General features: G+C 36.4%; 13 protein-coding genes and 1 long non-coding RNA gene across 27 annotated transcripts in view; 5 read left to right on the top strand and 9 right to left on the bottom strand.

Moving 5' to 3' along the window:
- Window positions 1–9,578: 9,578 nt before the first annotated feature.
- On the bottom strand, window positions 9,579–24,515 carry stk17al (serine/threonine kinase 17a like). The gene is made up of 8 exons (XM_042720482.1): window positions 24,361–24,515; window positions 23,984–24,131; window positions 18,490–18,702; window positions 14,259–14,403; window positions 13,314–13,440; window positions 12,885–12,933; window positions 12,190–12,369; window positions 9,579–11,081 (listed from the first exon to the last, which is right to left on the bottom strand). The coding sequence occupies exons 2-8, from the start codon at window positions 24,079–24,081 to the stop codon at window positions 10,817–10,819; spliced, it is 1,077 nt and encodes a 358-aa protein (XP_042576416.1). The 5' UTR covers window positions 24,082–24,131; window positions 24,361–24,515; the 3' UTR covers window positions 9,579–10,816.
- Window positions 24,516–41,583: 17,068 nt separating this feature from the next.
- Window positions 41,584–45,161, bottom strand: LOC122136567. Its single transcript, XM_042720483.1, has 3 exons — window positions 45,044–45,161; window positions 43,175–44,177; window positions 41,584–41,715 (listed from the first exon to the last, which is right to left on the bottom strand). The coding sequence occupies exon 2, from the start codon at window positions 44,141–44,143 to the stop codon at window positions 43,259–43,261; it is 885 nt and encodes a 294-aa protein (XP_042576417.1). The 5' UTR covers window positions 44,144–44,177; window positions 45,044–45,161; the 3' UTR covers window positions 41,584–41,715; window positions 43,175–43,258.
- A 3,488-nt stretch (window positions 45,162–48,649) lies between these two features.
- LOC109070394 lies at window positions 48,650–51,014 on the bottom strand. Of its 2 annotated transcripts, none has more exons than XM_019086960.2 (2): window positions 50,832–51,014; window positions 48,650–50,014 (listed from the first exon to the last, which is right to left on the bottom strand). In XM_019086960.2, exon 2 carries the CDS (start codon window positions 50,001–50,003, stop codon window positions 49,116–49,118), a length of 888 nt encoding a protein of 295 aa, XP_018942505.1. In that variant the 5' UTR covers window positions 50,004–50,014; window positions 50,832–51,014; the 3' UTR covers window positions 48,650–49,115. The 2 variants fall into 2 exon arrangements, with proteins under 2 accessions (XP_018942505.1, XP_018942504.1); XM_019086959.2 differs by having other exon boundaries at window positions 48,650–50,050.
- A 4,422-nt stretch (window positions 51,015–55,436) lies between these two features.
- lrrc3cb (leucine rich repeat containing 3Cb) lies at window positions 55,437–57,023 on the bottom strand. Of its 2 annotated transcripts, XM_042720485.1 has the most exons (3): window positions 56,845–57,023; window positions 56,728–56,761; window positions 55,437–56,273 (listed from the first exon to the last, which is right to left on the bottom strand). In XM_042720485.1, the coding sequence occupies exon 3, from the start codon at window positions 56,241–56,243 to the stop codon at window positions 55,440–55,442; it is 804 nt and encodes a 267-aa protein (XP_042576419.1). In that variant the 5' UTR covers window positions 56,244–56,273; window positions 56,728–56,761; window positions 56,845–57,023; the 3' UTR covers window positions 55,437–55,439. The 2 variants fall into 2 exon arrangements, with proteins under 2 accessions (XP_042576419.1, XP_042576420.1); XM_042720486.1 differs by having other exon boundaries at window positions 56,728–57,023.
- Window positions 57,024–57,349: 326 nt separating this feature from the next.
- On the bottom strand, window positions 57,350–59,972 carry tmem86b (transmembrane protein 86B). Its single transcript, XM_042720487.1, has 3 exons — window positions 59,836–59,972; window positions 59,310–59,553; window positions 57,350–58,671 (listed from the first exon to the last, which is right to left on the bottom strand). Exons 1-3 carry the CDS (start codon window positions 59,884–59,886, stop codon window positions 58,217–58,219), a joined length of 750 nt encoding a protein of 249 aa, XP_042576421.1. The 5' UTR covers window positions 59,887–59,972; the 3' UTR covers window positions 57,350–58,216.
- On the top strand, window positions 59,883–63,780 carry aspdh (aspartate dehydrogenase domain containing). Of its 4 annotated transcripts, XM_019086183.2 has the most exons (9): window positions 59,883–60,011; window positions 61,057–61,131; window positions 61,438–61,488; window positions 62,066–62,210; window positions 62,340–62,424; window positions 62,563–62,712; window positions 62,890–63,113; window positions 63,319–63,458; window positions 63,672–63,780. In XM_019086183.2, the coding sequence occupies exons 3-9, from the start codon at window positions 61,440–61,442 to the stop codon at window positions 63,707–63,709; spliced, it is 831 nt and encodes a 276-aa protein (XP_018941728.1). In that variant the 5' UTR covers window positions 59,883–60,011; window positions 61,057–61,131; window positions 61,438–61,439; the 3' UTR covers window positions 63,710–63,780. The 4 variants fall into 4 exon arrangements, with proteins under 4 accessions (XP_018941728.1, XP_018941727.1, XP_018941726.1 ...); XM_019086182.2 differs by lacking the exon at window positions 59,883–60,011 and having other exon boundaries at window positions 61,021–61,146; XM_019086181.2 differs by lacking the exon at window positions 59,883–60,011 and having other exon boundaries at window positions 61,049–61,146; window positions 61,393–61,488.
- Window positions 63,781–64,922: 1,142 nt separating this feature from the next.
- On the bottom strand, window positions 64,923–75,900 carry gys1 (glycogen synthase 1 (muscle)). 3 transcript variants are annotated; one of them, XR_006154232.1, is made up of 17 exons: window positions 75,535–75,900; window positions 74,271–74,389; window positions 72,601–72,782; window positions 71,756–71,947; window positions 70,971–71,156; window positions 70,609–70,753; window positions 70,232–70,349; window positions 69,160–69,280; window positions 68,941–69,047; window positions 67,976–68,035; window positions 67,706–67,898; window positions 67,470–67,596; window positions 66,810–66,905; window positions 66,521–66,684; window positions 66,292–66,372; window positions 65,550–65,849; window positions 64,923–65,513 (listed from the first exon to the last, which is right to left on the bottom strand). XR_006154232.1 is itself a non-coding variant. In XM_042720490.1 (16 exons), exons 2-16 carry the CDS (start codon window positions 74,386–74,388, stop codon window positions 65,637–65,639), a joined length of 2,103 nt encoding a protein of 700 aa, XP_042576424.1. In that variant the 5' UTR covers window position 74,389; window positions 75,535–75,900; the 3' UTR covers window positions 64,923–65,636. The 3 variants fall into 3 exon arrangements, 2 of the variants coding, with proteins under 2 accessions (XP_042576424.1, XP_042576425.1); XM_042720490.1 differs by having other exon boundaries at window positions 64,923–65,849; XM_042720491.1 differs by lacking the exon at window positions 75,535–75,900 and adding an exon at window positions 75,063–75,190 and having other exon boundaries at window positions 64,923–65,849.
- A 1,633-nt stretch (window positions 75,901–77,533) lies between these two features.
- Window positions 77,534–86,634, top strand: LOC109069549 (DNA polymerase delta catalytic subunit-like). 2 transcript variants are annotated; one of them, XM_042720488.1, is made up of 24 exons: window positions 77,534–77,683; window positions 78,554–78,752; window positions 78,939–79,052; window positions 79,138–79,278; window positions 79,372–79,497; window positions 80,041–80,209; window positions 80,306–80,420; window positions 80,521–80,650; window positions 81,232–81,398; window positions 81,488–81,592; window positions 81,762–81,902; window positions 81,991–82,101; window positions 82,231–82,422; window positions 82,511–82,599; window positions 83,175–83,291; window positions 83,448–83,561; window positions 84,350–84,497; window positions 84,583–84,678; window positions 84,750–84,887; window positions 84,975–85,150; window positions 85,347–85,499; window positions 85,720–85,822; window positions 85,902–86,034; window positions 86,502–86,634. In XM_042720488.1, the coding sequence occupies exons 2-24, from the start codon at window positions 78,566–78,568 to the stop codon at window positions 86,624–86,626; spliced, it is 3,090 nt and encodes a 1,029-aa protein (XP_042576422.1). In that variant the 5' UTR covers window positions 77,534–77,683; window positions 78,554–78,565; the 3' UTR covers window positions 86,627–86,634. The 2 variants fall into 2 exon arrangements, with proteins under 2 accessions (XP_042576422.1, XP_042576423.1); XM_042720489.1 differs by lacking the exon at window positions 77,534–77,683 and adding an exon at window positions 77,867–78,153.
- A 152-nt stretch (window positions 86,635–86,786) lies between these two features.
- LOC122136568 lies at window positions 86,787–87,262 on the top strand. The gene is made up of 2 exons (XR_006154233.1): window positions 86,787–86,939; window positions 87,045–87,262. It is a non-coding gene; the product is annotated as an uncharacterized LOC122136568 (long non-coding RNA).
- Window positions 87,263–88,482: 1,220 nt separating this feature from the next.
- zgc:55558 lies at window positions 88,483–94,057 on the bottom strand. The gene is made up of 5 exons (XM_019086188.2): window positions 93,728–94,057; window positions 93,027–93,138; window positions 92,388–92,566; window positions 91,831–91,990; window positions 88,483–89,772 (listed from the first exon to the last, which is right to left on the bottom strand). The coding sequence occupies exons 2-5, from the start codon at window positions 93,135–93,137 to the stop codon at window positions 89,659–89,661; spliced, it is 564 nt and encodes a 187-aa protein (XP_018941733.1). The 5' UTR covers window position 93,138; window positions 93,728–94,057; the 3' UTR covers window positions 88,483–89,658.
- A 2,604-nt stretch (window positions 94,058–96,661) lies between these two features.
- Window positions 96,662–112,361, bottom strand: slc17a7a (solute carrier family 17 member 7a). Its single transcript, XM_042720492.1, has 13 exons — window positions 112,208–112,361; window positions 102,725–102,977; window positions 101,778–101,896; window positions 101,237–101,351; window positions 101,002–101,089; window positions 100,744–100,830; window positions 99,934–100,076; window positions 99,542–99,691; window positions 99,067–99,199; window positions 98,462–98,572; window positions 97,436–97,563; window positions 97,281–97,350; window positions 96,662–97,147 (listed from the first exon to the last, which is right to left on the bottom strand). Exons 1-13 carry the CDS (start codon window positions 112,267–112,269, stop codon window positions 96,864–96,866), a joined length of 1,743 nt encoding a protein of 580 aa, XP_042576426.1. The 5' UTR covers window positions 112,270–112,361; the 3' UTR covers window positions 96,662–96,863.
- A 3,473-nt stretch (window positions 112,362–115,834) lies between these two features.
- On the bottom strand, window positions 115,835–127,560 carry LOC109055154 (sodium-dependent neutral amino acid transporter B(0)AT2-like). Its single transcript, XM_042720493.1, has 13 exons — window positions 127,222–127,560; window positions 126,800–127,059; window positions 122,481–122,712; window positions 122,242–122,399; window positions 121,310–121,436; window positions 120,212–120,387; window positions 119,784–119,894; window positions 119,450–119,691; window positions 117,998–118,178; window positions 117,670–117,871; window positions 117,427–117,586; window positions 117,162–117,324; window positions 115,835–116,706 (listed from the first exon to the last, which is right to left on the bottom strand). The coding sequence occupies exons 3-13, from the start codon at window positions 122,710–122,712 to the stop codon at window positions 116,377–116,379; spliced, it is 2,082 nt and encodes a 693-aa protein (XP_042576427.1). The 5' UTR covers window positions 126,800–127,059; window positions 127,222–127,560; the 3' UTR covers window positions 115,835–116,376.
- Window positions 127,561–131,263: 3,703 nt separating this feature from the next.
- On the top strand, window positions 131,264–140,045 carry eps8l1a (eps8 like 1a). 3 transcript variants are annotated; one of them, XM_042720501.1, is made up of 17 exons: window positions 131,264–131,570; window positions 131,718–131,770; window positions 131,900–131,947; window positions 133,354–133,429; window positions 133,874–133,926; window positions 134,377–134,530; window positions 134,613–134,701; window positions 134,890–134,964; window positions 135,192–135,340; window positions 136,376–136,520; window positions 136,599–136,642; window positions 136,829–136,937; window positions 137,197–137,334; window positions 137,407–137,524; window positions 138,827–138,992; window positions 139,071–139,203; window positions 139,738–140,045. In XM_042720501.1, exons 4-17 carry the CDS (start codon window positions 133,354–133,356, stop codon window positions 139,822–139,824), a joined length of 1,536 nt encoding a protein of 511 aa, XP_042576435.1. In that variant the 5' UTR covers window positions 131,264–131,570; window positions 131,718–131,770; window positions 131,900–131,947; the 3' UTR covers window positions 139,825–140,045. The 3 variants fall into 3 exon arrangements, with proteins under 3 accessions (XP_042576435.1, XP_042576434.1, XP_042576436.1); XM_042720500.1 differs by having other exon boundaries at window positions 131,268–131,570; window positions 133,354–133,441; XM_042720502.1 differs by lacking the exon at window positions 133,354–133,429 and having other exon boundaries at window positions 131,269–131,570.
- Window positions 140,046–140,378: 333 nt separating this feature from the next.
- LOC109055148 (myosin phosphatase Rho-interacting protein) overlaps window positions 140,379–141,734 on the top strand; it is a 12,792-nt gene continuing 11,436 nt past the window's right edge. For 2 of the 4 annotated variants that reach the window (XM_042720495.1, XM_042720496.1), the window contains exon 1: window positions 141,657–141,734. This exon is cut by the window's right edge and continues 513 nt beyond it. Coding sequence is in view for 1 of the 4 variants with exons in the window: in XM_042720494.1 (XP_042576428.1) it covers window positions 140,843–140,965; window positions 141,057–141,116; window positions 141,627–141,734 (291 nt within the window). In the remaining 3 variants the exon portion in view is untranslated. Of the gene's footprint in view, window positions 140,966–141,056; window positions 141,117–141,626 lie in introns of those variants that run through there. The other 2 variants (XM_042720494.1, XM_042720497.1) reach the window with 2 other exon arrangements.

Here is a 141,734-nt window from a genome sequence, read left to right on the forward strand (position 1 = left end):
AGAGTGACCAATATATTTATTTTTGACCAGCAGACAGTCTCGAACAGTGGTCTTGACGGCTCAAATGCCAAGAGGTCACTGTCTGTAGAATCTGTCACTGCTTCTTTAATGAGGGAAGAACTACGCCGAGGAGGATGAGTGATTTAGCACTAGTGTGAAAATTTAGATTCACAAGGTTGACGGGACTATTCCAAAGTGCTGTGAGCAAACAAATCACAAATCAGAGAGCTCGGATCATTCAACCCAGTGAATGGCCTGTGACAAATATGGCCCATGGAGGCTAATTAAGGAGAGTTATCGATTTTAAACAAGGTTAGCTCAGGAAATGTCAATGGGGAAAAGTGGCCCAATTTACCCGAATTCACCCTAAGTGAATAACAGTTATATTAAATGACAGAAAAGAAGCCTTGTTTTTCCTGACCATATCATTAAAGGAGTAATGACCTCAATAATATAAACAAACAAGCAAATCAGTCAAAACCTATCATTCCTGCTTACAACAGAACAGTAGGGTAGACTATTTTAATAATTTAATGCTGCTTTTGTGACATTTTCAAAGCTTAAAAGTTCCAGCCCTCATTTCTAATTAGAAAAGAGCAATAAGCACATTCTTCAAAATGTATTTTTTTTTCTTCCATAAAGTGTAAGTGCAGATATATATGGTTACAGCTGATTTCATAGTAGTCATATCCTCCACGACATGTAACTTGAGGCCTCAAGTGTGTTTGTTATTGCAGGGCAGGCTATGAATAGTGACATCTGTTGGTTGCAAAAATTACTCTCAGATTAAAAAAAGAAAAAAGAATAGCATCCACCTATATGAAAGACTGATTAATGCTTTCTATTAAGAGCACTGAGGGCTTATATGGAAGAGCTATATGGAAATTGCTGCTCTATGAAGCAAGTGTCAGTAGATATGCGGCATGTGTGGGTATTATTAGTCATGCATTGGTGTGTTTGAACATGACAGTGTTATTATATATATGATATTATAGTCTTATTATGTAGGCTAACATGTATTTCACGTCTCCACAATCCCAACAAAGTATATAGGGACATTTGAAACACTTAGGTATACACTTACATCCATTAGGTAACATCAACAGGCAGGCAGCAACCCATTTATGTTCGAGTGCGCATGCCCATGTGCCTCCAACAGGTGACGCACTCCCTCTAGAGGCCACTGATGGCACATGCAGCACACCCTCAAACCAGCAGGGGGCACTACAGAACTACACATTAGCACAGGTCAAACCTACATTAACCGATCTGAGGACGGCTGTGAAAATGAAAAGACAGATGTTTTGAATTCTGTTTGGTTATCGTGAATAAGAGGACTATTAATATTTTTATGAAATAAAAACTGCTTTTACTAACAGCACTTAAAAGGAGGACACACTTGAGTTTTGGTTCGATGTTATGAAATATCTAATTGACCTAGAATGAGATACAAATTTAACTGTGATGCCTGAACCAACGTATTTTTTTTCTTAGATAGAGCCAGGAATATTAAACTCATCAGATATTTCCCAAGATAGCAGGGTATTAAAGTGAAATTCTAAAGACCATTAAAAAAGACGTATATGAAGTGCAAAGAAAATTCTAGGCCTACACCAGTGAAACGAACCGTGCAAAAATCACTTGAGGCCGCATGAACCAGGTTTCCTGTCTGTGAGTTTTTTCACAGGTTATATTTTATTTAACTGACACTGAGATTATTTTGTCTTTGAATTATAGTGAGATTTTATTTCCTTGACTGCCAGAAGCTCTGCTCTCTTGCCAACTTTTTAGCCTATTTTATGTTTTCTTACAAATGTATTATGATTACGAAGGGTTGTATTGCATTTTCACAGTTATAAATTCCTTTTCATGAACAAAATGGGAGCATGCCATTGACTTATCTTATAAATAAACAATAATATAAACACAAAAAAGGCTGAAGAAGGTTAAAACAGCTCAAGAGACCTCTGAGGAACCTATGTGAGCGACTGCTATGGTGTTTATTTGTACAGTATGAAGGCCCCAGGAAGCATAATAACACAGAGAAGTAGACCCAACAAGGGTTGAAAATTACCTTTCTACTATTTTTCAGGGCTAAACTCTAAAATTTTTAGTCGCACGGCATGCAAGAGAGGAGGTGTCAATGTGCTGTCCCACATGAGACTACATTGACTTCTTATTGCAGAAGCCTCTGGTTTCTTGACATCACCTCAGGCTCTTTGATCTAATTTGATGGTTCCCATGTGACAGAAGCATGAGATACAGCCGGTTTGTTGCTGTAAAGCTGCCTATCAGTCTCCCAGAATCTCAGTATCTGTCTCGTATATTCTTAGTATAGAAGCCCGTTTCCACCACAGAGAAAAGAAGAAAAAAAATTGAACTTTTCATCTTAAAATTTGGAATTATTTTCCTCATGATTCTGAGAAAGAAAAGTCAGAGTTGCAAGAGTTTGGACATTTCTTACTTTTTTCTCTGAGTTTTTTAGTTTACATCTTGCAATTCTTTTCCCACCATAAAATAAAACTTTTTATTTTTATATATTTAATTGTTTTATTTATCTTTAAAAATGTAATTGTGACTTTATCTCATAATTCTGTCTTTTTTGTATCATTGGTGGCTAATTTGTACAATCATTTGTAATATGAATGTGTACAGTCACATTTTTTGTATGCTTTTATACAATATGCATATACCCCAACATCTCAATCTCAGGTAAAAGAAAAATGTAGAAAATCAGAATGAAGACTTGTCCTTAATCCTTCCCCTAAACATAACAGTTACTGAGGCATGAGCAGATCGTATGAAAAAATATGAATTAATTTGAATTATCACCAAAATGTATGGTTATGTTTAGTGGTGGACCATCATGCTTACTTTTTTCTAAAAGTCGTATGTTCAGATGTTCAGATTACTGAAAAAGGGGAGGCAGAGGGAGGCATTTTTGCTGTTTAAGGAATTGTTTTGTGTTACATAATCATTTTACAGTTTTACTGGTTGTTTAATGACAGGTTCCACAGTGGCAGCATGCCCCACTATTAAAAAAGGCTATTACATTCATTACATTCAGTACATTACGTTCATCGACTGAATTATGTTGTTCTTCTTTATGATTGACAGGCCAAGAGAGAGAGAGAGTGCATTAGAAACTGTGCTTCCTTCTCACATTCCTTTCTCGAAGGCTTAGAATTCCATTGATCTGTTTTTCAAACTTTGTTGTGATGTAGTACCCACTGGAGATGAGTTTAGTCTGAGCGCTGTATCCTCCTTCACCTTAGGTCACTCATATTTCAACTCAACCACCACTAGAATATGTCCTTATTTCATTTAAAGGATTGATAAACTGAAGAAGATGAGATAATACAATTATTTATGGACACACACACATGCAGAGGAATTTTCTGGTGATTGTTATGTGTTTTCTGTGGGTTGGAACTCAGACTATCACCCTTCTGATAAAACAGTATTGGATCCTACAGGCTCACCTTCTAGAGCTATAAATAAATAAACTCCATTAATGTGAAATTCTCCAGCAGATGGATGGCACGAGAGCATGAGAGAAGGTTTGTTATTCCTCATTCACGTGTCCAGCTGCGACCTGTTTAGTCTCTAGTATATGCAAATATTGATGTTATTTTCTCCCTTGCATTCTTCTGGGTAAAAAAAAAAATTGTGTAATGTATTTCAACCTTTAGGCGTGGACACCACAGAGTAAATGTGTATGGCCTATCTATTCTTCTTTACTTCTTGAAGCACAGAAAACACATTTAATAATTGTGGTCAAACTGCATTGCAAAATAATGTTGTTATCAATCTCTTGGCCTTGTTTCCCAGGAAAATAATCAAAGAAAATCTTTTTTTTTTTTTTTTTTTTTTTTATTATAAAGTAGCCAATTTACAGTTAAATAATATGGCTTTTTATGGTCAAAAGCCAATTTCTCTACAGCAGTTCAGAGCTGAATCCCATGAAGCATTGTGAATGACATAAATTAAAATCAATGGAGAAACATAAACCTATTGATTTAAAGATGTTCATTATATAGAAACAATATATTTTGCAGCAAATGTCTAAATATATTGTTTCTCATACTGTATATATATATATGTAAATATGTCAGTATTTTGAGTTTTTGGAGACTAAGGATACATTTACAGTACACTTACAGTTGCTAGTTGGTTTTATACGCTGTAGAGTATTACATTTATACTTAGCTGAAGTGTTAAAATACAATACAGGTAATTTTATAAAACAATTTAAATTCAAATCAATGTATTAATAAAATGGATAAGTTATCTCATTGGAAAATAAACAGGTGATCTCTTTCTTGTAGGCCTCAATTAAAAGCGTGAGAACCTTGAGTGGGCGTCTCCTCCTGACATGATTGGCATCTGAGTGGGTGTGGTCATGATTCATGTTGTACTGCTGTGAAAACGCTACTCAAGGTAATTCTGGAATGGGGGGGGGGTCTAAAGTAATCAATTGGGATACACCTTTTCCTATCAGCCTTGTGAGTGACCCTGCCTCGGTGATAACATTGTTTCTCACACACTTTATTATGACCTGCCATCCCCTTTCCATTGTTTTCATAATAGGAATGTGTCCGTTTATTTTTAATGGTGTAAAATTTAGATGATTACAGCAAGATTTAGTCAACGGAATATGAAAAACGGGCAGAAACACTCAAATACTCCTATCCAACAAACACGCACATTAATAAACCATGATAGAATGAATTGCATAACTTTGAGGAAGCTTGGAGTACAGGCGAGGCACAAAGCCCAATGGCTTTAAATTAATTCTCGCTGGCACTCCCGCAGAAATCAAGTTCAGGGAAAATGAACTCAGATCCATTGTAAAGAACTGATAAAGCAGCTGCTAAAGAGAGATCATACCTTTATAAGTCTTCGTGCTGCACGCAAGCACATGGCACGATCCCATATAGAATAGATAAGATCTAACGGAACATAAACACACACACAGATTCTCTCAGCCATGATCCTGGAATGATGATCTAGATTCCGATGTCACATCTGCTCACCCTTGCAAAGGCAGAAAAACAAATATTGTTTTGAGATAAAGAAAATTGCAAGGAAAAAGCTGGCAGAAAAGTCCTTAGTTCAAACGTGTTTTGATCTTTTGTATAAGACATTTTTGTTTCAACTTGCAGAACATAGAATAAATAGCTGAGTGTGACCAAAAATAGCTGTGTTTTGCGGGAAAATGTGGTTGTACCGCAGGGGACTAAACACAATTAACATGACCTGAACTTGAAAATAAACAGAAAGTTTAAGGGATTTTAAAAATGAGAATACAACAAAGAAAGATTATGAATAAAAACATTTTCAATTCTGAGCTATTTCTAGGTTAAATAAACAAAAGAATTTGTGACTTTGGGAATGTGAACTTCTCAGAACAGAAGGTCAGATGTTCTTGCTTCCATTGGGGAACATGATGTTCTCTGAATCATCTCAAATCATGCTGGAGAACATGATCAGCAGTTTTGACACAAATGTGGAGTTCATGCAGCTGCACATGATGTTCATGTTATTATTATGTTGTTGTTTTTTTATTAAACTTCACATAAATAGTTTTGCTGATAGATGATGTTATAAATTCTGAAGATGCTAAAAGCTTTACTTTGTTAATGTTAATTTTCAGAAAAAAATGCATGAGTCATGAATCTATTTTTATAGCTCTTACAAAATAAACAAGTAAAAACACTTCTTTCCACTTTCAAGAGCTATTCATCTGTCTTCAGTGTTTAGTTTTAAACAGATCTGGAAAGGAACATGTTTATGAGGGCAACCGCAAATTAGTAGACTATTAGTCAATATAGCAGAAACAAGTTAGAACAGCTTTTCTTACATAATACTTTTATTTCACATTTAATGACTGATATAAAAATGACATATGACCATTTGAAATGCCCAATTAGTCTTGACAACATAATGCAACCCTGATAAAAAAAAAAATGATTTTAAGTGCCAACTCAAATTTCCTCAAATGACTGCATCAACACTAACTTTGATCCTTCAAGTGTATTTATAGTTGTCTTGCATTTATATTTTATATATTTATATTCTTGCTATTTTGCAAATTGAAATTCTAATGTGTGTGTATGTGTGTGTATATATATATATATATATATATATATCAGGTAAAATAAGTATTTAACATGTCAACATTTTTCTCAATAAATATATTCCTAAAGGTGCTGTTGACTTGAAATTTTCACCAGTTGTTGGTAACAACCCAAGTAATCCATCCATACAAAGAAAACAAAACAAGTAAGTTCAGAAATTAAGTTATGTGTAATAAAATGGAATGACATGTTAAATAATCACTGTGTGTGTGTGTATATATATATATATATATATATATATATATATATATATATATATATATATATATATATATATATATATATTGTGATGGAGGAAGGGAAAATATGGTCAATGCAACTTCAAATTTGAACAGGTCTAAACAGGCCAAAAATCATTGTTGTTGAGCCCTGCATAAAACTGTTTTCTGCATCCAATGCATTAAATCCACCACAAACACAGCGTGAAATATGTGGATAGTTTGGAAGGCAAGAGTATTCAACATCACTTTTTTGAAAGGACATATGAGCATAGAGCAAAGAGCATATGCAGACATCTGTTTTCAGAATATAGTGATCCGAAAGGGAGGTTATGTCAAACAGGATGAACTTAAGGCAGCACTAGAGTAAACAAACTCATATTCCATCACTGACCTCAAGATATATGATATATTACCCTGTGAAAAGTAATTTGAAACATTCATTGCCTCATGCATGACAAACTCATTTTGAACACACTTCCATGAAGCAGAGATGGCTCTCACCTTTCATCTTTCAGTGCTCATTAATGTGATCATCTCCATGACCACTTTTCGCTTTCACGCTTGTTCTTTTTCCTCTGTGTGTCTCACCTTAATGAGCTATAATCGGGTCAGAGGCGTAAAGGAATGTCCTGGTTATGCAAGAGTTCAGATCTGCCTCCAGGGAAAGTCACAGAAGTTCAAAATGAGACAGTGAGAAAGGAGGATTGTCACTTAGAAAGAAAGTGAATAAATTTTCATGGAATAAAAGCATCATTAATTGTGATATATAGAGTAGATATATATACAGCTGTTGAACGATGAAAACACTGACAGCCAATCAGAATCCACCCAGCTCTCGCTAAGTACTTAATGTGAGTGGGGAGATGATCCAGTGTTGCCAGCTAATTTTCAGGGAAAGTCGTTATAAAGACAGGTCAATTTGTTTCTCAAAGTTGCTAAATGATATTGTGACGTCATTGGACATTACACATTTTAGGTAATCTAATCAGGCTACTTTTTGCTTACTTTTAGATTACTTTTGACCTAATTCATCACATTGATTTAACTAGGATACTATTGGAAGATACAACATCTTCTACTATTTTTTTATGTTTGACAGTTGACACCTTACCAGCAATTACATAAAATAAGTAAAAATCTAAAGCATTGATCTTAGTCATGGTTTTTGTTTGAGAACATTATCTACCAAACAGACAGATTATTTAGTCTGTGTTTCTGAACTTAGATGTGCTTCTTCAGTTTCATAATGTCCTTCTGGCCTCCACAGGTTATGTAACTCCAAAGGTGAGCGGCTCAAACAACTGATCTGATGGATATTATGAGATTCCTCTTTGTTCCCATGTGTTTTGAATTCCTGATCACTTTCCGGAATTTTCCTTGTTACTGCGGCCCTCTGCTGTGAGGAATTGGAGGATGAGATTAGAGACGACATTTCAGAATGGGTTTCAGTTGCACCATAATGTCACAGTATGAGAGAGGGCAGGAAAACTGAGGAAAGGTTCAGAGATTAAACAAACACAGAGCAACCAATCACTGCAGTGTGGCTCGTTTCATCAGTATCAAAGACACATAAAGGACTTTCAAATATGCACTGAAAACACACTTGATATTCATTTGCAAAAAAAAAATGTTTTTTTTTTTAGTAACTAAACTCATGATAAAAGCACTTTTCAGCATATCAACTCTTTTCATGTATATGCATTTAATTTACTGTCAACATTATATTGGTGACCATTATAGGAGTAATGCAGCTTTATTAGAAGGAGCAGATGGAAAGAATGGAAAGAGAAAAGAAAGGACAGGAAAGTGAATCTGCTTGTCTGAAAAACAGCATTGCGTTCCTCTAATACCCCTGAGAAACGGGAACTCCAGAGACCAGGGTGGGAGTGTGTGTGTGCAGGAAGAACTATAACATGCAGAGGAAAAGCACATTAAAACAAGAATTATTGGCAGACATCAATGTTGTTTAACCTGTGTGTGTGTGTGTGTGTGTGTGTGTGTGTGGAGGAATGCGGGAACATGGTCTTTTCTTAAACACGTGGCATTTCCTGTTTGTGTGTTTGAATATTCAGAGTAAGGCGCAGATTATTGTGATGAAAAATTGCTATCTAAAACAACTTTCTGTTATTAGCAGGGGAGAGTCTGGTAAGATGTGTCGCCTTTTTCCATCCAAAGCGCCCAGCTGCTTATGACTGAGAGATGCACATAAGAGTGAGTTCATTTTCTATCTGTCAGGCAGAATGAGTTTTCTCTTAGAAGATAGAAGATAGATCTTTACACAAAATATTTTCCTGATATATAATTGCATTGTCCTACAGTTGGTTAAAGCATGCCAGATGCTTCAGGGTAAGAGTTCATGACTCAACTAACTGTGAGAGTAAGCTTGGCATTCAGATGTAGAAAATATACTGTTCTGAGGGAACACTGGCAAAGAGAATCACACCTTTCAAAGAAATGATGGATGTTTTTCCACAGTCATTTCAAGAGGTTACCTCAGCCTCTCAAGGTTAGGAAAGCTGCAAGGAACAGCAATATTTCACATTTCCCTGTAACGTTGAGGGTTGGAATGTGGAAACCTGATGCCTAAGTCCAGTAAAGGATCATTCTGCACACTTTCTTTTGTAGTATCGAGATTCCATCATTTGTTTTTAAAAATTAAAACAAATTTTGGAAATTGTTTCACTGCTTTACAATATTAATTTTTGTTATGGCTGGTGTATTGCTATCTATATATTACACACACACACACCTATATGATTTTAGAAATTAATACTCATTCAGCAAGGGCATTAAAAATGACAGTAAAGCCATGATTACAATCTTTTTTAAATGCTGTTCTTTTTAAGCCTGTTCGATCACAATGTATAATGGTTTCCATAAAATATTAGGCAGAACAATGATTTTCAACATTGATGAGAAATGTTTCTTGAGCATCAAATCATCATATCAGAAATGATTTCTGAAGGATCATGTGACACTGAAGACTGGAGTAATGATGCTGAAAATACAGCTTTAGATCACAGGAATAAATTACATTTTCAATATATGTTGAAATATATTAATTTACATTAAATTATTTCACAATACCGCCATTTTTGATCAAATAAATGCAGCCTTGGTGCATTTCAAAAGGTATTTAAAGAATCTTATTGACCTCAAATATTTAAATGTTTATATAGAACCTATTAGGTAGTAAACAAAGAATATTCTTCATAAATTTAATACAAAAAGATCATTTATTTTCTTCAATATTTCGCCAGGCATGCCAATAATACATAAGTAGTCCAACTGGACGCAAGTGCAAACTTCATAAGCACAACCGGTTAAAAAATAATCTAAATTAATATTACATTTTTTCTCATATTAATCATAAAATACCACAACTTTAGAAAAATACTTTTTTAACATTCTTTTTTTAAAATAAAAAATATACAATTATCAAAGTCTTTTGTTTTGTTGTGCTCTGCTCTCCTGAAAATGCAAACATCTCCCACAACTGTCTGAAACACTCAAATCCCAGAAGACTCTGAGCGGCCCTCAGTCATAAGACCCACATCACTGACGAATTGGAAAAGTTACCTCTCGATACCCATGATGCCTTACCAGACACAAAAATAACATATGGAATATATTACAGAAAGGCAAGAATACACCTCGAAAACAACAACGGTACAAAACATTTGTGCAATTACAGCAAACTTATGAATAAGAACAGGGGGAAAAAGTGGTACAGAAATGGTGTGAGAAACCAAACAAACAGTGACTTTGCATGACCTATCATGTTGAACTACTTAAATGTGCTTGTTGGGAGATTGGAGTATAAATTTATTAAAAGTGCTAGAACAAAAGTAGTCTCTGTGAATCAGTTCATTAAACGCAGGTGCCACCTCTCAAGAAGCAGAATGATGATAAATTGACTTTTCTGAAGAAAAAATCAGTGTCAGTTTTTCATAATATTTTACATAATAGGTTGGTCCAATGAAGAGTGATGATAAATAAAACATCAGTCGATTTATCAGAGCTTTCCATTTCCTTCCTACAATGCAGCAGGCACTTCCTGGGGAGACTCCGACTTGAGTTTTGGACAAAGTACAGACAGCAGATAAGGTTCAATCCACTCTAAATGTATAAACAATCCATTGCGGTGCATGGAGGAGTTAAGAACCTTGACCAAGAATGCTTTATTAAGGGGCTTAAAAATCTCATTCAGATCTGTTGTAGACACGCGCGCACACCTCTGTGGTCAGAAGAGAGGTCAGCTCACATTCACAGACCAGGACGGCTCTGTATCCCACACAAGACGACACAAAGACTTCACACGCACATACAAACGGTGCTGCAAACACCTGAGTAGACCGCCGCGGTCCGGTCCAAACTAGGCCACACCAGTCTGGCAGGTTGAGTTTTTCGGTCTTTAACAACGAGGCCCTCGGTTTGGGCAATAAAGTCTGTTGCTTAACAGATGAGCTCTTGTTTTATCTCGGGGCGAGGTGGAAACGGTTCTGTGAAACTGAAAGTGTCCCGTCCTGTCTTCAGCTCCCCCTGGCCTGGGCAGGTGGGATATGAAGGAATGACAAGTTCTGGGGAAGGGACGGGACTTTCAGGCTCGGATTCGGATTGGCTGGCTTCTTGTTCATCTAGAGGAGCTTCCACAGCGTGGTGAAGAGAGTCGAGCCTTAACCAGGGATGATTTAAACACTGTTCCACTGTTGCTCGTTTTCTAGAGAGAGGGGAGGGATGATTTAAACACTAACATTTTGTGATTTTTTTTTTTTTTTTTTTGTCAGATGTGCAATATTATGCTTTTTTTTTTTTTTTTTTTTGTGGATGATAATTTTGGTGGATGGTCACTCCAGAGTGTTGATGAGTCACATTCTTATATTGGCACATGAAATGATGATACTACAACAAAATTATACTGCAAAAAAATAAAATATATATATATATAAAAAAACCTTGCATTAATATTGGCAGTAATGTTATGGCAGGAAAAGAAAAAGTTTTAAAATAATGAAAACTATGCATGGGGGGGGGGGGGATTAAATAACAGATTGGGTTATGTTATTTATTTATAATAAAAATAGGAAAAAAGTAAGAAAAATACGTTGTTTGGGTAAATTAATAAAAAAGAAAAAACATACTTTATTTGGGTTAACACTTTGCTTATTAAGTGAGCTATGACCGCGAATTTGGCCTATGATGAAAAATGATAAAGTGTGAGAAAATGTTAAGAGTGTGCTTTTTTTGTGAAATGATGGACCAAGGTTTTCATCAGCATTTGGTTTTTCCACCAGTCTGCAAAAATGAAAGACTCTGACACTCTCTCGTTTAGGTTCCCAGATTTCTCCCTCCCCAATTACTCACACTCAGAGGAATTTTTCCACATTGCTTTAAGCTATAATTTTTTCCTCTCCTGCTTTCTCAGTGGCGATGATCTACAAGCATTAAGTTTTATGGAGTGCAGATTATGGTTCTGGATCAGAGACCATGCTACTATCAGTTCTCATATAGCAGTGATGGCGGAAGGTCTGGACTGCTATTTGTCAGACCAGCAGACCTAAAAAGGCTTTTACCATTCATCAGTTAAAGCAAAAAAAGCCCAGGGGTGTGGGAAAAAAAGTAAGACTGCAAGAGTCATTTCACGGTATATTCAAGACCCAGGGTACATTACTTTTTAATGAGAGATTGAAGCGTGAGATTACGTGTCTGGAGCAGAGCCAACTGAACCCACTCCATCAATCAGGTTATGTATGCTTGCTAAAACAAAACTAGAGCATCACAATGTCATTTCACTTCCACATTCACGAATAACAGCCAACTGTTCCTACCTAGGGTTTTTGATGAGCAGGGACTGGATGAAATTCACAGCGAGGTCAGAGATGCCCTGAAAGACGTCCTGAGAGTAGTCCACATTGACCTGGGACACATTCAGGAAGGTCTCCTGCTTTTCTTCTCCCAGAAAAGGTGACTCGCCTGTGAGCATCATGTAAATCAGCACCCCAATGCTCCTGTAGGGGGAAAACGGCAACACAGATCAGTACGGCAGAAAAACACTCCTTCAAATGTGATGGTTTATCACATGATAATCAATAAGCCTACCCTGCTAAAGAAAAAAAAAATGCTGGTTTTAGCTTTACTAATAAAAGTCAAAATATGAAAGACAGGAAATGGTATGTTGTTTAATGAATGATGGGGAGAAAAAAAAGGGGCAATGACCGTGAAAAAACCACCTTTTACATCAATTAAAATGCATGTGAATGTTCTCTAGGGAATGTTCTAGGTTGTAAACTGATTGCACATGCTGACGTTTTACAATGCTTTTATCGTACTACTAGATTACAGAAATGCATCTGCACAACTTGTATCTCATTTTATAGGCCCATTTATCCAGACGTCGCCACAACGATACAGGACCTTTTTTATAACACTTCAATATGTGTGTCAGATACCACAAACTCTCTCTCTCTCTCTCTCTCTCACACACACGCGCCTGGACTCTGGACACTCAAAGAGTTCAACTTACCACATGTCAGTAGCTGTGCTGATGGGCTCATAGTCCAGGACCTCAGGAGCTGAAGGAAAGAGAGAAACAAACGTCTCATTACTCTTGACAACACAGCCACACACAAAAAGAGTCAATGTTCAGTATCTAAAGTGCTCAAAAACAATTAATGATACATTTTTTTTTTTTTTAAATCTAGGCACACATGTACTGTAGGTAAGGCTATGTATGTTTACCATCTTTTTGCCTGGTTTTTCTACTGATTTTCTAAGACTGAGGGAGTCACAACCAAGTCAATAGTATTGGGAGTTTCACTAGTCTTACACAAGCTTTCGGTTCACCCCTCCTCATCACTATACTGAGCTGAAAGACTTCACATATCCGTTTTTGCTGCAGTAATGCTGTGCGCGGGAGGATTTGAGGTTTGCAAATGAAGGAGGTCCGACTCACCCACATACTCAGGAGTGCCCAGGATCTCCCGTACCTCTGACACAATGTCCACCCGCCGAGACAAGCCGAAGTCGACGATACGGATGTCACCCAGCGGCTGAGCACTTGTCAACAGGATGTTCTGAGGCTGGAGAAGACATTACAAGTGTAAGAGAGAGGAAACACTAAATTGCAGGAGAGTAGAACCTGTTTCCCAAATTAAAAAAAAAAAAAAAAAAAAAAAAAAAAAAAAACTCTAAAGAAAAATTACCGGTACTAATATTTCATGTATTTAATTTTTAACTGAATCCAATGGTTGCGTGTGAAAAGTACCCTTCTTTAAATGCCCCATTAACTAATTATCAAACAGTTTCCATCTCAAGCGTGCACACAATAGGTTCACTAAAATCAAATGCTTTCACACACCCGAATGGGAATGCTTGATGAAATTAGCAACATTAATAGATTGAAGCACTTGATGTTATTACAACTGTGTGTTTAAACAGGTCTCAAGAACACTATCAAAAGTCATTCAGTCCCATTAATTCGCAAATGTTCGCAAACCTCCGCCTCATATTGTTATGCAATAAATGTTGTTAAACCAAAAATAAATAAATAAATCCTGGGTGTGCTATAGCCTCTAGTACAGAACAGAGAGGAAACTATTTGTAGTTCCTTTCTTTGTTACGCCCACATACACAGACATAATAAAGCGATTTAATCAATTACTTTGGACATTAATGCATTTGAATTCACACACACACCCAATCTCAGATGAGAGGAAAAAAAAGGGTTTTTAGCCCTCAAGTGACTTTCAGGCATATAAGTTACAACAAAATGGTTTTGATTCAATCCCACACTGCCAAGAATGGTCGAAAAGATGTTTGAGACATTCCAGGCCTCTGGATGAATCATTATTATCAACATCTATATGTGCACTAACATACATACAAACAGTACACTCACCTTAAGGTCCAAATGAACTATGTTGTTTTGATGGAGACAAGCCACGCCCATCAGAATCTGCCTGGCCAATCGAATAACGTCTTTCTCTGTGAAGGCCTCATCGTTATCGGCAACACACTGGTTAAAAATTTCACCCCCGGCAGCACTGAAAGAAAGAAAAAGAGTGAGAGGATTACAATTTGGATCTCAAATTATATTCTCACGTGTTACATGGTTCCAAGTTGTGTCTTACCATGCCAAAAAAAGAAAGAATTAAATACATGACAAACACACCCTCAACCATCCTAGAATAATAGTTTTAGAGATGAGGGTGAGGTGTGTTTTATTGTCCCATCTGATATAATGAGCTCAGTAAAACAATAACTTTACCAAGATATCAACAGTACATAGGTACACCACCCACATGTTGAGTGCTTTGAAATCTAGGCCAGGTGCTTGCACTCGTTTCACTACATTATAATTTGGCCTCTCAAGACAAGGCAGCTAATTATAAAATTAGAAGAGACTTCTGGGTACCGACGGAGGGGGAACTTCATCCTTGCATAACCGTAGCGAGGGTTACCATGACCATGAGGATTTGCAGGCGGATACTCCTTTGGGCGATGAAAGACTGGGAAAATCAGGACCATGTGTAGTGGATTTTGGGCAGTGAAGAGTCTGTATGTATTTGTGTGTGCTGTGAGTTATATAACAGCTGAATCCAGCTGTATAAATATGGGATTCTGGGTATTGCTTATCAGATGAGCAACTAGAGGCTTATAAAGTAAGGACACTGGGATATTGAGAACCTTTCGTCCCCTTTTAATCAAACACATCACAACAACTCAAGCCCTTCACCCTACACTCTCAATTCCCAGTCTTCTAAAGTAACAGCAGCCAAACAAACCCCAAAGAGGTCTGTTAATGCTCACACATGTGCAGGGTCAAATCCTCCTGCCTTTCATGTACAGAAAAACATGTTTTGGTTTCGTTGTGCGTGTGAGAGAAAATTCGAAGCATCTATAAAGTGGTTCAATGGATTGACTCAAGAAGAGCTGCCGTTGCATAAAATAAACCAAACTTACAGGCTGGTGATGTTGACACCCCATTTTTATTGATTTCACCAAATCAAAATGCAATGGTAAACAATGAGCGATGAAACTAAAGCTGAACGTTTGTCAGAGGAATTGCAAGTGTACTCTGTGGTTTTGAAGCCATGAGAATTTGGAGCAAAGGCAAAGATTTGTCGCTCAAATAAACTATTTTTCTGGAACAGAAAGCAAGGATAAAAATATGCCTATCCGTTACCCAAGACCACCAAGAGCGCATTTCCCCTCTCACGAGAAGACCAGAGTGAGTACTCTGACTTAAAGGGTTTTGGAAAAGATGTGAAAAATGCTCTCCAAAGGCAATCTATCTGGAAATCAGCAACTCCGAGAAACATGTTTGTCATAGATAGAGATTCTATTCCACGAATTTAGGATGGCTTGTATACATACCTACTGTGGACTGCATCAAAACTGTTTTCATACTAACCAAATGCTAACATACTCGACAAACGAATTTAGATCAACACTACTAACCAAATGCTAACATACTCGACAAACGAATTTAGATCAACACCACAACACACAAATGTGTCAACAAAAAATTATGGGATTTAAACATTGATATTCCTTAAAATCCCTTAATTTATGGTGCATCTAGTATTGGTACTAAGAATTATTCTGTTTCAGAAGATCACAAGAGTCCTACAGTAAATGAACAGTGTGTTCAAATTCACTTTCCAAGCTGCTCAAAAAGAAAGAGCTGTGAAAATCCTTAAATGCCAGATGTCTTGAATCTCTGGCTTTATCTTGGGATACCAGAGGAGTGTTGAACCAGAGGCAGTTGGACACTGTACATCTGCATCAGTCAAAAGGACTTTAAGCCATTGAAAGGCTCATTTCAGACACTTCTGAGGGCGTTTGATCAAGCAGATGAGGAAAACAGAGAAGCGTGATGAAGACTAAGACTTATGACAAAAAGACTTGCATAAGAGCTTTCCTAGAAAGATAAATGCCAAAATTTGAGAAAGGGAGAGCCCCTTTCATTTTGTTAAAGGAATGAAAAACAGATCACCACAGATAGAGTAACTCAATTTTTTTTCCAAATATCATGCATTCTCGGTGATAAATTCTGCTATGATGTTGTGGGTGGTTGCTTTTTCCAGCACAAAACAAAAGAGATCATCCTAAAATATCTAGATCCTTTAAAGAAAATGCAGACTGCTTAAAAGAAAGAATAATAGTTTTAAGAAGATGAACTTTCTCTAACCTACAGTTAGGCCTGTTACTTGATCTGACCCATTTTAAATTCAACAGCCAGTCCCAAAAACATCCTAAAATCTAATTTTACACCAAACACACGCAGATGTGGCCTAGCAGTGGCTAGTGTGCTTATGTAGTAGCCTGTGCTCGTGTTTCGCCACAAATTTGTGTGGGGTGTCCGCATATGTACGGTAAATGTAATTATGACCTTCCCTATTCTCAGACTTACAATAGCTAGGGTTTTAACTTTAAATGGCAGCAAATGGTGAGAATTCAGTTGGTTTCTGACAACAGAGGATGTGGCGATGCATTGCACATGCAAGCGCGAGCATGTCTCAGCTCTGCTTTTAGAAAAAAAGCCACAGGAAATGGAAATTGAAGTGTCTCTTTCTGTCTGCGTCTCTTCAGTTTAACTGTTTTTTTACTGCTAAACCTGCCCACATTAAGTTTAAGGATTTAACTAACAACAGAAATCCAGAGTAAAAAAAAAGAATTGGACGCATTGTTCCTTACCAAACCAGACAGACTGTTCGAACATGAAAGCAAACACAGAACTATGCAAACATGCAAAAAAAAAAAAAGTGGGGCTCAACTTTAACACCATTTTATACACACACACACACATATACATACATATATGTATATATCTGTATATATGTGTATGATAATTTATAGACTTAGCCTATATATATTTATATATGCTATGGGCAAACAGAAGAACCAGACCATGACTTTGATGAGACTGAACTTGCACTTCAATTGAAGAAAAACTAGAAGCATTACCTTCCTTATAAGGTAAACTTACTCAACAGGTTGTCTGCACACATACCGATGTGCGTGCTTACAAGTGACAGATTGACACACAGCTGTCTCTTCACAGGAAGTGGTGTGCAGCAAGTGGGCTGACTGTTTTTTTGTGGCATGTTACCTTTCAGACCGAGAGATATGATCTACCAATTCTCAAAACCTCCGTCATTCAACCCGTCAGCATCCTGCCTCTCTGTACACATCAACACACTCAATATGCAAAAAAAAAAAAAAACGGCTGTTGATATAATGCAGATTTTGCAATAACACAGATAGTAGGGGAAAAACACAAAATTCCTTCAACAAATTATGGGGAAAAAATAAGGGCGATTTGAATGATAGATACAGAGCTAGCTTATGAAAAGCATTTAAACTTAACGACCTGTCATTTCCTCCTCATTAGTAAACGTTATCAGCTTCTGTTTTACTGGAAAAACTAAAATAGTGCGTTTATGCTTCAGCTGAACATATACAGTAAACAATTTTCTTAAATATGTGATGAACGTCAAAGTGTTAAACGAAAGACTGACAAAAAAAAAAAAAAAGTCTACATTTACAGCCTGTTGTTCCAAATACTGTACATCACAACTTTGTGATATTTTACGTTTAACATTTTTAAATTCACAAATTTTAAAGTATGTCCTGGCTGCTCTTTTGCTGCTCTTTTGGCACTTTGGACTAGTTGCATTGTGGTCAGAAAAACTGCACTCACTTCGCAGTGCTTTCTGAGAAGCGTTTGGATTTGACCTTTCATAAGGACCAAACACAAGAAGACCACATTCTCACTTGGGAATTTATACATTTGTCTCTTTGATTTCTTTTGATGGTTGTTGTATTGGAACATTCAGCTCACTCAGTTAAAAGAAGAACTAGCTCGACTGTGGTCTGCGGTAATCTTCAGAAAGGTGCAGACAAACAACACACTTTCAAACAACAGCGTTATGAATAATTCCTGTTTTGATTTACCCGCTGTGCCATTTTTTTGTGCCTGTAATTCTAATCTTCAAAAGCCCTGGTGACTCGGAATAACAAAATTATGGTGCACAATGTCCAAGTCATCACAAAACACTCTGCATTGCTCTTAACTTTGGCAGTCAGGGCATGTAACTACATAACTGTGTGAGTGCGTGTCTTACCACTCTAATACGAGGATGATCTCTGTGGTGGTCTCGTAGACTTCGTGCAGCGCCACCACATAGGGATTCGCCTCGGCTGACTCCAGCACTGAGATCTCGTTCAGAATGTCACCGCGGCAGTCCTGACCCTTCCGCCTTTTCCGCAGGAACTTCGCCGCGTGCTCCTTGCCAGTAGTCTTCTCCACACACTTCTTCACTACTGCAAACTTGCCCCTGCGTGCACACAAATATACACACAAGAGTGATTAAATAAACAATTTAGAAAATGTTTGGGGAATGAAAATGAGGAACTCACAATACAAGCACTTTGAGTAATGATATTCACGTTGAACGATTAAACATGAACTTTTATTACACCGCTCTCCAGAACAATTGGTTCCGATCAAGCATTTGGAGCATATATAAAAAAAATAAAAAATTATTTAAGAGCAATAAAAATTTCTAATAAATTTCTTTTTAAATATTTATATTTATATAAATATTTATAATATTTTTAAATATATATTTTTTTTCCTAAGAGGGTTTCATTCATTAAATAGCAGATTGTTGAGCATGCAATACCGGTTCATAAAGTTAGCAGGGTGATAATGACTTGTTTTAGGAGTGTTGCAGACAGATAAGACACTTGTCTGTTTTTTGTTTTTTTTAAATGATGCATCTTTCACACAATCTCTCTCTCTCTCACACACACACACAAAGCAAATCTTCAATCCACTTTTACAAGGAAGTGTTGATCAAATGAAAACCTTTTAAAATCACATATTACAACATGAGTCACTAATTTTATGGTGACTATCATATTTTTGTATTTTTTTTTGTAGCTAAACGGCTTTGATCTGCCACAAAAAAAAATTTGCTTAAAAAAAAAAACAGCATACAATTTTGGAAAAGAATAAGGAAGTGACAAATAATAGGTGAACAGCTCCTTTAATAAGTTTTTTTTCTACATGCACAGTAAGAACTGACGTCAAAGTTGGTGTTGTCATCATTATTAAATCATCGGCCCATTGATGATGAACTGTGAACATCTTTGTCTTCATTCTTAACCTGTCAATTTTGCACTTGTCATGATCATTCCCTCCCTTCTCTTCTTCGTGTGCAACAAGAGCGTGACATCCACTGATAAGAATGACAGTTGGAGCCGTCTGAGCTCTGAGGGCTCATTCACACCAATTTCCTGCCACCTCCCTCATTTGACCTCCCATCCCCTCATCTATCAGTCAAGAGACACACAGGGTGCTGCACACACACAAAGAACAGGCCTGTCAGCGTGGACCTTCTCTTGTTTGACAGCGAGAAGGACAAATGGCTCTAAACCACACCTCCTCTTCAGGCCATCTCATAAAGATACAGCGGTGTGTGTGTATGGCAGAGACCCCAACCGACAGACCACCCAACACTCCTCCATTGAGAGTCAATGTGTCCACTCCTCCCACCGTCTAGTTCAGCTAATGACCAAACATGACACTTACAAACAAAATTCAGCCCCCCTAAATGACCTCTCCTCTGTCCACTGCTCGTCTCTTCCCATCTACATCTCCATTAACACCCTACTTAAAAGTTTAACACGGACACGCAAAAGGCAGGTGGAAAATAAAGATTCTGGATGTAGCTTCAGTTGGGCATCTCATTTTATGGGCTCATAAATTGAATCATTTTGGCCAAATTGGCCATAAGAAATACTACTCTAATATGCATATCTGCTAAAGATAGGCTGTGTCATTTTGGCCACAAAACATTCAACTTGAAAAATATGGGAGCTTTAAAAAGCTTTTGTTGTTGGGTCTTGGGTGTTAACAATTCCCATGATTGCAAACCATTAAAAAAAGTCCCTGAAAATTTCCAATGGTGCAAGCCAAAATGCATCCATTGACAGTGTTGGGAGTGATTTTCCTGTTAAACGTAAGTGTGGTTGGCAGGATTGATGTGAAGCGAGTATGTTCCAGCGTCTGAGCTCAGAACACAGTCGGACTACAGAGTTCACACGGAGTACAAGAACCGCATGTGACGATGCCAACTCTCAGAACAACCCAGTTGTTTAGTAGTTCAGCATGTGAGGAAATTATCCTGAACAAGAAATGTTTTGACTGCTGCAGTGCAGACATAAAAGTTTACAATTTCTGAATTGCAAAACACCCATAAAGTGTTAGATTGAGAGTTGACAAAGTCAAAGGGCACTGCATTAGATGCCATAATTCTGCCAACCTCACATTTCTCCTGCGCTCTTCTCAGAGGGCTGAATAGAGCTGGTTTGAAAAGTCAGGCATTGTTCAAAGTTCTTCCAAAAAAAAAAAGGTCAAACCAATAATGCTCAGCACTGCAAAGATGAATGAGAAATCAGTAAATTACCACAATACTCTGAAATGCCAATGAATACGGTCAGCCTCAGTCTAAAACAATGACTGGGCAGGAAATATACATTCATCTTCGGAGATGACCCAGATACTTTGGTGGTTAGACTTCCTGTGCAAAAATCACACAGTCTTCTTTCACGGTCTATCTGTCGCCATCTCTCAGTTTCATTCTCATGGCCAGATGGTAGAAACATGTTCACCTTGAGAGTGAGAGAATGGATAAACATTTAAAAGACCAAAAGCATGCACGTGTGCATGAACACACAAACCCAGGACCATTTAGACACAAAGATATACAATCTCAATCCGTTATTAAAGGGAACTCGTACAACCCCATTATTAAGCCAAGGACTGAATCACATGCACAGCTGGCCTGTCTGCTACCGGTATGGCAGAAGGCTCAGTCAGCAACCCTGAATTTGGCAGTAAAACATTCCTCACACAGACCACCTTGGATAGAGGATTACTCAATTCTCAGCTGAAATCAGCAACTTTATTGGCTTCATGAGGATAAAAAGTGCAGATTACTAAAACAGCCGCACAGCAAGAGAAGAAAGTGTTGAGTTTCATCAAAAAAAAAAGGTTGAAAATATGAATGAAGTCAACAGAAAGCTTGTGAAAAGGTGGTGCTAGGACTGATGAGGTTGTACATGAAGCTATATGTGGATATAGTTCCTCAAATAGATTTTGGTGCATTATCAGTGGTAGGATTTTGAAGGTTGGGGTTAAACTCATTTTTGGATACTCTAGAGGAGCTCCAAAGATGATATGCTTAAAAATACCCTCTAATCTCACCGAATTGGGACACAACTCGCAATAACTTTAACGAACTAGGACATCCACTACACTGTATGTCAGGTAACCAACTATGGAGATATTAAAGGAGAACGGACATAAGTTTATTACAGCATTCCACACTTTGTTCTCACAGCGTCCATTTCCGCACGGTTCTCAAAACATTAATGAGAACAAGTACTATTGTTATACAGTAAATCCAAAGAATTCAGAAATAAGGGGGAAAAAAATGACTGGAAATTGAAACTGAAGTAAACACGACTGATAAATAAACTGATCTTCCATCAACTAAACAAACAAGTTGTCTGGGAACAAACTTTGGATTTGATCTCACTGAATAATAAGGAAATTGCTGTTGGAGCTTTGTGTCAAATGAATGGAGTGCTGACAACAGGCCCAGATGGTTTGGCTATTCAGTAAGACGAGTCTGTTCAGCCACACACACACACACACACACTCACAAGAAGCATACATTTTACCATCTAAGTTAGTTTAAATGCAGGAAAAATCTAGGTCAACAAGTATGTTAAGTTCATGTGGAGAGCTGAAGAATGATTTTAAAAGGTGACCTATCACTAAAGAAAGATTTTGGTTGCAAGACAAGCTGGCCCACTCAGCTCACTGTGAACTTCTCTGCTGCAAGGCTACTTTCACATGAAGATGATGTATGTAGACATATGATAAAGGAAAAGAGATGAAATCAGATTAGGTTACGCTGAAGGAATGCAAGATTATTTGTGACCGTCTCCCTCTGCCTACCTAATCTCCACATCAACATCCACCAACATCTGCAGTCCTCATTCAATTCACCATTATGGTGAGCAAATCAGATAGGCTGGATTATAAAAATAACGGCTTGCCTTGTGACTCGTGCATGTGGTCTTTTTGTGCGCTTTAATTACAGGAAAAACTTGTGAGGATTCTAAGGCATGAGTAAATAAATAGTGCCATCTCGCAAAGTGTGTGGCAAAACGTGAAGTTTCAGAGAGAACCAAACGCCAGCTAAATCCAGTCCAAATCGAGACATTTTACAACCCAATCCACAAATTACCCATCAAATTGGGTTAAATGATGTGGAAAAGGCAATGAGAATTAAAATCCAGAAACTTGGAAAACAAAATTCACCGAAAGGCAGTAGAAACAGACTATGCAGTAGTCAACAAGCACTGCATGAATGTTTAAATGAACACATCTGCTCAAGAGAAAACAAGTTACAGTGGTCAAACGATACCATCTTGTCTATAAACAGTCAGTTGAGCATTAGAGAACAATGTCACGGCAAGCAGTGCTATATCCATCACACATTGGTCCCGTGCAGCTCTGAATTAACATGTTTTGCATTCTTTGTTTACTTGAGAACACAGTACAAGTCAGGCACAAGGGGCCCCTGGAAAATGCCAATAAGAATGCCTTTGTTTGATTCATCCCGGTGAACCGAATCGTTTGAATCCATTCACTAAAACGATTCGCTATGATTTGTTCAGTAGGCGACAAGCCAATTTGGCTGTAATGAATCATTTACTCAACTGATTCGTTCATGAACAAAACAAATCTGACTATCCTTTATTTAAATACGTAACTAAGTCTATATAAATAAGCATTTCCCTCACAAATGACAAATAATTGTTCATTTTCAACCGTGGTGCATGGCATCAAGCCATACTGTAAAACAAAATTAATCTAAATAACCTCTTCATGTCAATCTAATTGTCTTTATTCAGGAAAAAAAATCTCAAAACACTGACTGCCTTGTGGTCGTTCAGACCACCAACCAATGAAATACTTCCTCACAGCAGTCACTGGTACCCATTGTTTCGCACTATAGTCAATCTTTGAAGGAAGGAAAGCCAACAAAGCAGTTATGCGCTTCACAAAATTTCAGTGGACGAAAATATGAGTCAATGCATGGAAGTGAACGACAACGATTCGTTGAATTAACATATTGTTTCAGAGAAGAAATTCTACTAATTCATCTTGATTGCAGTCCCTGTTGATCTACACCAACTAAGCGAACCAGAGAACGGTCTCATTATAATAAACGCAAAGATGCACAAGTGTACGTGCCATTAACCATCATTTTAATAATTCGCGTATTTCGCTTGCAATATTGGCAAGCTGCAATAAGGGCTCAAATCTATCTGGCTGATCCTCAGATTACACGTGCTGGAGCCAAACAAATCTCTTCCTGGCTTCCAGCTGCCAATGATTCACTCCCCAATTAAATCTCACGCCGGTTCTCAACTTTGTGAAACTGCCTGCAGGCATATGACTACACTTATTGTACACATTTTAATCTTTTAAACGCGCTAATTCGTCTTTAGAGTCGATCATTTAAAGTGGTTTACCTGCCAAGCTCTTTGCCGACCAGGTCGTAGTTGTTCTTGAAGAGGTCGGTCCTTATCCGCGTGCGAATCTTTGTGACCATTCCGTTCCTGTTCATCATTGCGCCGTTACAGTCCTGCTGCAGGATACTGCCTGGCGTTCTCCGGAGCACTGAGTAGAAATACAAACGTTTAGTCCATCAGCTCACTATAACAGCGCGCTATTCAAGCAAACTGTTGTAAAAAAAAAAAATAATAATAATAAAATGATGATGCTTAGTTAAATTAACTGTTGCACGGGCAAAATTTCAAAAACAAAATATTTGCCGCATCAAGTTTATCACAGCGTTTAAAGCGGTGCAAAGGTTCTGAAACTTTTTAATGGTTTCCAAGAAACTCACAGAACTTGTTGAGGACCGCGACAGATCACCGATATGTGCTCACGTCCAAGCAGCGATAACTCAGTTTGAGAATGCGGACAAACATTACCAAGCACAAGGTTTATTACAAACCCCGCCCCTAAAGATGCGGCCAATGGACTCCTCGAAAGAGGCGGGGTTATAGAAAGGTAATTCATAGACAAATTGTCTATTCGCAACTCCTCTGCAGGAAATTTCTCATGTAAAATGATCAGATAAAGTGTTTTCCAAAACTTTGTCCTACATTCAAAGCACATATCTGGAACATGTACATACATAACAAAACTGTATATTAAAAAAAAAAAATCAGCAAAAATATATATTTATTTTAAGGATTCAAAACATATTTTAAAGATCAATATTTCTTTCAACCGTCCTATTTAAATCAAATATGTTGAACAAAGATTTTTATTTTATTCTTTACTTTTGTATATTTTATTTAGGTATATTTACTTATACCATATGGGAATATTAGCACTAAAATATCTGGTCTTCCCTCCTCTCTCACTCATATTTTGTGTCACACTTAGAAAAACACTCTTTCTTTTTAGATTTTTGATTCACTCAACTCCAAGTCTGTTGATTCCTTTGTTGTCACTGGCAACCAAACAGACAGTGCCCTACCTTGACTTGGCTCATACTTTCCTAAATCATATCACTCTCTCTCACTCTCACACTGTCCCTTTGATATGAAGCATCAACATCAATTAAATCTCATGGGTCTTAGACTGTAGTGTACCAGGCAAGTTACAAGCAAGTCACCTGGAAACAAAAGGGGCGAAAGTATGAAACCAAAAACAAAGATTACTGGCAGACAGGGAGTGAAAGAGGGTGTGTTCTGTAGCCAGCTGGAATGACAGGAATCCTGACACTCATAAGGTAATTTGTTTTTGCAGATACCAATACGGTGTGTGTATAGCCATTTACTTTCATAAACAGTTTTGGTATCCAGGTGATGCAGCACTGACTATGATGATCAAACAGGCCTTTACAAAGGGTGACAAGACTAGATAGATAGATAGATAGATAGATAGATAGATAGATAGATAGATAGATAGATAGATAGATAGATAGATAGATAGATAGATAGATAGATAGATAGATAGATAGATGTGACAGCATAAACAGGAGTGAGAGAGAGAGCGAGAGAGAGGAGAATGAAATGGGAAGAAGGTTGAGTTTAATGAGAAAAGGAAAGCTATTCCTCTCTGGGAATAGCTTATGTAAGACTGTTTTGCTTGACCTAAAGTGGTTACATCAAGTCTTAAGGAATGACAAGCTCTCCCAAGTCTTTCTTTGTTTGAAATGTCTAAACATCCTTAAAACAAGATAAACCTACTTGAGAAGTAAAGTTGTGTAATGTGATTTTCAGGGAGTTTATTTTTTTTTACCCAATTTAGAAATGGTTTGGCTGTAGAGTAAAGGCAGGGGTCTTGTGCAGGCCTCCTTGGTAAATCTGTCTGCTTAAATAGTTAAACTCTGAGAAATGTTGGCTGGCAGATGTATGATGGAATCTCAGCTGCTTTGTTTTGCTCTACAGGACCAATGTACCTTGACTGAGCATTTGCTCTCATTCTCTCTCTCTCTTATTCTTGACTGGCTGCTTTGGCAAAACAGGGAGCTGTGGGCTGCATTTTTGGCTTTGCTGTCCATTCATGTGAGCGTGTGCACTTTAGTTTAAAAGGTCACAAGGGGAGATGCAACTGTGATGTCTGAGCTAAACAAAGACCTATTGTCATGCATGTGTGCGTCTGTTCGTGGGGATGCCAGGCTGTGTGTTGCTTCATGATGTGGAGGCCTTACGTAGTAGCATTGAGGAAGGAGCACAGCAGGCCTATCGTTATACAATTAATCCATTGGTTGGAACACGTGATAACAAAGGAATAGAAAACAGAAGAACTCAGGATGAGAGAGAATTGAGGTTTAATCAGCATTGCTCAGTCATGAGATTAATCATTTGGCTTTAATGATGATCATGTTCTCTAGCATGATTTGAGAATGATCCGTCATGCTTTAATAGAACCAAGAACATCTGACCATCTGTACAAAGACTTCACATGATCAAAGTCACAAATTCACAGATTGACTTCGATTCGATTAGTGATGAACGATCTTAAATATACATATAAATATTAATATAAACCTTAACATTCATATGAATGGTATTAATGTTAATATATTGACGTAAACATTAATATTATTTATATCAACATCAAACTATTTATTTATTCCAAACTTAAAATGCATTTTTTTTTAATGTTATCATTTTAAATAATACATTTATTTTTTCAATTGGTAAATCAATCCATAAATAAATAAATAAAAATTATCCACTTAAACATTTTAAAAAGTTGAGTTATTATAAAGCTAAGTTAATTAAAAAGTTTTGACAAAGTTTAATAAATAAATATTAGTTATTAATTATATTAACAATAACATGAACATTAAAATTAATATTAATAGTACTAATGTTAATATACTGATGTGAACATTAATCTTATTTATATTAATACAAAATTATTCATTTATTTAAAAACAATCAATAAATGTTTATCAACTTTAAACTTTTTAAAACTTTTTTTATACATTTAAGTTGTTTACAAGTTTTTAGAAAGTTAGTTATTAATTATATTAACATGAACATGAATATTTATTTATTTAAAAAAAGTATTTTGATTGAATGAATACCATGTTCTCTGGCATGATTAATATTCAGATTTATGTTGTATATTTAATATTAATAGTTGTGTATTTATTTGTTTGTTTGCTTGCTTGCTTTTTTTTTTTTTTTTTTTTTTTTAAACTTCAAGTTCATTTGCAGGCTTAAATTACATTTTGAAGCAAATCACTGATTCCCACAAATGTGTGTTATTTCATTTTCTACAGCTACACCTTCATGCACTTTTGTGATGTCTATTGCCCCTGCACGAAAAGAGGTAACCACAAAAGCCTTCTGTTTAAAGCCAACCTACACCTCCACTACATACACACACACACACACAAAAAAAAAAAAAAAAAAAAAAAAAAAAACACACACAGAAGCTTTCACTTGAACAGTTTCACAAGGTTGACATTAAAAGGTATGCTTTAGTTATTAAATGAATGTGCAAACACAGCTGCAATGCAAGCTGTTAAAATGTAATACTGACAATAAAAGTAGCTCTCTGAACAGAAACGTTTTTAACGGTCTATAGTCTGATCTAGAGGAAAGGCCAAATCTGTATAGTTTAAACAGGACTTTAAATCTCAAACTGCACTTGTATTCAACTTTTCCATTTTAATATAAAGGTTGAAATTCCAGTAACAACTCGTGATAAACCAAGGGTTTTTTTTTTTTTTTTTTGTCAGGTTGGAAATGTAAGGCAAATGACATCATAGTTCAGAATCATAAAATCCAAGTTATCTCTGATAAGAGTTAGTGACAACAGAGTGCTCAACTTCCTGTTTCTTAGGTTCATCTGAGAGCAGTCAGCTATAGGAGCTCACCGCTGTGTGGGAGGAAACATCAGAAAATACAGAGAAGTCGAACGCAAGCGATCATATATTAAAAAAAAGATGAAACCGTTTAAAAGGTAGCAGCATGAGACAGATTTGTCCACATCCTGCTGTTGTTTGCACATTTACTGAGACGAGCGCACGCACATGCACGCTACAGAAACGCATGCAGCTATATTTACTAAAATCACACGGAAAGTAAATGTAAATGTCACACCAGCACACACAAAAAACTCTTGTTTTTACTGTCATGCAATCAACAGTATTGTGTCAGCTGTCAAGGTAAGAATACAATTAGAACAGACACAAAAGTGTCATACAACTGAGGAGGAATATTATTTTGAAATGCACGTGTCCATGCCAGTGTATGTCATTCACCATCAGCTCTTCCATATAAAGTCAAAACATCTACAGTAATGGAGACTGTAATAATGCTTTGTAATGCTTTACTATTACATAGTGGCGATCAAAGACCATTTTCATGTCAAAAAAACAAAACAATTGTGCTTTTATATCTTACAGTCGGGAATATTTATCACAGTTTCTCATTATTGCAACTTTAAATAATATTTATCTTCATATGTCATATTCATCTTAACTTAATCTCACAATTATCTTTTCCTTGTTTCAGGTGTGGCAGACTCACCGAAGTGACTGATTGGTTGCAGTGTTATAAATATTTCAGATTCCACCTGGCTCAAGTTCAGACTGGAGATCACTTTTTTTTTTTAAACAGCAACAGTTTCTGTATACAATACCAAAAATGTGGGGCCAGTAAAAATAGATTTTCTCTAAGAAATTAAAACTTTCATTCAACAAGGATGCATTAAACTGCATCAAAAGTAACCGTAGTTACAGTTTACAAATGTTACAAAAAATTTCAATTTCAAATAAATGCTGAACTTTCTACTCATCAAAGAATCCTGAGAAAATATGTATCAGGGTTTCCACAAAAATATTAACCAGCACAACTGTTTTCACCATTGATAGTGATAATAAAAATATCCAAAATTAGTATATCAGAATGATTTCTGAAGGATCATGTGACACTGAAGATGATGCTGAAAATTCAGCTTTGCCATCATATGTATACTGTAAATCACATTTTAATGTTTATAAAAATAGAAAACAGTTATTCTGAATTCTAATAATTTTACTGTATTTTTGGTTAGCATAAGAAACTCCTATTAAAAACTTAAAAAAAATCCAACTCCAAACCTTCAAACGGCAGATTTTCAGTGATGAAGCGTGTTCAGAAAAAAAATATATTTTTCCCACAATATTAAAAGTGACATTCGACTTTTAAAGCTGAGCCGAAAAAGATATAAAAGGGCTCACATGATTCCTGGGGTTAAAGACGCTGCCAGGGAACTCCAAATTTTCCGGACAGGGTTTGTGGTTTGGACGCAGCCATGCTTCCAACGTTTGTAGTTTAGATTTCTGAATTAGTTAAGCTGTAAAAAATGTGATTAAATGCAGCACAGTAAAATTTTGGGAGGCATGGGCACACTTGGAAAGTCTGAAAAAATACTGTTCACATAGCAAATTAAAATATAGGCAGTCATTGACGTTCAACAGGCTTTTTTTTTGAATGAGTTAGTGTGACTAAAAAATATATATATTTGTTTAGCCAAACAACTTTTCTCTAAGTTCTGTGCACACACAATAGCAAAATCCTTAAAAATCCTCCTGGATCTGTGTCCCCACTCACACAAAAGTATTTGTATTTGAGTGTGTGTGCTGTGTGCATAATACAACTCCCCGCACAGCGGACGGATTTCCGCATCTCTGTCAGGAATTTCCTAGATTTCCTGTGCAGACTCTGACAGGGAGCTAAGCAGTGCTCCCATGCTCTGCGCCTGCTCCTAAGGGTCTCGACTGAAATCGAGAGAGGGAAAACCTTCAAGTATAATGTTCCTTCAGCTTAAAACCTCATCTGTAAAGGCATCCAACCAGACGGCAGAGTTCAAAGGTAAGAGCTCCTTATAAACAAGGCCACATATGAAAAAAATCATCAGGGGTTTCCCCAAAGAGAAATACACTTTAAGAATATAACAGTTGTCTGTATTTAAATAGAGTCGTAAAACACTCTAAATGTGACTCTGAGTGTGTTTTTGCCTCTCAGACATCTGGGCTTTTTGGGAGCTTTTTGAAGACTCAAATAGTCTTTTCCTTTTTTCACTCCTTTTTTTTCTCCATCTCTCCCAGTTTTCATGCCTACAAACACACAAACTTTTAAAGAGACTCAAATGTTTTATTTCAGGATGCATGTTGTACATTAGACATCAAGTGATAACCCAAAAGTAGAACAATTGTGTATCTTTTAAAAAGCACAAAAAATAATTACAATTAAATGCTGAAAGTTATTTATTTATTTACTTTTAAGCCAAAATATTCTAAATTATTTTCTAATTTTAAGCACAGTCTTTGAATTCAGCAAGATATTGCAAATGCTTTTTTTCCCATTTAAAATTTCAGAAGTGTTATTTTTTTCAAAAGCTTATTCATTTTTAAACAAATCCTCACCAAGTGACCCTGGACCACAAAAACAGTCATAAGGGTACATTTTTAAAAATTGTTATTTATACCACATCTGAAAACTGAATAAATAGGCTTTCCATTGATGTATGGTTTGTTAGCATAGAACAATATTTGGCTGAGATACAACTATTTAAAAATCTTGAATCTGAGGGTGCAAAAAAATCTAAATACTGAGAAAATGGGCTTTAAAGTTGTCCAGATGAAGTTCTTATCAATGCATATTACTTATTAGAAATTAAGTTTTGATACATTTTCAGTAGGAAATTTACAGAATATCTTCATGGAACATGATCTTTACTTAATATCCTAATGATTTTTGGCATAAAATAAAAATCAATCATTTTGACCCATACTTGCTACTTTTGTGGTCCAGGGTCACAGAAAGCCCTTAAGTATGTTTCGAAACACTGTATTTCTCACAAATGCATATAATTGCCTTTTTATGTCAATAATAATTGCAATGCTGATGTGTTTGATGTGTGGGCTTCACCGGCCTATAATGATATCCGTCATTCACGCTGATATGCTCACATTGCGGATGCAGCATTTTGTGAGTGTGTGTGTGGAAAAAACCAAGACACGAATTTCGCTGAAAGCTAACAAACTGACAAACCACTTTAATGACACATTCATATTGGCTTTTTTTCTCTGAATGACTATGAGAAAGAAAGAAGTGGAAAAAAAAGAAAGATAGCTTATGCTTCAGAGTGCTGATAGATCAAATCAAGATGTGACATTTTGCAAATCAGCTGAACTACCTGAAGAGACAGAAAAAAACAGGGGAAAAACAGGAAGAGAAACCCATAGCATCGCACGTTGAACTATATATATATAGCGGTGACCCACACCATATGAAACAGCTGTTCTAAAACACTGATATGACTTTATCCCAGTCGAGTTTTAAGGACACTTTACTGTACTTTATTATTAGTAAAACATTACTGAATGCCCCTTTAAAGTGTATTATGATCTTCCCAGCTATAAAAGTGTTAAATTAATGGTGATAGTGAGTTGTGACATGACGTGGTGTGCCAGTTGTGTCCTCTGAGAACCCCAGACAAACGCACATCTCTACACAGCATGCAATGAGACATTTCCTGTCGTGTGGTTTTTTTTTTTTGTCATGCGAATTACCCAGCAACACAGTGACATCTGAGGGGACAGATCTTCTGGCTATTTAAGCAACAGCATATGAGCAAGCATCATCACAAAGTGACGCAGGTAACAACATTTGTGTGGCTAGTCAGTTTAAGAGCAGAACTGTGAGTGTGATGTTTTAATGTTACACTGTAAGAAAAAAAAATCCATAGAAATCCATAGAAAAATGGAAAGTGTATTGGTAATTCACTGTCACTATATTAGTTTATAGTCATTGCCGTTAAGCCTGAAACACAGTGCAATACATAATTCAAAATACAGGTTATAGACCTGTGAAAAATTCCAACTTTCCATAGTGTGCCATTGTAAAAATTATTATATTTTTGAAGTTGTAAAGAAAACAAAGATTACTGGAGTATGTTTAACAAGTATTTTGATATTAAGTCTTTCTATATCAGCATTTCATAGTGAATTTAATGTGTTACTTGCTGTTTCCTTCTAAATATTTTTTTAACTTTACTCTCAATTTCTGAATAAAAATAGTAATTTATTGAAATTAAATTTAAAAATGTCCATTTAACTGATGTGTTCAGTATTAAACTAAAATTACAGATAAAAGAAACAAAACAAAACTAAGTTTGGTGCGAAACAGCAGCAGTTGCTGCAAATTTCTGCATCTGTACCGACACGTTATTTTAATGCCTTCAAACGAAGAGTTTTCTAGCCAAGCAATCCAGCATCCTTCAATTAAGCAAATTCAGGTCAGCGATTCAGCGTGAATTCAGGTCATGGATATTTTGGGTCAGATTCTATATTCGGGGATTCACTGGAAGCACCGAAATTCTACCCTTTTCTGAAAAACCATCCTTTCTCCTGAGGTATTAAGAAGCTCATGGGACAGGTGTGTCTATTTAACACACTCAGTCATGTCTATGGAGTCTCATAACTCATGCCGTTGCTTTTCCGTGAAACATGAGTAATTCTCTCAACTGTAATCTCCCAGTTGCTGGAGAGACTGTTTATAGTAACACACCCATTTCAAGGCAGCATAACATCATCAATACTTATTTTTCTAATAAAGAGTGATTTCCTCTCTGAGTAATTCTCAGAAACAAAAAGATCAGTGCCTCCTTCAGGAAGACCAAAAGTGTTGTCCACTCCTTGGGCTTGGCATGCTAGGTATGGCTTTCAAAAATGGAAATCACATTGCTGGGACATTCCTGATTGAGGTAACACTACTTTGCATATAAGGGTGACTTACATAAGCTACGGTATGCTTCTTATCATTGTTGTGGGAACACATCTCAACATGACAAAGCACAGAAAAAGCAGATGTCATTATGCAATTATTGCTAATGAGGGAGAAGAGGTCATATCCTCTAAACTCTTTAGTCAGGAATTTGTCCAGAGCTCGAGGGCCATGCGACACAGCACATCCTACTTCAGAAAAAAGATACTATAAACTGCTGTCAGCCAGCATATGGGATCTGATTGCTTGGGAATCATGCACATCCATTCTGAAAAAAAATCCAATGTCCAATATTTGTCCAAAAATCCAATATTTGGCGTTTGCTTCACTCTTCCATTCTTTTTTGGGAAAACAGAAGTGATGCTTTTTGGGAAAACAGAAGTGATGCTCTGGAAAGCAACTGTTTAGCTCATGGAATCCTGCATTTAAAATGTTCTAGAGGTTACAACATTTTTCATCTGCTGAACCCCACCTGATTAGACAGACAGACAGACATATAGATAGATAGACAGACAGACAGACAGACAGACAGAGATATTGATAGGTTGGATGACAGACAGACAGGATAGATAGATAGTGAACAGATGGATGAACAAATAGATAGATAGACAGACAGACAAATAGATAGATAGACAGACAGACAGACAGACAAATAGATAGATAGATAGATAGATAGATAGATAGATAGATAGATAGATAGATAGATAGATAGATAGATAGATAGATAGATAGATAGATACACTTAGACATCAACTGTTCTTCACATAGCCTACATCAATGTGTATCTTTATTTTCACTTTAGTACTCTGCAAACTCTTTTTTTTTTAAATGCTGATCACTATAGTGTTTTGAGTGGTTGTTAGGCCATTGCAATGGTGACTACAGTAGGTGGTATCCTCAATAAGCCCTGTGATTTAGTATCACTCATGTCTGTGGCACAAATGGTTGGATAAGAAGATAAATATGATGCCATGTGCTTGCATTAAGGAGGACTGAGATCACAAAATGTAAGGTGACCTATAAAAACAGCATTAAAATCATCACCATGTTTTAATGCACTGTGATTCACATGCATATGGAGAAGGGCCGGTCTATGTGTTTTAGGAATGTCTTTAGAGACAATTTCAGCATAGACAACTTTTGCTGCATTAGCGGTAATGTTCTGTTAAGTTATTTTTGAAGTCTCTGAGATGAGATTCAGAATTATGGATGTATTGTTTAACCTGTTTGAGCTGTTTCTGACATACTTTAGTTTCTATTTCAATCCCTTTCCATTTCTGTTAAACAATACTTTCCCAGTAGCCCAGTGGTGAAATACACATTGATACATACAAATCCTTTCACTTTGTTGAACTAAATGTTAACAAGTCAAGCTAACACTAACACTTAGTTTGTACAGTATTGTGTGTGTTTTTTTAAAAAACACTATACAAATGTCAAAGAGTTAAACCTTGATATTTAAAAAACGGCAAGGATGAAAGGTTTTGTCTTTGTGTTAAAGTTGTATTAGCCTCTGTGTTAGTCACCAGGGGGCTAGAAATACTAGCCAAAGTTCTCAATGTTGACGCATAAGGAAAAGCCGCAAACTCAGTTTTGGAGGCAAGACTAATGTTTAGGGAAACCAAACACTCGATCACAAAGCTGACTATCATCCATACTGCATTAATGCCAGTAGTAACAAAGCAAAATAAACAAATAAGCAAACCTAAAACAGGGTAGTGACTGTGTGGAGTCTCTCTCCACCGATCTGTCCCCCAGCAGGAGTAAAGCGTTTAAGGGAAAGAGAGGAATGGAAAATCACTCGCCCTGCAAAGCACATTTGCATTTAAGACATGATGGAGCTGGAGAATTTATAATAACAGTGATTCACAATCTCCCATCTGAAATTAGACTCAAGCTCTTTCAATCTCCTCTACTCTATTCATACAATAACCACAATTTTTACTTTATTTCATGACTTGAGCGTGAGCGTGAATGTCTCAATGTAGACATTTGAGTATGTAGCACTGGGATTTCTCATAATTTTTCTTGTAACAAACAATGGTAAACAAAAAACACTGAAGTCTTTGCAACTGGGAGAAGTCAGCCTAAGGTTATACTATTGTCTATCAGTAATTTAATCTTTTGTCTGGGGTTTCTCTGACATGCACAACTTTTCACTGCTACATTAAAACACAATGATCTACAAGATATTTCTTTACAAAGCACATTAAAGTGGAACTTGATTTGTTAAATGTAGATTTAATCGAGAGATCAAAGTTTGGCCAGTTAGCATGACCCATTTAGTATTTACTAAAAGCATAACTGCCTTATATAGTACCTAATGTTACTAATGTTACAAGTGTTTGTAGAGAATGAAAATGTACATTATAAGAATGTAAATATCCTTTCACTTCACTGCACTGAAAGTATAAGACCTAACATTTTGTGGTTCGTAGAATGTGGTCAAGTGACATTACACAACAATGAATGTATTTTAAAAATAGCTGTCCAGTAGAAACACTTACACAACAGGACAACATATTAGAAAATGAAGTAGTTGCCCATATTTGGAATCCAAGTATTTTACAAGTGTTCTGCTGTGAAGCTGGTCTACCATGGAAATGAAAACAGAAATCATATATGTCATACCTGTCATTGAGTGAAAACTTGAGAAACATAACACACAATAGGTTTCTTAGAATTGGCGTGAGAAATGTCATGATGTCATTTTATCTAAGGGATTTTTATGACACATTCTTGAAATACTTAAGATAGCGCAAGTAATTCCATTTAGTACTTTCAGTTTTGACATATTTTAGCAAGTTAGATAACCTCTAAAAAAATGCTGGGTAAAATACAACCCAGCGCTGGGTGAAATATGGACAAACCCAGAAACTGGGTTGTTTTGACCCAGCGGTCGGGGGAAATGTTTAATCCAACCTTCTGGCTAGTAACCCAACCACTGGGTCAAAACAACCCAGTAGCAGGGTTTGTCCATATTTTACCCAGCGCTGGGTTGTATTTAACCCAGCATTTTTTAGAGACAGTCCAAAAGAATTGTTTTACTGTAAAAAGAAATAGGAGAATGAAATTCAAAACAAAAATGAGAAGTGAAAGAAAGAAAGGTACCACGGTTCAGTGATTTAACGGCTGAGCAGTTTGGTTCTAGAAGTAATAGAAAAAATGAGCCCATTTTGAATACCATCTGCTTCAGATTAGGTAACTGACATATATAGGCTAACTGTTTTGTATATCACCTCATATAGTTGTGGCAAAAACTGAAAACAAGGACACAGAACCCTATATCTTTGCACTGAATTGGTTAATGTAATTGAGCTTTCACTCAAACTGTTACATTGTTAAATAATTTGTCATTGAAAGGATGTATAAGATAAAAAAAAGCAAAAAGTAACGTTTCATTAATGGTTTTCAGACATTTGAACTCCAGTTTATGCTGGCTGTTCATTTGTGTTAAGTAGCCTAATAATAAAGCAAATGTCAAACCTGCTAGGAATGGTGACATAACTACCAAAGTCAAAAAAAAATTCCACCACTGAGAAAAATCCGAGAAATCACGTGACTGACATAACAAGAATGAGTTTAGCCAGGTCTGGCATGAGGCCTTTTGCCAATCCTGTAGGGCCACATACTGTTCCACATGTCAAGATGTCTGGGACTGACTCAGCTTTTCTTCTTAGCATTAAGTTATTGTGTCTCTCTTTCTTTTGTTCTGGCTTTAGCCTCTTTCCTTTAAAGGAGTTCTTATGTTCTGTAGAATTACTCTCTCTCTTAATAGAGAGGCTAAATTATGTTCTATCAGAATTCAGACTACACTCGTGTTCAGACACAGGGACACAGTGCAGATTGAACTCACACAAATCGGCGACAGAAGATCAGTTTTTTTGTTGTTGTTTTAGGACACATAAAATCATTCTATGCGTTTCGATCACCCCAAGTGGACAAAACTGCTAGTGCTACCACAGTACTACCGTGCAATAACATCCAATGTTCGTAAAGATAACATAGTTCTACATATAAAAATATACTCTTTACATAACCTGTGAAGAGACCAAAAATAGCGATATTTCACTTGTTTGCAAATGTTTTTTTTAGATAGAGTGTTAATGGTCCATTTCAGAGTCCATTTAAGTCTGCGATCCGCCATAAAGCCACAAGAAATGATGCAGGCTTCTGTGAAGCATGTTCACAAAAGTTCTAACAGTTAGGACATTGCGTGAATCAGAGGTAAAAAAAATAAAAATAAAAAAAACAACAAAAAAAACAAAACATATAAATACTGTTGAGTTTCTTGCACAGACTGATCGTTTTGTGTCTTTACACATAAATGAATCGTCACGAGCCGCAGGGTTTCATTTGGATTTTTCTGTGCATGTTTTTTTCTCTCTCATAGATTCTGTGACCATTGACAAGTATTGTAGACTGAGAGACTGCAACAGCTGATAGTCATCAGTATTTCATTTCTTGTTTTGCATCTTTTTAAGTGTTTTTATTTTTATTGTATAACGCTTAATTGGGTCATTAATGTTCACGTTTTATAAGACAAGAAAAAAAAATTCTTCACTGTTTGTGAATGTTTCTCTGGTGTACTTGATGTTTCCTCTGATGCATAAACAGCCTGGAAGTTTATTGTCCTAGAGACGCAGATACACAAACATATACCAGTAAGTTACAGCAGTTTGCTCTAGGAGAGAGGCAGGAAGTGGATGTTGTGTGGAAGCAAGGAAGGAAAATAAGGAGTTCTTTTTGGCTGCATGTGTGTACCGCAGGACAGTTCCCACAGCACACTTCTCAAGCTCCTTCCACACACACACATGCGCGCAGTGGATGTGCCGCATTCCAGAAAGTCTCAGGGGTACAAGGTCATGACTTTAATGGTAATGGATGACGTGGACACTCCTTCCCACAGACCAAACTCAACGAAAGAACGCACAAACACACACAAACATACAGAATGCATGAAGTATGTCAATGAGATGGTGACCAGCGGGTCAAGTGGTTAACCAATGAGAAAACCTTTGACCTTGTACAGTGGGTCATAAATTCTTGGTCAGATTATGTAAACACAAGCAAGGAGCAAATAACAAAACTTGAGTTGATTGTTTTGGACTAGCCTGACCTTACCACAAAAGAGAGTATTGTCTATGATTTCTGAGGACAGTTTTTTTTCCTCTAATTAGTGTGGTGAAATGAAGGAGGGAAAATGACATGATTCTGTCATTGTTTTCACAAACTTTTGGTGTTTTCCATTACTACCATTAGAGGGAAAAACTGTCAGAAGAGCTGAAAACCTACTTGGCACTGAGCAGATGAATTTTACAACATTTGTAATTGCTTTGCTCAAAGGTACAGAGATAAAACAAAGCATAATTCACAGCTCATGGATGTCCCTCCCAAGAAATGAACCAGCAACCTTTGTATTATAAGGCCAGATCGTCAAGCACCACCTCTCTTTTATGAATATTTACTATATTTTTACACATTTGTTTTCAACACATAGAGTGGGATCCAAAAGTCTCATAAACATGGAATAAATATAAACATTGAATAAAACAGACAATTTTAGGATAAAAAAAAATGAACAACATGAAAGATACAAACGGTACTAAAAAAAATCTGGGGGAAATTTGAATCATATCTATAATTATGAATATTCTTATCACCACGTTTTACAGTGCATCTGCCATTAAAGCAAAAGGGAGAAAACCCCAAATATGAATACTTTCTTAGATTCATACAAATTTTTCAACCTTTTACTTAAATTGTCATGCAAATAATTTCTAATTAAAAAACTTCTATATAAAAGTCTTAAGTTATTTATATACTTATTTATATATTTATTTTCCATTTTATTCCTACACACAATCATGCACTCACAAAAATACCTGATCAGGACAAAATTCCTGTGGTCTCACCCTGATGACTTTAACAGAGAAACCCACAGTTGCCCTGTGCTGACAAATGCTGGAAAAATGCAACACTGGAGTATTTCCAAGCATATATCCAAACACACACACACAAGACTCTTCTGTTTTGTCAGCAGGTAATACTGTATACTCCTGTTAGCTGGGTTTGCTAAATTGAGGCCCATGCTTCAGTGTATTACGGATGAATTTTGCAGCCTCCGGCCCAGATTTCTACTTTCAGTCCTTCCTATCATCCCTAAACTCAGGAAAACAGCATTATATCACACTGACTCACTGTCAAATGCGGTAAATAACTGGTTAATGGTTAACTGGTTAACTGTTAATGTAATGGCTTGCAGTTCCAGGTGTAAAAACAAAGACATATCTTGATAACCTGATCGCTGTGGCATCTCTCATAGTCTGCGGGTACACCGATAAAAACACTGATAATGTAGGGCCAACAGCTGATGGTCACAAAACTGAAAGCTTATGCTTGTGTTTTGTTCCACTATACTTAGTTTATGAACCAAATGTTTTCTGTTGGAAAGCACCTGGTGAGGCAGATTAAGATGGCACCGATGATCAAACACATTTCTTTTAATTTAGCTAGTTATTACAATTTTATTTACATGGGCTGAAAGAGCATCATGGAAGTAAACTGCTTACATTTATGTCTCTCTATCTGATCATTGTTTAGAATTTCTGTTTACATCAGACAAGATGTCAGTATGTGAACTGTACCATCCTGCTTTCCTGGACGAGTGGCTGTCACATGACTGGAAACTTGATCAAATGTGAATGTTAGTCTGCTTGATAAGTTTCTATGTATGGGAGTGCTTGTAATAGTTTCTATTATTTACACAACATACATGCCCTACAGAACTATTATAGATGTATCACTGCTTGACATCGCTGTGGTGATTTGCCCATTGTTTTGTACTGTAACCTGCAGCTGATTGCTGTCTGAAGACTTTTCTTATCTGTCCCGAGCACAGCGGGACAGCTGCCAATCTGATCCCAGACATACTGAAAGAACACTGCAAAATGGCAGGAAATTCCACTTTGAACAACTCCCAACAACAGCAACAGCACAGAAGATGCATTTAAAACCAGGCCATGAGCCTGTTACATAAGGGTACAGAGTGAGACTTCAACAAAAGGTGTATATTTCTCACGGGGACAAGAAAAAGAGAGCAAGTTGTGGTTAAAATAGAAATGCCAACATAATTATATATATAATAGGCCTATATATGTGTGTGTGTGTGTGTGTGTGTGTGTGTGTGTGTGTGTGTGTGTGTGTGTGTGTGTGTGTGTGTACAAAATGTAATTCAGTCCTTAAGTTCAACTTCAAAATATGCAGGGATTCAAAATTCAAGAAGTGTGTTTGTGTGTGTGTGTGTGTGTGTTTTGTATAATGGCAAAAATGTAAAAGTTTTTAATAAAAGCATGTCATACTTTGTTAATATTCTCGTGCTTTTGTGACTCTGGATTGCCAGGACTGACCTGCATGCTTTTTTTCTCATCACAGATGTGAACTCAAAATTAAAGTGTTTTTGCCACCTAGTGGACATAATAGACAATGAGCTGAGAAAACAAGTATATGATAATATTTGTCATTTTAGATGTTTTCTTATCCAAACGGACCCACAGTACATTTCATTAAGGACAGTCAATATGGAGTGATATGGTCAAGTTCTTTATGGGCATAACTTAATAGCTATTTAATTTAAATTATATTTAATTACATTCATTAATTAATTGTAATAATACAATATTTAACCTGAAAAGTGACATCTTTTTACTGTTTTATGAATCAGTGAATGATTGGATCAGTATTTAGGATTTCAATATTTATCTGGTCTAGTAAGCAACAGAAACAACTGCAATATATTAACTGCGTTCGACACATAATGTCAGCATTTAAAATGACTTCTTTTTGTGATCTGATGTGGTTTCATGTCACAGAATGAGGTAGAAATTGTACTGTTTTATAGTATTATACTATACATCACTGATAAAGGCTATGTCAATTAGCAATGCATTATAAATGTACTTTATTTTTATAAAACCCAAGGTGGCTTAAAGAAGACAGATGAAACTTATGTTATCGCAATCACATATTTATTGTCTTCATGTTTCATCAGTTATAACATCTCTATCTGCTTTTTATCAAGCTACAGCTACAGCCGGATAACTTGTTCATATATGGGATTTAATGAAATGTCATAAGTTATATTACTTCTGTGAGTCTCACTTGTGGACTACTGCATAAGAGTGCCCTCTGTTTTCTGTTAAATAATAATAATAATTAAAGTGAAAATAGTGTTATTACAATAAGATTTTTTTCTTATTTTGTTTGTTTTATTTAATAATAATCATTATCATCATAATTATTATTAGTCATATTTATGTATAAAAACAATGTTTTGGCCAAATTCTGCAGCCCAACAAACAAGTACAAACCTGGTGTTCTTTATCATGTTTGGCAATATAAAGAAAATGTTTCTCTGAAATAACATTTTTGTAGAACACCAGTTTATGTGATGAACTGTTTGTGATGGTTGTTTTCAGAGATGGTAACATCTTTTATTAATAAAAAGAATTCTTGTTTTCTGTGTTACAAAAGTTTCAACTTCTGGATAGTGCTATGTGCAAAAAAAGATTAATGTACAGCCCTGATTAATATCAAGAACCTAATAAATTAGCTAAAATTATTTTTTAGCTATTTAAGCCCTTTTGAAACTAAAACCAGACTAAAAAATGTTTAAGTTAATTTGTAGTTATATAATCACTTTGAATTCCTTGGAAGTATGAGGGTATATTATCCTGAAAAATGAGTATATGATGAGAGGTTAGTGCATGTTACTATGTCACAAAGACAGGTACACAACTGTAAAAATCACAACAAACATTTGCTGTGGTTAAAGAAGCCTTTATTTCATTGTGCATTAAAACGCAAAAGCCAAATGAAGTGAGTTTGATTGAGTGTGTTACAACATTAAGTCAACATTATGTGTATTAAGTCACAAAGGGATTTTAAAGAGGGATTTTTGAAGAAGGATCTGTCCTAGGTCCTCTGCTATTTTCAATATACATGTTGCCCCTTGGTAATATCATTAGAAAATACGGGATTAGTTTCCACTGTTATGCTGATGATTCTCAACTATATATCTCAACAAGACCAGGTGAAACTTCAAAATTATCGAAGCTAACAGAGTGTGTTAAAAATGTAAAAGATTGGATGACCAATAATTTCTCCTATTAATTCAGATAAGACAGAGATATTACTTATTGGACCAGAAAACCTTACACAGAATCTCGTAGATTACAATTTGCAATTAGACGGATGTACTGTTACTTCCTCTACTGTCAAAAAATCTGGGTGTTATATTAGACAGTAACTTGTAGTAATGAAAATCATATTTCCCATGTTACAAAAACAGCATTCTTCCATCTTAGAAACATTGCCAAGCTACGAAACATGTTAACTGTTCCTGATGCAGAAAAGCTAGTTCATGCGTTCATGACCTCTAGACTGGACTATTGTAATGCACCTGCTAGCTGGTTGTCCTGCATCCTCAATAAACAAGCTACAGGTAGTCCAAAATGCAGCGGCTAGAGTCCTTACCAGGTCAAGAAAATATGATCATATTACCCCAATACTACAGTCTCTGCACTGGCTACCTATTAAGTCCCGTATCAGTTACAAAATATTATTACTTACTTATAAGGCCCTTAATGGCTTAGCTCCTGCGTACCTAACTAGCCTTATACCCACGCTACAACCCATCACGCTCCCTAAGGTCACAAAACGCTGGACTTTTGATAGTACCTAGGATAGCAAAGTCCACTAAAGGGGGTAGAGCTTTTTCGCATTTTGGCTCCCAAACTCTGGAATAGCCTTCCTGATAATGTTCGTCGGGGTTCAGACAACACACCCTCTCTCTGTTTAAATCTAGATTAAAAACACACCTCTTTGGCCAAGCATTCAAATAATGCATCTCATAATTTTGGACTGCAGTTATATCTGTTCAAATGTGCATTATTATTCTTTAACTTGGGTTAAACTAATTAATTTTACTTGGCTGGAACAGCAGCTACGCTAATTATGTTTCTATTTGTTTCTTCTCTGTTTCTGCTGGATTTACATCCCGTGGTAACTAGGATTTACACAAGCTCCAGTCTGGATCCAGAACACCTGAGAAGAGATGATGCCAGCCCCTCAGAGGACCTCAGATGATGCTAACCCAGACACAACATACAGAACTACCACATTTTTGCTATAAGTTTGATTGCATAATTGCTGTTAATAGTGTTAATCGTCTGTTTGTTTACGTCTTTTATTGTTTTTACTGAACATTTCTGCCATATGCACATGAACTGACAGTCACCACTGATAAGATACTACTAAATATTGTAGAAACTTAATTTTCTGTAAAGTTGCTTTGCAATGATTTGTATCGTAAAAAGCGCTATACAAATAAACTTGAATTGAATTTAATTTAATTTTTAAATCATGCCTTAAAATTAGCAATAATTGTGCTTAAATTTGCTTTATAGTGGCATCTGTTAGATTATTTAAGCCACAGCACTATTGGTATGCTAGGTACATTTTCTGGCCCTTGTTGCCCTCATTCAGATTTTTGTCGACAAAGTTGACACCGGCTTTCTGATACACGGTCCAGGCATCAGGGTTGATCAGCAGAACCATGTTTTGGATCTGCGACTCACATCCTTCGTTCAGGTACCATGCGTAGACATCGTTTCCATTGGTTCCAGAGTTGAGATTAATGCTGAGCTTTTTGAAGTCTTCATTCTGAAGCCTTACATTTTCCTGGAAGTTGATGGATACGTTAAGAGCAGTGAGAGCCTTGCTCTTATCAGTTGAGCGGCGATACCAGAGGAAGACGTAGTTTCCATGAGCACCGCGATTGGTGTCTTCATCCACACGAGTGAAGCCCAGATCAAACTTTTGCTTGTCAGAAGAGAAGTCAACAGTTGCTGTGATCTCACAGATGTAGCTCTGCTTCTCTCTCTTTACCCACAGGTAGATGAACTTTCCTCCCGCCCTACGGTTCAGATCACAGCCCAGTCTCTCCCAGCCATCTTTCAAGAGAGCAGGTTCTTCTTTGGCATCTTTGCTTACCTCGAGGCTCGTAATGGGAATGTCAGATTCAGTGCTGCCGTAGAAGTACCAGAGACAGATGGCATCTCCACCAGCTCCTGCATTCAGATCCCTGTCCACCAGCTCATACCCAGCATCCGCCAGACCAGATTTCATTTTGTCATTGAATGAAAACTGGATCCTGGTCACAGGTTTCAAGCCACACTCTTTCTTGAACCAAAGAAAGACCCGGTTTTGACCAGTTCCTTCATTGAGGTCAGAATTGATGAGCTGATAACCATTAGCTGCAAGTATTTCTTCCTCATCCTTAGTGGTGGAGACATTGAGCTTTGTTATTAGATGTGTTGCCATTTTTTTTTTTTCGCAGAGGAATTAGGTTAACTTTCTGCAAAAAAAAGGGGGAACTTTGGTTGTTTATTACTTGATTACACAATAAGATATTCACTGTATTTATTTCTGACATGCATATTATTTCAAATCTTTGTTTTTTAAAATGTTTTAGTGGTAATGTCACAAGCACTTCAGTACTTAACAGTAGCAGAGTAATATGTACTCTTCACATACATATTTTGGCACATTACATATATTTGCATATATCTACTTCAAAGTATTTCAATGCAGAAAAATACTGCATGTTAAATATTTGTTGTAATGAAAGTTAAATTTATCTGAAGTATATAGTGCCTCATTTTGTTTCAAAGCAGCCTCACCTTAAATAAACAGGAAAATAACAGTGTAGCAAAATAAATTGATAACACTAAACAGTAAGGTCTCATTTGTTAACATAAGTAACTTCATTAGCAGCATGAACTAACCATGTTAATGTTAGTTTAAAGTGCATTAATTAATGTTAACAAATACAATTTTTGATTTTGAATTTAATGTTGAAATTAATATTGACTACTATTAATAATTACCGTGGAAGTATCAGTCATTGTTAGTTCATGTAAACTAATGTACTTAATTAATGTTAACAAATTAAACCTTATTGTAAAGTTCTGCCAATTAATCAGTTGCTGAAATGCTTAATTTTTTAGCTGTAAAGCAGCTCTACAGAAGACAATACTGTAATTATTCAGCTCAATGTTAATTCAACTCAGTTCAATAACAGTGTCAATGCTGCCAAGTTCATCAGTTATGAAACTAATTCAATTCAACTCTAAAGCAGCTCTACAGAAGGTAATAGTGTAATTATTCAGCTCAAGTCAGTTCAATGTTGATTCAATTTAGATCAATACATTACCACCTTACCAGTAAATGCAGGACCGGTCTTGCTTGTTGTAGAAGACACAGATTTTTGAAGAGCTTTCATGGGACTTTCACTTATATAGCATATAACCAGCTCCTCACCCTTGTTATTATATCGTCATTATCCAACTTATTTCTCAATCCAGCACATGACTGACCTCTAAAATTGACATGTGATTAAAGAAATGTCCGTTTTTTTCTGAGAATGTAGGAATTTACAGAGCCTAAAAAAAGTACCAACAGGTTAGGTGTGATATGTTTTTTTGTTTAAGATGCAATTTTATGTCTTGTCTAGATTTGGTGTTTTTTTGTTTCTTTCACCTTTATACAGTACTGATCTTGTTGAATTGTTTGGCAGTTTAAGAAAATAATGGGAACAAGGGAACATTCTTACTCATCCCTTTATTGTACAGAATAAGTAGATTGAACTCTCCATCAATTCCATCCGTAGCCTTGGAAACATACAGTTTTCCAACGCTAAGGCTGATTTTAAAGTTAAAAAAATCTGATCTATCCCTTGATTTAAATAATTCTTGCTTTCTTTATTATTATTTGTCTGCGCTCCAAGTTAACAGTTAACAGAATTTCATATGGCTTAAATTAAGGTGTATATTTAGACATTCTGTCAGTTGATTAGATTTTGCGTGATACACTGGCAATCCCATCTCTCCATTTATCCATATTTACCTCACCATAAAACCACACATATTTCATAAAATGAACTGAATAATTCCGAACTTTCTTTTTTTTTTCTTCTTCACTCTATATGTTGTTGTCAGGCCAGGGAAGACTTGCACAAAACCTTTATTTTAACAACTACCAACTGTCCTCCATTACACACAGACCTAAACCTCAGTCCCATCCGGGTCACGGCACTCGTGTGTCTGGTTTTGCTCCAAACAGAACCTAACCCGGCAACAACCTGCATGGGAGATGGGCACACTAATGACATTAAAGACCATAGCCTCTCATGTCAGTCACTAGTCTGGTTTACATGTACAGCATTTACTCGCTGATCTCCATTGCATGAACATAAGGGATCATTTACCATTTTTTCAATTGGAAATATTTTTTGGTTTTACATCTAAAGAAATATTAAGAACAAGCCATTAGCCAGCACCATTACATTTTGATGGAAAGTCCTAAACAATACAGTATATTGTCATCTGATCTGATCCCATGCTACTGTAACCAACACTGAGCACAGCAGGTTTCAGATGTAAAAAAAAAAAAAAATATTTTCCGGAATTCAGAGTTCCTTAAACACAGTTTAATTCAAATTAATATCGATGTTGAATCATATATGAATGGAAATTCATAATACTGGACACTGGGCACATTCTAAAGCCTTTATTATAATTGATAATAGAATTTTGTGAATTACTAAAGCATATATAAAGCAGTCATAAGGGTCAATTTGGTGAAATTGAGATTTATACATCATCTGAAAGCTGAGTAATTATGTTTTCCATTGATAGGACTATATTTGGCTGAGATACAACTATTTGAAAATCTGGAATCTGAGGGTGCAGAGGGTGAGAAATTAATGTGCATTTGCTTTATATTTGCATATTAACAAATTAAGCAAAAGAACTAATGCAGAAATAATTTCTCATTTAATTTTTTCAGTGGGAAATACCTTTTGTTTTACTGTAGACAATTGTCAGCTGATCTGCCAAATACCACTGAGCACAGCAGGTTTTGCAAGTTAATTGTCATAATCAGAAATTAAAAGGTTCAGTTTATCAATATAAAATACCACATTTCCTTAAAGACATTTAATAAAATCTGATTTGGCAGTTCAATCCTACATAGTAAAGTTAACACATTTTCAATTGTTTCTGTGTCATAAAGAAACAATCCAGTTTGAACAAACAGACAGATATCACCTGTGATACCTTTGCATGCTGAATATAAATAAACCAACAAAAAAAGCAGTACCATTTTTTTAAGTGGAAAAATACTTATTGTTTTACTGTAGACATATTGTCAGGTGACACAGAGAGAGAAAGAAAAAACAACATCACTAAAAAAATCACTTCCTAAAAGACCAATCCATTTTGCAAAGCAGTTGTTCTAAACAGCAGTGGTGCTGAAGCCGATCTTAGCATCTTGGGTCATAGTTAAGCTGTGCTTGAACAAATTAATATGACAGCTCCAGGACAGTTCAAGCCTATATGAATGGTTTTGTAATTGTGCAGCATTTCTACAGTATGTGTGCGAGGGGATATGCTAAACGTGCACAAAAAGGGATTTTGCTTTTGCAAAGAATTTAACTTTTTCTGTTATTATTTCTGTTTTGATTAATTACTTCTAGATTACTGTAGTAGTAGATATCTTATTAGTGCCTGATTCTTTTAAGACAATAGATTTTTATTAATTAATAAAGTGCTTGAGACTGTGCACACTATTTTGGTGCCTTCAGCCAGTCAGCATTGCCAGGATGACTTATGCACTATAACCTATTGTCAATTGACAGTTAGTAAAACACAGATTAAAACAAACAATTAAAGCCAACTTTGTTACAGATTTGATGAAAGTCACAAGCAATAAATTGTCAAAAAGGGCTTTAAATCTGCCACATACTATTTTAACGGGGAAATATTTTGTTGTGTACAGATGACACAGAAAAAAAGAAATTAAGAAATAACAAAAAAATCAGATTTTGATGGAAAGTCCTAAACAATACAGTAAATTGTCATCTGATCTGCCACATGCTACTGTAACCTACACTGAGCACAGCAGGTTTCAGATGTTAAAAAAATATTATGCGGAATTCAGTGCTGATCAATTTATCAACCTAAAATATTTCACTTCCTAAAAACAATTTTAAAAAAATACGGAAGCTGAACTGTATATGCATGGAAATTCAAAACGCTGGACACTGGATACCTCATATAACCCTTAATATAACTGATTCATTTTGTGAATCTCTAAAACATTTGAGCATTAGATCAGTAAATAAAAAGACTATAAATTAAAAAGAATGTTGCTTAATTAAACAGCTCCACACAGAGTATAGCTATTGGGCCTAAAAATCATTAAGACCTTGATAAGCATATTCAGACTTTAATATTATTAGCAGATGCCACTCATGGGGACCAGGTGTTGCTCTGTCATGTCTACCAGGCCAGAATAACAGTGATAAAAGATGACAGTCAGATCTGAAGAGCTCGAGTTCAAGCTCAGTCAAATGTCGCCCTTCACCAGATAACTGTGCCTTTCAGGGGAACAGAGGGAAAAGATTTCCTCTGGCTATATGTGAAGAGTCTGGATTGCAAGGTGATGTAGTTATTAGGTGTCATTTCAATCTAACTTTCATGTGTTTTCTTAAAAGTAGACATCTTATACGAGTAATATTCATAGCTGCCTTAATTTCGCAACCTAAGCCCAGATTGGTATTTTCATTTAAAGAAAAGCTTTAGTTCCCTAATAATAATGTCATACAAGACCATTTCTGGAATGTACTTCCAAGAAGGCTAGAAAGCCTCTAGATTCATTTGTATTTATAAATCACTATTGTTTCTTTTGTAGTGTGCATGCATAACATATCACAAGATAAATCCCAAAAACAGGTACACAAATGTAAAAATCTCACCAAAGCATTTGTTGTAGTTAAAGTCGGCTTTATTTCATAATGCATGCTTTCCACTAGCACCGTGACTGGAGTCTTCACAAGAGTGACAAACAGTCAAAGAAAATAAATTGCAAAAAGGAAACAATGTTTTACAACAGTACATGGTCATAATATACCTGAGCTGCTCTGTGGGAAGCTGCTCTGCCAACTCATGGACATAATGAGCACATTTTTCAATTAGTAAATGTTTTCTTATCCAAAGCGACTTACAGTACCCTCAATAAAGAAGTGAATCTGAGGCAAACTGGGGTCAAGTGCTTAATGAGCATAACTTTAAGAATTTATGAATAGTTCATCGACCACTCCTTTTTAATTTTTTTTTTGCCTTTTACATTTGCATGTCATCCTCTTTAACCATCAATGTACTAATTTAATCTATGTGGAAGCAAATTTATTAATATCAAGTACCTATCAAGTCCCGAAGAAACCTTACATCCTTCACTTGTATGCTATGTACATTTTCCAGCCCTTGTTGCCCTCATTCAGATTTTTTTCGACAACGCTGATGCCAGCTTTCTGATACTCCTTCCAGGCATCAGGATTGATCAGTAGAACCATGGCTTGGATCTGTGATTCACATCTTTCTTTCCTGTACCATGCATAGACATATGCTCCACCGGCTCCTATACTGAGATCCGAAACAACCATTTCGAAGCCTTCAGTCTGAAGCTTTGTCTGCTCCTGGGGGGAGGTGGATATGTTAAGAGCAGTGAGAGCCTTGCTCTTATCAGTTGAGCGGCGATACCAGAGGAAGACATACTTTCCACGAGCACCACGATTGGTGTCTTCATCCACACGAGTGTAGCCCTGCTCAAACATGTACCTGTCACAAGAGAAGTCAACAGTTGCTTTGATCTCACAGATGTAGCTCGGCTTCTCTCTCTTCACCCACAGGTAGATGAACTTTCCTCCCGCCCTACGGTTCAGATCACAGCCCAGTCTCTCCCAGCCATCTTTCAAGAGAGCAGGTTCTTCTTTGGCATCTTTGCTTACCTTGAGGTTCATAATGGGAATGTCAGATTCAGTGCTGCCGTAGAAGTACCAAAGAAAGATGAAATCTCCACCAGCTCCTGCATTCAGATCCCTGTCCACCAGCTCATACCCAGCATCCGCCAGACCAGATTTCATTTTGTCAGTGAATGAAAACTGGATCCTGGTCACAGGTTTCAAGCCATGCTCTTTCTTGTACCAAAGATAGACCTGTTTTTTACCAGTTCCTTCACTGAGGTCAGAATTGATGAGCTGATAACCATTAGCTGCAAGAATTTCTTCCTCATCCTTAGTGGTGGAGACATTGAGCTTTGTTACTGGTCTTTCATCTACCATATTGGTTTCTTCTGATTTTGTGGGTACAGAAGAAAAACTTTAAAATTCTACAAAAGAAACAATATATTGAGTATATTATGCTTTATATCACATAATTAGCCTATAATTATAACCTATAGCGTATAGGCTGGATCATTTACTCTCTATTATTCACTCTTAAAAATAAAGGTTCTTTATAGGCATCTATATTTCCATGAAGAACATAACATCCATGGAACTGTTCAAGAAAGTGTTCAAGAAAACATTAAGAAAATCAGAACAATGGATGGTAATCTGAGTAGAGTAAGCTGTTTTTTCTACACACAGTGTTTTACATTAACATGATTGAGACACACTCAGTAGCTGTTTAGTGTTGCAGTTCATATAATGTATGTCTTATTAGCATTTGTGTAACTACATTATGTAAATATACATTATGTGCAAAAGGCTATTATGTGTAAGTGGACTGCACATGGAATAAGCTTTAGAGGGATTTCACTTATTTTTATGTGTGTTTTACATGGAATAAGCTTCTGGTTTTTTTGTGCTGTTTTTGTGCTCTCATCTGAGTGAATGCTTCCGGTATGTGTGTCTGCTTCTACAGCAAATGCGTCCTGCGCGTTCATATGCGCTGAATCCTGCCAAAGATTATGCTGTATTTATAAGATAAAATTAAAAGCGTTCAATTAAAGCTCACTATTTGTATTTTTTGCAGTGAGCAGTCAGAATGTATGTGGATGGCACTGCTTACTCGATCAAGAAAATATTAGAATAATATAAGAATAAGACTCTTACTTAGATATGTTAAATGTTTGTAACACACATTGTAGGCTATAGACTTTCACTTACACTCTGTGTGAAGTTCGCAGAACACTGTACAGATCTCCAAAAGAGCCTTTCACCCAGCTGATGTTGCCCCAAATTTGTTTTCAGTTTTAGTTCTTAATTTTAAAATTTAATTTTAGTATTTAGTATAATTTTAGTATTTTCAGATTAATTGGCTCACTGCATAATATAGCGGATGAATTTCATCAATGCATGTCCCGTTTACTTTCGCTTTTAGGCTTCCGGTGTCTTAGAGACGTTAGCATCTGCTGTAAGTAGAAACTTATACAAAACTTGACTCGATAGTCTGACTAGTATTGACTAGAAGTTTATAGAATGAATGTTTTTAAAATGAAACATCCATATTCTCTAAAACAGGTCGCATCATTTGCGTTTCAGATCTTCTGTACGCTTTTGTTATTAAGATTTTTTTAGGCTACTCTTTATAGACTTTGTGGCCTGTTTTAGAAAATCAGTTCAATACCTAATACCTCAGAATAATTAAAAATGGCCAACCTGAGAGATAAACCTTAAAGAAAAAACCTGTTGTCGTTGTTGACATTTACATTTTAACATTACTTTACAAAAATCATTTTCCATTAGATTTCATGGCTAAAAGACTTTACTTGATAAAAATGCATCAATAAGAGGACAGAAGGCATAAATTGTCAGCAGATTTTGGTCATGTTGATTATGTATAGGCCCTAGAAATCGCATTTGTGTATCAGATATGGTACAGTAGGCTAATATATTCATAAATAGACATAATACTTACTGTTTAACAATGTTACAATGAATGTTTATGTTATGAGAGAAAATGTTTTTAAAAAATGTAAAATCTGCAACATTGCAATAAATCGATTTTCTGCTGTTTCTTTGTGGCCTTGACCTTTTTATGGTTAAGGTTAATGTTTTTGGCTTCCTCAGCCATAGGTTTGTTTGACTCAATATCTGTAATGCAGTGGTTCTCAAACCTGTTCCTGGAGACAGCTTGCAACCAATCTTTTTCATGTGCTGTTTCAGTTGTTTTTAGGGGATGCTGTTATATGTTCATGTAAGGCCCTAACCCAGTGTTCAGCAGTCAATGTATAATTCGATTAAATAGCACTTGTATTTGCATGCCTAAGAATAAATAAATAAAAATGAACAAGTAACTAATTTTAGATTTTATTTTGTACAGTTTTATTAGTTGGGAGTTTTAATTACTTTCAATATAGTGGGAAGAATTCTAAGTTTTACGTGTCTAAACATATTTGTCAGATATAAACTAGCTAATATGCCAACATGTCACAGTTTAAAAATGAAAAGGCATGAGCATCAAACTGTCAAAAAGGGCATATTTTCTGCTACATACCAATGTAACATACTGAGCACAGCAGGATTCAGATGTTAAAAAATCATTATCAGGAAAACGATCTTTAAAAAAAAGTACTTCCTTAAAGACAAATTAATACGCCAGTTCAGTCACATAAGCAAAGAAAATCACAATGCTGGACACCTCATATAGTTGACCACAATAAAATAACAGATTTTTTACTAATCACTGGAGCCGCTGATCATCTGAAGAGTAAAATCAGCCAGTCAGAGATATGGGGGACATTCAAATCCTGGTATTTCCCTGGACCAATAATAAACATCTTGACTTGAGCATGCAAAGAGTTAAAGGATTAGTTCACTCCAGAATTAAAATTTCCTGATAATTTAGTCACCCCCGTGTCAACCAAGATATTCATGTCTTTCTTTCTTCAGTCGAAAAGAAATTAAGGTTTTAAAAAATAGAAAATGACCAATCGTTTTGCTAGATAAGACCCTTATTCCCCGGATGGGATTGTGTAGAGCCCTTTAAAGCTGCACTGAAACTGCAATTTGGACCTTCAATCCATTGGCCACCATTGATGTCTATTATATGGAGAAAAATTTAATGTTTTCCTCAAAAACCTTAATTTCGAAACTAAAGAAAGAATGACATGAATGTCTTGGGGGTGAGTAAATTATCAGGAAATTTTAATTCAGGATTGAACTAATCCTTTAAGCTACAGGGCCTAAATATCAGAAAGACCTTGACTGACATATTCAATCAATAATATTAATGGCAGAAGTCACACATTGGCAGCAGGTGTTGGTGCCTGTCCTGCCTAACAGGCCTAAACAACAGTCACAAAACAAATGTTGCTGACATCTGAAGTGCTCAAGCTCAGTCAAGTGTTGCCCTCCAACACATATCTGTGCCTCCAAAAGTCTCAGGGCTTCCTCTCAGAGGAACAGAGAAACACTTCCTCTGGCTGTGTTAGAAAGTTAGAGTCCTGATTACAAATGTGATGTAGTTATTGAATGTAATCTAAATCCAACTCTCCCTGCTCTTCTTAGAAGTACTGAGCCCAATCCCAGATCAGTATTTCTCTTTATTTCAACTGGATACAGTACGATACACATAATATCATGCAGGGTTAAGTCTAAGTTGTGCAAGAGGAACAAAACCCCACAACATGTGTTTCCTGTTTCGAAAGGCACATTATTTAACCCAGTGAAGCCTTTAAGAAAAGCTTTTTCACCCATATAAAAATTAACATGACTATACCTCTTTTTCAGTTGGTCCTTTGTCCTAAAGAAATGGTTACCAAAGTATCAAGATATCAAGAATGAACAAACATTCTCTGTAGCATTCTCAGTTCTCAATCCATGTTGCACCATGCCATTAAAGACTTTCTCTTTTTCTTACTATTTACTCTTTTTTATGGTTGTCAGGATATCAAAGAAATATTCCCTTTTTAACATGAAGCCATGAACTCTGATTTGCTAGCTGATACTTCTAGTCAATGGCATGCTGTATTTGTTAGAGGGACATTTTCATTCTTGAGAGTTTATGATATCTGTGTAGTGCAGGATGAATATTGAATTTTTTGGTGTTTTTATAGAAGAGAACATAAAGGTATATATCTGCTCAAAATAAAATTTTTTCCACATTAAGAACTTGCAGATGACTCAAAGCCAACAAATATAAACTAAAAAGCAATAAATAAATAAATAAATAAATAATAATTTTGGATCTTTAACTATTTGTTTATGCATATTTCAAACTTATTAAAGACACATATAAAAGTGATTTACTAAAACAGCATAAAACAATAAACTGACAAATCCAAGCATTTAAATAGCATTTTTGAAACATTGTACTTTATACAGATAGTTGACCCAAGAATGAAAATTCTATCATTAATTAATAAAAATTAAGATATTTTTGATGAAATCCGTGAGCTTTCTGACCCTCCATAGATATCAATGCAACTAGGTAGTAGTAGGTAGTAATGACATCGTTAAAATAGTCCATGTGACATGAGTGGTTCAACTGTAATTTTATAAATACTTTTTTGTGCGCAAAGAAAACACAAATAAAGACTTTATTAAACAATTTTTCTTTGCACGTTCATGACAGTACCATGCATGCGTGTGGTGCTGCTGACGCAGAAGCAAGCGTTCTGCTGTAGAACTCAGCAAAAAAATATTCTCGTAGCTTCATAAAATTCAGAATGAACCACTGATGTTAAATGGACTATTTTAAAGGGGTGGATGATTGCGACTTGACTTTTTAATGTTAGTTAGTGTGTAATGTTGCTGTTTGAGCATAAACAATATCTGCAAAGTTGAAAGTTCAATGCAAACGGAGATATCGTCTTTTAAAATTCTGGCAGTTTAATGCCTACAAAAACGGCTGGTAAGGGTCTAAAACGAACTTCTTCCCAGGTCTTTTACGTCACAAACCCAGATAAACCCCTGGGAACACGCAACAAAGGGGGCGAGGCCATGTTGCGCTGCTTTAGAGAAGAGGAAGAGAAAACTAGGGGTGCACGTAAAAATCTGTTCATCTATGTATTGCAATTCTGTCTTCTAATGATTCTAATGATTCTAATGGATTCACAAGTTTCAAAACCAATGTTCTAAAGCAGCGGTTCTCAATCCTGTTCCTCACATCGCTCTGCATCTCTCTCTCTCTCTCTCTCTCTCTCTCTCCTTGTCTTATTCATATCGTCAAGCTGTGCTTGCAAAGGTTCTGCGCGATCCGCTTCATTAATATTCTCTGCGTCTCAATCGGGCTCGAACTGATAAGTAATATAGACGACACCATTGTTTACAATACAACTGGAGCACACTCTGCGTTTGAGGGGCGGGATGTTCAGACGCGCTCTAGAGACGGATTAGCAAATCACAACACACTGAGCCAGCTGACCAATCTCGAGCCTTTTGTCAGAGAAGGGACAGATCGTGTGGAATAAAGGTAAATAATGTGAAAAATGATGCGTTTTTTAAAAAATGAAGCATGAACACATGTTAGACTGCACCCAATAAACACAATCAAGCCTAGAAAAAAAAGTCAACCACCGCTTTAATGATGTCCTTACTACCTTTTTGGGCCTTGAATGTGTCAGTTGCTTTGCTGTCTATGGAGGGTCAGAAAGCTCACGGATTTCATCAAAAATATCTTAATTTGTGTTTTAAAGATAAATGAAGGTCTTACGGATTTGTAATGACATGAGGTTGAGTAATGAACGACAGAATTTTCATTTTTGGGTGAACTGTCCCTTTAATGAGCACAATGTAAGAATCTTTATTTTTAATTTTATCGCTCTGAAAACGTTACAACCAGGTGCTACGTGTCAGTGACTCCCCAGATCTGCCCTGCCTGTTTGGGAGAGACTTGAGATACTCTAGATGGCGAATAGCATCTTCTTGGTTGTGCCTTACATAGTACACTAAATAGGATATAACCATTGTAAACCAGCCAAACATTGTTACTAGCATAGCAAAGTCTGTGGTCCTCCGGAGTGCTGCGCAGAAGTCAAGATCAGTCGCTACCAGGATGAAGGGCATACCATGAGCTCCCAACTCCTCAGGTTCAGAAGTGTTGCACACCACCTCAGCAAGGGAGGAGGGATCTAAGAGCAGCTGTGGCATAGCCAGCTGCAGACGGCAGTCACACAGCCAGGGGTTATGAGAGAGGTTAGTCTGGGCTCTGAGGTCGCCAAACGCCTCGGGGTCCAGTGTCTCCAGCAGGTTAAAAGAAAGGTCCAGGCTGCTTAACGAGTCCGCTTGGTCTCGAAAGGCTCCAGGCTCCAGATGGACCAACCTGTTGTGGGAAAGATCTAGTTTGAACAGCAGTGGGAGCCCTATAAATGAATCAGATGGTATGGTAAAAAGCAGGTTGTTGTCTAGGTATAGATGTCGTGTGTTGTTCGGAAGGCCACGTGGCACCGCAATTAAGTTCATGTCTCTACAACGGACCATCAGCCCACCGTCGACACTCTCTGAGCAGAAGCAGCTCTCTGGGCATTCTGCATGGTGGGACTCTGACATACACATATCCAAGATGTGCAGAAGAAACATGAAAGTGAGAGAAAGGCAGCTGGGCACAGCATGACCCTCCCAGAGGAAGCTGAACATCAGGAGGAGGAAAATCACACCAGCTCAAGACTCCAAAAACAAACAGGAAACAGGAAGAAAACAACAAGTCATTACAACTGACACCCTGCTATCATTATGCTTGCTGATTGCAGAGTTATTTTGAGGATAAATGGGCACTTATCAAGCAACTGCTAGTTTTCTTACGAAACCAACTTGCCAGTATTTTCCAGATGCACAGGATGAATAAGAAATAATAATAGAAAACGATTGGTACACATCTAATTTGTATATATTATTTGCTTTGTTCAGTGTATCATTCTTTCACAGTCCACTAATGTTATCTTTCACTAATAGTCTATCTCTATACAAATACTAATAAAGTCAGTCAACATATATATATATATATATATATATATATATATATATATATATATATATATATATATACTATCTTCAATTTTTATATTCAATAAAATGTTTGAATAAGTTTAGGATCTTAATGGGAAAAGGTGTAAATGCTTACCTTACAAAAAAGATGAAAACTCGCCTCATAAACGCTGGTGGTTTTAAGCGCATAAACACGTTTTATTTACATTGTTGAGATTTATTTCATTGAATTTTCCTTTGAAAATTTGCTCACCCGTTGTCGTTTATTCACTTATATCCTCCTAGCGTCGGAATGTGAACGTTTCTTCATTACCCAAACGGCGCATGATGTTTCCAAAATCTTCATTCACAAATATAATGGGTACAAGTTTATTCCTGTCGTGAGGACCGACTTCACCGGGGAGAAGGCTCTCTGTTCTGGTGTGATTTTGGGGGCACTGAATCTTTTCTCTCATACACAACGCAAGATAAACTACAGATGGCGCTATGCGAACGATTGCTTTTTCTTGACGCAGCTCTATGCACCCTTCAAACCACTTAAGTCCACGGTAGAAGTTTTTTTTTTTTTTTTTTTTTTTTTTTTTTAATAACATGATGAATTTAATTTTCAAAATAATTTAGTCTATTAAGATCCAAAACATTAAGCTATTTTCCCCCCACAAACTAGTAAAATGTTTTTACTTTGTTGGCATTTTACAAATTCTATTATAAAAATGTATCACCAAATGTTAATAACAAATTTTAAAAAACACACAAAGTTGAGAATTTCTCGCTATGCTTTTATTTTATTCTATTTTCAAAGTGTTCAACGACTTTTGGACATCATTGCATTCCACAAAAACACAACAGCATTCCATGATGTTTTAGCCTATACTCCAATATATTCATTACATAGTCAACAGAATTACATTTTGACATTTTTCTTTTGCCTGCAACTATACCACGAACGAAAGTACCGTGAATCTAACAAACACAAATCTGTGTGACTTCATGTGCTTTATTTCTGCACAAGTTCGACAGACTCATCTCTGCTCTAAAAACTAGCAAAGGTTCGTGGAGCATCTGAACATAAATATTTTTGTTGGACAAAAAAAATGTTTTAATACCTTTAGCAACTGTATGTAAGATTATTATCTTGAAATACCTGTTTCAAAATCATTCTGAAGGTACACTGACTTATAATAAGTCAAAAGAAATTATGTTTCTTTCTCACACTGGCCCCAAATGTCTGTTCTGGGAATATGTAATTTTTTGTTGAGCGTGTACGAAATTCCGCTAAAAGGGCGGATTGCTTTAAGGCAGCAACAACAGTAGTATTTACAACAGTGAATTCTATTCACTTAACTGTTGGGGGCTCCAAAGTCGCAAAGATAGGCAAAACTACATACAGTTGTTTCAAATGTAATCAAATCAGTTCAGTTCAGCACAGAGTCTGTTAGGCCAAGTTCATCTGCTGAAGTGAAGCTAGACAAAAGTCTTAGTTGATAGGTCAGACTGTGTAATATTTCTTATATTTAGGGATGTACAGTAAGCGTGTCCACACAATAGTTGTGTGTTTACGGTTTATCCAAAGTGGTGCCCCCCTTTTATAAAGTGATTAAGCTTTCACTGAACCAACAGCAGTCTTATGATCTCTTCCACTTGTGGATATCATCAGCATCCTCCTCCAGCGCTGCCTTCACGTCACCCAGCGCAATCATCAGCTGTGCCAGGTAGTATGTTGTCATAATAATGTGCTTTTTGTATTCGACATCAAAGACATTGAACTTTGTCAGTGCAATCGTGAGGTCAGAGGCCATGAAGACCAGGCTGCCCAGCAGGATGAGCGGCCGCCGTGTACGAGCAGCCAGTGTGGCCATGATGACAATGAGCAGCATGTAGCCCCCTATGGCTGGGACGAGAAGGTCGGCTTCTGCATCAAGCTGTAGGAAGGGCACCAGGTAAGCATACATTCCAATGCCGAACAACCACAGGATAAGGTAGAGGATAAAGAATGAGACAGACGAAGATGTTGCAGAATATCGAGAGGACAGGAAGGAAATAGAGTAAAGCAAGTGGGCCAGAGCAAAACAGCCCATTCCTAAAAAAAAAAAAAAAAAAAAAAAAAAAAAAAAGAGGACAGAGATAAGATTGTGATGCAGAGCTATTATAGTTACCAAAACTACAACCATAAAAAAACTCAATGATAAAAACACAACAAAATGATCAAAACTAAAATTAAAAATTAAAAAAATGTAAAATATAAAACTGATTAAAACTATTAATACTACAACACTGCCATGGAGAAATTACTAATTGATAAGTAATCAGTTGTTATAAGTGTATATTAAAATGGAAATAAAATGTAAAGAAACCAAAATGAAAATATAATACCAAATGTGGATATAAATTAATATAGTTTTTTAATTATTAACTTTTTTGTTTTCTATTCTTGTTTTATTCTTATTACTGTAATACTGTATGCACACACACACACATAGGCTTAAAACAAAAGCAGGAAAAAATTACACAAATACTTCACAATTTAAATGATAATAATAATAATATATTATTGTGCCTTATGGTCTTAAAATAGTATGAAAAAGTGTGAAAAGTAAGAAAAGTTTTCTCCCCTCTTGACTTTATAGTGAAATATGGCCTGGAGGTTTTGGTAGACTTTGTGTCAGTAACCCTGATAGTCTTAAATAAAGACATGGGACAGGAAGAAATAACCTTTACCATGGATAAAAAGTTCTGGCCAAATAAGGCAACAGTCTCCGCCTGCTGAGAGCAGCAACCCTCCAGCCACGCCCACTAGACTCCGCCGCCCATTATAGCTGAGCACCAGCAGGACCAGACAGAGGATGGGAGCGGCCTTAATGCCAGCAGCCAGAAGAGAGGGGGCGGAGTCTGGGATCCACAGGTAGAAGTATATTGTACAGGATGCAAAAAAAGGGAGGAGATAAAGAAACAGTACACAGTTCTGGAAAAGAATGAAAACAATTCAGGCATGATTTTTATTTTAAAATACACTTATTATGCTCTAAACAGAATTCAGTCAGTATTAAAACGCTTTAAATAAACATTAAATTCAAATATCTTATATAAAAGAAAATCACACAGGATATGAGTGTGATTCTAAGCTAGAAAAATGCTTTTTAGACTAAATGTGGATCTAAATGAGTAAACTGGAATAAGCCCACAAGAGCAGAACACAGGTGTGTGTATTTGTGCGCAGGTGTCTGTGTGTGTTTGCTGTGATTACCGTGTTCCTGTGTTGTCTGCGGTCGTAAGCACTCGTTTCCAGGATGTCCATCTCTGTCTTCTGGCCTAAACAGTCACTTCTCAGCAGCCTTCTCAGATGTGGGCCACCTATTCCACAGTGGGGAGATCTGTAATGCCTCTGTCAGCTATGTATCCCAGGGTGTTTCATTGGCTGGGGTAGGTCTGGACTTTGGACCATTAAGAGTGATGCGTTATCTGTCAGATTGTTCTGTCATAAACAACGTACACCCCTCACTCTCTCTCTCTGTTTCTGTGCCTGTCTCTCTCTCACCGTCTATGTTTCTCTCTGCATTATGTCCTATTACCCTGTAGTGACATCATCACCAAGAGCAAAGGTTTGATGATTGAGACACAAGTTCAGAGAGATAAACTTTCTGGGGTTTTTAATTTTTTTTTTTTTATTAATGCTAGAAAATTATCTTTCCCAGTCTGTTTTATGTCTTTTCAGCTTCTTTCAGCTCATTCACTTTATTAGCTTTTTTGATGTACGTGTAGGTGTCAGTAAGGATAGACAACACATAAAATTTTTATAAATATGTTTTTACATTATTCTAATATTTACTATAATACTTATTCGTTCTAATTCGTATTGATCATTAGCTTCTCAGTTGTTAGTGGTTTTAACAGCATGGTTGTAAAATCTGTTGCAATTCTGCAGATATTGCCATTTCCCCCACTTTTACCCACTTGAGGGCGCCACAGAGCTGCAGTGTTATGATATAAAAAGGGGAAATTATTTTCATACTTTTCTCATTTGAAGTATAATATAACATTTTTGTCGTACATTTGTTAATAAGTGTGATTTGAGACGTGTATGTATGTAGATTTTTGTTACTTGAAATAGTCTAATGTAAACAAAAAATAAATTCAAATATTTTTTTAAAAAACTTGATGCAGTAAAATAACTACAAATTATAACTAACATTAAAATATTAAAATCAAAATTACTAAACCTTAACAAAAATAAAATAAAATGTTAATGCAGAATATAAAAATGAAAATGAATCAAACTAATAATAAAACCAAGTATCTCAAAGACACTAAAATAACTAAAACTAAAATATCCTGTTTCAAGGTCACTGTTTCCATCATCAACAATACTACAGTGCTCCTTTAAAATATCCAAAGCCAATGGATCCACACAGAGTCTAATCATTAACAATCCTGGCCGACATGCACTTTAACCTGCTCTGTCCCACAGTCTCTCAAGTTCAAACAGTGAAGAGAGAGATCGACGGACATCGAGAAGAAAGAGAGAGGGATAAATAGAGAAAAGGTGAGGAATTAGCAGGTAAGTGAAGGTTGTGAGGACAGACTGTGTCGGTGAGATCAGTGTGTTTGAGATAAAGGAGAGTATATAGTTGACAGAGAGGTGGAGAAAATGAAAGGGGGAGGAGCCAAAGATTGAATCAAAAGCATGTGTGGGGGAATATAAAAGCAAATCTAGTGCATGCTGGTTTGATGTTCTAGAGTTTACAGAATTACAGTTGTTATTGAGTAGATGTGAATAATAAGAAGCTCTCTTGAACTACTTTAGCAGACCAACCAATGAGAAATCTGCTGAATCCCACTCACTTTGCAGATATGACTGATAGAGCCTTAAAGGTTGGAATTGTGGGATATGGACATTTAGGTGAGTTCTCCAATGAAAACTTCTGTTTCAAGAGCCACAACTTTCTCTACTTTGATTAAATTTGCACTCAAAATCTAATATTGCATAATAGCATTGACAAAATAAGAACTTCCCATACTGATAGTCATTACTATTATAAAATAGTAGTAAAAATACTATTCTTATTTTTCTCGAGGAATGAGTGCAGAAGAACCATATATGGTTGCCTAGATCATGTAAAACCTGGAAGTATCAGGAAACTTTAAAATGTGTTTTCATCAATTATTAAAAGTCATAATTTCTGTAGTATATAGTGACTATGCAGTTTTACATATGATCTGCACATTAATATTTCAGCTGATAGATATTGCTCATGTGTTTGTTTAAAGCCACAGTGATGTGCCATATGTGAATGTCTACTGAGCCTGATCTTTCTTTTAAACCGATTGACAGATCTGTCTCAATTTGATTGATTTGAAAAAGCATGGAGATTCATAGGTTAAGAAGAGTAAAAGAGCTGTAATCACTCTTATGTTCAACATCAGTTCATGTTCTTTCAGACCATGAAGCTTGTATGTAATCTTATCTCTTTTTTCAGGCCAGTTTCTTGTTGAGAAGATCCAAAAGGAGGGGCCTGAGGCGGGACTGCAGTTAGCATTTGTTTGGAACCGAAATGCAGACAAATTTAGAGATTCTTTGCCAAAAGAGCTGATTCTACATGACCTCTCAGATTTCACATGCAGGTAATTTGTATTTGTTTATATAAAGTTTATATACGCTTGTTGAATATTTGTTTAAATGGAAGCGAGGCAGCAAAACAGAGCGTGTTACTGTGGCACTTACAGGTGTTTTATGTGTGTTTGGTGTTTCAGAGACACAGATGTAATAGTGGAGGTGTGCCATCCAATGATAGTTAAAGAGTTTGGGGTCAGATTTCTGTCACATGCTCACTTCATGGTAACTTAAGTCCATCCTTTATATTTTCACCTGAAATCCTGTCTGCCATAGTACTTACATTTATTTCTTAATGATAATTAGCAGTATTGCCTAAGTAATTGTTAAAACTGTCTCTAATCATGTTTTTCCCTTCCTCAGGTGGGCAGCCCTTCTGCCCTTTCTGATCCCCAGCTCGAGCAAGATCTTCGCACTGCTGCGAAACAACATGGGAAAACACTTTATGTGCCCAGTGGTGCATTATGGGGTGGCCAAGATATTCAAAAAATGAATGACAGTGGAACTTTACGGGTAAGACAATTATTTTTAAATACAAGGTAATCAAGCACGGTTCAAAATTAAATCTGTCCATAAAAAAAAAAATATTTATCTGAGGATAACCAAGAGGTGGTCTGCCTAACTTAAAATACTAAATATTATCCAAAACTAAAGTTCAATGAAAGTACATTTCAAATGTCTCTCTTATAGGCTCTCTCCGTCCGAATGTCTAAACATCCCTCGTGCTTTCGGCTGACTGGTGGTCTGCTCTCTGACTGGAGGGAGGGAGAGGGGAGGCGGGTCTTGTACCACGGCTCAGTAGCAGAGCTCTGCCCCATCGCCCCAAATAATGTGAACACTATGGCAGCTGCAGCCATAGCCGCATCAAAGCTGGGCTTCAATGGGGTTACCGGAGAAATCGTCTCAGACACTGCGTGAGTCCCAAACTGAACCTCAAAAAATCTGACATTACACCTCAAAACCTTTCCTTTACACAGAAAACTGCCTTTATACATAAACCAGGCCAATTTTAAACTTGGCATGAAATTAAAACATTGATCTTACTGTAAATGACTCATTCATGCATTTTTCTATTTTTCTTTTTTATTCGAGCTTATCTCTCTTTCCCCTTCTCTCCAGATTATCAGACTACCACATTGTGGAGATAGAGGTAACTGGTCCAGATGGGTTCACAGTGAAAACAGTGAGACAAAACCCCGCCAAACTGGGAGCTGTAACAGGAAATGCCACATACAATTCCTTCTGGAGCAGCTTACTGGGTATGTATAAGAAAGACAGATGCAGTGCATTGCCTTAAACCCCAGTATGCACTGAACATCCTTAGCCAACTCTGGATTTACACAGAGAATGCAGGCATAAAAAGACATCTTTTGAAACTGCCTCAAATTTAACAAAGTCCAAAATGGTACATGAATACACGGTTACATACTGTATCCCTCGGTCTTATTTGTATTTCTGTTTGTCTTTTTCAGTCTGCAAGGGTCATGGAGGGAGGGTATATCTGTGTTGATAACAGTGGATTGCTGAAGAAAAACACACAATGTGGTACATGATGAATTAATAAAACAAGTGTAATGTTGACAATGTTGTAGACTTTAATTTCAGTTTTACAGCTGTGATAGACATGACAAACTTTAACAGTGCTGGTATATATTTGTGTTACAGTACCAATGATGTTCCAGTGTATTCGTTTGGCTGGTTTGCTTTAGCTACATCAATTGCTTGTCATTTAACTTAAACTGTTTTTTAAAAATAACCCTAGAAAATTGCTGGATAGTCACTATGTTTGTGACAGTACATAATACTGTGAAAGGAAATCTGTCAGTGAGTAAAGCACTGTAAGAATGTTTTCAGAACAGTACATTTCTGCAATCTAAAGTCCTTTAAAAGGTGTATAAATTTCTTGCTTTTGTAAAACACACAAGGAAGTTTAGCTCTTTAAATCATAGTTTGACAGTCATAGTAATTATTCACTTTCACTGTGCTAATTTCAAAGTAAACCGCTTAAATTTGGGTCTGTCCTTCATATAAAGACACTGTATGACTTTAGAAGACCTAAAGTGCGGGTTTTAAGGACTATTTGTATGATATTCGTATTATAATTTTTTTTATCACCCTCTAATTTAATTTTGTATATAGAAATATATAACATGAACATTCTTCAAAACCTCTTCATTTATGTTCCATGGAAGAACAGTGTCATACAGCTCTTTTAAAGAGTGTATAAATCATTTATAGTAATATATATAATAGTTTAGTTTTTTTCTTAAACTATTCCTATAAAGAGTTTCTAATAAAGGTCTCTTTAGTGTGCCTATTTTGTGTGTTGTGAGGTTTTTATTTTTTCCAAAAAAAGGTTTTGATGTGTGTAAGGTCAAAAAACACTTTCATTGTCTTATAATACGCATTTATTTTATCAGCAACCAGCTCCCGCCTCTTTGCCCATTTTCGATTATCCCGGAGTGACGTGCAGTGAACTGCTGCCAAGATGACGATGGCCCGCTCAGCCCACTTTGAGCTTCAAAAACGCTCTTCATAAAAACTATGGGTGACGTCACTGACACTACGTCCATGTTTTTATACAGTCTATGGTAGTGCCTGATAAAGCTGCGTTTGTGAGCAATGCTGCTTTGTGTACAGCGTTACCGGGGAAAACACTATTTTTACCGCTCCAAAAGCAGCACCTAGTGGCAAAAAAATTATTTGCATTTTCATTCAGACCAACATGAAAAGACCAACAAGTGGGCGGCAATATGCTAATGTTTGCTAATGCTAATGTTGACATCTAGACGAAGCAGCTTGGGATTCATTTTAAAAACGACTCGTTTCAATGATTCAGAGTCGACTCTTTCTTTTGAGAGACAATAACTTTATACACGGTGCACTTTCAGATTGAAACCTTTGCAGGATGTTTTCATTCACTTTTTCAAAAATACATAATACGGGCACTTTAAAAATAATGTTTGTAACGTTTATTTGTATTATTTCACATTTATTTGTATTGTCTTTTAACAGTGGCCATTTGAACGTCAGCGCCACACAGCTAGATAACAATTTGGTATGAATCCATAGTAATTTTCATATGAATAACTCGAGCTACTATTTAATACTTTGCTCTCTGTTGTTGTTTTTTTTTACTAGGCTTGGTATGAAAGACACCAGAGAAATCTTTCAACAGAAAGTCTTAGAATCACATATTATGGCTCACCAAATACTTAAATATCTTATTTATTTCTCTTCAGAATACCAACATGCAGACATACTGTTTGCAGGCTTTACTTTTACTTTATAGGGAGTGTTATATGTGTGTGTGTGTGTGTGTGTGTGTGTGTGTGTGTGTGTGTGTGTGTGTGTGTGTGTGTGTGTGTGTCACAGCATATATAAGTGCCTCACAGTATAAGCTACAGAGTGTGTAAGTATGCATGTAGGGGTGTGTTTTAGTTTTTCTCAGGAAGACCAACTGTCTGATTCTTGTTCCGGTTCGGCATGTTGAAAGGTTGGCGGATGTTGACCCGGTCTTTCTCCGCCTCCAGATCTTCATCATATGGTTCCTCTTCATCCTCAGCCTCACTGTGATGAGGAGACGAGTGCAGCGAGTGGGCTGGAGACGGGGGCACTGAGGCGGGCCGCGGGTAACGGAAGCCTGTGGCCTGAATTATGTAAATGAAAGAATAAATGTCAACAAGTATTTAGATCTAGTTTTTAGACAGCTGTCCAGTTTTTTTTTTTTTTTTTTTTACAGCTTTGCATAAGTAAATATAAATTACTTAAACATATTGAAATTAGCATGGAAATAAGACTTTATTCATTTAAAGGTGATTAGATATCAGATTTATAAAATCTCATATCCAGGGTTTTCAAAGGAATAATATATTGACGAGGTGAAGCAAAACAAAGAATCTTGACTTATAGCTATTTTAGCTTATGGTAAGGGTTGTGTTGTCTTATTTTAAATTATTTTAAGTCATGCTGAATCTAGTGGGCCCTGGCCCTTTGGTTGAGAATCACTGATCTAGATAATTCAACTTCACACTTTTATTAAAATAAAATGAACAAACAATTTAAATTTCACCCTTCATCGTTTTAACTTACCGAAGTGGGTTCTTGAGGCTCATAGATGAATTTGTCTGGGAAAGCTTTCGCTAAAGCCATATGGCGGGCAGATACGTAATACTAAGAAACAGAAATATGCTATATTAGTTCATGAACAATAACTTCAATAACCTTTTAGTTTTGTTGTTTTGATACTGAAAGTTAACTGGACACAACTTGGGTTGTAAGCAATTCACTGTGTGTTTTGTGTGTGTGTGTGGTATCTGACCCTGCCCAAATATCTCCAATCTAACAGGTCGCTGAGGCGCTCTGTTCGGTTCCTCTGAATGATCCTCTGCCTGCGGCTCTGCTGACAGAATTGAAACAGGAAAGATGTCAGCTGATTGCAGGACTCATCCACCCCACGGAACCGCCGATCCAGAATATAGATACCTGAAAAGGAGGAGTTAAGAAAAATTTACATTACACAATGAAACTAAAAAAAGCTGATTCAAACAAAAATGAGAAAAGCTTGTAGCTGCTGTTCATTATTTCCATTGTATATGTGCAACTCTCACCATAAGCTGACGGGTCAGCAATGTGCTCCTCCATGAAACAGCCAAACCCAGACAGGTTAGTGGAGACCGACGGGATACCCATCACTGTACACTCAGCTAAAAAAATAAATAAATAAATAAATAAAATGATGTGTGCATTGTGTTGAGTGGACGTTATTAATACAGAGTTCACAAACTATCATTCAAATGTCTGGGGTAAGCAAGTCCGCTTCATGTTTTTAAAAAAAAAGTCTCTTTATGCTCACCAAGGCTGCATTTATTTGTATTAAAAATACAGTAATACTGTAAAATAATATCTTTTTAAAATATCAAGTGATCATTCAGAAATTACTCTAACATGCTGATTTGGTGCTCAAGAAATTTGGTGCTCATTTCTTATTCTCAATGTCAAAACTATATATAAAAAAAGTGATGCATTTACTCTCGCTCATTTCTTATTATAATTGTTAAATATATTTTTAAGAATGGTTTTTTATTTAATCTAATTTTGATTAACAACATATATAATTTCTTGTTTATATACTAAAAAAAATGTTACCACGTTACTGACCAAACTTTTAAATGGTATATATACACCGGAAGCATGTATGTGCATATATACACCAGCACATATATACATATATATATATATACACACACACATAGTGTGGGTAGTTTTACCTGGTGTGTATCCCCAGGGCTCATAGTAGGATGGAAATACTCCAAGATGGCAGCCTCTCACAAACTCCTCGTAGTCCATCGGCAGGAGAGGAGAAGTGGAGGAGAGAAACTCTGGATGGAAGATCACCTAGCAGAAGAATAGAAAGCATAAATGTGTATTAAGTATTTTCGGTACATAACAAATTACCTTTGAATACATCCATTATAGTATAGCGTTTGTTTGTGTGTGTGTATACCTTGACTCTGTCCTGAGCAGTATTAAAGAGGCCGATACGGCGGATGCAGTTGAGGATGGGGTCACTGCTGTCCTCCAGCATGTTGTGACTGCAGACGGGGGGCAGGCACTGGCGCTGGGTGGCGAAGATGGCACGTTTCATCATGGTGAAGTCCTCTTTATCTAACATCTTAGACACATCAGGCAGCTGCCCTCTAACAACGAGAAAGAGAGCAATGTCACGCCTCAGAAGAGATGACATAATACAGTTGAAACGCAAAAACCAACTCACACTAAAAGTGATTCGTAGAGTTTCTTCCCAAAGCGCTCCTTCACAGTCTGAGCAGTGTCCCTGACAATACGACAAAGATGCAATGTCACAACAACATTCATTCACTGCTTCAACAGTCCCTGAGTCCAAGCTAGAATTTGGGAAAAAAATTTATATGTGGTTTTTGAATATGAGTGTGAGTAAATAAACATTTAGTTTGAATCATTTTAACTACTCTTTTCAATCAGGTGACATTATGACTACTGTTTATTAAATAAATAAATATAAATGAATGGATGAATGAAGGAACAAACAAAAAAAACTAATTTCTTTCTACATCATCACACATCCATCACACATCCAGTGTTGTTACTGTTAAGTAAAACTAAATGAATAAATGAAAATAAATAAATAAATTTCTTCCTACATAATCACACATCCATCATTGACGGCAGAATGGCTAAAGAAAACAGGTAGCTGTGTTAGGATGCTCTAGGCCAGTGCTGTTATTGTTAAGTAAACCTTAAATTAAATGATCAAAAATGGTTTTCATTAATTTAATTTAAAAAAAAAAAACTGAAAATATTTATTAGATGAACTTAAAAACCTGGCAACTAACTCAAAATAAGTTGACCAAAAAAAAAAAAAATAATAATAATAATAATAATAATAATAATAATAAGTTAAAGCTGAAGTACTAAAATAACTAAAACTAAAACAAAACTGAATTATTTTTTTTTAATAAATAATATTTAAATAACAAACTTATATAAATGTCAAAAGCACATCATAAAACTAATATTAAAATAAATAATAAAAGCTAATTCAAAATATTAATAAATACTATAACAGTACATAAATAATTCTAAAATAAATCGGCTTTCAACACAACTTGATTGAACTTGGTTGTTTATATTAAGCGAGTAGGCCGAGCTAAACAGTGTCTTTCAGGTTAGCAGTCCTCACAGTGCAGTTGTCATGGTTACCAGAGCTGTTTCCGTACGGCTTGGCCCTTCAGGGTCTCCACGTTGAAGTTGTTGGTACGAGCAGGCATGATGAAGAACGCGATTACGGTCACATCACTGTGATTCACCTGGACATACAAGAATCTCGTTTCAAATTTAAACCTTCTCTAAAAAAAAGATTCTTCATCTTTATAACATTTTGTGTTCGTATTGTGACTTATCGAATGCACAAATACTGACCCTCAGCAGGTAATTAAGTCTGGCCAGTGCTTCAAGAAAGATATCAGCTCCTTTATTTGAGAATTCATAGCGTCCAGCAATGAAGAGAAACACTGTCTTGTCAAGGTTAAAATCTAAATGCCTGCACACAAAACAAGAAGAGAAAATATGTACACTGCTGTTCAAAAGTTTGGGATCAGTTTTATTTTTTTTTTTTTTAGTGTATTTTGTTTTTCTAGGCTGCATTCATTTGATTAAAAATACAGAGAAAAAAAACTGTTATACTGTGGAATATTAATACAATTTAAAATAACAGTTTTCTATATTAATATACTTTGAAATATCATTTATTCCTTTGATACAAAGCTGAATTTTCAGCATCATTACTCCAGTCATCAGTGTCACATGATCCTTCAGAAATCATTCTAATATGCTGATTATAATCAACGTTGGAAACCTGTGATACTTCTTTTCAGGATTCTTTGATGAATAAAATGTTCAAAAGAACAGCATTTAAAAAAAAATAATAATAATAATAGAAATCCTTTGTTACAATACAAAAAAACTATTTATTTTTTGAAAGAAACTAATATTTTTATTCATCAAGGATGTGATAATAAAACTTATATTGTTAGAAAATATATATATATATATATATATATATCAAATAAATGCTGCTTTATTTATTTCTTTATTTTACTTTTTATTTATCAAAGAATCCTGAAAAAAAAGTATCACAGGTTTCACAAAAATATTAAGCAGCACAACTGTTACTAATGCCGATATTAACTGAGTATCAAATCAACATATTACAATGATTTCTGAAGGAACATGTGACACTGGAGTAATGGAAATGTTATGCTGATGAAAATTCAGCTTTTAAATGACAGGAATAAATTACATTTTAAAATAGAGAACTGCTATTTAAAATTGTTATAATATTTCACAATATTTTTTCTGTATATTTGATTAAACAAATGCAGCCTTGATGAGGCTTGCTTATCCCAAATGTTTGAACAGCAGTGTATGGGAGAGTGTTTTGCAGATGGACACATGAATAGGATTGCATGACGATTGTCTTATGAGCTCTGACCCGTAGAAATGGCCTCTGACAAACTCCTGGATGCGCGCTTTACTCTGAGCGTGGAGGTTCTGGAACTCGTGCATGGCTGAGAACTTCTTCACATTCAGGCCGTTTGGAGTCACAATATCTGACAGAGAAAGATGAACGTGGGTATCTTTAGCAAATAGACCAAATAGGGTCAAAAAGCAGCAGCTTCCTGGCAAAAGTGAGGTTCTGAACTAAATCAGGAAGCATCCACAGTAATGAAATGAAGCCAGAATCCCTTTCTAATACCAGATCAATCTGCACATGATGACATTTTATATTCAGTCATCTGACTGATTCATGACTGCATTTTGTTGCCATTAGGATGTAGAGAAAACAGTACAAGCAGGAACTTTAGTCACCTGGTTTCCGCTTTAGTAAGTGCTCGGCCTCAATGGCGGTGATCTGAGAGACGGTGGTGAAGACGTGTGCACAGCGCACTGCTGCGCGCTCCAGACAGTACCGGTGATAGATCTGCCTGTCACCTGCCTCTTTATCCACATTAAACTACACATGGAGAAATAACCAGACACTTCAGGAAGCTTTCTTGAAATTAACTCCATGAACTCCATCTGTTTATCCAATTAGAGCATCATCTTGGTGTCAAACCAAAATGTGCTTAAAAAACAGGGAAAGTTTTCTGAAGAAATCTGATTCTATCTGTTGAGGAGGTGTGGGTTAATATATATCATATATCCACAATAACACATTCTCTCACACAAACCTCAGCAAGGTTGTTGTAGAAGTCAACGTTCCCAGCACACAGGTATCGGCCGAGCAGTGTGGCATGTGTGGTGAAGATGGTTGCTACGGGTAACTGACGCTGCCTGCATAAGACGAGCCCCAAACCTGCCAGCCACTCGTGAAAATGTGCTACGATGTGAGGAGGTTCGTCACACTGAGCTGCAAACTGAAACGTATTCAAACACGTTCAAATTATAATTAATGAGAATTAACAATATTGTGTGTGTGTGTGTGGGGGGGGGGGTGGGGTCCAAGTTCCAAGGTGATGTATCTTTTACAAAAACTTTAATTCACTAGATAACCAAAATATAGGTAACATAAGCACATGGTTATTTAATTTCTATTAAATAACAAACTTATTTTTTCCCCATTGAGTTTTGTTGGGAAAATAACATGCACATTTACACTCACAAAATTTATATTAATATAGAAATTACAAAAAGACAGAATGAGAAACACCTCCCATGTTGCCATAGTTAACTAAAATTAAAACTCTTAAAAAGTTGTTATAAATTAAAATAAAGCTGAGATAAAACCTTGAATTGGAAAAACGTAAACTTAACTGAAATAAATCATTTTGATGTTAAATTACTAATATTACTACAACTAAAACTCAATTAAAAATAGATTAAAGCTTGATAGAAATATATAAAACAACAAAAGGACATAAATTAAATAAAACAAACTAAAATTAAAATGAAAACTGAAAATACAAAAATAAAAGTGACAATAATATATAAATAATAGTACAACAAAACTGCACACCTCTCCAAGTAGCCATGCAGTGAGGAAGCCAAAGAGAACAGCATCGTTAGCCTCTCTGTCGAACCAGGGCACACCAATACCGCAATTCTCCCAGAGTTCACTCTTCCAGCGGTCCAGAGACCAGGCCGTGAAGCCCACGTCTAGCAGAATCACATACGGAGAGCCTTCAATCAGCCATCGACCAAAATATACCTAGAGAAGAAAGGAGAGGAAGGAAGGAAATTAGAAACTGTCACTTCACTAGAGATTTAAACTGATACCATTCAACAGAAATAGCTTTCTGAAAACTGAGATTGCACATACAGATACGATCTTCATACAGTTTCACCTCAATTTTTCAATGATCACAGTTCAAACTATTAGGAATGTAACTCCTGGTTTGTTAGTCTGAAGACATCGCTGTGTATCAACAACAGATGAAGCCACTTGAACAAGCTAGCAAACATTTTCAGTTAATACTTTCTAAGAAAAACCTGGATGTGTGGCTTTGATTTTTACAAACTCGTTTCTGTTCACATTGACGGCAAAGTGACTCTGCAATAACTCGGGCACCAATTTACACAGCGTCTCTCAGGGGGAAATTTCCTCAAAGAACTGAAATAGACCTCAGTCTGGCTGCTGGACACTGATATAGCCTTTAACGTACACACACCCACTAGAGAGATGTCATACAAACACTCTCCAGAATGAAGGTTTAGGGTTTCACTGTGGATAAGAGCAGATTAAATCGGGCTGTGTGGTGTGTGCGCGCACATATTAGTGTGGATAAACGAGAGGTGGACAAACCTAAAGCTAGAAACTGCCTTTCTTTTTCATTATTTATTGAAGTGTGTGAATGTGTATACCTTGCACCCACTGCTGTTCATTTTATCAATGGTTCTCCTGAGTGCCGCATTGCAGGGTTCGATCAGCTCCACTTGCGTCCTGACACTGGACTCCATATACGGGCCCACCAGAAAGTAGTTCTCGCCCCATTCCTCGCAGGTCAGACGCGCCTTGGTCTGGATCACCGTGTAAATGCCACCAACTGCCACAAAACGAGAGTGGTTAGTTAACCTTTAACAGATGTCTAGGTCCAGGAAAGAGAAGGCCACCCAGCCCTTTGAACTTGACCTCCTTGACCTTTATCTAATCCAGCTGTCAAGAATATATAATATTCACAGAGTGCAGCGAATACCAACACCAGAGTCACATGACTCTTGCGCCCCTGAGTATGTGGATACAGTATCTGTGAAGTCATGTGGTGTATAGGTTTTTGTGTTGTGACAACAACAACAGTGTGCAGTTTCTCCTTTCCAAAACTGTATATGACTGTAGACTGTGTTCAACTTAATAACTCTCATAAAGTCCTTCAAAATAATTAGGTTTGAAAATACATTGATGTTTTTATCATGTTTTTTTTTTTTTACATTTTATTGTTGGTTAATACTTACATTATTTCAGAAACCTCTTTTCTCAAATATTTACCGAGTTTATTGACACTTTCTGTGGAAAATTCAATAGGCAGTATGAATTGTTTACTAGTCTGGCTCTGATTATTGAAGCATAATCCTTTAACTTCTTTTATGAAACAGAAGATAAATTGCAAACAGTCAAATATTATAACCCTTAAATGATTTTTTATCTCCCAATTGGTGCTCAATTCTAACAGAGTAAAAAAAAATTAACAGTTTTAAAAATTTTATTAGGTCAGGAGAATAAAATGGAAATATACTTTCAATACAGTCCTATAGTCCTATTTGTTTTGTTTTTTGTGCACAAAGAGTAAATGACATCAGGGTGGTTTCAGGTTGATCAGGTCCATGTTCAAAACAAACATGATATTATGCCCAAAAAAACTATGATATGATACTTTTTATAGTATCATACTATAGGCCTAGTTCAAATACAATATGATACCTTTTAACACTTTTCTTGTCATGTCAATGTAACAATAATATAATTTTTTTAAACTAAATTTACACTACTGCTCAATTTTTTTTATTAATAGGAAATTAACACTTTTATTCATCAAGAGAACATTAAATTGATTAAAAGTGACAGTAAAGACATTTATAACGTTAGAAAATACTTCTATTTCAAATAAACTCAACTTTATATTCATCAAAGAATCCTTGCTGATTTTCAAAAAAGTTTTCACAAAAATATTAAGCAGCACAACAGTTTCTAATATTGAGAATAATAATGAATGTTTCTCGAGCAGCAAATCAGCATATCAGAATGATTTCTGAAAGATCATGTGACACTGAAGTCTGGAGTAATGACGCTGTGCCATCCCAGAATTAAAAGACATTTTAAAATATATTCAAATAGAACTGTTATTTTAAAGTGTTATGACATTAATTTCCCAATATTACTATATTTATTGAAATAAATGCAGCCTCAATGAGCATCTTACCGACCCCAAACTTGAATGTTAGTGTAGATCTTTGAAGGTATCAGTGTGAATGTCTACGATGACACATCAGCAATGAAACATCATATCCAAGACAAGAAACATGCCTTTCTTACACACCTTTATTAGCGACCTCCCATGCGATCTCGAACAGGACTGCATCCTCCCGATCGAACTCTTCGTCCCATTCCTCCAGGCCGGACAGGGAGGTGAATGACAAACTGCGCGCCAGTGGCATGCTGGGTAATAAAATATAACAGTAATATCAATCATTCTATCCATGTTTTTATATTAATAGTCTCATTTGTATTGAACTCCTGACATTTTAACTAATATGTTGTCCTAGCTTACATCCATCATACAACTGTGAACCTTATATGATGTACCACTGCCAAAAGCCATCTACATCAGTATATGACCTTCAAGCAAGCACCTCACACACACACACACACACACACACACACACACACACACACACACACACACACACGCTTCCTCATTCTCTCCTGACACAAAATTATATCAACAGCAATTCATCAAAGTGACTCATCTTCCGATATTGCTCACTGGCTCTTCCTTTCTCGGATTTACACACAAACACATTAGAAAAAGCTTCTTTGGTATGATGAGCAAGTGCATGTTCAGATCATATCATAAGTTGAGATGTCTACAATTACATTGCGCCTTCACCTCAATCTAGGAATGACCTTTTTTACATCACAGCACCATGTAACCATTCAGACCATCACTTACACACCCTCCACTTACAACACACCTTGAGCAACATCAGGCCTGTTTTACGAGAAAGACAGAAAGTGATTGAGAGATGAGGACTGTAGTCCCTATAAACCCAGAGAGGCTTCACGAATGACATAACGGTACTTTAAAGTCCTCCGTACAATATAAACTCACCTTCACGCAGTGACCACATGAATTATGAAGGCCCTGAGTAGTATTCCTCATTGTTAGTGAGTTGTCATTCATAACTGAGACGCAGTATATAACAGTCTCTCTCTTCCGCTCACTCTCTCAGACGCAGAAGAGCGTACGTGCGCGCTGACAGGAACATTCAAACGCAGAACGTCACAGTCACCATAACAATAGAACAAGTAAAGCGTTTCCTGGACATAAATAAATAAAAGCGCATAGTATACACGGGTGAACACGTTTAAAAAAGTGGCAAGCTTTTCCTCTGCACGCTTGAGGAAGGACGAACTGGCCAGTCGAGCGCAGGCTGTAAAAGTGGGTTTGACCGAAGAGCACCGCGCTTGACAGGAATCACGGGCTTTGCAGATGGATGGTAACGGTCCTCTACGGGTTTTAAAACACACGGACACAGAATTTCAGACTGACAACACACGAAAGCAGTAAGTTATGCACTCACCCTGCGGTTGCGTCTCGTCCTTGCTCAGCGGCGCAAGCCTCGCATCTGCTGGAATCAATCACCGGGAGGATGATTTGACAGTGGGCGGGCCTCCTACGCAAATTAGCCTTGTATTATAGGACTATTTGGCTGTCCGTCAGGGTGACAGCTCGCAGGCGACAGGTTACGTCATAAAGTGTGGGCGTATCTTATCCGACGCTGACGCCGACTCCTCCTCCTTGATCTCTCGGCCTGCGTCCCAATGTGCATACTATCCATCCTAAATTCTATGTGATATTAGTAATTTTCAATACTATTTAAGGGCAGATAGGGTGGTCGTATGCACATTTGGACGCAGGACATGTAAACGAAGGAGCAGAGTCTCCTCCTCACCGCTCACTTCCCCAAGAAATAGGCGTTTACCTGTATGAAGAATTTGATTGGCTACACAGAATGTTGTGGAAAAAATTGCATCCCTGCTATTTTCCTATTGTTTACAGTCTATGCTTGCAACTCGCAGGGAAAGTAAGCTGCTGGCTTTTGCATTTTGTGCGCATTTTCCAATAGCTGCACACCCTCACAAACAAACTACTTCCTTGATCAATATAACCAAAGACTATGCATGTACGGTAAATTACAGATTTTTTTAGTTAAGTCTCGATACATGTTTATTTTATATATATATGTTTATAGACATGTGTGACCCTGGTCCACAAAAACAGTCATACCTTTTTTTTTTTTTTTTTTTTGATTTATACATTGTTATTGCATCATCATTCCATTGATGTATATTTTTTGTTATGATAGGACAATATTTGGCCGAGATCCAACCATTTGAAAATCTAGAATCTGAGGGTGCAAAAATTCTAAAATACTGAGAAAATCACCTTTAAAGTTGTCCAAATGAAGTTCTTAGCAATGCATATTACTAATCAAAAATCAAGTTTTTAATTACAGTAGGAAATTTACTAAATATCTTCATGGAACATGATTTTTACTTAATATCTTAATTATTTTTGGCATAAAAGAAAAATCAGTCATTTTGACCCATACAATGCATTTTGGCTATTATTGCTACAAATATATCTGTGCTACTTCTGATTGCTTTTGTGCTCCAGGGTCACATATATTTTACAATTTTTCTACTGTTCTATGTTTTTCCTATTTTATTCCTTATTAACTGTAATAATTAATATTGTATATTTCTGTTTCTTGTAATTACTTGTTTTGTGTATAATGCTTTGGCAATATTGTGTCTGTAAACACAAGCATGATAGTAAAGTAGGCTACTTTCAATTTTAAATTAAAAGGGCAGAGTGGGTATTTACAGCATTATGTTTCAGGTAATGCAACAACACATAAATCCATACGCACAAACAGAAATTCTTGAATCTAGGGAAGAGGAGTTGTTGACACAAAAGTAACTGTTAATTTAATATATATATATATATATATATATATATATATATATATATATATATATATATATATATATATATATTGGTGTTATCATTGTTTTATGTTGTTATTTTTTATTAACATGACTGATAGATTATTTTTTCCTCCCTATGGCAACTATTAACCTAATTACTTATTTACTGTGTAAAACAATCATGCTAAATAAAGTACTTTTCCCCCCATTGTATAATAAAGATGTAAAGAACGGTAAATATTTGTATTAATTATTATGTATGACATATTATTTATTAATTATTCTTTATAAAATGGAATGTAATATTCAACAATTTCATATTCTTATTCTTTATAAAATGGAATGTAATATTCAACCATTGCATATTCAGGAATAACAGCATCATCAAGTATTTCAATAAATATCTAGATAAAATGGGAAAAAGTACAAAGTGCTATTTGGCTGCAAGTCTATTTTTTGGATTATAATTCTGACTCACATTCGATCTCTTTATTTATTAAAACACTGTTTTTTTAATCACTTTTCTCAAACACGACCTTCTCAACATGGCAGTAGTCGTCGTCCAAATACAAGCGATTCACTTCCTACATTTCGACCAATTGCAGTCCTCCGTGGGCCCTACGCAATTTTCCCGGGAAAACGGATGTTGGTCAAGTGCGGTGGAAACTGACGCTGTGAAGTGGCGGGAGATTTGTGAAGTACACATGTGGAGTGATAGCGGTCGAGCTGGAATAAAAGGTGAAAGATTATACATTTGTTCAGCGGCTGGAGCTCACCTTGATATATTACACTGCCTGATGCAGCTTATTTTGCAGCGTAGCATGAGTTTGCTGCCTCTCTTTGTTGTTTTGCATGTTGCTAACATGTTTTGCTAAGTTTCTTGTTTGTCCGGTTCGCCTAGTGTAGCATATAAATTAATAATCCGCACGCAATCTGAACGTAAACATTATGAGCCTAAATCTTGTTTATGCGATCGTTCTGTTGCTGGATTAACGTTAAATGTTTATTTTCATTGCTGAATTATCCGTCGAGATTTAATTATAAGTGAAATAATAACGTTACTTGTGTGCAAAAGTTAAAATAACCTGTACTTTGTGTATGTTGCTTGTTAAACGAAGCATTGCTGATTATGCACAATACAGTAATGATGCTGACCTAAACTAAAGATGCCCAGATCATCACAAACAATAGCTTCTAAATAGTTCCAAGTAAGACTAGTGAAAGTTTGCAAATCACTAACGTTACTGTTTTATAAGTCACGTGTCTGTCAAACTGCACAAACCTATGAAACAATTAAGCGGCTAATTTTGAAAGACCACTTTACTAATTTCTACACCTGTTTTCTTAGCCCCGCCCCTTTGATGCAAATGACGTTTAAATGCTCTCTCACGCTCCTTTTTTAATGTTATTCTTTAAGGTTTTTTTGATGTTATTTTTATTTTTTTAGACGTTTAGTCGTGTGACATGCACTATATCTTCACTTTATTATATTCCATTATAAATACTTTGTTACACAACATGTGTTCAACACATATTTAGTTGGCAAGATAGACGTGGGCGTTTGTAAGTGTTTGATTTGCTCATAAAAAGCTGATATTGTTTTTGCAGGGCTGCTTCAGAATGGAGTTTAAAAGGCGCAATGGAGGCCCTACAGTGGGCGGGGCTTCACAGGCAAAGAAGGGGAAAATGAACACAGAATGGGAGGATAGTCCCTCCCAGTTTGAAGAGGAACTCGCTCTATTTGATGAAATGGAAATGGAGGCGGAGTCAGGGGAGGGGCAAGCAGGTCATGATGTCATTCCAGTGGGTAAGTACGCATTTTGTCTGTTTCTTTGCAATTAAATTGCATTTATTAAGATATTGTTGCTGTATAAAAAAGTTTTTCTGAATAACATGTTAATCCATGAATACAGTTACAGTACAAAACAAAAACCAAATTCTAATCTATACATACTTAGAAACATACATACATGATCTGCCCTCTTTTGCTCAGGTGACTTATTCTCTGCTGATCTTAATCCACGTTGGAAACGACCTCATGCACCTCCTCTACAACCAAACTCAGACACACTAATATTCCAGCAGATAGACCTGGATTACTACTTGGGTGAGATGCACATGCGCTGTCAAATGCACACATAAAAATCCATAATCTAGGTCTTTCCTTCAGTGTGTCGTTGTCTGGTATTTAGGATCTGCTGTGGCGGGAATGCCCGGGCAGGTACAGGGCAAAGTGCCCATAGTGCGCATGTTTGGTGTGACGGACAGTGGAAATAGCGTGTGCTGCCATGTTCATGGATTCGCGCCGTATTTCTATGTTCCTGCTCCCAACGGTGAGCTGCCAATTACAGGAATCTGCTCCGTGTCATTGAGATGTATTAAACACATTTTTCATGATTTCAATGGTATGTCTGTGTCTTTCTCAGGTTTTACAAATGCACACTTGGCTGAGTTTCAGAGAGAGCTGAACTCTGTTGTATTAAAGGATATGCGGTCCAATAAAGACAATATAGCGGTCACTGTGCTGGCAGTGGACATCACCAAGAAGGAAAGTAAGTCGTCTTAGTGTACATTTTTTTTGTATACACTACCATTCAAAAGTTTGTGATCGGTAATTATTTTTTTTTTTTGTTAGTTTAGGTGTTATTTTTTTTTTTGTGTTTATTTTAAATGATTTTTTTTTTTAATACCTTGCTCAAGTGTTCAGTGTCGCATGCTTCAGTAATCATTGTAATATGCTGATTTGGTGCTCAAGTAACATTTCTTACTGTTATCAGTGTTGGAAACAGTGGTGCTGCTTAATATTTTTGTAGAAACCATTTGTTTTTCCATTATTCTTTAATAAACAAAAAGTTCGAAAGAACATCATTTATATGAAACAGAAATATTTTTTAACATTAGAAATGTCGTTACTGTCCCTTTTGATCAATTTAATGGATCCTGTTGAATAAATGTAAAAAAAAAAAATGTAGTTAATAGTAATTAATTTTTTACCTTCTTTTTTATATCTTAACTGAAAACAGCTTTTTAACTATTTCAAGTGAAACAGTTTTTGTGATGTGCTATAGCTGACTGACTTTTCCCTATTTGTGCAGGTATGTATCACTACCATGGAAACAAACCTCTTGAATTTTTGCGCATCACCATGGCAATGCCGCGTCTGATTGCCCCGGCGAAGCGTCTTCTGGAGCAGGGTTTTAAATTTGCCAACTTCGCCACCCAGAGCTACCAGGCCTATGAAGCCAACATTGACTTTGAGATCAGGTGTGTGTTTGAAAGTCTCTGAAACTGGTGATGTGGACATTGTTTGCTCGACCCGATAAAGCATGTGAGATTTGCTGAATGTGTGTGTGATGGCAGGTTCATGGTGGACAGTGATGTGGTCGGTTGCTGCTGGATTGAGCTTCCTAAAGGAAAGTACAGGCTGAGGGAGGAGAGGAGCGTAGGACAGACAGACTCAAAATATCCAGGAAAGGTATAAACATAAGAGCACTCAGTTAAGGCATTAGAGCGATGGAAATAGGTATTGAACTGCCACACTCATGTGGTGTGTCTTTAATGTGTTTCTCTCTCAGGTGTCGCTGTGTCAGTATGAGGTGGATGTGGCATGGAATCACTTGGTCAGTCATCCAGCTGAAGGAGAGTGGCAGAGGATCGCTCCTCTCAGAGTCCTGAGCTTTGATATTGAGTGTGCAGGAAGAAAAGGTGTGTTTGTTTTTGTTTTCCTCTCCTTGTTTAGGCTCTTTTAGTTTAGCTTATTTTGAGTTTGATGTGTTGGTTTCAGTGGTAGCCCGTAAAACCATGTGGTAGAAAGTTGTGAATCTGACACTGATTGTGCTGGACCTCAGTATTTCTGGTGGAAATTTTGGTATCAGTATCATCACTCTTTAGCAGTCCACAAGGTCACATTTTTATTGTTAAATAATTAAAAAAAAGTTACAGTTGCTTTTTTCCCTGAATCAAATCATCTAAAAACTCATTTTATGGTATTGAAAATGTTATACAACTACTGCATCTACTTTAGTATAAATATTAGTTGTATAGTTAGAAAACTAATGTTATACTTTACACCCATACATATTTCTATCAAATTGGGTTTTATCACTTTTTGAATTTATCCTTTTAATTATATATTGGTGTGTGTATATATACACACCAACCCATTTGTCAGTGTAACACATTACCAAATTAACTTTCTAAGTAGTAGCCACCATGTGCCACTTGTGTGCTTGTTCTTTTGTATGATAGCCTGCTGTGTGAATAACTGAACTGTTTGTGTGTTACAGGTGTGTTTCCGGAGCCAGAGATTGATCCAGTGATTCAGATCGCCTCTATGGTGCAGCGTCAGGGAGAGAAGGAGCCATTTATCCGGACGGTCTTCACCTTACAGAGCTGTGCCAGTATAGTGGGCTCCCAGATTCTCTGCTTTACTCAAGAGAAACAGCTACTGCAGGTACATACGCACAGATTCACACAATTATACTTACACCGAAATGTGTACATGTGCATTTTCTTATAAATGTATATGTGTGATTATCTCAGAGTTGGGCTGAGTTTGTAAGGACAGTGGATCCTGACATCATCACTGGCTACAATATCCAAAACTTTGACCTTCCTTACCTCCTCAACAGAGCTGCAACCTTAAAGGTAACGTTTTTTTTTTTTTTTTTTTATAACTAAGATTCATTTATTTTTATCTTTTTGTGTGTTGTGATGGAAAGTGAACACAAACCCAGTGGGATAAGTGGTGGCACCTGTCAGAAGGTTTTATATTATAATACAGGCAGGTGAATGAGCCACTGTTTTCTCTCTGTAGGTGAGTTTGTTCCCGTATCTGGGCCGTGTTTGGGGCTGTAAATCGGTCTTGAAAGACTCTAGCTTCCAGAGCAAACAGATGGGCCGCAGAGAGAACAAAACAGTCAATATGGAGGGACGTGTGCAGTTTGACCTACTACAGGTGCGCACACTTAAACTCTCAAACTGTGGCATCATATTGATTCATGACTGCACATGCTGTGACTCACCAAGTTTTCTCTGTGTTGTAGGTGTTGCTGAGGGATTATAAACTGCGCTCTTACACACTAAACGCCGTCAGTTTCCATTTTCTGCAGGAGCAGAAGGAGGATGTGCAGCATTCTATCATCACAGACCTACAGGTGCAGCCAATCAGATCTCTGTCCCATTCTTATAGCCAATCAGATCCCTCAACTCCATCTAAAGCAGTAAACCTACAAAAGAAAAAAAACTGTCTTTTCTTTCTCTTTTTATTATTTGTTTTCCATTAGAATGGGAATGAGCAGACCCGCAGGCGTTTGGCTGTGTACTGTCTGAAGGATGCGTATCTGCCTCTGCGCTTGCTGCAGAAGTTAATGTGTGTCATTAATTACATGGAAATGGCCAGAGTTACCGGGGTGCCCCTGACCTACCTGCTCTCTCGTGGACAGCAGATTAAAGTGGTTTCACAGCTCCTGAGACAGGTCTGCGCATGTCTCTTTGTAACACGTTAATGTAACGAACCTAGAGAACAATATGCTTAAATGTATTTTCAATGGCTTAAAATTCTAGGCCATGAAGCAGGATCTGGTGATGCCAGTGGTGAGGACAGAGGGTGGAGAGGACTACACTGGAGCCACTGTCATAGAACCAGAGAAAGGGTTTGTACACGCTTCCTTTGTGATCATATTTTCATTCTCAAATCAGAGAACATGTAAATCACATCAAATATTAAGCAGCATAACTGTTTTCATTATTAATAATAAAAAGAAATTTTTCTTGAGTACCATATCATCATATTAGAATGATTTATGAAGGATCATGTGACATTGAAGACAGGATATTGGTATAGAAAAGATTAAAATAGAAAATGGTTCTTTTAAATTTTAGTAATATTTTACAATATTACTGTTTTATCCTCAGTGAGCAAATAAAATCTTTCAAAAACAAAAAAATCTTTCTAACGCCAAATTTTTCACCTGTGGTGTCAATAAATACAAGTGCTTAAGAGAGCTTTATTTATTCATTCCAAAGACTTCCTAGTGGCTGACAACAGATTCTTACAGTCTTTTCTTTCTGATAGCTAATAAAAAATGACCTTAACTAGTATTTTGTGTATTATGTAATGTAAAAATGCAATAATAAGGTGGGAAAGTTGAAGCAACATTTAGATTGTGCAGATGATTTGCTTTGTAGATGATTCACCAATTTGGAAACTCTGTGTGTGTGTTTACAGGTATTACAGTGTTCCTATTGCGACTCTGGATTTCTCCTCACTGTATCCCTCCATCATGATGGCTCATAATTTATGTTACACTACTCTCCTGCAGAAAAGCCAGGTGGACAAACTCGGGTGAGAGAAGTGTGTGTGTTATTGTTTTTTTTTTTAAGTGTTGTTGTGGTGATTTTTTCTTAATGCTTTTACATTTTTTTTATTTATTTATTTTTATTTTTTTATTTTCCTTTTATTTTCTCTATATATTGTGTGTGTGCATGTGCACAATTTTAGTCTGGCTCCAGAAGATTTCATCAAGACCCCGACAGGTGATCTGTTTGTGAAGAGCTCTGTGAGGAAGGGCCTTCTCCCTGAGATCCTGGAAAACCTGCTGAGTGCCAGGAAAAGGTGAGCTCAACAATTAAAAGAAATGGAGATTGTTAAACTATTCACTCCTGATGATGAACAGTTCAGTGTAACTAAAAATTTATTTCACCTCAAATTTGTGTCTTCTGTATTTATATAGTTATTTTAAAGGTATAGTTCACCCAGAAATGAAAATTCTGTCATTAATTACTCAGCCTCATGTCATTCCAAACCTGTAATACCCTCTTCAGAACACAAATTATGATATTTTTGATTAAATCCGAGAGCTTTCTGACAATGCAAAGTCAGCAACGCAACTGCGCATTCAAGGTCCAGAAAGGTAGTAGGGACATAGTAGTTAGGACAAGGACAAGTAGTTAAAATAGTCCATATGACATCAGTGATTCAACCATAATGTTACGAAGCTACGAGAAATACTTTTTGCATAATAATGACTTTATTCAATGATTTCTTCTGTTCTTTGTCAGTCTCTGCCGCCATTCCCAAGGCGCATGCGTGTAACGATGTCACATGGACTGTTTTATTAATGTCCTCACTACCTTTCTGGTTATTGACTGCATCAGTTGCATTGCTATCTACGCAGAGTTAGAAAGCTTTCAGATTTCATCAAAAATATTTTGTGTTCCGATGAGAAACGAATGTCTTACGGGTTTGAAACGACATGAGAGTGAGTAATTAATGACAGAATTCTCATTTTTGGGTGAACTAACCCTTTAACATTAACTTATCAAATCTCATCATTCTTTTACCAGGATTTGAATATATATAATAATCAAATGTTGACTCTAGACTCTTTGATGTGCCTGTAGGGCGAAGGCAGAGCTGAAGAAAGAGACAGACCCCTTTAAAAAGCAGGTGCTGGACGGAAGGCAGTTGGCTTTGAAGATCAGTGCAAACTCAGTGTACGGGTTCACCGGGGCTCAGGTGGGCAAACTGCCCTGTCTGGAGATCTCTCAGGTCAGTTTCAGCACTCACACATGGACAAATACCGTCAGATGGTTTCAAACAGAGATGCTTTAAGCTTTTTTTTTTTAATCTGCAGAGCGTCACTGGCTTTGGTAGGCAGATGATTGAACAGACCAAACAGCTTGTGGAATCAAGATACACGATCTCTAATGGTTACCAGGCAGATGCAAAGGTATTTAATCACATGAACGTGTTTTACCTCGCACTAAAAACATGCAGTGATGCGAGTCTAATGTGTTTCAGGTCGTCTATGGAGACACTGACTCTGTGATGGTGAAACTAGGTGTGGCCACAGTGCAGGAAGCAATGAATCTGGGAAAGGAGGCCGCCGAATGGGTTTCCTCCCACTTCGTTCCACCAATCAAATTAGAGTTTGAGAAGGTACAGAAATAACTCCCAAGATTTCACAACAGAATCCATCAAGTATTATTCCTAAGAAGCTTAGTAATCTCTTTGACACTTTTTCAGGTGTATTACCCATATCTGCTGATCAATAAGAAGCGGTACGCCGGCTTGTATTTCTCTTCTAATGCTGAACATCATGATAAGATGGACTGCAAAGGAATTGAGACCGTCAGACGAGACAACTGCCCTCTAGTGGCCAACCTTATCAACACATGCCTCCAAAACATCCTCATTGACAGGTACAAACATTGACACACACAGAAAACCCCCATGTGCTTGGATACGTGACGGTGACGCACAGACTAACGTGTAAGAGTGAAGACATGACTCTACAAGCCTTAACAAAAGCCATTTTTGTTTATGATGGGGTTGCAACATACCTTAGATGTATCCATATACGCACATTAATTGCAATGGTATGATGATGTGTTTCAGAGACCCTGATGGAGCAGTAGCTCATGCTAAAGAGGTGATCTCTGACCTTCTGTGCAACCGCATTGACATCAGTCAGCTGGTCATAACTAAAGAGCTCACACGCACTGCACAGGAGTATGCTGGCAAACAGGCCCACGTTGAGCTAGCAGAGAGGTGCGTGTTTGTTTTTATTATCTGCACTGTTAGTTCATAAGTGCAAAATTCTCCATTCTGACACTGAAATGTGCCATTCACCTGATTGAGACAAATCTGAGGAGTTTTTATTTGTGATTATCTGAAAGGAACTGTGTATAGAAAGGTTTAGATGGCATACCTCTGTATGATGGTACAGCTGCTTTGTGCACAGGGATAATCATGGTAACCTCTGTTTTAGGATGCGGAAGCGCGATGCCGGTAGCGCTCCAAACCTTGGAGATCGAGTCCCGTACGTCATCATCAAAGCAGCAAAGGGAGTGGCAGCATATATGAAATCAGAGGTCAGTGTTGTGTAATGCCTGTTTTTAATTGGCGGATTTCCTGTACGGTAGTTGTTTATGTTGAGTTATATCTCCTCAGGACCCCATCTATGTGCTGGAGAACAACATCCCTATAGACACACAGTACTACCTGGAGCAGCAGCTGTCCAAACCTTTACTGCGCATCTTTGAACCCATACTGGGCGAGAGCAAAGCTGAGAGTGTGTTGCTGAGTGAGTATCATCTGTTAAGCTTTGAACCCGCTGCACAATCTGTCTGGGAGAATGTTTGGCCTTCATACAAACTTTCCAATCACATGGATTCCTATTAATAGGACTGCAAAAAATTCACCAAACAACAGTAAATGTGTGACCTTACTTTAAGAGATTTAGACATTAATTCAGTTCCTGTTCTGGCCAGTTCAGTGTTTTTGTTCAGTGAAGGATTTTTCAGTCTGATTCAAACTCTTCAGACTCTTATGAGTCTTTATGATTCATTAAAACAGCAGGCTCATGAGAGTATTTATTAGTGAAACTGCATTGTTTGTTCATTTTTATTTTTTAAAGTGCAGCCAGCATGAACTTCATAATAGAAAGATGTTTATATTGTTTTGTTATAATTTTTTTCTCTCATCAAATTCATTTCAAACTGCAAACTATAGTAAAGAAGATAATCCATCTGCTTTTCTGTGTTGTTTCAGAGGGCGATCACACACGCTGTAAGACTGTCTTGACATCTAGAGTTGGTGGTCTCATGGCTTTTGCTCAGAAACGAAGCACATGTATTGGCTGCCGAGCTGTGCTCAAAACAGATGGTATGTATTAGGTGTGTGTATTAGGTGTTTGTTTTGGTTTGTGTAGTAGATCAAATAACTGAAGTGATTTTTTTTTTGTTTTCTACTGTGGATGTGTTTTATTTGTGTTATGAGAGAGGGTAGGGTCTTTGTTTTATAGAGGTGTGTTTTGTGTTTATATATGTACAAATCATGGCAAACTTGTCTTCGTAAGTGCGGCTGAAGATTGTTGATCTGTGTCCTTTAGATCACTCATCTGTCGACTCTGGAGGAGAAATTCTCTCGTCTGTGGACTCAGTGTCAGCGCTGTCAAGGTTCACTGCATGAAGAAGTGCTGTGTACCAGGTATTTACACTAGGCCTGGACAATATAGCAAAAAATCTCTATAGTATAATTATTTGCGTTAGTGGTAGTGAATAAAACCATTTTTTTGTTTTCTTTCTTTTTCAGTCGAGACTGCCCCATCTTTTACATGAGGAAGAAAGTGCAGAAAGATTTAGACGACCAGGAGAAGCTCGTCTCCCGTTTTGGTTGGTGATGGACGAGGATCTTTTCTTTTGTCTTCAGCTTTACCTCTATCTTACCTCAGTGAAAGAGTCCGTCTCATTCCGTTTTGTAAAGAATCATCATTTTCTAGTCGCTGAATAAATACTGCATTTTTTGTAAAATGGGTGTGTTTTCTTGGCTGATTTAGCATTATACTTAAAGCTGCAGTTGCTCTTGCGGTTAATAAACAGAACTGCATGTGTCTTGTGGAAGAAGATTGTATCCGGAGCTGCTTCTCTCTGTTTATGTCTATGACGAGTCATGCAGGTACTGTGGTACTCCGCTGCACTTCCCACCAGAACCAGTCTATAATAGTCTGAATATAAAGACTTGTGTACTGTAGTGATTCAGGAGAAGCCAAAAACACAGTTTGGAAAATGGATTCATGATGTACTTGCTTATATACATTTTGTAAATTAAGAACACAAAAAAGTTGTGGACTGCAGCTTTAAATATTTTTTTAATTAAAATCTTTATTCATTACAGGTTTGAGTTTGAAATGAAGGCATAATGGCTGTTCCTATAGTTATGAAAAAATACATTTATTTAATTAACAATTCTAATGTCAATGTTATTTTTAAAATGCTATCATCAGATGGAAATGGATTTAAATTTCTTATTTTTATCAGAAAAACAAAAGTGCTTGTCCAGTAATCGCAATAATGGTGACCGGGTGGTGGGCTCCAAGTAAATCTGTTATCTGAGATTCAACCTATAGCTTTTGTCTTAAAAGTGATCCTTTACTGTAAAGCTACTTTTGTAGGATTTTTTTTCTTTTCCAGTTCAGCAGGGTTCAGAAAACAAATATAGCTTTTGTCTTAAAGATAGGAAATTTTATATATCATATATATTGGAAATATTTTATATATCCCTTATATTGCATTCGTGCATGTTTTGGTTTATGTTATTGGTTACATACCGGTGCTTGAAATCCCACATGGATAACACCAGAACAAGAATCTTTCTCAGGCAACCTAGGTCATATGGTGAAATTATGGGAATTAAAAAAATATATATATATATATTTCTTGCTAACAGTTCCTCATTGGTTTAACTTAAGCAACTGTTTTTGTCTCTTAAAGCTACTTTTGGCCAAAATTATTTATTAACTCACTGGCCATAACTACTGTATGATTTTTGGCCATGTTATACCAAAACGTTTACTAATCAAGAATCACTGGCCATTTATAGCACATCGTTTATTAATAATGTTAGGCCCGCTCTGGTATGACCATAATAGCACATTCTATACCTGTCGTGACACTTAAAGCAGATATAATAACTGAAAAGTTAAGTTTCAACCACATTTGGAGGTTTGAATATTGAGGAAATCACACAGTCATCTAGCCAAAAGTCTCTTTATTCACAAAACATATAACTACAGTTATCAATGTGGCAAAGGCAATGCATCAATCACAAGTTTTGGTCAATTGTTTAGCCTGAACCAAAACTATTACTGTCTCTCCTGTCAATCTTAAAAAAAAATAAAATAAAATAAGCCTCGCCCTCCCAACCAAGCCTCATCACAGGTGGGAACAACTGGCATTTTACACAATTCATCATATTACATGAAATGTTAATGTCCAATACAATGCTGGTATGTGTACTGAAATGGTTCAGTATTAACGGTTACAAAAATACAGGATTTTCCCATAAAATACTGCTGGGAGAAAGAAAGCTTGATTTCTTTTTTCCTGAAATTCATAATTATAGAAGGGCTACATTAGGTGTAGGACAGCTTAGTTTTAGTCCAAGCCATGACAACAACAGTAACCCGGGAAGAAACTGATCAAATGTAAATTTTGCACAAAGAAAAACGGTGACAACTACAGAAACCCCATTTGATGGAGCAAGTGCTAAAAATATGTTCTGAATAAATCCCACAATGCATAAGGTGGAAACACGTCTTAAGGTGTACAAAACATTATATTAGTGGCTCTAATGTGCTTTCTCACAGGCCACAAAAACTTTAGGGGACTTCTGAGCTACCTCTTTCCCGACCACCGTTGTGCTGACTGGCTCACAAAGTTTTGAGGAGATGAGACATGATCAGGCTTACTTAAAAACAGTTACCCATTACCAACATAAAGTATATCCCTTCACCACCTGATGAATTTGTTATAAACAAGATTCCTTGCTGCTGTGACTCTAAAATACGACTGTAAAACTGACACACATTGGGTCTTTTTAGCACAGAAGGGGAAACAGCAGCTCAAAGTTGACGAGTCCACATGAGATGAGACGAATTTGGAAATGTCTTTTCCAAAGCAATTCGGCAGTTGCTCGATTCTCACTGAGGTCTCGTGCGCACATACATACAAACACAAACAACAGCCAGTCAGGTTCCTATTCCTCAAAGGCTGGTGGCGTAAGAGAGTGGTAAGAAAAGGAGATGGGGTGTGTATGTATGTGTAATGCTACAGTAGTGTGTGTGTGTGTGTGTGTGTGTGTGTGTGTGTGTGGCCTTGAGTGCATTGCTATCACAGGGGTTGCAGTGCGAGGCTGTACGCGTGTAGCGCTATAAAAGAGTGCAGCGTCTCTGTGTGTGCTTTTTGCTCTTCTTATTGCTGCGGTTCGTCTCCTTGTATCTTCGGATTTCCCGCACGAGAGAGTAAAATGCCTCCTCAACTCCCTGCAGACAGAAAAAGACAAGACCGATCTAGAACTAGTGGTGCTAAGGAGAAATCGCTAAAGTTTTGGTTTTGTCAAAAAGTCTAATGCACATTATTGAATTACAAACATGACACTTTTACTCTGATTTGCCCCCAGAAAAAGAAACAAATGCACACTCGTCCTGTCATCACCATCATTGTGTCTTCAGGTTTGCTGACATGTTTCTGGAGGGTTGGGTTTTGGAGAGGGCGTGTGACTGAAGTCTAGTGTCAACTGTTTTAGAATCTCAAATCTTAAACTGCTGTGAAATATCCTGCTTGATTAGTGTGCTCTGGTTCTCAACTACTTGGTGTGATATTTCATCATCTAATGCAGCCACATTCACTCATGGTTAAGGAACATTCACACAGAACACGTTTTTGCATTCCACTGCGCTGCTGTTCCATTGTTGTTGTTGTTGTTTTTTTTTGTAAAATCTGCTAGATGTTTGATTGTTGCACTTGCATCTCATCTTTTGCAGAGTCTCACATGACACTGTGTTCTAAAAACACAGCACTCGACCAACTAGTGTATAATATATATATATATATATATATATATATATAAATAATACTAATAACAAAAAAGGGCTAAATTTTGCCCATGATGAATTTGATTTGACACCCCCCCCTTCCCTTCCTGTTAGTTCTACGCTATCCAATACTAATACAGTATCCGCAACCCCCCCCCCCCCCCAAAAAAAAAAAAGATTTCAGTGTGAATTACCCCTATGATTGCTGTTGTTCTTAATATGATGCATTATAACATTATAACCTATTGTATTGCATTTATGCACTAGTTCAATAAACAACATTAATCACAACCTTCTTTCTGAAAGAATCCTGCATTATAGGGGTCCTATTATGCTCTAAAAACACATTATTTTTCACATATTTTACATTACTACAACACCTCTCTCTCCCCAGTCTGGCATGAACGGCTGGAATAGTTCCTGTATCAAATGAAGGCCCACCTTCTGAAATACGAAATGTGTTGTGATTGGTTAGCTTGGGCCAGTGTGTGATGTGATTGGCAGCACTCGGCTCCTGGTCAGGAAATGTCATGCCCCTTATCATAGCCGCCTGCTGTGAACTTCAGTGTGAATATTGCGTCAGAAATCAAATCAATTTGAGTGTGATGATTGTAACCACTCTAGACTCGTCTGTCTTGGGAAAGCTAGCGTGTCTCCGACATCATGATAACACACGTTGTCTTCTCTAATGCAGCTCAACCAGGTCTCGTCCCATTCGTCAATCTTTGTGATATCACAAATCCCGGAAAATATGTGTTGTAGTCCAAACGAGTCGTTCGTTGTAGTTTTTGAAAAGTGATTTCTGTTGAATAAAATATCACCTCTTGAAGTGGACTTTGAGCTTTGTAACTTTGCAAATCTTTTTTATGCTCAAACAGCAACATTACAGACTAACTAAACTTGAAAAAGTGAAAAAAGCATAATATGACCCATTTAAATTGGGGGGGGGGAAGTCGTGGCCTAATGGTCAGAGTGTTGAACTTGCAATCCAAGGGTTGTGAGTTTGAGTCTCTCGGGTCGGCAGGAATTGTAGGTGGGGGGGAGTGAATGTACAGTGCTCTCTCCACCTTCAATACCACGACTTCTGTGCCCTTGAGCAAGACACTGTACCCCAAACTGCTCCCCGGGCGCCGCAGCATAAATGGCTGCCCAATGCTCCGGGTGTGTGTTCATGGTTTGTGTTTGTTCACTGCTGTGTGTGTGCACTTTGGATGGGTTAAAAGCAGAGCATGAATTCCGAGTATGGGTCACCATACTTCGCTGTATGTCACGTCACTCACTTTTTTTTTTTCTTTTTTTTAAATAGACATAAAATTCCTACAAACAAGTTTTTGAACTTATTTTAACTTGAGCGCTGTGTTTTTATAATTGTGCGTCATGTGCAAGGTGCTGCTAAAGACGCAAGATGTGAGTACAATGGTCAAATGCTCCTGTCTAGCAGAAGTTTCCACCGAGAAACATTAGAAAAGCAGAGCAGTGGAATGCTAAAAACAGTTTTGCACACACCTGTCGCGTTTTGGCAGATGTTTCGACAAATGGGACCCCATAACTTCTGGCGAGTTCTTGGGCTTGACGCGTCTCTACAGTACGAGAGGCCAGGTCACTCTTGTTCCCCACCAGCACCATCGGGACGTTGTCGCTGTCTTTGACACGGTTTATTTGCTCCCTGCACAGAAACAAAGCACAACACGGTTGATTTTTCCACACAGAGTGATTTGTGAAATTCTACTAGACTAGTTGGTATATTAATGTAGTTCAGTGACGTCATCCTGCTGGATTGACATTTCATTTATTAATTTTTTTTTAGCTTAAAATCATTGTTGTCCATACAACAAAAGTGAATGGAACCCGAAACTGTTAGGTTACCAGCATTCTTCCAAACATCTTTAATGTTCCACAGAGGATAATAGGTCATGCAGGTTTGGAATGACATGAGTGTGAGTAAATAATGACAATCTTCATTTTAGACGGATTATCTTATCGTCTGAAAGACTATTTGATGGTAACCGATGCCAAATATTGTTTATATACTTCAGTCTGTCCACATGTGTTTGGCTATGTACCTGTAAAGATGCACGTCCTCAAAGGACTTGGCGTTGTTGATGGCAAACACACACAGAAAGCCCTCTCCTGTCCTCATATACTGATCTCTCATGGCACTGTACTCCTCCTGACCTGCGGTGTCCAGGATGTCCAGCAAACACGTCTCTCCGTCAATCACAACCTGCTTTCTGTAAGAATCCTGCATGGAATAGACATTAAAAGAGCTTGAGCTCAACTGTCATATCTGAGCTTTTACATGCTATGATGATCAACAAGGTATCAGCTGAATACACTAATAAAAACAAACAATAATCCTAAATCCTCTTACAGGGATAGTCCACCCAAAAATGTAACTTGTTTTATTATTTACTCCCCCTCATGTCATTTCAAACCTTTATGCATTTCCTTCTTCTGTGGAACACAAAACGAGATATTTTGGAGAACGTTGATGACCAAACAGTTTTGGCTCCCATTGACTCCCATAATATTTTTGTCCATACTATGGGAAACCAAACAGTTTGATTACCAACATTCTTCAAAATATCTTGTTTCGTGTTCCACAGAAGAAAGAATTCATGCATGATTGAGATGAGTGGGAGTGAGAGTTGACAGATTTCATTTTTGGTTTGGTTCACCTTTTAAAGAAGGTGACCTCGTACCTCAATAGTGGGGTCATACTCGTCCACAAAGTGATTCTGAATGAGCTGGATGGTCAGAGCGCTTTTCCCAACGCCACCAGCCCCCACAACTACCAGCTTGTATTCGGTCATTCTGGACGGGAGAGAGAGAAGGTGAATGGGGAGAGGGTTAGAAACACAAAATAGCGATCTCATTGGATTTAATCAGGAGCAACTTAGGAAAAACATAACCTTTACAGATAAGTTACAAGCCTCCCACTCTGACTGATACACTTACACAGAGATAAAAAAAAAAAAAAAAAAAAACTGAACACAAAAAAAAGATACTTTGACTGTATGGAAAACAAAGGCAGTGAAAGTAAATGGTGACTGGGCTGTCATTCTGCGTGACATTTCCTTTCGCTTTCCACAGAAGAAAGAAAAGTCACACAGGCTTGGGTCAACATGACGGTGGGTAAAAGATGACTCAATTTTCGTTTTTTTTGGGTGAACCGTTCCTTTAACAACTGGAGAAGAACATACATATTACATATGAGAGTTGACTGAGATTTTAAATTGCTGCGTTATCAACAAATCATATTTAAAGACATTAAAGACTGTGGTTTGAGATAGCGTTTAATCAGTTCCTATCGCATTTACTTAGCCGGCAAGCTCTTTATATCGCTATCTCAACTTCTATCAACAGGTAAGAAGTTATTTATCGGCTTATTTGTGTATTTTACCTTGTGAGCGGTTGTTCAGTCAGCTCGGCTCGCCCAGACGAAGCGCTTCAGGATGAATTAGTATTGAATGAAGTCCAAAGATTAGCCCCTGAGCCACATTACGATCGAGCAGACAAACTAAACTCTCCCGAGAGTCGAAGACAGGCTGGAAGTATTCGGGCTGATGAAAACCCAACCGTAAAAACACCAAAAAATATTATTATCTTAACTATGGTTCTCCAGTCTGGTCAAATTTCACGAAAACCCACATAAATCCACCCGTAGAGGCATTAGCTCCTCACGGCTAAGACTCTCCCAGATTCACTGAGGGCGAGGAGGGGGCGGGATCACTGGAGGAGATGACCAGTGAGATCCAGCCGGCCCGTTGGATTTTTAAATTCCATTGGGTGATGAATAAACGGAAGTACGAATTGACCAATGGTAGTGCAATGCCTCTTTCCAATTTCTCTCTTATGTCCCGCCCCCTGAATACGGACCAATCGGATTCGTTTTACATATTAAAAGGCCAGATATGCACGTCAAGCCATCAAAAGTCTCCGTTAAAAGTTTCACCTAGCCCTTAAAGGAACCTAAAATATACCTCAGAAAATATATGTAGTGTTTAATGTCTCATTGCATTTACAAATAAAGAATACTGCAAATAAATATTATATTATTATTTAGTTGTTACTTAATGCAGTCAGCAGGGGGGTTGCAATGATTAAGGAATTAACCATGAAAGGATAAACGTCAATGCTAAAGTCTATTAAAAATAAAGAGTAATAAATAATAATAAAATGATCCCAATAATAATAATAATAATAATAAATCGTGTAGAGCATTTAAACAAATTCCTTATTATTATACATTCTTATTTATTTATTAATATGTGTAAATATGTATGTCTAAAATTTGTTACCAGTGGTTTGGCAATGTAAAGCCTTTTACCAAATTTAAAGAGTTATTATTTTAGCTTATTTTGTTTACTCATTTTTAGCACTAGATGTCACTGACAACACAAAAACAACAGCAACACCTCTCTGGCGCAAAGACGCTTTCTTCCTCTCTCTGAATGACAGATGGATAGAGGGATTATCTTGGTGATTTTAGGCAAAGATTAGAGCACAGCAGATGCCCTCTGTGGGTGGAGAGAGCATTAGGGAGGGTGAATAAAGGTATAAACTGAGAGAGAGAGAAAAAAACTGATGCGCGTGCACGTGGGCAAGTAATCAGAGTGAGATGCTGTAAAAAACTGAATTTGGCTTGTATTGTTATGCAGATTCGTATAAACACATCGCCTACCACACGTCTGCTATCTCGAGCAGTTTCTTGTGCCTGTCTGATCGGTTATTAGTGCAAAGAATAAATAATACACCGTTTATACATTTAATTCGTTTTATTGTACACAGGGAATTTTCACATATACAATTTGTACACATTTTTTAAATTATATTATTATTATTATTATTATTATTTCAGTTTTTCCTCCAAAGGGAAACCATGTTTTTGTTGTTTTGTTTATATTGTGCTGACAAGTCAAGTTACATTTAGGAAAACAAAATAAAGAAATGAAAGATTCAGGAAATAAGCGCAAAAAAAATTACAAACACATGAAGCAGTATAACATCAAATTAAAGGGCAGAATCATCCTCTTTCCATTCCCTAATGCTGTTTTCTGACTGACTCCCTAAGATCATACTGTGCTCAGACTGAATGGCTCTAAATGGATGCACATGATGAAATCTGCATATACTGAGAATGCAACCCTTCAGCTTCTCAGAGTCTCGGCACTTACACCTTGTCATTCACCTGGCATTTTCTGTGTTTGTGCGTGTCGATACATTTGGACTCATGGCATCAGCATCAGCACTGACATAGTCATGGTTTAAATAATTCCCATGTATAGGCTACCTTTTGGATAAAAGTGTCTGCAAATGCAGAAATGTATATGTAATGTGTAAATGATTATAAGTTTGGCTGGCAGTAATATCAGTAAACCCTCAACGTGCGTAGATTCTACTGAATATGTGTGCATGAGTGTAAGCTTGTGGAAACGTGTATTTGTGCTATATACGTGCGTAGATTCTTACATTGACCCAATGATGAGGATCTGGGTCGTTTAAACTTGCACATACATTCAGTCATGTTTAAAGAATAGTTTAGGCCAAAATGAAAATTCAATCATTATATATTAAACCATATATTTAAAGCAACACTATGTAACTTATTTTTCTGTGCAACATATATATAATGAGCGAGTACATCATACATTCATCTACCAAACCGCCTTTTTGTCTTATCCCAAATCACTACGGTACATTTATAATAAGTGATTATTTTTGGACTATTGTAGCCTGTTCGGGTCGTCGCCGCTGCCGAGTAACACATACCTGCGCGAATCGCCATAGACATAAACTTGAAGAAGTAGCTCCGGTTAGAATGTTCTTCCGCGGGATGCGTGCAGTTCTGTTTATGAACCGCTAGAGCGCCAACATTTACACAGTGTTGCTTTAAAATTCTAAAGAGTAAATAATGACAGAATTTTCATTTTTGGTGACTGTCCCTTTAAGGATATCATGTATAAGTGATCAAATAAATGTCTACACGTCCATAGACTTGCATGAACTCTTTTACCATTTAAAGCACTGGATAAAACAAAAGGAACTGAGCACAATATGGAAACTTACACATACACACTCACCATGACCACACTCACACACACACACAGAGAGAGAGAAGCTCATATACTGCATACTCGTACACCACAACCATGAACATGTCTAATATCGCTGTGTCATTTTAAGTGCATTACAGTGATTTTGGCAGGAAGCCTAAAATACTGAACATACTGTATAATTCACAGAGCACCACTGTATTCTCAATCTGAAACACAAATGACTCGCATCAACACACACACACACACACACACACACACACACACACAAATGAATCGAAACACACACACACACACACACACACACTTTAGTGTGTATGTTTACAGAACAATCCTCACATAATCTGATCATCAGTTTGGAAACTCATTTGCTCTGTTGCTTATTCACACACTCACTCACTCTCTCACTCACTCTCTCTATTTATTTACTTCGTATTGATCGTTATTCCTTTAACTCTTAGATATAGACTATGTTTCTTCCCACTATGTGAGCTCTCTCTCTCCCTCTCCGCCATATAAATAACTGTTTGTCCCGACCGGTTGAACATATTCTTCTGTTTTATCCCAGTCTGATACCCATCCTGCCCCAGCACCTCCTCCGTTCGGACCACCAGCATGGGGATTGTTTATAGCTCCGTACTGTCCTCCAGTCCTGTACAGCTCTTCCGTTTCATTGGCCAGTTCGTCCTCTCCCAGAATGCCACACTTCTCCTCACTGGTATTCTCAGCATCCGCCCATGGCTGCTTCTCACCTGATGCAAAGATCCCTGAGAACATATTCAAATCCAGCATTTCAGGAGAGAAATGATAAAAGTAATTCAGAATATTCATTATATGTGAAATTAAAAGAGATTTAACATGTTTGCATGTCGAAATTATGATTTGCTGAACACAACATACCATAAAAGATCACACCCCCATAATGCACCAGTGATGCAATGAGGAAGACATACTGCCACTCGTCACGTGTCTGCAGGCAAAAATAAATAAATAAAGCCAATTAACAACAATATAAATTATTTGACATGTGAAGGTTGTGTGGTATAAGTATGTACCTTATGTTTGGTCATGGCTCCAACTATGAGAGGACACACCATTCCTGACAAAGTTCCCACTCCGTTGGAGATTCCCATCAGGATGCTGGCATAACGTGGAGCAATGTCAAGATGATTCACATTAAACCCTGAAAGGGAAAGAGAAATGTACATGCATCTTAATAAGAATCGAAAACTGCAAATTCACATCTTGCCTAAACTGCGACTTTAATTCTCATAACTGTGACCTTTTATCTCACAATCACACTTTATTTATTTTAATGTGACTTTCAATTTTGTAATTGTGACTTTGTCTCACAATGTTACTTCATATTTCACAATGTCACTTTTATTTTTGATTTTATTCATTATCCTACAATTACTTTTTTTTATAAAAAAGAGAGAGAGAGAGAGAGAGAGAGAGAGAGAGAGAGAGAGAGAGAGAAGAGAGGCTTCCATTGAAGATACAGTACATGAGAACTAAGGATAATATTTGGCCTCTATGGATGCAGCACAGTTATATACAGTACTGTTTGGGGTCATTAAGTTTTAATATATATATATATATTAGAAATGAATACTTTTCTTTTGCAAAGATGCATTAAATTAATCAGGAGCAACAGTAAAGACATTTACAATATTCTGAAAGATTTATAAATGCTGTTCTTCCAAACTCTCTATTCAAGAATCCTGAAACAAAAAGTATCATGGTTTACACAAAAATATTAAGCAGCACAACTGTTTTCAACATTGATAATAAGAAGATAATGTTTCTTGAGCACCAAATCTGCATTTTGAAGGATCATGTGACACTGATGGCTGAAAATTCAGATTTAATTTTAGATTTAAAAATGTTAAATTGTAATAATATTTCACAATATTACTGTTTTATTTGTATTTTTGATCACATGAATGCAACCTTGGGGAACATAAGAAATTCAAAACATGAAAAAAATCTTATTGAGCCCAGACTTTTGAATGGTAGTGTGCACAAAAGCTAAGTGAATTCTTTAGTGTGTTTAGTCTTTAATCTTTGCTTTTACTAACCTGAAATTGCAAATCCACTGAAACCAACCGCCAGTACAAGGAAAGAAATAGCTATTACTTTGGTATGTGAGAAACCAACAACCAAGAGTAGAGTGGCTTCCATTCCAAACCCTAAAACACACAGACGCACACAAAAGTACAGTCTCTTTGATACAACATACAAGGTTTATTGTGGGTCAGAGTATACCTGTGCCATCCAATTCCTGCATGCTCTGGTGCATCTGTCTCTGTGTGGTACATGTTTGTATGTTGTGTGTGCAGATGATTGTGAGAGACTGAGTGTGTCATGCATTGATGCATCAGTGATTATTGCCCCAGCTGCCATTGCAGGACCAGACAAAGCAAAAATAGGCAGATAATCTGACTTGCGTCTCACACACATATACAGTTTCTGACTCTGCATGCACTCTGTTGATTATAACATTTATTAAAGGGTAAGTTTACCCCCCAAAAATAAAATAAAATAATAATTCTGTCATATTATGGGTATTTAATTCTATGCTAGTGCTAAAAGATAAAAAAAAATTAATGGAGAGTAAATAATGACAGATTTTTTTTATTTTGGGGGTAAAATTAATAAATAATTTTTTTTTTCTATATCTCACCTCCACAGTTCATGAGTTTACGGACATTCGTTGTGGTCATTATATTATGTGTTCTCAGGTAGTCAGCAAGTTGTCCTCCAATTGGCACGATAATGGTCATCACTAAATGAGGAAGTGCAGACACCATCCCCACCTGAGCGACAGAAGGAACAAAAAGATTAGTTATTGAACAAAACATCTCATCCACCTGCATAATATTGCATTATATGAGTGCATACTGTTTTTCTCAACTGGTTTTGTTTTAGGACATACATTTTACTTATAAACTCTTTAAAGGTTACTACAAATTATTTACAAATTACTTGCATTTTATTGTTTATATTTATCATTGCTTATTTCCCATAGTATGAGTCTGTTGATATTGGTAATGTGATTTTGTTTTTTTTTTGTGTTGTGGCAGTTAAGTTGAGATGTTGCAGAGCATCATGAATACTTCACCAATTTGTGTGTGTGTGTGTGTGTGTGTGTGTTTCACCTTGCTGATTTCAAAGCCAAACACCTCCTCGAAGTAAGCGGGCTGGCTGATGAGGAGCAGGTAGAAGGTCCAGCTTCTGCAGAAGTTGGCCACGATGATTGCATACACCGGCATGGAGGTAAAAAAGTGCCGCCAGGGAGTTTTAAATTTCTGCAGGGTAGCGAAAAACCAGAGGTCGAACATAACCAGAACAGAGCAGCAAGCAGCAATTAGAGACATGAGAAATGAGAGAAGATTCAGAGTGTGTGTGTGTGTGTCTGTGTGTGTGTGTGTGTGTGTGTGTGTGTGTGTGTGTGTGTGTGTGTGTGTGTGTGTGTGTGTGTGTGTGTGACAGAGGGAGGGGGATGTGTGAAAGAGTGATTAAGAAAGAAAAATAATGCTTGTGTTTGTACCTGCAGAGGGTTGACCAGGCCGGCAGTTTCCCCGATGGCCTCCTCAATGTACTTCCTCTCCTCTGGTGTAATGGTTGGGTGAGCAGCTGGACTCTCATAGGAAACTAAAATCCAGAAGAGATACCAGAATATCCCAACACTCCCTGTGAGGAGAGAAAATGATTAAGCAAATTATTAAATATAATGAAAATTATATATTATATATATAAACTAAAGTACAAGCTCAGGGTCAGTTTTCAAATGTTTTTGAAAGACATTTCTTACATTCACCAAGGCTGTATTTATTTGATAAAAAATCCAGTAAAATCCATAATATTGTGAAATATTTTATACAAATTAAAATAACTGTTTTCAATTTCAATATATGTAATTTATTAAATACATAATTTATTATATATTTCAATATTAAAATGAAATCTATCAATAGCAAATAGCAAAGCTGAATTTTCAGCATCATTACTCCAGTCTTCAGTGTCACGTGATCCTTCAGAAATCAATCTAATATGCTGATTTGATGCTTGATGAATCTTTGATGAATATAAAGTATAAAAGAACAGCATTTATTTGAAAAAGAAATGTTTTGTAACATAATAAATGTCTTTACTGTCATATTTGATCAACTTAATGTATCCTTTCTGAATAAAAGTATTAGAAAAATAAACTGAGCCTAACCGTTTGAATGATAGTGTGTGTATATTGTATATTATATGAATATTAAAGTGTTCGGTATTACTTGGTTGATTAAATAAACAAAAGTTTTATATCAAATATTATTGTATATAATTAAAATGATGTGTATATGCTACTTACCATATACATAAAACACTGAGGACCATCCGGTGTACTGGACCAAGACTCCAGCCAAAGGCATTGCAACAACAGCACCGGCATATGAACCTATAACATACAGTTTCTTAGTATGCTTCCTCTTATTAGTGCTATTCACAACATTATCATCAGTGTCAGCTTTTTACAAAATCAAAACAAAAATAAATTCTATTTATATAAATTCTATTGATTATATTGTTTAAATAATTTACGGATTCAAATGATCGATAGACATCTTACCACAGAATGCTGTTGTTGCCAATCGACTTCTTTCAAGGGGCGGAGCCCATTTGGCCCAGATGCCGTGACATGCAGGATATGACACACCTCCAGGAGAGTAATAAACTGATTTAATATATATGTAACCATGATGGTAAAAAAAAATCCTTAGTGTGATGCTATGCATCTGGACTAATAAAACATTAATATATTAAAGACTACTTCAGATCCACACGCATGCACACATATGGCATACCTCCACAAGCCCCTGGCAAATCCTGACCATGATAACACACCCATAGTGAACTCTAGCTGCTGCTGGGATCAGCATATTCAGCGTCGACGTGGCCACAATGGCAAAGCCAAACACCCTTAGACCAAACACACAAGCAGTACAGTCAACTGAGGCCTAATCCCAATGAAACACCATGCTAATATCTCATCACATGGGGCTGGCGGTCATGTTTCAATGAAAATTTATCAGGGTTGGTTTTCATTTTTGAAAGTCAATCTCTGTATATATAAGCAAACTTTAAAGTCCACCAGGGTCAAAAAAGATTTCATTTTAGGCATTTGCTGAACACACACTGTCATTATATAATTTTATTATAATTTTTCATTATATATGGGGTAGGTTGTCTTAATGCAACAACAGCCAGATCAAAAGACAACACATGTTTTTATAACTGGATATTTGACTCGATTGGACCCCCTTCCACTTAAACACCAAATTTTCATTTATAAAACTCTTCAGAAAAAGAACACTTGAGAAAACATCAGTTCGCTGATCACATTACCTGTTAGCGGCAAACTTTTGACAGATGAATCCCCCAGGTATTTGTGTGACGATGTAACCCCAGAAAAATGAGCCGTGTATCATCCCTACAGTCTCGGGGTCCCATGTGAACTGAGCAGCCTGGGCGGGAAAAGAGAGTCAAACTCCTTGCATCTAACCTGTATTCGAAAGCTTTCTGTGCAAAATCTGAGAATACTTCAGTCAGTTCAGGTTTCAATCAATAAAAAATGATTACGCACTATTCTTCAAAGCATCAAATAACATGAATTAACCTCAGTCACTTTTTCTGTGTCATGTTACATTTACAAGAAAGGGGAGGGGGGAATGTGAGAAAGAAGTAAAATAATCAACAAAGTAGTAAAATAAAAATATAAAACTGAATATATAAGTAAAATAAAGTAGTCTAATAATAATAACAACAGATCGTAAAATAAATTGATCAAAATGTGTGTAATTATAATAAATTTTTTAAAAAGAATATCATTATTATTAATCTTATTTTCTCTGTCAATTTTATTTTCTTAGTCTATTTGTGGGGTAATTGCATTGCTGTGTGAAATTCTACAGGGAAATCTCACAGTGCACACTGTGTGGAGACAAAAATCTAACTGCTTAATGCTAGTAAACTCAAATCTGAAGTGACTGAGTCAATTTGCGTGTATTTATGTATGCTTGCATTTAGATATTGATGTTATTGACAATATTGACATAATGACATAGCATATAAAAACTGACAGTAGGCTTTATGTTGTTGTACCTTTATTTCTTATAAACCTGTGTTGAATCTATCCATGCTTAATGAATCTCATTTTTATCTTAAATTTTAAAATATGCCCCTTAATAAACTCAGGAATGCCCAATTTCTTCATTCATCTGTTTCCAATAATTTTCTTAAACTTGAATGGATGCTCTTTATTAATTAAGTTGAATTCCAGCAGTGACACTGACCACTATGACAGGTTTCTTTCCGTAGTAAACGGTGTGGTCATTGACCATGCTGACGATGGCCACGCCCAGATTACAGCGGATGCCGAACGAGATGCAGAAGCCCAGGCCTGACAGGATGGCGATGATGTAACGACGTGGCAACCCGAAACACGTGCAGTCCACGATGGGAAGCTCCTTCTCCTCCACCAGCTCCGGGCGGCCCTCCGCTGACAGCTCAATAGTCTCGCCATTCTGCTGCCGTTTCTCCAGGAGTCTGGATGTGGAAACAGAAAGTAAAGGCCAATGTAAGTTCAGTTCAAATAAATAGCATAACAGTGTTCGAAGATTTTCTCAATTCATACAAAAACATTAAACGCTGCACTTAACCCCAGGTAAAGGAACGCTTCACATTGTAATTTATAAGCAGGGCTAGCACCACTTTTTACACCTGCTCCAGAGGAGGCTTAGACCCTTAGACAAACATGTACAGTGTTACCGCTAGATGCTGGGGCACCATGAAGAGTTTTAAAGGGGGTATGCAAGACACAAATTTGGGCCCCTTTCTATTTATTTCAAGTTATGAAAATTATTTTCTTAAGTTTTAATTTTAGTTTTAGTTTCAATGCCACGGCAAAAGCCATTAGTCTAACTAGGTTCAAACATTATTAAAGACAAGTGAACAGTCAGTAAATAAGAACAAATGAACAAATTACAAGCAATAGCACAAATAAATAAGTAGAACAAAGACGCTTTAAAGATGTTTTAGGTTTTTTTGTTGTCAGAGAAAGAGCTCACAGAACACACTGAATGGAGTTGTTATTCAGATCTTCTTGTACTTGAATAGTTTACATTGCTTGGACGTTCAAATTGGCAAGGTGTATTTGTCTGTTAAAGCGCAAGAAGATGCGAAAGAGAAACTCAGTTCGGGGGTCGCTGTGTGTCTTTCGCCTAGTCTTGCGTTTTGTGTGCTTTTCGCGTCTTCTAATGTTTTAAAATTTATTGAATGTTTAATTTGGTAAAGCTTAATAACATGTGCAAATGGTAAACATTTGTGAGCACACAGCAGTGGCCCAACTGAACCAGTGAGAAATCCGTTGACTGTCTCGAGCGTCTTTTCCGCTGGCCCCGGGCTATCGGGCACCCTTATGGTCGAGCCCTAATATTTAATAACTTTTCTACCTTTTCTCAGTAAGTTATTATAATCTAGGCAGTGACAATAAAGAAATATAAAACCCATCAAAGCGGCTAAACACTGCAACAAGGGAATAGCAGAATAGAAGTTTTTAATCTGCAGTTTTATTATTATACATTAAATAAAAAAAGAACAGGTAGCCAAGCAAATTTAAGAGCTTCTTGTCCAAACCTTTTCAGACACAAAGGTAATTAAATCTGAAAATGTCTTGTTTTCATGCTTGCCCATTTTTCTAACATTTCATCAAAGTCTATGGATTGTGCTAACCTGTACAGTTTCTCTGAAGTGTTTCTGCTGACTTGAATATGCTACTGACTTTTCGTATTGTTTTGCCTCTGCAGATATTGTTAGGCCTACTTGTTTATTGCTGCTGTCCCCTTTCTCTGATAGCGGCCATACTGTATCAATTAGCATGTCAAATCTTTCCCTCTATGTCACAATCATCTCCAATATTTTGTTATTCTTATTAACCCAATTCATAGGGGAAAGTTTAATCCTTTTAACATCTTGTCCTTTTTACAATCATCTCCAATATTTTGTTATTCTTGTTAGATGATTTTTTAGGTTTATGTTTAGTTCTTTTATGAAGTGAACAGGGCGTGCTCACATTGACTCCTCACCAGAGACATCATACCCAAACCGAGGGAACACGTGCCCCCTCAGATTTTTGTGCCTAAGTGGATTTTAAATACAGCTTCCAAAGGATAAAAAATAACTGAATAGTATATTTTTATATGCAATACGATCACACAGGTAGAACGTCCAGCACATCACCAGCACTGCGCATTATAGCCAATCACACACGATTCTGTTGAGTTTATGAAATCAATGGCCAATCAGAGGCGTTCAGATGAGTCAGCAGTGAGTGTAGTCGCTGTCTGAATTCTGCTCTCTGGGCAATTCTCTCATCAGAAACAACGAAGTGCAGATGTGCGAATGATGTAAGTCAGAGACTCATTTTCCAGTGTAAACAGCTTCAGTGATTATAATGGGAGTTATTGAGAGTACTTGAATTCTGGCTAGACTTAAGTCAGAGATAATGTTCTTTGCTCTCTTTCTGTACAATGAAAGTTTTATAATTAGTAACTTAAAAGGTTTTTATTAAGTTATCTACTTTGCCCATCACTCCTATAGATCAGCTAACATGACCAATAAAGTTGCAAAATGCATTATTTACCTACACATATTGGAGAATTGAGATGTCTCATATAGCTAACCCGTTTGGGAATATTTAGAATAAAAAAGGGAAAATTAAATCAAATCAATAAGCCTACATCAGTTATACAGTGCTATCATGCCTGCTGTGTGTCACATGACAAGCATGGCGAGGCCCCCTCAAAAATAACAAGTGCATTACTGCACCTCACTTTCTATAATTCACACATTTTAATTTTGTTTTACAACAATATTATAGTTTAATGTGGCTTTCTATGTAAAATAAGAAAAAGAAAATCTGAAGTCCTGATTTGGGGTCCCCTAGCATCCTAGGGCCATATGTTTTACCCAGGGTTTTAGACTGACACATTATTAACTATTTCAGGTGTGAAAAGCCCTTTAGGGGGTCAAAGGTCAAAAATACTTTAATCCAAAGCAATTTTTAGGCCACATACTACAGGGATAGTCCTGGATTAATCCAAGGTTAAGTGTCTTACTCAAGGACACAATGGTACTAGTTTATGTCTTGCTCCTTTTGGGGTCAAACTAGATTAACTTTGGTTACCATTCACCCACTAATGAAAAATGTTGCAGCCATTTTAAGTGTTATTGCACAATGTGCTTAGCTTTTGTATATTAAAATATTTTACTATGTTTTATTACACTTAACAGGTATGGAGCTAGGCTGTGATGTGTTTTATTATAGTTAAAAGTTATGTTGCTTTTTTTTGTTTGTGTGTGTATTTAGACCATCTAATAAGAGACAGGTGTAGACACAGAGGGAGAGAGGACATGGAACAAGAATGAGGCGTCTCACTGGATAGCAGAACATGGGAGTCTAGCAGAGACCTAAAGAGAGACCATCTGGGTATGCAACCTGTCTGCAGCGTTTACAGCCAGTAAAAACACGCTTACATAGAAGCACACGAGCGAACACTTTCACAGACATATGCTCTGAAGCTTGCAATAAGTATATGATTTTAATGAGCAGAGAAAATGCTCACCATTAAATCTGCTTGCCAAATTAATGCTCACCATTAAATCTGTCCTTTACACACAGAAACCCTCAGTGTGACTAGGCCTATATAATGTATACAAATCAGACTAAGAATGTAAAAAAAAAAATCTATGATTTCTATTTCAAATAATGTTTGTCTTTCTCTCTCTACACTTCTTTCTCTCTGTTTCTCTCACTCCGTCACTGTTCCTACAAAAGCAGATCCCTTATAATCCCCTCAACCTCAAACAACGCACAATCAGAGACAAGAGAAGAGAAAAGAGAGGGAGATGATTGCACATGTGTGCTTGTATGTTGGTTAGCAGATTAATTCTGCAGCCATGATGTGCTGTACAGAAACAAAAGAAAGGTGTCTCATGGACATTAGAAAATAGCAATTATCAATGATAGCAATTATCAATTATAACTCCCATGATGCCCCCCCCCCCTTCACATTCCCTCTTCCATCTCTTATCCACTGATAATCTGTGGCCCCACCCTCAGATTAGGATTACAGAAATTATAGACTTCCGGAGATAAAAATGAGCGGAAAAAAACGAGAGACTGAGTGGAACAAGCAGTGAGTGTTTGTCTCCTATATAACACACACACATTCACACAGGAAGATGTGTAATTAAGGTTAAAGCTAGTTAAAAACAGATTGCTGCCAAAAGCAGCACATATGCTACCTACTAATGGGAATGACTGTTGGCTGTAATTAATATTTATTTCACAGTGTATTTTACCTCTTTAAACCATGTGACCATTGAAAAAAAAAAAAAAAAAAAAAATCTGGGATTACAGATCATGCACTTCTGCATTTCGTTCCATGGTTCATGATGCACCCGCTGACCTGTATGTGTGTGTGTGTGTGTGTGTGTGTGTGTGTGTGTGTGTGTGTGTGTGTGTGTGTGTATTTAGACCATCTAATAAGAGACAGGTGTAGCGCAGAAGGGGGTGGTATGAGGACCTAGACAAACACTTTATATGGATAAAAGACATGCTGACAGAATCCTGTCCAATAGCATTTATTTCTATGTCAGCATATTATAAATATCTCACACAGTTACCAAAGATGGATCAGATAACACATCTGCATACTCATTATAACAGCACTATATCAGCAAATGAGTAATAGTTTTTATTGATCTCATTTGCATATTATAGATTCATCGAATGACTGTTTCAAGATCAGCATGCTCAGGTGTACAGTCCCAAGTATACACACATCTATTTCACTTCCTCATCAGCATTGACTGCTTTGATTGAATAAACGTTAACTGCTAATAAATAAAAATTAAATAAAATACTAAAATATTTATTTCAGCTGTTTGCCAAAGGAACATTTCTCATTTTTATTTAATTACAATTACAGTATTAAAACAATTAGAACTAAATAAATTGAAACTAATAAATTTAAATAAAATACTAAAATATTTATAATATATATATATATATATATATATATATATATATATATATATATATATATATATATATATACATATATATATATATATATATATATATATATATATAAATACACACACACACTATATATATATATATATATATATAATAAAAATGACAAAAACACAATAAATTAATGTGAAAACAGAAAATATCAAAATTAAATTAAATTCTAAACATTTTCAAAACCTAAAAATACTCTCCCGTGGCCTCGTGCAATTCTAAAGTGACTTTCATAATCTCTGCAAAAGTAATATATTATCTGGGTATTTTTCGCCTAATGATTTATGGACATTGGCTCATGCGCACTATGCACACTTCCATACTAGACAAAAATGCATGAAAAGAGTTGTATGTCCAAATTCAGAGTATTGATAAAACAGTAGATGAATAGTGTCCGGTTGAACTACTTCCAGCAAGATTATGTGTGCATTCAGTAGAGTTGTGAGTGACCATGAGGAGACGCAACTGATGCTGATAGGTTACATGAGAATTATAGTATAATTAATGTAGTACATTCAGATTGCATTCATACTACACACATTTATACTATAGTACTAACATAAGTACTTACTAACTAAAGTACTTATTCAAAAGAGAGTATGATTTCAGACATTTTAGCCTACATAGTTTTCAACAATGGACAATGACAGTTTTACAATATTTACATGTTGCAGGACAGCATTATGATTATTTATGATGAACATGTATTATACCGTGTGACCATCACAGATTTAAAAAAAAAAGAATATATATATATATAATTACAAATCATGCGCTACTGCATCTCATATTGTAGTGCAAGTTCATGGCTCATTATTGTTGCAAAATTGTATTTAAGAGGTAAAACATGTAGATTTCTGCTGACACCAAAGGTCTTTTACGCACACAGTCACATCAAACATACATTGACACACATGCACTCTTTCCCATTTAATCTTGCTGTAAGAGGATGAAGGCACAACAGTAAAAAAAATTACATAATCCTACAGTTCTCTGTCCCAGCCCCCTCTCTCTCTGACCATCACTTCATCTATGTTCTGTTCATCCTTTTATCATCTTGTCTCACTACTCTCCTGTTGCTTCATGTACAGAGAGGCGTTCTGAATCTACTCGCCACTCTGACCTTGTTTGGTTAAGTTCATGAAAAATTCTGATGATATTGTATAAAGGTAACAGATTAAAGCTCATCCACAAATCTCTTTTGCCCCTCCCCTACACACTTTTTTCTGTTCTACCATCAGTGTTGTTCTATGATTTTTATGCCAAACTCCTCTGACCCTCCCCTGCGTCTACTGAACAGATTGGGTCTCAGTGGGACTGTGTCACCTGGGGAGATACTTCCCCACTCCTGACCCACACACACACACACACAATCTATTTATTTTCATAAATATTCATATATATTTATTTTTTAAGATTAATTGATTTTTTTTTATGATGCTCTCAACCTAAGTGGCATGGTTTTGCCAAACTCCAAATATTTTTACATAGAACTGTGTGGCTTTTTCATTTTAATTCTCAGCATATAACTCCTATGTAAGAAACCATTCTCATTCTCATAGCTGTAATTTATCAAACTTTAATTTTGTCAAATTATTTACTATGTGTGAAAATGACATCTGAGTTGTGTATTCAGGATCATAAAGCTATGAAATTATCCCTTGCAAAACAAAAGAGTCTTAAAAATGTTAACAATGTATGCAGACTGTTAGAAACACAATGTTGGTGGATAAGATGTTAATGATTTTTAAGAAAAATTTGTTTTTACCTGTAAGCCATAAGTTGGCTTTTGTCAACAATCAGTGAAAAGTGTGTTTTAAGAGAATTTACTTTATTAAAAAAAAAATGTTCACAGGTCTGAAAAAGCATCTATTCCTCAAAGAGGAATGACTGAATGTGCAGAGTGAGGTGGAGAGATGGAGCAGGGATAACAGAGGGAAAACTGCAGGTGTGAGGTGTGTGCTTGCTGGCCTGTGAGGCAAACAGTAGGAGAAGGAGACACATTGCTGAGCTTTAAATGATTAATCAGCTGCTGATGCTTTCTCTAAAATATTATCAGGGACACAGAGTCACAGCTAAAGACGAAGGCAGAAATCCAGATCAGCAGTTTACTTTTAACATAAACTTTTCCACAGATACAATACCTTTAGTTTCACACTACACTTAAAGGCACAGGTTATCAGATATAAGACATCTATTATGCGGACAAAAGTACGATTTATTCGAAAAGTTCTATTAGGCTAAATTTACATTTACTGAGGGAAACTACTGCGCACGTGCAGCACTGCTAAAAAACAGGAGACGCGTGCCGCCCTTCACTTAATCCAGCGACATCACAGAGACGAGGAAGTGATGGGGAGGGGGCGTGCAGGGATTTGTAGGGCTGACAGCTGTGTGTGGGTGTCTATGTGTTTCTCATGGGCTATTTGCGAGCTGGATTAATCACGCTGCTAAAAAGAACATAGTTTTGTATATTTGGTGTAATGCAATGTCTTTATGTGGTTTAAGGTTCAAAAACACATTATTTTCCACATAATGTACATTATTGTTTCTCTATGCCCCACCTTCTGAAACGCATTGTTTTTTACAAACCTCATCGGTCTGAAAAGCAAGGTGTGCTCTGATTGGCCAGCTATCCAGTGCGTTGTGATTGGCCGAATGCCTCAAGCGTGTGACGGAAACGTTATGCCCCTTACCATACTGTGATGGAATCTTCTGGCACGACGAGACAAAACCAGTAAAACCCATTACAAACCATAACCGATGTTGCATATTGTGGGGGAGTAATTTGTTGTTATAATGACTTATACTGTCTTTTTACGTGTTGCGTTGCGTATCGCGCTGCATAAACATAAAAACATGTCTGCAATTGTGATTGGAGAAATGACAAACAACAAGCTCTAACGGTTGATCTACACTGCTCAAAACTCACGTTTGAATCGTCAGTGGCAAATCCTTAAAAATGTACTTACAGACTGTGAGTCAGAAGAGCCAGACTGTCCTTGCAAAGTTGGAGTTGCTCCACTTTATAGAAACAGACACCAGCATTGTAGGCTACTCTGAAGGTTCAGGAAACAGTCCTTCTCCTCTGAATATTTGGGTTGGACTGTTCTGGAACAGTGTTGTAAATACAACTTAACCACTGATTTCTAATCGTGTCCTCTTTTGGAAGACCAAGCAAAGTTTTGCTTTCACAACGAAACACACAGCATCTCCACAACATGGCAGCGGCAGCAACAGAGAGAATAAAAGTCACGCCTTCTTCCTTTGCGTGAACATTTGGGCGGTGTTATGCAAATCTTCATACATCGTGATGTAGATATGTCAGGGCGTGTTAGAACGAGCCGTTTTAGCAGGGTGTGGTTGACTCTTAACTTTGATAAAGAATATCTCTTTGGATTTGAGACTTCAGTTTTTGCAACTTTACAGATCTTATGTATGCACCAAGAGCTTGTAACACTCCAAAGAGAAAGGAAAACTTGAAATCGCATCATATGACCTCTTTAAAATGTTTTGTTGCTACCTATAAAATCCATTGGAAGCGTAGGCTACTTGAAAAAGTGCACGTTTATGAAAAATGTCACCACTGGACGTGACTGTGTAATGATCTACAAACTGTTGTATATTTATTTTATATACTTTTTTTATAAACAGGACATTGATGTTAGTGGTTATCGAACATTTTCCTAGGCATTAGATGTAGATGTAGGCTACTTTTGACCTTTGATCCTGATATCGAATTAACAAAGTATTTAAAACCCTCCCCTGCCAGCCAAATGTGCTCAAACACCAAATCTGTCAAGACCAAATACTTCCTTCCTTATTAATTAGTTGTAAAACATAATACAGTTTAGATGTTGAAGTAATTACTTTATTTAGCTACTAATAATTCTTATAACTAATAGGCTGGCATATAAAATAGCCAACTTGTTCTTTTTGTAGGCTATGGAACGTTTGTATTATATTTAGTACTAAGTAGGCTACTCATGGCGTATTAAAACCAAATTTGGTCTTTGATTTCGTGTTCTCTGAGAGCGGTCCGCTTTATCAACTAGTACGTGGAATCAGAACTTGCAACTGTTCCAAGCGCGAGCTGTGCGGTGATGCGCGACGCTACCTGACGCTCAGGTGGAATAAAAAGGTTGATTTGAAATATGAACTCGCTCACGCGCACAGACACTAGAGAGAGCAAGCCACCAACGCCATGCGTCGGATGTCTGTGACAGCAGGTTAGCCGCGAACTAATCTGATCCATCTGGACAATCTCCTCAATCGGACAGAGTGGACGCATTACGTGCTCAAACAGATTACATAAGAACACCTTTGACTGAGAGTCAATCACGACAAGAGTTTGCCCCTGACATCTCGAGGCAGGATACACATGCGAAGAGAAGGGAACACAGCACTTTTTGGGTACAGTGAACCTGATATAGTACGGTTCCACCAGCATCTTTCCTCAGTGAATGTGCTGTCAGATCCGGTCACTGACATAAACTCGCTTTTGAATTCAAGAAGTTTTCTCAACACCTCAATTTCGACGTAAATCACTTTTGAAACACTCTGTTTCGTTTTTAAACAAGAATAGGCTACACAGAAACCAAGAGAAAAATAAAACAATTGAAGAAAAAATTCTTAAAGAACCAAAATGCTTTGAGGATAGTAAGATACTTCCAAGATACTTCCTCACCTGTGTATTTTTCCCAAAGTTTTTCCTGCCTGAGCCTTAAAGCGGTCTGGACGGATCTCCATCCTCGCGACATCCGAGTCCGACCGGTATGCTCCTGTCCCGTGCGCCTCTCTCTCTCTCTCTCTCTCTCTCTCAGATTTCCCTTACTATCTGTAGTTCCGTTATCCCTCTAACATCCCCCACTCTTTCTTTCTCTCTCTCTTTCCGTGGTCCAGATTATATTTTGGCCTAATATATTTAAATATATATTTAAAAAAATTACAAAATATTATTTATTCTGAAGCAATATTCTTATCAGTTTTCTGTCAGCTGTGACATATAAATCTGCATGTTTTTTATATTTAATCCAATGGGAATTTTTTACCTTTATAGAGGGCATTTTCCCCTTAACCTCTTTAATACTTCATCTTTCATTTCAAATTCTTACATTTAATCTATAAATTCAATTATAATAATGGGATTATTGTTATCTCTACCTTATCAAATTAAATAATTTACACTTGAAAAAATATAATTGCATTGAATAATGTTATGAGATGTTTTAAATATTTTTTGGAATATACGAACAAGAAATGATGGTGGAAATTATACTTTTAGACTAGATTAAAACGCCAGTAGTGAGCGTTTAATGAGTGAGTCACTGAGTTGTTCATTCAAGCGATTCGTTCAAACGGCTGATTCATCAGATATTTATGCAAGGGCTAAAGAAACTTCGACTCAACCGATTCGTTCAGAATCATTCGGCGATGAATCGGCTGGTTGCTGTGAGATGCGCTGTGGCTCCGCCTAAAATGTAAGTGACCTAATATTGTTGTACTTGCTTATTGAACTGTTTATTGAATGAACTTTAAACAGCCATAATGGTGAAAAAGTTGTGTGATGTTGCCTAACTAACTGTATTTTAAATATAACAACTTTTCATTTAGATTGTTTACCTCAGCATGCTTGATTGTCTGACGTCAATGTGCCGGGGCTGTATGTATATATATATATATATATATATATATATATATATATATATATATATATATATATATATATATACATTTTTAATTAGACATTTTTTACATTTTATTTATGCTTTTTGAACTTGTGAACACACAATAACCTTTACGCAACTGCACATTACATAAAATAAGTAAAATAATTACGTTAGAAAATAATAACACACATAAGAAAATTCTAACCCAATAGATGTCTCATAAAGCATAAAGACATTGACATATTTTTTATATACTCATTAAAAGTTTTTTTTTTTTTTTTTTTTTTTAGCTGCTACATTCATCATGTAACTAACCTTTTATAGTCTATAGTAGGCTATATCACGCAGTCTGTCACCTGTAAATAAAAGCTGTGTTTGGGTGCAGAGTTTCTCAGCATCATGTGATGGTACCTGAGGTCCCTGTGTGAAAGTTTATGTGCAGTCTATCGCCACCTTGCGTTTACTACAGTGATATAGTGTATTTGCAGATTTAAAAAATACTGATAATCTGGCAATTCATTAATAATGCGGTTATATAATAATTATAACTGCTTGCCAGATAACGTAAGTTTTCATATAGCCCTACATCAAAATCAACCGGTTTTCAGGTCAAATTCTTATTTTCATAATAATAACATGAAAACAGACTGAATCAACCTGTCTATATTTTTTGGATATTTTGATGCACCAACATTGTTTTTTAGGTTAAGGATAAGGTATATCAGGTAAAAATTGTTTATTAAGGTAAGCTGCACATTTTCTCTTCGTACAGATGGCTGTTTAATGTTCCACATATAATAAATATTTCACAAGGTGTAACTATAGAGTCTAAAGAAAATTTTAGAGGAAAATCGTTTCTGTGTGCATTTTCCCTGACATTATTACGCTTTCATTCTGCTTTCTATACATTCTGGTCTAAAACCAGTTCTGTCTTAAAACCCCTTCGGAACAATATTTATGAAAACTGTATAAAATGTACAAAAAAATATTTGAATTGAACTTAAGTGAACTTATAATCTTCTAAAAACATATTAACAAAATAAATATTAATGAAAGAAATGTGCTCAGGAATATGGACCTGTTCTGTTGTGTTTTTGCCCGTTTCTGTTCCTGTGTGCCCTTATTTGGCCATGTTCCTGTTCTCATTTCATCTAATTAGTCATTCTGTTCACCTGTGTTCCTCCCAGTTCCCACAGTCAGTGTTTGTCGGGTCTACTATGTTGTGTTCGTGTGTCTTCTCCAGTTCTCTGTGTGGATATACCCTGGGTTTATGGGATTTATTAAAGACTATTTTGATTATCCATGGCTCCGTTTCCTTCCGGCAGCGATCGTGACAGCTCTCACATCCAAAGAACTTTTTATTTGATACATACGATATACAGTGAATCTTCAGCATGGCACAAATTGTGATGGTAATTACAAAATATTGTTTTTGACACACATACACAAACACTTACTCTAAAGTATCCAAACTATTCTGTATGTACTGTCATATTGCATTACAACAGAAGTGAATGAATAAAAAGAATACAAACAAATGAAGGAAACGTGCAAACACCCCCTATAATGTATACACACAAACCCAAGCAAAATCAACAGCATAAACGTTTAAAAAAGAAAAAAAAAGCTTTCATGTTTAGTCTAATGACTAAAACCTCTCTTGATCAGTCTAAAATGTAGACTAAAATCTTTCTGGTCTGAAACGGACCAAAAGCTGAGCTTTCCCACCCCTAATAACCATGTAATTGATCTGTAATCTGTAGTAAGTGTGTTCACACACCTGATTCAAGCTGAGGATCCACATAGCAGTCATTTATTAACTGTTCTGCATTGTTCTTCTGATCTCACAGTACAATTCATTGATACTGTACACTGTGCACTGTGAATGTAAAGCCTTTTCTTCCTGTGCAGTCAAAGTTTGGCATCATGGAGTCACGGTTTAAATTGCATTGTATTACATTTACCAGTGGAGCTGTACAAACCGGAAAATTAAAACATATATATATATATATTTGGAGTGGGTGGGTGATGCTCAACCATGAGCTGTGCTTTCTGTTAGACAAAGTAGCTTTAACCTAATATTTGTGCAATCTGTGGCATTTGATATTCAGATTGTTTATACTATCATCTATGGCTTTACTAAAAACATTGTACTGTCACTGAAAACTACTAAATAATTTGTGTACTTAATTTATGTCCGACATAACTGTTGACTTTTCAAGAAACTCTATTAATAATATATAACACAATTTTCTCTTGATATTAACCATTTCCAGGCTAAAATTAGCTTATTAATAAAGTTAACGGCTAATAGTTTCATACTCAAAGAAACTTTGAACCTCTAAATACCATTTCCTTTGCAAAAAAGTATACAAAAATATTAGTATTCTAGTAACATTGATATTTCTGATATATTTTTAAAAACTGCCTCCACCAGCTATATTCTGTATGACATGAGTGTAATTTCATGATGTCCTTTGGAGAAGCTGTAATTTGATATTAATAATTCTAAGTGTGCATATTTCTTAGAGGAATAGTTCACCTAAAAATGAAAATTTGCTGAAAATTTACTCACACTCAGGACACTATCCAAGATTTGTCTGAACAGATTTGGAGAAATTTATCATTACATCACTTGCTCGTAAATGGATCCTCTGCAGTGAATGGGTGCCGTCAGAATGAGAGTCCAAACAGTTGATAAAAACAAAACAATAATCCACAAGTGATCCAGTCCATCAATTAATGTCTTGTGAAGTGAAAAGCTGCGTGTTTATGAGAAAGAAATTAATGAAGATGGTTTTAACTTAAAATCTGTTCCAATTCATCTACATGTTGAATGGCCTGAGAGTGAGATTTTAATTTTTCAAAGTGAAAATGAGTGCCCTCATTTTGAACATTTTGGGTGAACTATCCCTTTAAGAGGCACTTTTGGTATAGAGCACGTCACTACGTACATGTAGGGATTCAAGAACAAAGTAATTCAGTGATTGGTGCACTTGCAAAATGCGTCCCTCTCAAATAGGGCCTTGACTGACTAATATGTTTCATGAATGTTCATTAGCATAATGAGAATAAATGGAGTCCGCCTCCCTCCACTCCATTAAAAAAACTCCAATACTGATCAATAAATAGTCTTTTCGTTTTCTGCTCAAATACCTGTTGAATTCAGTTTTGTCCCTGCATTTCCTTACAGCCCAGTGTCTTCCTCTTCCTCTCCCTCTTCCTGTTGCGGGAGCAGCCTGTAATGTTCAGCACCCAGTGGAAGGAAGGTGGAGCGCGGCCGGTTCCTGTCTTCGTCCAGTGGGGAGTGATGGTTATTCGGCTCTGGCTCAGCAGAATTGCATTTGGAGTATCGTTCTCTTGGAGGCTCAATCTCGCCCTCCTCCACTGGTAGGCTCTGTCCACCTCTGAGGAAGGACAGCAGGTAGCCAATGGGCACGGGGAGGGATGCTACGATGATTAGCATGGAGAGCATGACCAGAGCCCATCCAGGATACTCCAGGCTAGTTTCAGATCCCTGAAAGAGAGAAATACCATCACCAACCTGGTGTAGATAATCTGTAGCAATATGATAAATGTTTTTGTTCATACAATAAAGGATTAGTTTTATTAGTTTTATTAATTTAAAGGATTAGTTCACCCAAAAATAAAAATTCTGTCATTAATTACTCACCCTCTTGTCTTCCAAACCCGGAAGACCTTCATTCATTCATTTCTGGTCCTTGACCATGGTAGTTGCATTGCTGTCTATGCAGGGTCAGAAAGCTCTCGGATTTCATCAAAAATATCTTAATTTGTGTTCTGAAGATGAATGAAGGACTTACAGGTTTTATAACGACATGAGGCTGAGAAATTAATGACAGAATTTTCATTTTTGGGTGAAATATCCCTTTAACGGCATCTACAGTCATCATTCTTTTTTAAATGTTAGTTAGTTTATAATGGTCCATCTCATTTGAGAGTGTGTAATACCGTGGTGTGGTTCCAAGCTGTGTAAGTGGGCCGTTTGAAGACCATGCGGAGAAGACTAGCAGCCAGCAATCCCACCATGCCGAGCAGACACACATACTTCCACAAATAGCGATAAATCACCGGAGGGCGCCAGTGCAGCATCACTTCCACATCATCCAAGAAACTGGAGAACATCAAATACAATGAGGATCAGAACACTACACACGGCCGATCACACAAACCATATTAACCCCAAGATAATCATCTTAGAAATCTATCATCTCACCGATCAGCACCGTAAATCCACGCCACGCTGACGGTTTCAAAAACCACAACGATGATCAGTGGCATTGTGGCAGAATAGTCATCAAACATGGTCACGAAATAGTTGCCACTTCTCTGAGTGAACAGCAGGCCAATGAAGAAGCCCAGGATACAGCTACACACTGCAAATTATACAGCCAAGTCATGTGACATTTACAGCCACGGCACAATATCCTTTAGTATTAGCGTGTCTATTTGTGTGTACCCGTCAACATGGTCTTGTGGCGCCCCAGCACTCGGAAGTTGTCCATGAGTGGGGTAAGAATCCCCTGCATGGTGCCAAACATGGTGGAGAGGCCCAAATTCAGCAGCATGAGGAAGAACAAAGTCGACCAAAATGGACTTGCAGGAAACAATGCCATCGCCTCCGTAAATGCTATAAACGCCAAACCCGTGCCCTCCACACCCTGAGAGAAATAGAAACAGGAACAACACAGATGGGCTCTCACAACCAGAAACAATTTCATTATGACAGTGAGACACATTTGGATACTGAATATGCACTGAAGCACATACATATATGCGAATCCCACCTTGCTCATTTCTCTATCTGGGTCACAGTCAGTGAGGTTTGACCCTAGCAGGCTTCCATACTGGCTGTACCATTCTCTGTAGTCTTGAAGAGTCACTGATTTGGGGTCTGAAATGTTGAACCATGGCCACCAGTGCTCCGATGAACCTGTTGTTGCCATTCCTGCCATCCTGGCCACATTACTACAGAGTGATATTAACATTACATGTAATATCAATATAAAGAAATTATGAAATCATTTTTAGTAACAGAGAAAAACTATTATCTGGAGCTATTGTATATACAGTGCCCTCCACTAATATTGGTACCCTTGGTAAATACGAGCGAAGGTGGCTGTGAAAATAAATCTGCATCTTTATCCTTCTGATCTTTCATTCAAAAGTTATTTTACTGAAGTAAAACAATGGGAAGTGGTGGGGGGAGGGGACACAGTATGAAATAAATGTTATGAAGAATTTATAGGGGTGCCAATAATTGTGGCTAATATGCATTGGAGAAAAACATTTATTTCATATTGTGAGTTTCCCCCCACTTTCAACCACTTTCCCTTGTTTTACTTGAATGAAAGGTTATAATTTTGTGATTTTTTTTAATCATAGATCAAAAAGATAAATGAAGCAGGTTTATTTTCACAGCTTCCTTTGCTTATATTTCCCAAGGATGTCAATACTGTATTAGTGGAGGACACTGTAAATACATCTGAAGGGACAAAAATGATGGAAATGAATAGTGAGATCTATCGTTAAAAAGCTTGCACAATGTAAAACAATCATATCGCAATGTAAATTATGCTACTGTTCAAAAGTTTAAGGTTTGTAAGTTTTGTTTTTTTAAGAAATTAATACTTTTTTTCAGCAAGGATGCATTAAATGAATCAAAAGTTACAGTAAAGACATGTATACTGTTACAAATATATACTTCATATATATGCTGCTCTTAAACTTTCATCTTGTCATACAAATTTTGAAAAAAATGTATGTGCACAGTTTTCATAACAAAATTAAGCAGCAAAAACTGTTTTCAACATTGATAATAACAAGAAATTTCTTGAGCAGAAAATCATCATATTAGAATAATTTCTCTTTGATCATGTGACACTGAAGACTGGAGTAATGATGCTTAAAATTTAGCTTTGCATCACAGGAATAAATTGCATTTTAATAAAATGTAACCAATTTTATAAATTTTACATTTGAATATATTCTAATGGAAAAAAGTTCTTTTAAATTGTAATAATATTTCACAATATTACTGTTTTTACTCTGTTTTTTGTTCAAATGCAGCTTTGGTAAGCATAAGAGACTTTAAAATGTTTTTTTAATATTTCTGATTGAAAACTTTTGAACAGTGATGTGTGTCCCATTTATAACACTTTCATAAATTAAGGTGAGAGATCGAATACAATTGTATTTCTAGCAAAAAAGGAGGAAAATGAACACAGATTCTCACTTACGCCACAACACAATCCAAAGCAATGTTCTTAGCTCTGAAACCGAGGACCACGAAAACAACCAGCGAGGCCAATACTGAGGTCATGAAGTTGATGCCTGAGACCATGATGGCGTCCCGGTGGCAGTTGTTATGCACAGGATTGTAGGACGAGTAAGCGATCACAGAGCCGTAACCCAGACCCAGTGCGAAGAACACCTGTGTAGCAGCCTGACGCCACACCTGCACTTCCCCCCAAATCTCCAGCTAATAAAGACAGGGAGAACCGCACTTAGATAACGCATTCGACGTGCCTTTCAATTGCATTTGATGGGAGTAGTGTGAGCTCTTGTTGTCACCTTAGGATAAAACAAATATTTGATGCCCTCTATAGCGCCGTCCAACATGAGCCCTCTGATTAGAAAACAGATCAACACAGCGTAAGGGAACACAGAGGAGAAATACATCACCTAAAGAAAAGAAGAGACAGATCATTATCTTTTTATGTTTTCATTTCACTAAGAAACATCTGCTGATTCCATTCATTTACAAGTTTTGGCAACAATTTTGAAGTTTTCTTTTTATTTTTTAATTTCACTAAGAAACATCTAATGTTTTGATTCATTTAATTTTTTTGTTTTGGCAACAATTTTGAAAAGACAAAAATGGCAAAACACCAACATTGCAGGGAGGGTGGATTAAAATATAATTTGCTCAGTAACAAACAATAGATTCACAAGAAAAGTCTCCACCATGATAGAGAAACAAACATGTGTGCGTGTTGTACCTTGGCAGAAGACTTGATGCCCTTGATCATTGCGAGACACACTATGGCCCAGGCTGCAAGCAGGCAACCGGTCATGATGGGGTTAAACTCGCCTGACTGATCTATTGAGTCTGAGATATCCAGAGCCTTTCTGAACCAGAAATATGAGGTAGGAGAGCTTGACGCACATTCCTTCACTAAGACAGGAAGATGAGATGAGTTACAACACAGCCGTACAAAAACCCTTCATATCAAAGTCACGCAATATACAAAGAGTATAATTATCAGTAATGTATGCGAGTAACTGACGAGTGAAGTGCTCATTAGTGGATTGCTAACACTATTAAATTTTTTCCCATATTTGAATAGAAAAAAACAGATTTTCCTTTGTGCCTTTGCCTAGGGCAACAACAAAATGTATTCTTCCATTCAACCCTTGCCCTAAAGTTTGAATGCAGTCGGTTTTACTGTTATTTTAAAAACTTGATGTTTTCATGACTGCATACTGTACGTTTAATTTTCCTTTTTTTCATATTTTATTTGTTTATTCATTTTTGTTTTTTGAAAACCGTTATTACTTATATAATACTTTAAAATAAAACAAAATATAAATTTCACACACATATCATGCTACTATTCAAGAGTTTGGCATAAGTAAGGTTTTTTAATGTTTTTTAATATTCTTTAAGGCTTATGCTCACCAAAGCTACATTTATTTGATTAAGAATACAGCAGTGCAATGGAATTTAAAATAACGGTATAACTATTCTAATATATTTTCATGTAGATTATTAAATTTTTTTTTAGTATGTTTTTTACTGCGATGATTTAGAAATTTTTAAATTATGTGTATTTGCTACTCGAGAAACATTTCTTATTATTATCAATGTTTTAAAAAAAAACTTATATTCAGGACAGCATTAATTTAACAATTTTTGTATTATAAATGTCTTTACTGTCACTTTTGATCAATGTAATTTAAATGAAAACTTCCTGACCACAAACTTTTGAATAGTACTATGGTAAGAAACTAATTATTCATTTTATGTGTACTGTATATGACTACAAAATGAGTCGAAATGGCCATTTCAAGTGATTATGTGTTTGTGAGCAATATACCTGTCTGGTTTGAGATCATATCTACAGGACACTGTTCCCATGGCAATGGATACTGGAATGAATTCCCCATATAGAACAGAGACCAGGCAATGATCACATTATAGTACAGGGCCACGAAGAAACAAACCTGCGAAAAACAAGAGCAGCATGAAAACGCCGGTATCGTATTAAACTGAACAGAATAGTCTTTACTGGTTCTGTTACTGAAGACAAACTCAGATAACCTCACATATCGTGTAAGATACCAACATTATGGAACGTATGGTCTTACTAACAATCTGATACTGTTATCATACAAGAACACATATGCAAAAGCACACAGGAAATCCTCCCACTCCTCACATACAAACACAGAATATATATCAACATGTATGTATAGATTGCAGCTATTCTAGAAACCCTTCTCATAACAGTGAACTAAAGCTGGCGGCGGGGTTTTTTTTTTTAAAGCCTCAGAATAAAACAGACACTTCTGTTTTGGTAGTTCTATCCAGCATGACACAAATATTTTCTCTAAATTTTCTCATTTTATTGCATCAGCCACAAAATATTTGTGGCTTTTTGCCTATATACAGACACATTTCCTTTTGCAACTAATCTTGGGATTTACAGAAGCTAAAGCCCATAAATCAAGTTAAAAAAATCCCATGTCATGTAACCACCAGACGAAACATGACACCTTTCAGCTTGTTTTAAATATACACTCACCAATAATATCTCTGAGAAAATGTCAACACACTATTTATGTCTATCTTTGTTATAATGTCTACTATGCACTGGAAAATACATATGTATATACATTAATGTGTACACTCGTCTATACAGTATGTATATTTCTATGCATACAAATACATAAGCTCAGTGTTATAATGCAATAAAGTCATTTTCTTCAAGTACTAATATGAGTTATTCTCATATAGAGAGTGTTTTACCATGCAGCTAGAGTAACCGATGCCGGCGAGGCGAGGTGAGATGTGCTTCCAGACCCCGATGCTGCCCTGACGGATGCTCTGCCCAGCAGCCAGCTCCATGAAGAACAGAGGAACCCCGATAATGAGCAACAGCATCACATACAGTAACATAAATGCACCTGAAGACAGAGAGTGAATGTGTGATTACGGTAACAAACAGCTCAATTTCACAAAGACATACAATAAACTAAAGTACCCACCTCCTCCATTTTGGTGGCAGAGATAGGGGAACCTCCAGACATTGCCCAGGCCAACACTAAAGCCCACCTGAGCGAGCACATACTGCAGCTTACTGTCCCATGCTGGCCTGTCGTCCTCTGGCCCATCAGCACCCGCAGACCCTTCTTCATCTGCCGCCACCAGAGCCGTGTCTGATCGACTCTCAGCCAATACCCTGCCATCCTCATCACTGGGCAACGGAGGCTTCTCCATCTGGAGAGGACACAGCATTTGTCACTAAATGTTAGAGAACATGAATGACTATTTTAGTATGATTCACATACTAATATTTCATTACTATTACTTTATTTTCATTTTAGTAATGTTGTTATGTGCTCATTCTCACTTTAATTTCTCTTTATCGTTCATTTTATTTCAGCTTTAGCAATTTTACTACTTCAACCTACTTATTTTAGTTACATTTTTAAAAAAATTCGGTAATTTATTTCAGCTGTATTTCTATTAATTATATAAATTTTGAATAGTTTTAGTAAATAAAAACAGCTGCTTGTTTTAACCATCGAGGATAAAATGGTGAAGCGATTCATTTTTATAATGTTCCTTTCAGGTTCTCAGGAATTATATTATCAACAGAAGATCTAAAACAGTGACATACAAGAGAAAAGAATATGTTCAACATGATGTTCACAGTACATAAGTACACCCGTTTCGCAGAAAACCACGGGGAACCGCTAACCCTCTATTTCTCTTTCTCTATCTCTCCACTTCGCTGTATTTACCTCTCTCATTTTTCCTTGGACTCTCTCCCTCTTCCCTGGAGAGAAGTGAAAGGATTCATTGTGTTCTTTATGTAAGTTGGAGTGAGTAAAGTCAAAAAGTCAAGACCCACTTGCCATCTCCCTGTTTCCCTCCAGCTATCACTTTTCATCCACTTCAAGGTAAACAGAAGATTATGGTGTAGAATGTACAACACTGAGAGCAGAAAACCAAAGTGTAGAACGGCTAAATGAATTAGTTTCCTTATATTATGTATAGAGCTATGTATTTGTTTTGTTCAACATAATGCATTTAAAAAAATTGTAATCATTTATTAATATAAAATCAGTTTATAATTTGTTTAATTTTTTTTTATTTATTGCATACTTTCACTCCTTCTTTGTCACTAACCTGTACAGTACATCTAATTCTCTTAATCTTAGAAATAATCCAGACATTCTTCTCCAGTGGAGCTAAAGAGCTGAACACAGGTGAATGGCTTAAAGTCTTGTTAATTTTACAAATAATAAATGTTTGCAGACATGCAGATCAGGCCAAATATTTAAAAGTAAACAGAAGGCAACCACAACTACAGCCCGCGAACACAATTCCAGCATCAGAGTCCCGTTGGTTCAAAACTAATTTGGTCAAAAACTGGATTTCACATGATTTTTAACATACAGAGGCCCTCCTTGTGGTTGTGAAACACACAACCAGGACTGTACAGGAAAATTTAGGCCAGTTAATGGCTGTTTATTTCCAACTGTTAGAAATCAAAAAGCTCTTTGAGTTGTAGTTTGTTTCCAAGCTAAGGCTCCAGAGAGATGGGAACTTATTTAATGTTTGGAAATAAATCACAGTATGTAAAGCACAAATACAGTATGACAATGATGTAATTAAACAGCTGTAAAAAAGAAATACAAGAAAAAATGTATTATATATTTTTTTATAATTTTGGAAATGTGTAAAGTTGTGTTGCAGTATAAAAATAAAAATGTTACTGTTATAATTTATTATATATTAATTTATATTCAAATATATTTTACTGACAGTGCTATAGTAACTAATTTAGTTGGCTAATTTAAAGTGAAAAGCACTTCAAGTACTGTACTATAAACTGTAAAATGTTCGTGTAACCTCTAGTCCAGCGAGTGAAGTTATTCTACCTCAAGCAAAAGATTAGTATTTTGTGAGCAAGTAGTACTAGGGACACATAGGTAATCTGATCAAATTTCTATATCATCTCCCCTTTCTATCAATGTACGTATGTCTTGTTAATTATATGACACTATGTTCACTTTGATACTATTTATCATGAAAAGTGCTATACAATACAAAGCATTTGGCAAATTTAATTATTTGGTCTCCAGGATTGAAGACATGCATATCTGATAACAATTATGCATCAGTGTTCTTTATTTTTTTGTAAAAATAATGCCTACCTTGGTTATTGCATGTGTTTTTCTTGTATGATTAACAATGAACAAAGAGAAATTAAAAAATAAAAATAAAGAAAGAAATAAAGAAAAAATCATTATGAAATTATTTTTTAATTGAAAAAATCTCTAATATTGGGTAAATTTATTTTCAACATAAGTGCGATGATAAATGACAGACTTGTCTTTATAATTCAATGCTTTCCCAAGTATATGGGTCTGTATGCATGAAAATGCACCTCATGTATATAGTTGCCTTTATATTTCATGGAAGGGGATCATCATATTTGCAGGTATTAAAAGGGTTTAAAAAGGTTGAAAACCTCTGAGCATGACATAAAGTCATGCGTCTGCATACAGTTTCACAGCTAAAGAGGCCATATGGGTAAACGTTGACTTGAAAGAGTCAGGTCCAGCACTATTTACCCACCGTATGAAGAAGGGCCCAGCTTGGGGATCTAGTAGTAGTAGTAGTAGTATAGATTTTAATGCCATGTCAGCATCTGAGGCTACAAAGTTACATAAATACAAGGTTTGCATTAATATAATCAAATAAACTAACAAAAAGAAAAAGATACAAGATGTTTTACATTTACATATAATAAAAATCTAATACTGATCTGGTAAAATCTCACTTGACAATCCTTAAGTGAGCTTAATGCATAAAAATAAAGTTTACTTGCATTAAAAGCGGGACAGTCCAATACAATATGTTTAATGGAAAGAGAGGTCTTGCAAAACTTCAGAGTTGGGTCTTCCTCTGGGATCTATGCGCTCTCCACTGTGAGAGTGGAAAAGTACAGATGTCCCGATCCCTCTCTTTAGCAAAGACAAAGTGAGAGAGCATGTGAGGGAAGGAGAAAGAGGTGTGTTACTGCGTCAGAGCTGAGTTGACTGACAAGCGGAGTTTGTGAGGTGGAAAGTTTTCAAGGTGTCCGATGCCTCTGTGATGATCTCGTGACAGGTGAAAAGTAAACATCTCATCTCTCTCTTGTCTCTGTGCCCTTGCATGTCTAGGTAGCTGTTTGGCATGACTACTCTGCCAAATAAAGAAAGACAAAAGCTAACTGAAGCTATAGTGGGAAAGTGAACAGGTTTTCTTTGCCTCTTTGTTAATCCTCCGAGTGCCTTTTCGACAAGTGCCAGTGACCTTCCCACTCAACCAGTTATTTGATTGGCTGTGCTATTTTTCTGTGCCAGTCTCATTTGATTTCATTTATTCAACTGTGCATGAGAACACATGACTAAGCATGTAGATAGTAGACACCACTGACTGAAATATTGAAATCGACACCCTCTCCTTTGCTCTCACTGTCCATGTGGGTACCCACACTGTTTATATTTGCCAGCTTAAAAGAAGCAAAATTTTACTTGTGTTTCAGGGTAAGAAAGATAAGAATCAACTTCACGTAAAAAACACAACTTCACAATATTACAACAACTAACTACAAGTCCAATGTTACGATAAAACAAATGCTTTTGTCTGCAACAAAAGCTGGCCGTTAATCTTTGTTTTTGAAACATGATTAATGTTTCTGAAACTGTACAAATTATTTATTTATTATTTGGTATTTTAATGAAAATTTGTATAACTATTCAATAGGATTTTCTAAATTGCGCAGCACTTTGTGTCAACTTCTGTTGCTTTTATTGTGCTATATAAATACATTCTGACTTGACGGTTAAATTAATATACACAAGGTATATTTGTGGTGGAAATTTTCTGCAACATCACCAGCTTGGTGCAAATTTGGCAGCTGATGGTATTTTAGGAACATACCATTCCAACCAACCAGGAATATGATATATCACACACCACCAGTGCATTTACACTCATTGTTTAAGCCTGTAAATAAACTTTAAATACTGATTAAAGAAAGAATTGATCATAGAACTAATGTAATGTATTCAAGACCAAAACCAGTGACTGGGTTAAAACTTTTATGCTAAGTCTCAAAAGCAATTTTCATAGTTTCTTACTCGTTTGTTGGTAGAAACTAGTGAGAAAATAAGAACTTTTTAAGATAATGCATCCCACTCCTATCCACACATGCACATACTGTATGTTAAGGAAACTGTTGCAATTGAGTTGAAAAGTTCTCGCTTGCAGCTCATGAGAAAACTTGCAGCAGTTCTGTGACTCTTACCTTGCAGCCCGTTTCAGGGGGAGTTGCCCTGTAGTAGTTTTTTTCTTTTGTTTTTTTGCTTAAACAGCTAATCTTCGACTGGTAGCCTTTTGTGTCATCGATTCAGCTGAAAATCCAGTCGTTCAGACCCACTGCAGTATTTTTACCCCGCTCTTGGGTTGGCTGGCTGGGGGATCGCCACGTTGGAGGGCTCGGCTCCGAATGTACAACTTTGGTAAAAGGCAAATGTAACGCCAGACCCTGAGGTTGTGTAGGGGGCTCTGTCATTGGAGAACAACTCGTGAGCTTTTTTACCTATGTTGTAACGTGCCCTCCCCCCTTCTTGACACCTCTTTGTGTCACATTACAGAACACGCGGAGCTCCCCTTTTGGGGTCTGCATTCTCTTGATCAAAACACCCACTAATATAACAAAATACTTACCTATATATCAATACCTACAACGTAGTACGTGTATAAAGTCCCTTAAACTGATATTATATCACGCAGGGGGCTGCTGTAGACAGTAATGCACGACCGCAAAGCTCCACCTCGCGCCACGCCTCTTGTTTATATTTTCAATAAGCACATTTGTTGTTCATATGCGTTGAGCTTGAGAGCCTAAGAAAAAGTCTGTGGGTACGCATAGATACTACATCTGCCACAAGAGCTGAAGTGAAGAAGTTAGTTCTTGTAAGAAGAGGCACGTTGACAGGCGTTACATAAGAGCACCCATTCTTGCCAAGAAAGGCCCATTGCACTTTTGGACATCCGAGGGCGCCATTGCCTTGCCTAAAATTTTCTAAAAGTATTCTGAGCATTATCAGTGTTATTATTGCTATCTTGTGTCTCTACTGAAAGGCCTTAACGTTATACGGATATGGGCATTATTCTGTATTGGTTTGGGACGGGAGATAGGGTTAACATCATGTCTGGGATGAAATTGTGAAAGGCTGAGAGTGCTTGAGATTCAAATTGAACCCAGTGAGTCGAATCTTTTGAATCCTTCAGTGATTCGTTCAGTTTTTCTGCAGGCACCGCATTCCGCTGACTTGCATTAATAGTCTCAGCCTCAGCCTCAACCATCTGGTGCATAAGACACACAAAAGTGGAAACACTTCAGGAGTGTCGAAGTCGTCATCGGATTGGTTGAATTCTACAGGATTTCCGGGAGGCGTGTGTGTCGCGTTCTTTAACGTTCTGTCCGGAAACAAAGATACCGTTGTGCCAAACCCCCCTCACGAAAGAAGAAAGCCGTAGTGTTTACAACTGTGACGACGAGCGCTTATCGGGGTCAACTAAACAATGGAGTTTCAAAAGTATGTGAAATGTTTAAAGTTCGCGGCACAGAATCTTTTAAATACGTCCGAGAGTTTTACACACAGGTCCGTGATTGTGGAGACATTTCCACTCCCCGAAACGTGACGCTGAACGAAACGAACTGTGATTGGTTGGTTGACATGTCAGTCAAGCGGCCTCATGGGCGGGCCTTGGCCAATGAAAGCTGCAGTCTGAAGGTCTGGCTTCGCGAGACTAACTTGCATTCATTCGCGTGTGACATCGGGAGACCAGAAAGTTTGGAAACTTAGTTTGAAACTTAGTTAAATTGTATGCGGTATCATTATGTTGTTTCTTGTACTTTTTTGTTAAAAAAAAGTTTAGGGAATATTGCTTGATGATTCGTGTGTTGGGGGTAACGCATTACAAGTAACGCGAGTAACGTTATCAGATTACTTTTTTCAAGTAACTAGTAAAGTAACGCATTACTTTTTAATTTATAAGAAAATATCTTTTTCAAATAAGTAACGGCAGTTACCTTTTCACCATTTATGGATTAACATCTCTTCTGTCCCCATGTTGAGAAAATCAGGAGTAAGATGTCACTGCAGTTCTAGAATAAAAGTGAACATGCATTAATTAATAAAATGAATGCATTAATCTGACTCGCAAAAAAAAAAAAAAAAAATGATTAAGTATTCCTCAAAATGAATAAAAACAGTGAAATGCAACTCAGAATGTGATGCAAATCTGCAATAATTAAATGTTAAATAGCACAAATATCCTTTATGTATTTAATCCCATTTTATTAACCAATGTCTTTGGTGCTGACCTTCAGTGATCCAATTCAACCATACTAATAAGCAAAAATTACTCATTTGTGCTTCTTTTTTTATTGCTGAAGTGTGTTGCACTTTCTTCCTTTGTGTTCTATTGTACAGAAACGTATTCATTTAGCTTTTGGTATGAAAGGGCTTTTACATTTACCAAAAAATAAAACTTTTTTATATTAAAAACAAACAAGCCCTGCCCAGACTGAAAAAGTAACCGTTACTGATTTGAAATTACATGACAAAAAATTTAGTTAGTTTCGTAATCCATTACATTTCACATTTTAGGTAATAAATTCAGACTACTTTTTAAAGTCAGATTACGTTTAGGTTGCTTTTGACCTAACTTGTTTATCACATTATAGGATAAGGGCATTACACATTGCATTACATCAAAGGTTTCACATGAGGTTCGTAAATGAACTGTAGTTTTTTTTTTTTTTTTTAGTTTTTAATGAAAAGATAATAATTAAATCATTAAAAATGAAAATGAAAATAAGTAATTTTAAAATAACATCAATCAAAATGAAACAATTGATTTGTTTACCTGCATGTCATGTGAACGTCAGAGAACCGTGACCATGCAAATGTGATACTTAATTGTATAAATATTTATTTAAAACCTCAGGTGTACTTAAGGTAAATATATTAGGTGAAAGATGTTTAGATGACACACCTGAATAATGTGAGAAATAACGTGAATTTGTGCATTTTAATGTATTTGAAAGACAAAAGCCTTCCAAAGCTATAGCAGTTAAATAACTCACTGAGTGATCATTTAAATAAAAATGTATGTGTTCATCAGTAGTTGATGCAATGTTGAAACCCTTTTTAAACCTGAAATGATTTTTGTAAATCCAGTGGTCAAATGCTGTGAATGTGCACAAGAGGGAAGTATAGAAGTGGTATTGTGTTATTCTATGGTATTACTCAATACAATTGTGTTATTCTATGTTATTTACTCAATATGGTATTATCTTACTTCTAATATTATGCATAATTATGAAAGAAAGCAATATACTGATTAATATGCTGAGTTATTCCCAAATAGTGGATGTCATAAAGAGGGTCGGCTGTATAAAGGCCCTCCCATTGGGCAGTACTAGTAGTGTTGAACAGGATTGGACACATAAAAGACCTCCCACTGGGAGGTCCTGGTAATATTCCACTAAGTTGTATCTGTGAACTAAACTAACCTCTGAAATGCACCTGTGAACTAGAATAACCCAGTGAACTTTGGGTGATTTCCAAATGCTGACATCAGTAGTAAACAGACTTGGGGGGATGTCTCACGTGACCATAGCCAACCAATAGGGAGAGATTGTTGATTTGGCCGAATTCCACCATTAAGAAAAATATAGTGATAAGGGGTGGCAAACCGGGCAGGCAGTGCCAATTAAAAACTACCTAATAAGGTATAGAGATAAAGGTATAAAACGAGTGTGCGGGCAGACAGAAAATTCAGATGCGGTGCCTGTCATCTCGGCTTTGTTGCTTTGAGTAATAAAGTCTATATTCCGACATCTGGGGCTCCGTCTACCGAGTCCTTATTAATCTGACTGAAGAAATTCATTATCAGCCCCGAGACACGACAGTGGTAGGCTATTTTAGAAAGGTTATTTTAAAAGATGAAAAGAGAAATTAGGAAGAATAAATAAATTATGGATAATTTATTGCTATTGTGCGAATAATATGTAATCCACAAAAAAATAACTGTAGTCTATATATTAAAATGTAATTTACTCTAATTACAAGTACTTCATTTTTAGAATCTGATTATGTAATCCAGATTACATATAATCAGTTACTACCCAGCTCTGAAAATGGAATTGATAAAAGACTGTACTTTCCACAGTCTAAATGAATGAATGAAAGCCATAGAGTGTGACACCATATCCGGTTTGGTGTCCTAATAAATTTTGCATGTTTCCCCGGTAGGTGGAGATAAGCAAATCTTTTTGAGTGAATCACTGAATCATTTACTCAACCTGTTCGCTAAATACGCAGAAGTTGTTCACGAACGAAGCAAGTATTTTTCGTTTTTATTTTTAATTAAAATTTGCGCATTTAGAAATCTACTTAGAGACTGCAGAGACTGCAGACAGAATTCATATAAAAATGACACAATCACTGCAAATGAGAGGTCATGTAAGTGTGGGAGTGTATGTTTATTTACTTAGTGTGTTTTGAGAAATTCTTCTATATGCCTTCTATACCTCTTCTATACCTATCTAATAATAGATGTCCCTTTTTTTAGCAGAAATAATAAATAGATAGTTTTGCACAATTTCCAACAACTAAGCAAGCTACAGAGTTTCATAAGAATAATAAATATGTCATAACAATGAGATATGATTGCTTAAAAAAAGCAAAGCAACAACAATACATTACTAATACAATCTATACATCAAAAACTTTGCAGTAAGATAATATCACTCTAAATGTATTGGGTGCTGACAGCAAATATCACATAAATTGACCTAGACTCACGAAAGTACTTCAAATAGCTTAAACACTGAGGTAACAGCATTTCTTTACACCTTTGAGTGACAGGAACAGTGGAAGAGAAAAAAATGAAGAAAGAGGGAGGGCATGAGAAGAATGACAGGTCTAGACAAACAAGCTGAGCTTGAACACACTGCACTGAAGCAGCGACCGATGCACTGCTGAAGACTCGGTGGCTCTGTGAGTATTTCATTTATGTGTCAATATGTTTATGTGGTGTTTTTATGTTTTCTATAATCTGGTGTGGGCTTCTCAAAGTGTTTATTTTTTTATAAAAATCTTGTTTCTGTGAATTTCTGTGAAGATCTTGTGTTTATTGTTTCACAGAGGAATGTAAGAGGAATGCAGTCATCAGAATGTATTAACACACCTCCACCCAGGTATCTATGCTCTTCATATCCTGAAACTCAGGAGAGAGAGAGAGAGAGAGAGAGAGAGAGAGAGAGTCCAGGCTTTCTTCAAGTTAAACAGATCAACTTGTTTTTCTTGTTCGTGCATTTCTCTATTAGGTGTAAACAGAAGATGTGACAGAAGGAGGTGCACACATCTAAGACACGGTAAGACTTCTAAACCAGCCATTTAAATCTTCATACTAATGCCATGGAAATCGACACTTTATATTAATACTAGCAATTTAGGCAACAGGTTTATATTATGATTTTATGGTCACATGCAGATGCTGGTAGCGATGCATATTGGTAAAGTATTCTTTCCCCTGAAGAATTGGAAAGTATTCACTCATCTATAGCAATGTTCAATGCATTGTAATCTCATATCTAAGAGCTATATTTTGTGTCTTGTACCTATTCTTTGGCGATACAATGACATGACGGTGTGAATTCAGACAAGTCATTGAATAGATCTCTGCTAATAATAGCAGCTGTGTTAAAAATCCTGAGCATAGATGCTGTCACTCCTAAACAACACAAAAGTGTTTAGTCAATGCAGTGATTTTGTTGGATTCTTGGAAATTTCTACTTGCAATTTTCAGGAATATAGTCCAAAAATCTGAGACCACATTGGAAACCAGGGATTCGAAATCTAATCTTAACCTTGAAATAAAAAGGATTTTGAAAAATTTCAAACATTAAATTAAGAATCATTATGACATAAACCGGAGAACAAATGATTTAGATTCTACACTATTTCTAGGTCACTAATCAAATAACTACATTTGTGTCATTGATCATTACTTATTGATCATGCCATTTTGTATAGAGAGTAAGATGTTCTTGCCTCCACTGAAGCATACAGTGTTCTATGAATCATCTCCAATCATGCTGTAACTGAGCTAATGTTCAGTAATGTATTAGATATGTGTGGAATGTCAACCTTCTTTATCCCAGAGTCTTAAACAATGAATGAGTGAAACTCTCAAGCAATCCTGCCAAGACCAGATTTACAAAAAAAGCCATTCATTGAGTTGGCAAAAAAATCTGAACAGGCGTGTCTTAATTATAGGGTGTCCTAAAGCTTATATTATTAAACCATTAAACCATATAAAGAGATTCTCTCAGACTCCTTGGCGTAGTCATCTCACTTTTTTGTCTGCCTGCCAGCTCAGTTGAATGAAATTCTGTCTTCAGTTTCTGATGTTTTCTCCCCAATCCTCATTGATAACTGGGTTGTGGTAGCATAATGCTGTTTAACTGAATGTTTAGTCCTACGTAAAGTGGTGACCAAGGAACTGCAGGTATAATTTAAGTAGATTTAAAAATTCAGACATTATTTGTTCTCTTAAATGCATTTTAAAAAGCCACATACCTGTCAAAGCTTTCCATTGTTTTGTTGTTATTGTGACTCATCAGTGTACAGCTGAACCAAACCAAACTTGACATTGACTGTGTGTGAGCAGGTGACCAAGTAAAGCTGTCAATTGGATGACAGGGTTTTTTTTTTATCACTGTCTATATAACTTTCTTTGTTTTTTGTCTTTTCCATTTTCATTATTTCACTCTGTAAGATGGCTGCTCCCACAGTTATCCCCAGGAGACAGTCTAAGTCTACAAACGACACAGCTGCTAACTCACATCCCATAGGTGTAAATGCATGTGTGTATATGTCTATTTTCTGTTTGTCTGTTTTATTAAATATATACGTAATGACGATACATATTTTTGACTATTTATGTAAATTTACACACACACACACACACACACACACACACACACAATGACTGTAAATATTTCACACACACACACACACACACACACATTGGTGTTGGTGGTTTACGGGGACTCTTTATAGCATAATAATATTTATACTGTAACCCTACTAATGCTTACAGAAAACTTTCTGCATTTTTACAGTAGATTTTCAAAACAAGTAATTTAGTATGTTTTTAAGTCTTTTGAATCACAGGGACATAGGCAGTGTCTTCATAAACCACCTTCACATTGTAATACCTCTGTCATACCCATGTATATGTATATATATTTATATATAAATACTATATTTCATTGCTCTATATTTGCTTATTTTAGTAAATGGAGGAGACAGAGTGAAAACAAATCTGATGCATGCACAGAGAGAAGTTGTAAGTATGACTGTTAAATAGGACATTTATTGTTGGGTGTTTAAACACACCCTAAAGAATTTTGCAATCATTTTCAACATTATTGCTCAGAAAAAAATAGTTGAATGCACGTTCACCTTTATAATGCTGCTGTTAAACATATACTATACTATAATTAGTAAAACAACAAATATAAAAAGATAAAGAAATTCATAAAAAATCTAAAACATAATGTTAAAAGTATTAAACTATTGTTTTACAATAGAAACTGAATGAAATTTCAAACTGCAAAACAACAGGACGACTTACCTCAGTAAAACTTTGACAGCTTGCCTTGACCTGAAAAAGATGATGTAACTGGTATTTTAGTTTTAGTGAAAAGACTAATGAAATGAAAAACTGTGTTTTTGTAATGGATGTATTGCTTAAAACTTTACAGTTTACTCTTTTTTTCATATCCCGCTCTTGTAGGATTTGGTGAATCACTGTTTTGCTGATGTGGAGCGTTTCATGGCCCGTCTTCAGGAGACAGCAGAGGCTAAGAACATTCTAGAGCAACAGAGCATTAAAAAGAACAGCAAAAAGAACGAAAAGAAGAAAACCAAGAAGAAGAAAGAGCAGGATGGTGAGAGAGCTGCCCCCAATGATCTCCATTATTCACAAGCCCGTCAGAAACATATTAAATCCTAAAGCATCTATGTTTGTAGATGGCCCTCTCACACGAAGGGTGACGCCGCCATCAGAACAAGAGTTTGTGGATATTTTTCAGAAGATTAAATATTCTCTCTGTCTTCTGGTAAGGTGCCAAATTCAACAAATCTTACTAAATCTTGCATTTCATCCCCCCAAACCTGGAGAATATTTTCTCGAGTTAATAATTTGTGTTTTTTTTTGGTTGCTTGGGTAGTAGAGCAGAAATTACATAGTTAAGAACTTCATAAAACTGCTGTGCTTGACCTGTGTGCGTGTGTGTCTTTGTTCTAGGATCGCCTGAAGATGAAAATCTCTGAGCCAACCTCAGAAGAACTCTTGCACCATGTATTCATCCCTTTGCACTTGGTAAGAGTATTAAACACTCACAGCAGACATATAGAGAAAACACAGAGCTCTAACATTCATATGCCTAATTCAAATTCTATTAGTGTATTAGAACATAGAATTGGCAACATAGGTATAACGTTCTCTAACTTTAATTTAGAAGAGAACAGAAGTTACTTTTTTCCACAAAGTAAGGAAAGAATTTGTAATTGCCATATGGTGTATATGGTTTGTTGTATGTTCACCAGATGGTAAAGACCACAGGTGGTCCTGAGTTGGCAGCAACAGTCTCCAGCCCCGCTATGACCAGTGGAGCAATCTCCCTACTACAGCAGAACCTTAATGAACAAGAGAAACCACTGTGGAAGTCACTCGGCCCAAACTGGACCGTGCCATAGTCTGTAACAAAACTGTGGAATTTAAATTTGAATAGAAATCATATCATTAGAATAAATTACAAAATAGAGACCTGCTTTGAATTTGATAAATGGATCACTTATAAATGGATAGTTCACCCAAAAATGCACATTCTGTCATTATTTACTCACCCTAATGTTGTTCCAAACCTGTAAACTTTCTTTCTTTTTCATTGCACAAAAACAGAACACAGCATAAGTTGCTCTTTTCTATAACACAGCCCTGCATCTTTAAAAAAAAATTGCTGATTTACAAAAAAGGCTTTATGTTACCTAATTTGATTATGCTGAGTTCAAAAATATCAATAAAAACTTTTATATTAAAAAATAAAACCTATATATGTATATATTAAAATTATGTTTAAAAAATTAATTAAATAATGTGAATACATATCAGCCTTAATGCACTTATTTATTCAGTATTCAAAATATATAATTTAACTTACTATCTGCAAAGGAGTGGAAAAATATGTTCAAATACTCTATTTAATGTCAAATAACTTTACATAAACATAAACAAAATATGTAATTTTCTGTTTCTGTCACAGGCCATAATTCTATTTTTGAAATCATGATTAAGCATAAAGTTATGTCTACATAATCGTTCATACATGTCAGAATTGGCTGGGAATTGAACAAATAGTTGCAACATGGCTCAGATAAAGTCTGGTTATTATTACCTAAGGCTTATTCACCTTACAAATTGCTATTGACAGCAAAATGATATGAAAAGCTCAGATTTTTTGAGAAAGTTTGACATTCTAGAATTTAAAACGGGCACTGTTTTTGGAATCAGCACCCCAAAATTACTACAAAAAAAGTATTGGATTTCATTCAGCAAATATGATGCAGGGTGGTGTGCTGTTATATTTAACGGGAAAGGAGTGTTTGAGCTTCAAAAAGAAAGTAAAAGCACATCATAAAAAGTGTAAAGTCTCTATTAAGTGCTCTATTTTGCACAGGTAAGGCTTTAACTAATAAAAATTGGTTAGTTAACTCCAGTATGTGTTTATCAGCTCTCAACTCAGCGAGACTGTGCCTCAATACACACCTGTCTTTCTGGATGGTTGGCAGCCGATGGCCATAGACGCGCATGGACAGCCCATCGAGGACCCTTTAGAGTCCCAGCACAAACATGAAGCCCTCATGCAGACTCAACAGGTAAAACCTCTCACTCGCTGATATAAACACAGCCACAATACAAACACACCTTCAGTTACTTCCTTTCTCTTTCCACAGGTCCTTGATCAGGCACATCTATCTGTATACCAGGAACACGACGGGTTAGTATTGACCTGTCAGCTGTGTGTGTGTGTGTGTGTGTGTGTGTGTGTGTGTGTGTGCGCGTGTGTGTGTGTGTGTGTGTGTGTGTGTGTGTGTGTGTGTGTGTGTGTGCGTGTGTGTGTGTGTGTGTGTGCGTGCGCGCGATGTCTTTGTGATGCCATTCTGTGTGTGTGAATTGTGTTTAGGATGGAAGACTCCCTGCGTCCTCATGAAGAAAGGCTGTACCGTTGCAGTTATGACTTTGTGGCAAGAAACAGTAGTGAACTCTCAGTATTACATGGAGAAACTCTGGAGGTATTTTGCATAGACATACACATAAGCAACAGTTTCCCTTTCCATTTTGATTCATATTTTGTACTTATTTTACACGTACACTACTATTCAAAATTTGGGTTCAGTAAGATTTTTTTTAAATGAAATGTATCTTGAGCAACAAATCCTATAAAATGTAAAGTACTGTTGTTGTTATAAAGTATTTTATTCATAAAAAGCTGCTTTCCTTGTCTTTTACCCTTACTTTGTCTCTCTGTGTGTCTTATCCTCTCTGTCTTAGGTGTTAGAGTCATCAAAGCGATGGTGGAAATGTAAGAATGAATACGGCCAGATTGGTTTTGTTCCACATAATATCCTCGAGCCAATCAATCACTCAGAAGTTGACTCTTCAAACGTAGTAATGCACAACCAGTCCATGGTAAAGGCATCATGCACTCACATATGTAATCAGCAACAAACCCACAAACTAATTCATATCATATTTTCATAGAAAGCTCCTATTCCTCCCCCGGGAGGAGGGAGGGTCTCCTGTGTTCTGCCCAGTTCAACCAGCAAAAATGCTTTCCACCCTGATCCACGCCCTCACAGTATGCCACCAATTGGAGACGGTATTGTTTCTTACAACATTATTTCTAAATTAGTCACTTCTAACTATTTAATAAATGCCTTTTATTCAAAGTATGATTACAAAGAAATGCTTCTGGAGTAAAAGTCAAATACCTCAAGATTATGGAGGATGGTGAAGTTATTATTTATTAGTACTAAATGCAAACAAATAAACGGCTTAGTGTCCTTCTTAAAATGATTTTGCATTTTATTTAGTAACATCTGACTGATTTTTCTCCAGTATTAGTATCTGACTGTTTGGAATACTTGATTTTGATTGGTCAACTGTAACATTCTTCAGTCAAATACATTTATATAATGTCCACTAAAACTGTATGTTTGACCATTTGTGCAAATGTTTTTTAACACTATGCTGGTTTCATGTAGCATTCTGTGGATTATAACGAAATTATTATCTTAATTATTAATTATTCTCTTAATATCAGTTAATTCAAATATTAGTATTTATTATATAGTAAGCAGTAATAAATATTGATTTAAAATAATAGGTATTATGTATATATATGCATTTGTTCATTTGGTAAATGGTTGTTTTAGGACTCATCTGATTAGTATCATAGTTTTGTTTTTAAATTATTTATATAGCTTTAATTAATTGTTATTTCTGTTTTAAATTTGGAGTTTTAGTACTTTAACTAAAACATATTTATTGCAGTAAGGTGCCAAGGCAACGGTGCTTTAATTTTACGTTTGTCATCAAATTATATATTTATTTTAATTTCATAGTTTTAGTGAAAAATAACACCACAGAATTATATTAGACCCCTCTGGGATTTTTGTTTTCATAATGACTGACAGTACATTATCCCTCATTTGTGACCCTGGAGCACAAAACCAGTCAGAAGTAACACTGGCGTATTTGTAGCAATAGCCAACAATACATTGTATGGGTCAAAATTATCGATTTTTAGGATGTTCCATAAAGATATTTAGTAAATTCCCTACTGTAATTATATCAAAACTTATTTTTTTATTAGCAATATGCATTGCTAGGAACTTCATTTGGACAACTTTAAAGCTTATTTTCTCAATATTTAGATTTTTTACACCCTCTGATTCCATATCTTCAAATAGTTGTATCTCTCCAAATATTGTCCTATCCTAACAAACAATGGAAAGCTTATATATTCAGCTTTCAGATTATGTATAAATAAAATAAAAAAAAGACCCTTATGACTGGTGACCAGGGTCACCTATATCATATAAGAGAATGCCGTAAATGTCCACTTTTAAAATACATATTTTATTTGATTACTTACTGTAATATTTATTTGTGTTAACAGCATTTTTGATGAATGATGAGCTCTTGCAGCGATTGGCCAATGGTAAATCAGCATCGATACGCCCAGTGGTAATTAACAAAGCAAATGAGACAACCGCACCACTGGACTATCACTCTCCTCCAGCTGAGGTTCAGGGGTGGCTCAGGGCCAAAGGCTTCCATGATTAGTGAGTACTGCATCACAGTCTGGAGCTGAAACTGATGTAAGACCTTTGCTCATGTTGTAATCTCTATCTGTGTCTCAGCACTGTACAGGGTCTGGGTGTCCTAACGGGAGCTCAGCTCTTCTCTCTGAATAAGGAGGAGCTGCGTTCTGTTTGTCCAGAAGAGGGAACCAGAGTCTACAGCCAGATCATGGTGCAGAAAGCACTGCTGGAGGTAAAGCACTCACTCCCAGACACATTCTCGCAAAATACCTCTCATGCCTTCTCATTTTCAGTTGTCAGACCTCAATTGATAGAAAAGGGCTCTTCTGTCAGTCAGCTTCGACTGGGGATAGTAACTGTGGTCTGAGACCACATTAAAAATGTATTGGGGAAAAAATGTAAAACGTTCTCTCTCTCTCTTTATTTAAGATTTGAAATTAACAGTTTTGATTTTGAAAAATCAAAGTATTAAACAACAACAACAAAAAAACATGACTTAAAATTAAGAACTTTTCATTTCAATTAAATCTTTATCTAGGTCTGTATATTTATATAGTTTTAGGATTTTTGTTATGTATTTTAAATATAGTAAAATAGAAGCGCTTTCACTATTAACAGTATAAAAGTCATTTGTCAGAACACTTCAAAGTTGATTTATTTCAGTGAATGCTTGAGGCGACTGAAATCAGTGGAACAAACAGGAGGGAGATTAGCAGAAATAAATGATGATTGTCTTCATGTCTGTCTTCTCATCGCTCTGTTTCAGGATAAGAGGAAGGCCACTGAGTTGGAGGCCATAATGAAGAAACAGAAGATGAAAGTTGATTTGAAAGCAGAGGGTGGAGAATTTTAATGGATATCACTTTCATTCACACATTCAGACAAGCATTTATGCGAAGGCTTTAACAGACAGGTGTGGCATGAATTAAGATCTTTTTAACCATAATGATCTTTGTTGGTTTTATGTCATTGATAATAGATATATTTCATCATCACCACTCATCATATAGAAATCAAACCTGTATATTTCTTTATGTATTGTATTTTAACTATAAATAAAATTTATTCAAATACTGACGGTATTCATATTTTAATGGTATTCTTATTTTATTAATCATATTCATTTTTTCTTAAATGTACCCCATAATGCAACTGCTCACAACCTGACCTTTCTATTGTTAGTTTGATTAACTTAAAGTGATTTTATTGTCTTTTTAATTTATTGTTCAGGGCATTTTCCAAAAAAAAAACATTTTGAAATAACTGGACATAACTTTACAATAAATTTACAATGTACTAAGGTCAAGTGGCAGCATACCACACTGTATAAAAATGAAAAGTTTGAAAACATAAAAAAAAAAAAAACCTACCCCCTTAGGAAGTCAAAGCAAAAAGAGATGCACTTAGGCTATAAGAAACCAGACATATTATTTTTACATAAAAGTAAAATAACTTCTACATGGTTTTAAACATTTCAGTATCAACAAAAGTTATATTGCAGCCCCTGAACGAATCTGAATAAATCTTTCTGGTGAACGGGTTCAAAAGAATCGAATCACTGGTATGTATCAAAATCCCTTCCAAGAAACTAATTAGTTAGCAGTACAGCTAGGAGACGCCATTGTGGTGACTTTCCATCATATGTTAATATTGCGTTTAGATCCGTGTATCACTCAGGTATCCCTCTACTGTAACAATCAGTGAAATAACTGAAAGACTGAAAGACAGGAAAATAAAACACATGAACGGCACAGACACCATTAATAAATGAAGACAACGAGAAATCACCTTACCATTTTCTTAAAAAAGTAAAAACACAATCGTCTTTTGAAATGAGTTATTTAGCCATTTTACTTCACTAAAAAAAATAAATGATGCTTTCTGCACGCGAGAATCGGTGTCATCGCTTTCAGGCAAACATCTTCAATAAAAGTCAATGTCAAACCTACTTCAAAACTGATTCGCACAAACTCAGCGAAGCAGATCTGTTTCAGGTGAGGATATAATTGATTTTTTTTTTTACTTTTTAATTGACATTGATCTTTTTATTTTATTTTATTTAGTAGATACCTTTCTCTGTCTCAGACTCTTCATGGGCTGGCCCCAGAGGACACTGACTTCAGCATTTGTGGTCTCAGGAAACGGGTGATGACACTGGCATTTTAAAAGATTCTTTCCATCAGATACAGGCCGTTAATATGAACTCTATCAACGCCTAGATCAACAGCTTGATCTTTCTTTGCCATCTCTGTTATAGAAATGGCAGAGGAGATATTTTGTGCTTTACGAGCATGGGCTTCTAAGATACTCTCTGTATGAGATAGTGAGGTTTTACCTGTTCTTCATGCAGTGTTTCCTAACCTTTATTGTCTTATGTACCTGACTATCCCAAGCTTAAGTATCCCATCACTGACACCAGAACATAAATGTGTGTATTTTGACTCTTTTCATAATGATTTCCATTTAGCATTATCATTAATAGAGTGCTTTTGAAGACTATAACTTCCAGTCTGGCCTACAATAATATGTCTTCACCTTGGTTTCATTGACAAAAACCCAATAAGATTTGATTTGACTTTTGGACCGTCCATCAAAAATGTATGATTATTAAAATCTTATCTTCTCTGTACAATGACAGAGCGACATTTCATCTAGCCAGGTACATTGCCCCAAGGAAGTGTAAATATGTCCCAATGCTGTGAGGTATCTCAAACTGGCTTCCAGAACTGTTTGTGCTTCACTGATAGAGACTACTACATCCGA

The sequence above is a fragment of the Cyprinus carpio genome, chromosome B3 (genome assembly GCF_018340385.1).
Source record: "Cyprinus carpio isolate SPL01 chromosome B3, ASM1834038v1, whole genome shotgun sequence".
NCBI lineage: Eukaryota > Metazoa > Chordata > Actinopteri > Cypriniformes > Cyprinidae > Cyprinus > Cyprinus carpio.

What these genes read in the sequence shown, in the direction of transcription:
- stk17al (XM_042720482.1), bottom strand. Translation starts at nt 24,081, where the DNA reads ATGATGAACAGGAACGGAATGGTCACAAAGATTCGCACGCGGATAAGG. An exon ending in TAGTTCATTTGGACCTTAAG is followed by an intron (nt 13,441 to 14,258) that starts GTGAGTGTACTG and finishes TGTCTTCTCCAG; the next exon opens with CCTCAGAACATCCTGTTGAC. An exon ending in GGGCACTCCTGAGTATGTGG is followed by an intron (nt 12,934 to 13,313) that starts GTGAGTCGGACC and finishes TCTTTCCTTCAG; the next exon opens with CTCCTGAGGTCCTGGACTAT.
- LOC122136567 (XM_042720483.1), bottom strand. Translation starts at nt 44,143, where the DNA reads ATGGCAACACATCTAATAACAAAGCTCAATGTCTCCACCACTAAGGAT.
- LOC109070394 (XM_019086960.2), bottom strand. Translation starts at nt 50,003, where the DNA reads ATGGTAGATGAAAGACCAGTAACAAAGCTCAATGTCTCCACCACTAAG.
- lrrc3cb (XM_042720485.1), bottom strand. Translation starts at nt 56,243, where the DNA reads ATGTTCAGCTTCCTCTGGGAGGGTCATGCTGTGCCCAGCTGCCTTTCT.
- tmem86b (XM_042720487.1), bottom strand. Translation starts at nt 59,886, where the DNA reads ATGGACATCCTGGAAACGAGTGCTTACGACCGCAGACAACACAGGAAC. An exon ending in GCAGACAACACAGGAACACG is followed by an intron (nt 59,554 to 59,835) that starts GTAATCACAGCA and finishes ATTCTTTTCCAG; the next exon opens with AACTGTGTACTGTTTCTTTA. An exon ending in GCCAGAACTTTTTATCCATG is followed by an intron (nt 58,672 to 59,309) that starts GTAAAGGTTATT and finishes TTTTTTTTTTAG; the next exon opens with GAATGGGCTGTTTTGCTCTG.
- aspdh (XM_019086181.2), top strand. Translation starts at nt 61,404, where the DNA reads ATGAGAAATCTGCTGAATCCCACTCACTTTGCAGATATGACTGATAGA. An exon ending in TGTGGGATATGGACATTTAG is followed by an intron (nt 61,489 to 62,065) that starts GTGAGTTCTCCA and finishes CTCTTTTTTCAG; the next exon opens with GCCAGTTTCTTGTTGAGAAG. An exon ending in CTCTCAGATTTCACATGCAG is followed by an intron (nt 62,211 to 62,339) that starts GTAATTTGTATT and finishes TTGGTGTTTCAG; the next exon opens with AGACACAGATGTAATAGTGG.
- gys1 (XM_042720490.1), bottom strand. Translation starts at nt 74,388, where the DNA reads ATGCCACTGGCGCGCAGTTTGTCATTCACCTCCCTGTCCGGCCTGGAG. An exon ending in TCTACAACAACCTTGCTGAG is followed by an intron (nt 70,754 to 70,970) that starts GTTTGTGTGAGA and finishes CTCCATGTGTAG; the next exon opens with TTTAATGTGGATAAAGAGGC. An exon ending in ATTGGAGATATTTGGGCAGG is followed by an intron (nt 66,373 to 66,520) that starts GTCAGATACCAC and finishes TCTGTTTCTTAG; the next exon opens with TATTACGTATCTGCCCGCCA.
- LOC109069549 (XM_042720488.1), top strand. Translation starts at nt 78,566, where the DNA reads ATGGAGTTTAAAAGGCGCAATGGAGGCCCTACAGTGGGCGGGGCTTCA. An exon ending in ACAGAGCTGCAACCTTAAAG is followed by an intron (nt 81,593 to 81,761) that starts GTAACGTTTTTT and finishes TTCTCTCTGTAG; the next exon opens with GTGAGTTTGTTCCCGTATCT. An exon ending in CACGTTGAGCTAGCAGAGAG is followed by an intron (nt 85,500 to 85,719) that starts GTGCGTGTTTGT and finishes CCTCTGTTTTAG; the next exon opens with GATGCGGAAGCGCGATGCCG.
- zgc:55558 (XM_019086188.2), bottom strand. Translation starts at nt 93,137, where the DNA reads ATGACCGAATACAAGCTGGTAGTTGTGGGGGCTGGTGGCGTTGGGAAA. An exon ending in GAGGACGTGCATCTTTACAG is followed by an intron (nt 91,991 to 92,387) that starts GTACATAGCCAA and finishes GTTTCTGTGCAG; the next exon opens with GGAGCAAATAAACCGTGTCA. An exon ending in CATCTGCCAAAACGCGACAG is followed by an intron (nt 89,773 to 91,830) that starts GTGTGTGCAAAA and finishes TTCTGTCTGCAG; the next exon opens with GGAGTTGAGGAGGCATTTTA.
- slc17a7a (XM_042720492.1), bottom strand. Translation starts at nt 112,269, where the DNA reads ATGGAGATCCGTCCAGACCGCTTTAAGGCTCAGGCAGGAAAAACTTTG. An exon ending in TTTGCCAGGGGCTTGTGGAG is followed by an intron (nt 101,090 to 101,236) that starts GTATGCCATATG and finishes TACTCTCCTGGA; the next exon opens with GGTGTGTCATATCCTGCATG. An exon ending in TGGGGGTGTGATCTTTTATG is followed by an intron (nt 97,148 to 97,280) that starts GTATGTTGTGTT and finishes ATATGTTCTCAG; the next exon opens with GGATCTTTGCATCAGGTGAG.
- LOC109055154 (XM_042720493.1), bottom strand. Translation starts at nt 122,712, where the DNA reads ATGGAGAAGCCTCCGTTGCCCAGTGATGAGGATGGCAGGGTATTGGCT. An exon ending in AATATTTGTTTTATCCTAAG is followed by an intron (nt 119,692 to 119,783) that starts GTGACAACAAGA and finishes TGTCTTTATTAG; the next exon opens with CTGGAGATTTGGGGGGAAGT. An exon ending in CAGCTTGGAACCACACCACG is followed by an intron (nt 116,707 to 117,161) that starts GTATTACACACT and finishes TCTCTCTTTCAG; the next exon opens with GGATCTGAAACTAGCCTGGA.
- eps8l1a (XM_042720500.1), top strand. Translation starts at nt 133,354, where the DNA reads ATGGCTGCTCCCACAGTTATCCCCAGGAGACAGTCTAAGTCTACAAAC. An exon ending in GAAGAAGAAAGAGCAGGATG is followed by an intron (nt 134,531 to 134,612) that starts GTGAGAGAGCTG and finishes CTATGTTTGTAG; the next exon opens with ATGGCCCTCTCACACGAAGG. An exon ending in GCCAAAGGCTTCCATGATTA is followed by an intron (nt 138,993 to 139,070) that starts GTGAGTACTGCA and finishes TCTGTGTCTCAG; the next exon opens with CACTGTACAGGGTCTGGGTG.